Here is a 144,179-nt window from a genome sequence, read left to right as displayed (position 1 = left end):
TCTCTCTCCCTTTTAACTCCTGGCAGCCCCTGACTTTTTTTTTTTTTTTTTTTTTACTGTCTCCAAGGTTTTGCCCTTCCCAAAATGCCATATGGTTGTAATCATACAGTAGGTAGCCTTTACAAATTGGCTTCTTTCATTTAGTAACAAGCATTTAAAGTTCTCCGTATCGGCTCCCGGGGCGTCGCCCCGTGTGCGCTGGAGTCACCGAGGCCACCCTTGGCACCGGAAGTGACCCTGGCGGGTCTGCCTTCAAATTGTGGGCTACTTGAAACAGCATCTGGGGCTCGTGACGGTTGGACCAGGCAGTGCTGGGTCCGTGAGCACAGAGCAGGGTGGTTGGGGCAGGACAGGACAGGGCCCTCCTTCCTCGCTGTCCGGAGCCCCGCTCGGCCCTCCCCCTCCGCCCGGTAGTGGGCGGTTTCCCGAGAGCCCCTGCGCCACAGCTTGTAGTTGAGCATGAGTCTTCTTATGATTAGTGAGAATGTGAAGTTGGCCCGTGAATATGCATTGCTGGGAAATTACGACTCTGCAATGGTCTATTATCAGGGAGTTCTTGACCAAATGAACAAGTATCTGTACTCAGTCAAAGATACATACCTCCAGCAGAAGTGGCAACAGGTTTGGCAGGAAATAAACGTGGAAGCAAAACACGTTAAGGATATCATGAAAACACTAGAGAGCTTTAAACTAGACAGCACTCCATTAAAAGCTGCACAACACGAGCTTCCAGCATCTGAGGGAGAAGTCTGGTCCTTGCCCGTACCTGCCGAACGAAGACCATCACCAGGACCTAGAAAACGCCAGTCTTCTCAGTACAGCGACCCTAAACCACAGGGTAACCGTCCAAATACAGCTGTCAGAGTTCACCGTCCATCCACACACAGTCTTCACAATGACAGAGGGAAAGCTGTTCGTAGTCGGGAAAAGAAAGAACAGAATAAAGGAAGAGAGGAAAAGAACAAATCACCTGCTGCAGCTGCAGAACCAGAGGCAAATAAATTTGATAGTACCAGGTATGATAAGGACCTAGTAGAAGCTTTGGAAAGGGATATAATTTCTCAGAATCCCAATGTTCGATGGGATGATATTGCTGATTTAGTAGAAGCTAAAAAGTTGCCTAAGGAAGCTGTGGTGTTACCAGTGTGGATGCCAGAATTCTTTAAAGGCATTAGGAGACCATGGAAAGGAGTGTTAATGGTGGGCCCACCTGGCACAGGAAAGACCTTCCAAATACAGAGGAGAGTCTGAGAAGCTTGTTCGTCTTCTGTTTGAAATGGCTCGATTTTACTCTCCAGCTACTATATTTATTGATGAGATAGACTCCATCTGCAGCCGCAGAGGGACTTCTGAAGAGCACGAGGCAAGCAGAAGGGTGAAGGCCGAGCTGCTGGTTCAGATGGACGGTGTTGGAGGTGCTTCTGAAAATGATGACCCTTCCAAAATGGTTATGGTTCTGGCAGCTACTAATTTTCCCTGGGATATTGATGAGGCTTTAAGACGACGTCTTGAGAAAAGAATCTATATTCCATTACCATCAGCAAAAGGCAGGGAGGAGCTATTACAAATAAGTCTCCGTGAGCTGGAATTGGCTGACGATGTTGACCTTGCAAGTATAGCAGAAAACATGGAGGGTTATTCAGGTGCGGACATTACCAACGTGTGCAGGGATGCATCCTTGATGGCAATGAGAAGGCGTATTGAAGGTTTGACCCCGGAAGAAATCAGAAATCTTTCAAGAGAAGAAATGCACATGCCTACAACTATGGAAGATTTTGAAATGGCTTTAAAAAAGGTTTCAAAGTCAGTGTCTGCTGCAGACATTGAAAGATATGAGAAATGGATATTGGAGTTTGGATCATGCTAAATTCTCACATGTAAACTGTGAGCAACCTTGCATTAAGTGTTTGAATAATTAAATGTAGTATTTCATTGCACCAAGCGCTATATTTTTTAAAACTTTCGTTATGGTAAGAGTGAAAAAAAGTATGATTCTGAATAAAGGCAATTTTTTTCAAGTTACAAAGAAAAAAAAAGTTCTCCGTATCTTTTCATGGTTTGACAGCTCATTTTTTTAGCATCAGGTCATATTCCACTGTCTGGATGTATCTCCACAGTTTGTTTAACCATTCAACTACCGAAGAATACATCGGTTGCTTCTAAGTCTTGGTGATTATGAAGCTGTTAAAACCCCCATGTGCATGCTTTTGTGTAGACAGGATTTTTCTTTCTAGATGCTTCTGTTTTCACTCTTTGTGGATTTTCAGCATAAAGTAATATTTACTGATGAGAAAACTGTGTGACAGACATCAATCCCTTGTTCCACCCGAATCCACGAAAGGGACTGGGCTTGGGATTCCAGACCAACTAAGCCACCAAGACAGAAAGAAGCGCTGGGCCACTGTGGTGGGAGCCCGCGCCCAGGTTCAAGAGGCAAAAAGCCTGATTTTGACTCTGCCCTGGCTTTAGTGTGTCGTTGAATGAGGATGGCTGTCCCTCTGTGCTTCAATTTCCTCCCCTAAAAAGAGGGGCTGCAAAGTTGACAAAGGTGCACCATCAGAATTCCCTGGGATGGTGGCTGTTAAGCCTTTCAGCACAGCGCAGGGCCCAGAAAACAGTGCTGGACAAAAGGTCACAGGAACAGGTGTACAACCAAGGTGAAAGGAAAAACTGGGGTTTCCCGGTCGTAGAGTGGTCGGGACTTGCTCCCCCAGTGCAGGGGTGCAGATCTGATTCCTGGTCAGGAGCTAAGATCCCATGGCTCATGGCCACACATCAACACATTAAAAAAAACCACACACACAGAAGCAATATTGTAACAAATCAATAAAGACTTTAAAAATGGTCCACATTAAAAAGATTTTTTTTTTAAAGAAGAAACTGATTTGGCAAGCTCCTCATTCACTGCCCTGTCTTGAGAGATTCTTTTGAAACTCCTGCTCACATTGATCTCCTTTCATTAATACAGGAGAGCAGCTTGGACTCTTTCCTACCCACTCCCCCTTTCTCAATTTCAGTCATTAAATGTCGGTGCAGTTAATTTACAAGGGGAAATACAAGGATGATAAACCAGGTAACAGCTAAAAACACTGAGGATTCTAATGAAAACCATCATGTAAAGTAATTAGCCTCCAATTAATTAATTAATTAAAAAACAAAGAATGTATATATATATGTGTGTGTGTGTAACTGAATCACTTTGTACAGCTGAAATTAACATATAATTGTAAATCAACTATACTTCGATAAAATATTTTAAGCAATGTTGAAGATTCTTGACTGTCAGGATTTTGAAGCAGTTTGAAGTCAGTGCCAAGTGTTTTACTGATCTTCTCTCCTGGGGATTTTAGGCTGTGTTCTTTAAGCTCAGCATCAGGACGAGGCCTTCAACGATGGAGCACACTGCTTACCCCGGGTGTCGTTGCAGAGCTGATGACTCTTCAGAAGAGAGCACAACAGAAAAGGCCCAGACATCTGGGAGTTGATGCCTGTACTATCTGTAAACAAGTGCTAGGCAGGCATGCCCCAGGCTCTTTCTTACTGCCCACAGAGTTTATGACCTTCCTGGCCAGGGGTGGGGTGGGGAAGACGGCCATGAACCCTTGAGAGCTTTCCTGTTTTGCAAAGTCATTCTCACCAAACAGTCACTCAGGTATCACTGCTTCAGAGATGGGTCTAATGAAAATTATACCACACTGGAAACGTGGCTCTTCAGCTTCAAATGTCACAGGACAGCATCAGCCAATGAAGACAAGGGCCTAGTGCTTAAGAGACGGCTTGACCCAGATACTTGGGTTCCAACGCAGCAACTTTACCTTCCTTCTTGCTGGGTGACATTAGGCTGGTTACTTAACTGCTCTGAGCCTCACTATCCTCATCAGAAAAGTGGGGATCCTATGGTGGTGGAGGAAGAGGAAGAGGAGATGGGGTGAAAGAGGATCAGGCACTTCACCTACGAAAGCTCACCTGGCCCAGTGAGACACACGTAACAGAGAAATGTTTCCATAGAGCCTTCTGAGCCACTTAATTTTTCTTTAACTAATAACGCATTTGTTAACGTTGTTTCATTTGATGTTTGCTGATCCTTGGCGGGCACCACACGGAGGCAGTCACCTTCTAAAGGTCTAAATAAAACAGCCACCGTGTGGCAGGAAGGCCTCTGCTCTCCATGAGCGCCACCCTCATTCTGATGGAAGCACAGAGGCCCGCGGCCTCCAGGCAGCAGCTGGCACGGGAGGCAGCCCAGCCCAGCTGGGCCCCAGAAACAGGACCCAGATGGGATCAGCAGCCCAGGAAACCTAGCGTCCTGCAGACTGTGACTCTCCCGATGGGTGCTTCCAACACTCCAGCCTTATTCCACTCTATTAATGGCCTTGAATTTGGCAGTTTCCTTCTTATGAGCTGTGGCTCAGTGCATCCTGAGGGGGCCGGGGGTGTTGGGAGGACAGGGACATGTGCTCAGAAGTGTAACCAACAATGCTTGGTTCGAAACAGAGATGGGGGCTTCCTTGGTGGTCCAGGGGCTAAGACTCCACACTCCCAATGCAGGGGACCCAGGTTTGATCCCTGGTTAGAGAACTAGATCCCGCAAGCCACAACTAAAGGTTCACACACCTCAATTAAAGGAGTCTCTACACTGCAACGAAGATCAAAGGTCCCTTGTGCCACAACTAAGACTTGCCACAGTCAAATAAATAAATATTACCAAAAAAAGAAAAAAAAGAGGGATGACTCTGCAAGCCAGCATCCTGATGACCCTCTCAGATCCAGCTGGTAAATGGTCACATCCCATGGGCCGGATCTCAAGACAGCTCCTCAGAACTACATGGGCTCCCAGCAGGAGAGCTGGGCAGTGGCCTGTGGCGATGGCCCTGGGGAGCTGCAGGAAGCCCTGTGGAGCAGGTGAGTCGCAGCTGCCAAGCGGGCAGGCACGGGGCAGGAGGAGCTGACCCGGGAGGGCAGGGCCGCGCGGCCGAGAGGACAGCGCTGAGAGCCGACCACCCGCCACAGCCCGGCTATCGGTGGCGTCATCAGAGTGGCTGCAAGTGGGGCCCAGACAGCAGGTCCTCTTCATTTTTTAAAAAATATTTATGGATTTATTTATGTCTGGCCGTGCTGGGTCTTTGCTGCTGCCCTCGGGCTTTTTCCCTAGTTACAGCGAGGTGCGGCTGCTCTCTAGTCACACGCACAGGCTTCTCTTGTTTCAGAGCACGGCAGTCACACGAGCATCAGAAGTTGTGGCGCATGGGCTGAGTTGCCCGGCAGGTGGAATCTTCCCAGACCAGGGATCGAACCCGTGCCCCCTGCGTTGGCAGGCCGATTCTTAACCACTGGATCACCGGGGAAGTCCTGCATTTCTTCTTGAAAATGCCTTTGCCCCAAGTCTTACAACCACTCAGCCTGAAGCTCCAGGCAATCCCACCAACTGATGGGTGCTGGCAGGACACAGTAATAACCTACTTGCGAACCTGGTGCCGTCACATCCCTGACCGCACATATGAAAGTGAAAGTGTTAGATGCTCAGTTGTGTCTGACTCTTTGTGACCCCATGGATAGCCCGCCAGGCTCCTCTGTCCACAGGATTTCCCCGGCAAGAGAACTGGAGTGGGTAGCCATTTCCTTTTCTAGGAGATCTTCCCGACCAAGGAATCGAACCTAGGTGTCCTGCATTGCAGGTAGATTCCTTACAGTCTGAGCCACCAGGGGGCCCCAACCTCGCTTATAACCACCTTCAAAGGGGAAGGCAGCTTTTACCATCATCTGGAACCTGCCCTGTCCACCTGCCCAGACACCGGCCCCCTTCTGCACAACCTCAGCAAACCTGGCCCTGTCTTCAGTGGCACTTACCTAAAATGGGCCCAGTGCCCTTGCCTGCCAATCAAAGCACTATCTCCGAGGCTCGGGCCTGTCTGAAGTGTAGACTGGGTGGAGACGAGCAGCACGCAAGTTCTCGTAAAAACATTCTGCCTTTCACCACACCCACCAGACATGGGGCACTCTTCCAATTTTCAGATGGAGACATAAAGCCAGAAAATAGCAGGTTCCTGTCCAGAGCTGCTGGCACGACCGCCACTCAGCTGGGCCTAGAAGGTGCAGCAAAGAGAGTTCTGCATTCAGGGCCTCTCTCTCGAAGCTTCCCGCAGGGCCCGGTGGGGATTGGCCAGCGATGCAAATGTGCCTTGTGATTGGTGGCTTAAGTTTTGCAAAAGCTGGAAGCGGAGGGCTGGAGCCTGGAGGGCTGAGATTGGGAGGTGGTGGATGGGCAAAGGGAGCTTTGCAGGAGACAGAGAAGTGGTTGGTGAAGGGCCCAAAAGGGCGAGGAGGAGACATAAACCCAGCAGAGGGGCTGAGCCCGCAGGGCCCCATGACCACCTTCTAGAATGGAGATGGATTTAAGCTAGACAGAGATGGAGGGAGCAGGGGGCTTGGTCCGAAGAAGACAAACATGGGCCGGGAGGCACCGTACAGAAGCCATGAGCTCAGACCTCCTGGGCTTATACCAGAGCCCCCACTTGCGAGCTTGGTGTCTTAAGCAAAAGGCCTAACTTCTGAACAGCCATTTCTTCATTGTCAGAGGGGATAAATGCAGTGTCCGCCTAGGGGCTGGACCGAGGACTCAACAACTAGCTAATAAATGTATGATGCTCAGCATGGCGTCTGTCGCACAGCAAGCACCCAACAGATGTCAGCTGCTGTGAGTGTCATTAAACCCCAGAACAATGGCAGGCTTGTTGATATTGTTCAGTGCCTCAGTCGTGTCTGACTCCTGCGACCCCATGGACTGCAGCACGCCAGGCTTCCCTGTCTTTCACTATCTTCCAGAGTTTGCTCAAACTCATGTTCACTGAGTCGGTGATGCCATCCAGCCATCTCATCCTCTGTCACTCTCTTTTGCTCTTACCCTCATTCTCTCCCAGCATCAGGCTGGCAGGCTAATAAAACAATAGCGGCTGTACTGACCTAGTGGCATGTGCTATCATGGTTAACCCTCACAACTCCAGTGCAAGAGGGACATTGTTATTGCTCCCCATTTTACAGAGGGGGAAACTGAGGCTCAAAGACAGTTCACGTATATGTTGCTAGCATTTACTGAGTGATTACCTTGTGCTGTGTATTAGTTCATTTAATCCCCACAACAGCCATGAGAAGTCGGTACTATTACTATTCCCATCTGGGAAACAGGCACAGAGAGGTTAAGTAACTATTCAGAAATCACACAGTCAGTAAGATCTAGACAGTAGAGTAAACCCAAGTCCATCTAACTTCAAAAACCATGCTCTTTCAACTCAGCTCTGCCTCCCAGGTTTCAAGGCTAATTCATGTTGCAAAGGCCTCCATCACAGCCCAAAGCAAGAGGAATAAACATCTATTCTAAGGAATCCTGTGAAATCTAAAAGGATGAGTATGGGGTGCAAGGATAAGCAGCCCCCAGAGGATAGAGGGTCCCAGAGGCCAGTGGAGCCTTGTAACCAAACACAGCATGTGCCTGCAGCATCCCAAGCTGTCCTTTCTGCAGCCTTGTAGGTTGCCACATAGGCAGACAAAATTCAGACCCCACCCAGAGCCCCGTGGACCTTTGGGAGATGCTGCTGAGTGTTTATGGAGGATCCAGGCCCGCCGGCGGCCAGGCCAGTTCCTTCCAGAGGAACCATCTGTGATCTCCTGAGTGGATGACAAGCCAAAGACAGATGAGCTGTGGCTGGGCCGCCTTTGACCACATGCCACCCACATGCCACCCCACACATCCTCCCCAACTGGGGCAGCCCCTCAGCCCTGGGGACCACCAGAGGAGCAGACCCACAGGCAGAACATCGGAGTCTGAGCCCCTGGAGCTGAAGGCCATTCTCTGAGTCACCACCTTTAATGAGAAGGGAGGGAACGCAAAACCCAGGACAGGAGGGAGAGCATTTGCTGGCTCCTTCCTGACTCTACGAGGTCATCTAAGCAGGGAGCAGAGGGATGTTCCGTGTCCCACAGAACACCAGCAGCCCAGCTGCCAAGCATCCGTACTGATGAGGGCTTAGTTCTGCTGCGCCTCCACTTCACTTGGGCCTTTGACCTGCCATAGCCTCTCCAGTTACAAATGGATCGTCGAGGTCTAGTGATCAAGGGAGGATTAAAGCTCTCAATCTACGGCACTGAACCTCCATCCTGACCAAGTACCGGTTCCTGACTGCTGATCCTTAGAAAGCCTTCATCCTCTGCTCCGGTTGTAAACAGTCTCCTCTGTGATGTGCGCAGGCACTCTGGTCTGTGCAAACTCCCAAGCTCTAGTTTTCCTGGGTCCAGCTTCCCAAACTCCTGGAGATAAAGGGGCCCACAGCTGCCTGAGGCTGTGTCTGTTCTAGGACATGTCAGGGGAGCCCTGCTCCAAACCCCCCAAGATTTAAGGTTCTATTTCAGAGCCCATGACAGCTGGAATCAGCTTCAGCCTGTGCTTTCTAAAGACTCAGGACTGCTCTCAGATCGCATCCTGGTCTCCTGAACCATCTCCCTTTCAGAAAGAGACCTGATCTCTCAACGGAAGCTCTGGGGTTCTGCTCTGTACTCACCCCTCAACCTCGGCCCTGTGCCTCACCTGGCACAGGGCAGAGGCCCAGGGACTTTTTGCTGACTGATTGCGTGATATGTGGGGTTGACAGCCTCTTTTTAGTTTGAAAAGCCCCAGATGCAAGGGCAACTGACTTCAAGCCTCCTCAGGAACCCGGGGTGACCAGGCCCAGTGTTCGCAGCGCTTGTGAACCCCCAGGATGACTCTGAAATAACTGGTGAGACCTCAAGCTCAACCCTCACAGACAACATGGTTTAAAGAGCAGGCTGTTGACATGATAATCGATTCAAAGAGACTGTAACCAGCTATGCCTGAGAAAGAAGGACGCCAGGATGCAAAGTATGAACAAGTATTTTAATAACTCAAACTCCAAGTCACTGTGCTCCCAGTTCTGAAGAGATTCCTAAAAGAGGCAACTGTGGCCATTCCGGAAGCCAGCGCTCACCCTTCCGTTGTCTCAGCATCTCCCTCCTCTGGGTGCTGACTCGGAAGAAAGCATAAACACGCCTGGTACCATCCTGGCTCCCATGGGACCTTCCTCTTATCTATGCGTTACAGCAACAGCTTTAGCTGGACTAAGATGGTGACTCGGTTAAAGGAGAAGACAAATGCTGACTGTCCGAGCAGGGACGGTCCAAGCTGGCAAGAAAAAGCACACTGCGTACATAGGATACAGAAGGGAGAGCTTCTGCCTGCGGGTCTACAACGTTTTACATTGGCTTTTGCCTGCAAACTACCAAGAAGGGTTCTGCTGGCCAGTGTTTCTGCGGAACAAGCAACATGGCAGTCAAGTCTTGGGCATCCGGTGCCACCAGCCCCAGAGTCACTGAGCATCGTCCACCGGAGAGTCTCTGAGGGAAACATGGAGTCCAGCTCATGCCTCTGCCTACGGGTCAATTTCTTCGGGAATCACGGTGATCATAATGTCTTCGTTGCCCCGGCGGACAACCATGTTCAGGGTGCTTTCCTTCTTAATGACGTCGCTGACGTCGTTGGCGGAGACCACCGACTGTCCATTGATGCTGATGATGACATCATTTTCCTTGAGCCCCCCCCTGCAACACAAAGGGAAAAGCGATTGCACTGTTTCCATTTCTCCTGGTGTAGCTGCCAGGATAGGGGAGCAACTTTACATCTACAGAGGCACAGTTTAGGACCCAAGAGCCCAGAGCAAAGAGGATGGGATGGTAGCTAACTTATGTGAGAATGGCTTAAACCACCAATGGGTTGCATTAATCGCCTTTTGAGGCTTTTAGGCCACATCAGCGATCATGTACACTGCAGAATGCGTGCTAGCACTTGTATGATCTTATCACAGGCTGACCCCAACAGAAGTGAGGACAGGGCAGCGACCTGGTGGCCAGCTTGCTTGTCATGGGTATTACAACTCTGAGAGCAGTACCTCCAGGTACGGTTCCACTGTGAGGCACCCGCTTTGTTATTGCTGCTGTAACCTTAACTCTTGTGTGTGACAGCATCAAATAAGCTGTTATGCTCCTTAGTGGTCTAGAACAGGGGTCAGCAAAGTTTTTTGGTAAATGGTCAGAGAGGAAATATTTCAGTCTTTGCAGGCCAGGCGGTCCCCATCACAAGAACCCAACTCTGCCACGGGAGTTCAAAAGCCACCACAAACCATGTATAATCTGCTGGGCATGGCCGTGCCCCAGTAAGATTTCATTTACATAACACTGAAGCTTAAATTTCATATGATTTTTAAGTGTCCTAAAATACTGTTCTTAATTAAATTATTTTGACCATTTAAAAATGCAAAATCTTTCTGTAAAGCAATTATCCTTCAATAAAAAATAAATTAATTTAAAAAAAAAAAGGAAAATTGAATCTTAACCCCAAAGCAGGCAGCAGACCAGATCTGGCCCCTGGGAAACAGTCTGCTGGCCACTCCCTGGTCTAGCACATCTCCATGGATATCATGTCCACACAGTCTATGGGGTTGCAAAGAGTCTGACTCAACCAAGCGACTAACACTTTCACAGGTAATAAACCTGATTGCGGATTGAGCAACTTCTTTTCATGTTACTTTGACGTTCCCTGAGCTATTTTTCTAGAGGTGTGGATAAATATGGCCTGACTGGTAACGGGCATAATTAGAGAAGGCCTCAGGAAGAGATGCCTCTAGCCTCAGGAAGAGATGCCTTTAGCCTCAGGAAGAGATGCCTCTAGCAGCCTAGGCCAGGATCACTGCCTGAGGTCTCAGAGACACTGTTCTTCCAACCCTCTTTCCCCAGCCAGGTCTGTCCCAGAGACTCCTTGCAAGTCCGTCTGATTCCCTCCTGAAGAGGACTTCTAGCCAGGAAGCACCCTTCTGCCAACGAGCCCTGAGCTGAGCCAGGTCGGAGGCCCCGACCAGCAGGATGGACACAGATGTTGGACCATTCTGTCAAGGGTCCTCATGGTCACCTGAGGGGAGATGAAAAGGACAGTCCCCTGCCCCCTACCTCCAGGAAACACACGATTATCAGGAAAACGGAGGAGAGTTCTAACTCACGCTTCTGCGGGGGTATCAGGAATTACTTCGATGATATACGCTCCTGAAAGTACATCGGGGAAGTCTCGGTGGCGATCCTTCAACTCTTTGGCTTTGCTGCTTGGGAGAAAGAACACCTGGATTAACCGTTAAGAACAACGGGGCTCCACTTGGCTTCTCCTCCATCCTTGATTCTAATATAAAATTCCAATGTAAAAAAGTCAGTTTTTTTTTTAATATTAAAGTCCCATTTTTATTATTATTTTTAAATGTTTCTTCCTTTATTTATTTGGCTGAGCCAGATCTTCGTTGTGGCATGCAGGATATTTAGCTGCATCATGTGGGATCCAGTTCCCCAACCAGGGATCGAACTTACACTGGGACTGCAGAGTCTTAACCACTGGACCACCAGGGGAGTGCCCCTCCAGGGATTTTGATTCTGCTGCAAATTGCTTACTTCCTAGAGTCAAAGATTTACCGGATGACAGCAAAAGAAATGTTTTAGCATTATCATTTTTATTAATTAATTGAGAGTAGCTAACCACTTAAGAGCCTGGCGTGTTGCGGTTCATGGGGTCACAAAGAGTCAGATACACACAACAACAACCACTTAAGAAGTCAGGACAGTGTAATGGCTGGCCTGCTTTGGAACCCCAGCTCTGCCCCTTCCTGACTGTGTGATCTTGGGCAGTTGCTTAACCTCTCTGCACCTTGCTTTTCTCATCTGTTAAACAGGCACAGTGCCGTGGGGTTGTCGTGAGGACCACATGATCTTATCTCCCGTGTCCGGCATTGAGCAAGCACGTGAAAAATAGTGGGTACGGTCCCTGTGGCTAGTGACCACTGCCATCACCCATTCACCCCAGCTTTGACACATATTAAAAATTGCTCAGTGCTCACCACACACCAACAAGCCTACCCGGTTATCCTGATCCCAGAGAGGAGGAAATTGTGGCACTCAGGGCTCAAGTCATCCCAAGGTCACAAGCCAGGAAATAGTAGAGCTGGGATAGGAACCCAGGAAGTGGGATCCCCAGGCCCACATTCCCTCCCTTCCCTTCCCTACATCCCCCAGGCGTCCATCTCTCAGAGTTCCAAGACAAGGCCTGATGAACATTTCAGTCTTGGCAAGCCAGCTAAGAAAGGCACCACCATTTATCACACATGTCTAAACTAATAGTCGCGTGTTCACAATTAATTAATAGCCAGTTAATTACAGTAATTAAGATATTAGTATTTATATCAACAGGTTCTGCTCTTTGCTGACTTAACTTCCAAGAGTTTCAACCAGGCCCTTAGGTACCAAGACGCCTACAATCACACCAGCTTTTTTCATCAAGGTTCAAACACCAGTATGTCATGCATCTGGCAGCCACATACCGCAACTTTCACCAGCTCGGGGAAAACAAGCCCATCAGTCATGCCGGCCTGCCTGGCATTCCAGGAGCCCCAGCCCACGGGCGGCAGAGCTAAGGAAAGGCTGGGCGCTCTGGGGCGCTGTGGGAGGGGCTTAGGGCACTCCTGGAATGTGGGTTTCAACAGACCAGGTGGGGAGAGGCGTGGAGGTGGGGGGCGGGGGGCGATGACCGACCCCGGGCTCATCAGGCCTGCCTTCAAAGAGAAGTGTGGGCTTTCCCGGTGGCTCAGACAGTAAAGCGTCTGCCTGCAATGCGGGAGACCCGGAGTTCAGTTCACTTTCTTTTCTTTCTTTCAAAGAAAAGCAGAATCTTTCAGAAGGAAGGATCTGCTCAGAACCCCAGAAACAAACATGAAGGATAAAACAGCATGAAAGAAAGTGAAGTCGCTCAGCTGTGTCCAACTCTTTGTGACCCCCATGGACTGTAGCCTACCAGGCTCCTAAGTCCATGGAAATTTTGCAGCCAAGAGTACTGGAGTGGGTTGCCATTTCCTCCTCCAGGGGATCGTCCCAATCCAAGGACGGAACCCAGGTCTCCTGCATTGCAGGCAGACACATTGCAGGCAGTCTGAGCCACCAGTGAAACCCACATGAGGTCCAGGCTAATGACCCCTCCTGTCTTTCCTGATGGTACTTAAACCAGAAATGGAGCTGTCTCGAGGCAGAATGAGGTTTCTCTTTTTGGGGTGCCCTTGAGAGTCCTCTGAAGTTAGTCTGTTTTAAATTTAAGACACAGGGACACCCCTGGTGGTCCAGGGGCTAAGACTCAGAGCTCCCAATGCAGGGGGCCCGGGGTTCGATCCCTGCTCAGGGAACTAGATCCCACACGTGGTAACTAAGAGTTCACGTGTCACAACTAAAAGATCCCACGTGCCACAGCTGAGACCTGGCACAGCCACATAAATTAAATATTTGAATTTTAAACAAACAAATAAATATTTGAACTTAAAGAAATAAGTGAATTTAAGACACAGACAGAACGGACACCCCGTTACCAACCTGGGTGTGAGTGACATCATTCGGATGCCGATATACTTCTTCTTGGTGATGGCTTTGCCTGGTGGGACCATAGAAGGAAGCAGGTGGTCAGCCCAGTTGGCAGCTGTGCCAGGGACACCAGGAGCAGTGGGGTTCCATCCCCCCAGTTTGTCGTGTAAAGTCAGGGCCATACAGGGATGCTCTCAGCTTGTGGTTCAAATCCTGATTGGGACGCTACCTGCCTCCTCTCGCCCCCAACTAGAAGGTAAACAACACATCTGACAGGGACGCTGTTGAGCTTCAAACCCCCAGCCTGATGTTGGGCAGAAGAGTGACTAAACTTTCGTGGACTGAATAAGCTCCTTGAATCTCAGTTTCTCATCAGTAAAATGGGACTAAGTCCCACCTGATCAGGCAAAGGAATTAAATGACATGATGAATAATGCAGTGAAATTATGTACAGAAATCACCCAAGATCATGCCTGGTACATAACAGATTGAACCATACGAAACATGCATGATCATAGGTCAAAAAAAAACCAGTCAAACATGGATGCCCTAATGACATGCACTCCTTTCCCTTCTTGATAGGAAAGTGTGGCTGGCCTTCAGGGGTCATTTTCCATGCCTCCCAGTTTCCGAGGGGTAGCCAAGCCCCAGGCCTGACTCTCTGGTGGGCTGCCGGGGGCGCTTGCTTTACCTTTGGCTTGTCGATCATGGGATTCCGTTAGGAACTTTTTAATCTTATCAGATGGAATTGCAAAGGAGATTCCAGCTGTCACTTTGAGTGTGTTAATTCCAATCACTTCACCATCCTGAAAAGCAGAAGGCAAATAGCTTGCTGAACCCAGGAAGGTTCACCTGAAGACAGCCACCGAGAGAGAGTGGAGAATTTGCATGGAAGGCGTCCAGGAGCGTCTTCAGAGACATGATTGGGGTGGGGGCAGCCAGACGGATGGGGCTTCTGGGTCGCAGAGCGAGAGGTCTGCCTCGTGTGCAGTGTTAAGCTGAGCTGAGCAATGGAAGAACCAGCACCCACGGGACTGAGGACTGAGCGATCAACACAGTGAAAGCGCAGCATCAGAAAGTTTCAAAATGCACAAGTGCTCCTTGGGCGGGAATATGTGTCCAAAAGCCCCAGAGTCCTGCTCTATATAGCACAGGGAACTCTGCTCAGTGTTCTGTGGCGGCTGGGATGGGAGGGGACTTTGGGGGAGAACAGATACGTGCGTCTGTTTGGCTGAGTCCCTCTGCTGTCCACCTGAAACTATCATAGCATTGTTGATCAGCTATACTCCAAGATAAAATAAAAGTTAAAAAAACAAAACAAAAAACCTCAGAGACCTCTAGGTGGCTATCCACACCTTCCTGCTTCTCCCGTTTCCAGGAATCTTAAGATTCCTCAGCTGACATCAGGGAGGAACCATCTAGTGCTCAGGGCGGACAGACTTCATCACCAGCAAAACAAACCCTCATCTCCAGGCAGCCTCGGGGCTCTGGGAGAGGCGGAATCTCACAATCACATCTCATTTCCTCTGCTTGTTGCAAACCAGCTTTAAATCATGGAGGAAGCCAGTGTGTATACTTCCATTCAAGATAAATTCACAGTTTAGTGAACACCACACCATAGGAAACCATCCTGGAATAACAGGCTCGCCTCGTGCCATCCAACCATTATTTTGAACACTGTTCTTAAGGGTTGTCCAACTCGGGCTTAGAGGGGAAAACTGCCAGGAGAGGGTAAGTCACTACTTGCACACTTCCCTTAGCACTGAGAATTCAGACCCCCAACTCCAAGGGACCATCCAGGAGGCACTGCCATCCTGCGCTTTGCTAAACAAGGCAGCTTAGATTTCATCACCTGTAAATGAGGGCTGGGATAGGGGACTCTGAGCTGCATCCTGGCTCTGAGGATCTGATTTTCATGCTTAAATAAAATACAAACTTAGGTGACATCTGTGTGAGTGGGGTAACTCCTCATTTCAAGCCAGGTCTTAAGGGAGGCTCCTGGCCAAGACAAAGCCTGTGGATGAGCCAAGCCAGCTCCTTAGGCAGCTGGGGGGCAGGCCAGAACTGCTGACACTTTCAAAATAAAGACTGGCTCCTTTAACTGCTCCTGGATCAGACCTGAATTCCAATGCCTTTACTTGTAACGTGGAGACACAGGCATGTCCGCTGGCATAGCATTTCCAATCCAAACACCAGCATGCCTTACTCTTTCCAGAAAAGATAAGAAGAGACGTTTGCAAGGTACAGTACGGTCACAGATTTCAATTTGAAAGGATTAGATAATATGCTTTGGCAAGTTCATGTCTGAAAAGAAATCAAAAGGGGGAGAAAGAAAAAGACACGTAGATAGATTTTTTGAAAGCCTTACCAGGTTTACTAATGGACCTCCGGAGTTTCCATACTGAAAATAAGCAAAGATTAAAAGGTTATGAGTTTATATCATTACATGGTCCAATCTACCTCCCTGCCTGGCATGCCCCTGAGTGCAAATTCTTTCCTGAGATTTCTTCCTGTCTACCTAATATTTTGCTGGCAAAACAAAGGATCTTAACAGTTTTCAGAGAGTTTTAAATGTACCATAAATGGGGTATTTATATATTGATTTTTTTTTCTCCAAAGCCCAGAAGCCAACATCAAATTCCCAAAACACCTGACACATTTTCCCTCTCTCGACAATAAGTTGGCTACCCACTTGCTCAATGTGGCAGTCTTTCAAATCTGCGCCATCCCCCTCCACATCTATGTGACCCCTACTTTGCTGCTGGGCCTGAAAATCCACATGGTTTGCTCTATTTCCATTACTTCATGCAGATCACAAGAAGGTTTGGGAATTAAGCCTACTAGAAGCAGCGAGTGCACAAAACACGCTGTGTTTCTTATTTATTAGACAGATGGAGGGGAAAATGCTTTTTGAGAAACGTCAATCCTAAAGGGAAATAGCTGAAGTGGAAAAATGTGACTTAAAATTAAGATTCCACCAATGAGATTGTGTGGGACAATCCCTGACCTCACTGGACATCGAATGGGTTGGCCTGGTGCTCAGACTTTCTGCCCCAGAGACAGCAGAAACACCTCCGGGGGCTGCAGAGCCTGGCGAAGCTGAGCATCCCTCCTTCCACAAGGCTGCACAGGCAGCTCAAGCCAGGGGTGGCCGACCCTGGGGCAGGGCGGCGGGGGCATGGAGAACTCCTCCGGGCTGCAGACTTGGGCGAATCTCAAGTGCCCGTCACAGGAGTCCCTGGAGACTGCCAAAAGGCCGAGGACCAGCCCTTCTGCCTCGTCTGCTTTAGGGTTCAAAAGGACCCCCTTGGAAGCACCAGGAGGATCTTGACTCCACCCCGGTTCCTGAGCCCAGCCCAGCTTCCCAACTGCAGCCCGACCCTGTGGCAGGCGGGCTCACGTTGATGATGGCGTCTGTCTGGATGTAGTCCATGTCGGAGTTCCGGAGCCCCAGTTCCTTGCCACCGCGCTGGGTGGTGCTGACGATCCCAGTGGTGACCGTGTTTTGGAGGGAAAACGGACTCCCGATGGCGACCACGAACTCTCCCGGCCGCAGCTCTGAGGATCGGCCAAGCAGTAGCACGGGCAGCTTCCCCTGGAAACACAAGGTTGGCGTCGCTGCATCGGGTTAAGTGAGCAAAACGGGCAAACGCACGGATGTCACGGAACGCCAGGCACAGGGGCCGCTCGTATTCACCAGGCCTTGCCGGAAACCACGGTCAGGAGTGACCTCCCTTCCCAGCTGAGGACTAACGTCCCTCCCACCCAAGATAATCAGGGCAGGTCAAGTGCACACTGCCGCCGCACGCCAGGAAAGACGTGGGATGGATACTGGAGGCCAGCCAGCTCAGGGTCTCAGCACATCTTCAACCTGTCAGCCAGACTTGCTCCGAAACCTTGAGGCCAAGAGACAGAGGAGGACGAGTATAGGATTGGGGCAAGCCTGACCGCAGGCGTGGTAGAGAGCGAAGTCCCAGGCAAGGATCTAGAGGCCACAGCCCCCGGGGAGGGGAAGAGTGGATTGGCCCCCTCTTATTGTAGGCACGTCCCTTCTAGGTCTTGAAGAATCAGGAGCTCTGAGGGTTTGGAGCTCCCCTGACTCAGTCCAGGGCATCTTTGTGCTAATTCTGGTGACAGGCAGAGGTGGGGTTGGGGACAGCAAGGCATCCAGGGCCACTGGACACCAAGACCCAAGAGGCAGGCTCTCTCCTCTCCTGGTAAAGTCCTCCACCACCATCTCTGCTTCCTCCGCCCCAGGGGGGCTGATTAATCCAACGAAGCCTGCCTGGTCCCCAATGACCTGTGAAGGCCAGTAGTCAGGAGCCCCAAACTACTCTTCAAACCAAAACAGGACAAAACAAAGCCAGCTCGAGTCCCAAGGGCTGAGGAGCGCGGGGCTTCTGTCCCGGAGAGCTCTAAGCTCTCCTCCCTCCCTTCCTTCCCGGAGCCAGGCAAACCTCCGAGTCCCTCTCGCATTTGCTTCCTGAGTCAAAATGAGCAGCTGCTCCAAGCAACAGGGACCAGCCCAGAAAGGAAAGACCTGGCCCAGGCCTCACGCTAATTGCAACGTAAGAGTCCTTGTGTTTGTCCGCCTTGATAAAGAAGGAAAGAGGAGAGGAGGCTGGGAGGGCGCGGTGGGTGGAAACCAGCTGTGATTTCAGCATCGCCTCTGCCAGGAACAGAGCAGAGACCAGCTGATAAGATGGGGAGGTCACTGGGCCCATTTAACAGATGAAGAAACTGAGGTGCCAAGCAACTGGGTGACTTGAGATAGGCCAGGGGCTTAAAACTACAACACTGAACCCAGACTCTCATCCACTACAAAGGTACTGAGCCACAAAGACCCCATCTGACCCCAAATAAGGAAGATGCTGGTCAGGAACATGTTGGATCAGAAAACTCAACGGCTTCCCTTGCATGGTTCAGATGGTAAAGAATCTGCCTGCAGTGCAGGAGACCTCGGTTCGATCCCTGGGTTGGCAAGATCTCCTGGTGAAGGGAATGGCAAGTCACTCTCATATTCTTGGCCTGGAGAACTGCGTGGACAGAGGAGCCTAGAAGGCTGCAGTTCGTGGAGTCACAAAGAGACACGACTGGGTGAGTAACACACACAGACACAGACACACACACACACATGTGAAAAATGATGCCCCTCAGATCACAGACACTAAGAGGCCTAGAAGAGCGCCACGGTCCAGAGCTCAGACCAAGCGGCCTGATTAGATTCTGGCCGGACCTTACAACCATTCTGGTCCTCGGTGTTTTGACCTGGAAAATGGGAATAATGCGGTTCACTGATCTCATCGGTTTGATGTGAGAATTCAGCAACTTGGGAACTGAATAGCTCTGTGAATGGCACCTGTCAGTGAAACATCATGTAATTGGGGCATGTAAGTATCAGGTGTGTTACTGTGACTAACGACAGGGTCTGTGCAGACTCAGTGGGGGAGACCCCACCAACTAAACTCCCACAGAGTAGTCCACGCCTCCCAGCCCTCACCGCCCGCCCCCCGGGAGGAGGCTGCGGGCACAGGTCTGCCCTGACAGTGACACTGTGCCCTTGAGGCCCCCCGAGGAGGCAGTGCATGGACCTGCTCTGGAGTGGGGCAGGCCTGCAAGCCCCCACTCCCGAGCGCATCTATAAGTGAGCCAGTGAGCTCAGCAGGGCCTGTTTACCCTGGGCCTGTGCCAGCTGCCTCTGCCAGGGGGAATGACTTCATCCAACAGCCGCAGGGGGTGAGCGGACAGGAGTCAGAGCCGGTGATGAGCACTCGGCCACCCTGGGGGAGGTCTGCCGGGCAACACTGCCACTCCTTCGGGACCCAGGGACAGCCTTCAGGGCTGGGCTGGAGGGCTGGACACGGCGGCCATGGCCCCCGGGCTGGGTTCTCCAGTTGCTTTTCACCAATTTCAAGGCGAGAGGTCAAGTTCAAACACAGAAGGTGGGCCCAGACCACATCAGTGCAGCAGCAAGCCAGGAACCACATCAGAAACTTACATGGGAGGACTCACTGTGGAGTCTTAATTAACATCTGCTCATCTTCCAACCGTGTCCCTTTACCTCCACCCCTAGGAAAGGGGGCCAGACCCAGGGGGCCACATCACAGTGGGTTTCTAAGGAAGAGGAGCCCGAAGACAGCGCTCCCTGGAACCTCTCCAAGTTCTGGGTCTCCAAGTCTGAGCTCAGACCCAGGGCCGAGGAAAGCAGGTGATGCTGTGGGGAGCAGAAGCCGTATGGATGGAGGAGAGAGTCCCCAGGAGGAAGGAGAGAATTGAGGGCCCATGTACGGATCAGGTCAGCTGCGTTCCCTGCAGAGGACCAGGCCTGCAGCCAGGAACAGGACCCAGAGGACCCCAGGTACCAGCTGGGCTCCAGGGCAGTAAAGTCACTCACTGGAGTGACCGTACAGGCTGGGACCGGTGGACACCAGCGATACAAGCCCAGAGTCTCCCCAGGGACCACTCCTCACTTCAACACAAGGGGAAGAAATTCAGCTCACAAGCGGTCATTGAGCCAAACCCGCAGCAACGGCAGCACTGAATTGTCACCTTGTTTAATTTTTATTCACAGAAACATCTCCTAGATTCTAAGGGACAATCATAGGACAGAAATAAGCAAGTGGACATATCTCAAGGGGGATTCTTAGACTATGAAGCTTGGACTGATGTGGAAGGAATGATCTTTTACCCCCCAGGTGACAAAGCCCTTTTTCACAACCGCCTTGGCAGTTAGTGCATATTTCTCCCCATTTTACAGATGTGGAAACTGAGGCTCAGAGCCAAACTGACTCCTCACAGCTCACAAGCAGCCTGGCTAAGTGAGAGAACAGGCTTCCCACCTCTTAGAGCTTCACTCCTCGTCAGTGTTAATCTGAATTCTAATTGTAGGCCTAAATCTTTGCAAGGAAGTGACAGGGGCTGGCGATGTGGGCCAGGCCAGATTTACAGCCCGTCAGGAGGTCAAAATGCCTCTCGTGGGCCAGTTGGCCTCTGCTCTCCGCAGGTGCCGGCTGGCCCCGTGAGCTCCAGGCTCTCCAGCCTGTTTTAGGTACAACAGGGGCTCGTTCTCGGCCTCTCTCCTCATCTCGGGCCTGTCTGCTTGATGCAGCGATACCTCCGCCGGCCAAATTCCTACTTGGTAATTGAGCATTTTATTCCATAGCTGTCTAGACACACACTCCACAGAGGGACCTGGGGAAGATGCAATGCAGATACAGTGGGAAGCGCCAAGACATGCCTCAGCCTTGACCTAGGGATGGGAAAACCCCGGGCCCACCTCCCTCAACCCCCTCCCAATTCCTGGTTTAACCCTGCGCTGCAGTCCACAGGCTAGTTCCCACACTGCCCACATCAAAGCTGTCTCCCGGCTCCTGGCGGCAGACACTCTGAGCCTCCCTCTGCAACAACCCAGCCACAGGCCATCTTGGAGATGCCAGCCTGGCTTCTGACAGCCGCTGCCCACATCTCCTCACCTCGCTGGAGCCTCGCAGCACGCCTATGAAGAAAACCCGCCGACGTTCATCCTCTGCTTGGCAGGCGGGAGGAGCAGGGGGGAAGGAGGAAGAACAGAGCAGACATACAGCTCCTGTTCCTTGTCTTCAGGTTCTCCAGCCGTTGGGGGGGAAGGTGAAATGCAGCCGGGCACGCGGCAGAGCAGGGGTGGAGAGCTCATAGTGGCAAGAGCTCAACCCCGAGGCTCCGGACCAGAGCCGAGCAGGAGCCCTTGGACCTCACCAGGAGAGCCTCATGTTATCCCAACCCCTCCAGCAAGAGGGGCATCCCAAAGTGAGTCCATCATACTGCCTGTCCTCAAGGTCACGCTCTTGTTCATGAGGAGGAGGAGGCTGGGAGGCCAGTGGGAGAGGCAGGAAGTCTAAGTTGAAAGGCATGTGGCCCTCAGCCTGTAAGTGACTCACTTGTGCTAAATGCCAGCCCCACAGCAGAGTCAGCAAGAGGGGCTGGAAGGCAACACGGATCCCCCGGGTCATTGGCCATGCCACCCAGGTCGACGGAGAAACAGCCCGGACGGGGGTGTCAGAGTCTTGCATATGGACTCCAGACGCACCATGTCCATGTTAAGTCACTAACGATAAGCCGTAGGCAGGATACGAACGGTGTGATAGATTTACTGCTAAAGGCATGTTTTACTGCTAAAACATACACAGCATGATTAAAGAAGGCTCTAACCATTCATTTAGATGACAACAAACAAATGAACCACCACCAGCAGGCCTGGCAGTACCTCTCCCGTGAAATAATGCCTACACGAGAGAGAACCTTCTCAACAAGTATTCACCCGGCACAGGGATCACAAAAGATCAATGAAATCCACCCCTGCCCTCCAGTATCACTGTCTGACGGGTGGGTAGACACACAAATCGTCAGGACACACAGCAATAAAAAGAGCTAAAATCCATCCCCTCCCCAGGGGCAACTCAGCAGAGAACCTTCCGTAAGAGCTAAATATAGATCAACACTAAAAACGATTTGAGTGCATTAGTTAGGGTGCTTTTTTTTTTTCAGCTGCAAGTAAGAGAAAAACCAATGCAAATAAAATAAACATCCACCTGCTCAAGGACAGAGCAGTGGGAGGGCTGATCACTTCCAGGGCTCAAGGGCAAAGAAGCAGCTCCTTCCTTCCATCTCATCAACGGCAGCCTGTTCTCATGGCCACAAGAGGGCCACCATCATTCCAGACAGGACATGAAGATGTGACAACACCAACTGGAAGTAATAGGCTCTTCGCTCCCTTGTCTGTCTCTTCAGAAGGGCTGAGAGTCCAGAAGGGCCCAGCACATTCCATTCTTCCCTGGGGGTCGTCAGCCACCGTTTGGTCACAAGGATACCTTTAACCATCCTCTGGTGGGGGCTGGGGTGATCATGGCCCCCGAGGCTGCCTTAGCCCCTCAGGATGTGCCTGAGTAAGGTGCTGGGGAGGAGGGGGGGCAGTCAGAAGTGGACCAAAAAGAAACTCAGGGCTGTGCCAGCAAGATGGAGGAGGGCTTTGTGGTGGGTCACCATCAGCGTCCACTGAAGCTTAGGGAAAAATGGTTCCTTTTACAGTGGTGATCCTAATACATGTCTCGAAAGGGTTGTAAGTATGTATTCCTTCAGGCAGATTTTTGGGGAATGGAGGGAGGAAGAGGCGAAGGAAAGGAAAGCATTGTTTCAGAGGAAAGCAATGATCACAAATCGCCAGGGCAGTCAGCGGGAGATACGAGTGGCTTGTAGACAAACCTCCGCCTTGTCTGCATGCCCCACATGCCTCATGCTCTGTCCTGAGGGCATGAGAAATGAAGTATTTCCTGCCATATCAGTAAACAAGGATGCCACAGGCATCAGCAGTTGCAGCCCTCCAACTGAGCTAGTGAGCCCTAAGGGCGCTCAGGAAGGAGACTACCAGCCGTCAGACTGCAGCCACTCCCCACGGTGAGCCCCAAGGCCGCTCACGATGTGAAAACGCACAGGAAACACCCAGGATGGCAGAGATGAGGAAGAAAGGAATGACTTCAGTGGGCCCAGACTCCTACATCATCCCATACATAAAAAAGGCACTAAATTCCCTAACTTGGGATATCTGGTTTGCTTTTATTAACAACAATCTTTTGATGTGAAGAATTTGCTGTTTAGTTGCTAAGCTGTGCCAGACCCCTTGTGACCTCATGGGCTACCAGGCTCCTCTGTCCTCCACCGTCTCCCGGAAATTCATGTCCATTAAGTCAGCAATGTTATCTAACCATCTCATCCTCTGTCATCCCCTTCTCCTCCTGCCCTCAATCTTTCCCAGCATCAGGGTCTTTTCCAATGAGTCAGCTCTTCACATCAGGTGGCCAAAGTACTGGAGCTTCAGCTTCAGCATCAGTCCTTCCAATGATACTCAGGGTTGATTTCCTTTAGGGTTGACTGGTTTCATAAGTAAGACTACCTGCCTTCTGTTGGAAAACTTCCATATAATCTGGCTCTTCCCCTCCTCTCCTCCTCCGAGCAGTTCCCTCAGGGTCACTTGAGATGCTGTCTCCCTGGACTGAAGTCCTAAAAATTCCCACTCAATAAAATGTAAGTCTCAACTTCTAGGTTACGACTATCATTTAAGTCAACAGGCAGATGGGACAGGCATTGTACCCGGTCTACACACCAGGGGACCAATGGTCCCGTGGTTGATGGCAGTGATACTGAGATCACAGGTGTTCTCACCAGTTCCCTCTACCCACTGCCCAGATGCACCAGAAAAGAGCTGCTAGTGCCAGACCTTGTCACAGAGCGGGAGGCGGGAGCAGAGATGACACACATCAGGGCCGCGGGAGAGCTGAAAGGAAGTCAGAACAGAGGCGAGACAGGAAGCCAAGGCCACGCATCCTCAGGGTGAGGACCCAGGCCACATTGCTTCTCCCAGTGGGGGCCCAAGTTACACTCAGCCAAGCCCGGGCTGTGCGTGGAGGCAGTCTGTGGGGCACCACTTGCTTCATGAGCCCTCTGTGTGGCCTGGCCTCCCTCTGCAGGGTCATCACAACTCTGATTCCTGCAGGAAGAAAAGGCCTGTGGTGAGCAAGAGCCCTGCCAATGGCTGGCCACAGGCTTATTCCCCAGCATCCACAAAGGGTGGTGCAGAGTGAAGACACAGACAAAACACACACAAACAGACACACACACAAGGCCACCCTCGGCCCCTAGATAGACTGGGAGCACAGTTTCCCAAGGAGCAGTACATCTGTATTAACTCATTCTGACCTTGGGTCACTTGACAGATGTCTCTGGGTTTCAGTTTGATCACTTTTAAAATAAGGGAGCTGAGCCTGGTGATATCCAAGGTCACCTCAGCTCTGACAATTAGGGATCTTTCCAGAAGACCTGGTAGATTGCCAAAAAACCTATTAGCATCCAATGGTTAAATTGGTGAGATCAAAAGAAGCCTCAGAGCCCTTAATAAATCTCTTCTCATACAACTCCCCAAAGGGATCAGATGATTCCTGCAGACTCTCACAGCCCAAGAGGAAAGGGGATTCCTGGAATTCTCCATACACTGGCTCAGCCAGTAATCATGAAAGCAGACCTCAAAACAATGATCCATCAACATTTCAGCTTCTGGCCACCCTGGGTTTTGCCTAAAAGCCCTTGAGCACTCCTCTCATTGCAACCTCATTCCCCAAAGCTTGGAAGGAAGGGCCATAAAACAAATCAATAAAACTAAAAGAAAAATTGGCAACTTTTTTTTAACCTCATGACGCAAGCCAACGACTTCTTTCTCTTCCTTGCAGAGTATAAAGTGCTCCTGTTACAAAAATATTTTTGTTGCTGAATCTGCAGAAGCCACCATGTCCACCAGCTGCCCAGCACATGCATTTCCAAAGGGCTGAGGCTCACGGGCTGGTCCTATGTGTCCGATGAAGTTTGCTTCAAAGGCTGATGTTGCAGGAACTGGTTGAGGCTCAATTAAGTGATTCAATGTGGTCTTCTGGAAGCAGTTATGCTAACCTTTCATTTTCTTTAAAAAATATGCAATGGGAGGAAAAGGGCACGTACCCCAATCACAGTAAGGAGCAGTGTCACTGAACTTGCGTGCTTCCAAAGGAACAGCAAAGTAGACCGTAGAGTTCAGGGGGATGTCAGCAGCTAAGACTTGCCTGAGACATGGGGATCCATCAAGGAGAGAAGTAAGCCCACAAGGGGCTGAGGGACAGGGGATGAACCAGGGCTCTGCAACATAATTTGCAGGGCTCAGGACAAAATAAAAATGTAGACTCCCTTGTTCACAAAGTACATAAAAAGTGCCATTAAAGGCACTAAGATAGAAGGGTTTTTTTTTTTCTTCTACTACTCTCTCTCTCTCTCTCTCTCTCTCTCTTCATCTGTCCTGATGTTTTTAGTTGCTGTTTAGTGTCGTGCTCCCTGGGGAACGAAGTTGTTCATGGGGTGAGTACAGACCCAGAGCTTCAGACTCAGTACTCTGCTCACCAGCTATCGGACAGACCCATGCACTGTGCCCAAGCAGGGACTCGGAAGTTGAGCCAGGCCTCTCCTCATCCAAGGGCCCACTGCCCAACCCACAAAGGACAGAGTATCCCCAAGGGTGCTGCAACTTCCTTCGGTGCCAGGATGCACCAGGTACCTGGATGGGGTGGGCAGGGCTTGGCTCTGCCTTGCTGCCGGCAGAATGAGTTGTAGAGTCATCTACCCGCTGCCCAGGATGCTGCAGGGGATACGTACCCCATGTCCATACTCCCTGGCGGAAAGAGGGTGGCCGTGACTGCCGTGAAGGGGCCAGGGGTCCCAAGGGCCAGAGGAGCAGGGTAGCCAAGAACCCATCCTGGGGAAGTGGGAAGGCAACAGGGAAAGGAACAGTGTGGAGGCCAAGGCTCCAAGCACCCAGCATATACTCTGCCCATCAGACTTCACTTACAAAGCACAAATTCAAAGATAAAACCAAAAGGGAGAGGGCATCCCTGGCAGCTCAGTGGTAAAGAAACCGCTTGCCAGTGCAGGGGACACGGGTTCAACCCCTGATCTGGGAGGACCTCACAGGCCGCAGAGCAACTAAGCCCACGCGTCACAACTCTTGAGCCGGTGCTCTTGAGCCCAGGAGCCATGACTACTGGAGCCCTCAGGCCCTAGAGCCCATGCTCGGCAACAAGAGAAGCCACTGCAGTAAGAAGCCTAAGTCCTGCGATGGAGAGCAGCCCCCTCACCGCAACTAGGGAAAGGATCTCACAGCAACGAAGACCCGGCACAGCTATAAACAAATAAATAAAATCATTAGAAATTTTAAAAGAGACCTCAGAGCATTAACTGGAGAAGGAAATGGCCACCCACTCCAGTACTCTTGCCTGGAAATGGAAAAATCCCATGGACAGAGGACCCTGGTAGGCAACAGTCCATGGGATCACAAAGAGTCAGACACGATGGAGCAACTTCACTTTTCAGAGCATTAAACCCTCAAGCAGGGGTCTCTTCTGTGAATGCACAGGTCCTGTGCACATAAAGCAGTAGTACCAGGGGAAGAGGAGGTGGACCAAGGATGAGAAGCTTGGGATTCAGATCAGAGAGGGTGGAGGTTATCAGTGATGACAAGGTCAAGGGTACAACCAAGGGAGGGGGGCTGCAGGGAGCAGGTGAGCCGAGAGGCCAGGCCAGGAAGGATCTCCTGCATGGTGCTGAGATCACAGCATACACAGAACTCGGAAGGATGGTGTCATCAAGTTACCGCCATCCGTTTCCACAAATGGACATGTTCTTGTTGCTGTACCGGGAGGGGAGAAGAGGTGGGATGTGCGTGGTGGGGGGTGGGGGTGACTGGGGTGGGGGGCGTTCAGGTGGGACAGACAAGAGAAGTGATGGAGAAGGAGAGAAAGAGAGAAAAGAAACAGAGGATGGTTACGGAAAAACAAAAGCGAGAAAAAGCAAATGAATCAACCTAGTCCTCACTGTTTACCCACAGCACCATAATGTTTAGTCTCCCTTAAGCTATATCAAGAAACACTGGCATTTCAAAGATCCCCTTACTCTTGCTGTTTAAACTGCAAAATGTCAACATTTTTATACAGAAGCCCAAGGGCCAGTGACTGTATATATTCTCTAGCATCAAGAGGAGGAAAAATATTGTCTCATTGAGTGCAACTTGCCTTCCCCATCCACCAGCTCCTCTGCTTCTATCCGGTGACTTCAAGTTGGCTAATGCTGCTACAGTGGTGTTTGGCCAATAAATATTTATGAAAATCAAGGGATGTGAAAGTGAATATATGAATGAGTAAACAAATCAGATCTTAAAAGATCCATCAGGATCCTAAAATTGGGATTAGGCCAATACTGGGGGTTAGCCAAGGCCTGGCATTTCAGTTTGGGTAACTGACTCTGGATGCAGCCTGGTTTTCTATGAGGCTACAGGCTCGGGGCTCAGGTAATAGGAGACAACTTATACCCACCAGTTCCACAAAGGGAAGGGTGTGGCCTCACTCTGTTTGGTAGGTTCATTGCTCACCTTCTCGGTATCTGCTAAGCTGAATTGAAGGCAGAGTGGACCCCCAATACCCAGGACCATTTAGAGTGTGTGTGGCTCCAGAAGCAGGGAAGTTGCCCAGGACATATCATTTTCATATTATTTATTCTAAAAAATTCTTAAAGACATATGCATGCTAAGTCACTTCAGCGATTCTATGGACTGTAGCCCGCCAGGCTTATCTGTCCATGGGATTCTCCAGGCAAGGATACTGGAGTGTGTTGTCCTGCATTGGCAGGTGGGTTCTTTACCTCTAACACCACCTGGGAAGCCCAAAGATGTATAACTTTCTTTATATAAAAATGATTTGGGTTAGTCAATGACACAGGGCTTATTACAATAAATTAATTCTTACATATTCATAACATAAAATGGCAGCATAAAAAATATTCTAGCCACAGGGCCAGTGATTTCTATGAGTCGCCTGGCAGACAAAGCAAAGAGGGAAATACCATGAGTCACATGTTCTCATGATCAGATTGTGGTTCCTTATTCAACAAAAGTGACTCATTAATTAGCACAATTATTAGAATAACCAGTCCTCAACTCACCAGAATGTCTTACTTATGCCTTGCCATGGAAAATGGTTGGTTTTAGGAAAGCACTTTTGGGAATCTACTTCCATCCTGCCATGAATGAGGCAACCAGCTCATTATGAACCCTCTGGACTTCTAGATTCTCAAGAGACTGACTGCATAAGAAAGTGGAGCTTTCCAGAGTGCGACTAGGAACCCCAAGGCCAATAAGAGACATAGACAATATGCAGAGGAACCAGTTAACTTGTGTTCTGGAAGCCTCTAGTAAACTCACTGGGAAATAAGGTTGCACTTGGTCCAAGGTCCACGTCATCAGGCTGGGCAGAAAAGGAAAACAAAGCAACTCTAGGCCCCCCTACTCTTTCCCTTGGCTGGCTCTGTCTGTTCTTCACAACTCAGCATGGATGTTATCTGCTCAGACAAGCCTACAATAGCTTCAGAGGGCACCCCAGCCTCCAGTGCCTCCTACTGCTTTCTCTGTTTGTTCCTTCATTGAACCAATCACTATATTTATTCCAGTCTGCCTGTTTCTACACCAAACAGTAAGCTCCATGGCTTCTGTCCATTGCTTTTATATCTTCAACACGGTGTTTAGTCAAATAGATGTTTATGTTAGTGGCTCAGTCATGGCTGATTCTTTGTGACTCCATGGACTGTAGCCTGCCAGGGCCCTTTGTCCATAGGATTCTCCAGACAAGAATACTGAAGCAGATTGCCATTCCCTTCTCCAGGGGATCTTCCCAACCCAGGAATCGAACCCAGGTCTCCCGCATTGTAGGCAGATTCTTTACTGTCTGAGTCCCCAGGGAAGTCCCCAAAATAGATGCTTAATAAATATTTATAGACACCATGTATGAATAAAGAATAACAGAAACAATGAATGAACCAGACCATTAGGATTTAAAACTAGATAATAATTCAGAATTCACAAAATCTGAATTCACAAAATTCCTCTCTATCAATGTTACAGAGAAAGAGGTTAAAACTAAGGCCTCTCTCTGCTTAATCCATCAAGACCAAAGCATCTTCTTCAGCAAAGAAGCACAGTCCCCACAAGAGCAAATGAGATCAGCTTCTCTGCCCTTTCCCCTGTGTTACCTCGGGCTTCACCTCACTTGGATCTAAAGAGCATATTTCAGTCCAAGCACATTTGGCTCCCCTAGAGCAAGGTGTTAATCATCTCACACTGGGGTTGGCAAATTTTTTCTGTGAAAGGTCAAAAAGCAATAACTGTTGGCTTCATGGACCAGGTGGCCTCCATCCCAACTACTCAACTCTGCTGCTGACCAGTAAGAGAAGCTGTAGACTCTACCAAAGCAAACGGGCATGGCTGTGTCTCAATAAAACTTTATTTACAAAAGCAAATGGAGGGCCGGATTTGGACTGCAGGCCACAGCTGGCCAACCCTGGGTCCCAACACACTGCTACATACACACTAACAAAACTAGCAAATGGAACCAATGCATGCCTTCCCCCTCAGTGAAGGGGACATTCCCCATGGGACACCTACAGATTCAGTCCCAACAACCTGGGAACTGCTTTGCCAGAACCATAAATAATAGTCTTGGTTGAATTCCCTGAAGAGAAATCACCAAAGTGAAAAAAAAAAAAAGCATTGCCATATTAAGAGAAAAACATAGCCAAAGAATTTCCTTAACAATCAACTAAGTTCTTGAAATGGGGCCAGAAAACACACTAGGGCTCTGGTTTTTGATGGTTTGGGGAACTGAAATATTTTCACATTCCATGAGAAGCTGCAATCAGAACAACGAGAAGCCTCGTCCCCATGAGCCCCTGGGTGAAGGCCGACCCAGAGCAAAAATGCCGGCTTCCAATCCAGCATCTGGATGGACATCATCTAATGAAATATTGATCTGCATCCCCCTAAAAATGGTAAAAAATCAATACGGTAACAGGAGCCTCTTAACATCGAGAAGAGTCTGTCGCCTCTTTAGCCAATGCAATGCCAGCCTCTCAGTTCAGGGAGAAAAAAAGAGGAGAGACCACAGAACGCCCAGGATGGAGGGAGTGGAGAAAAGAATTCAAAATGGAAAAACACAGAAACAAAATACCAGGGTAGCTATGGTACTGGGAGCCGCATTCCAGCTCCTGGTTACTTTACGAGGATGAGTGACAGGCTCCAGAAGACGGGGAGCCGGTCCAGCCCCGGCCCTGTGTTATCTGATTCACTTTTGGACAAGCTCGGGCGGCTGAGTCAGCGCCTTCTGACAATCAGGTTGTCTGAGGAGAACTGGCTGGAGGCAGGGGTGGGGGCGGGAGGGGGCATGAGTCACGCCTGCACCCGCCGCTCCCCTCCCTTGCCACCGTCCCCGGGTCACCTGGCCCCTCCTCGCTCCGAGAAGCCGGGGCAGACCCGCCACCAGCGGGCCAGGCTCTAACAGACAGGCCTGGAGAAAGACAGGGCCACACAGCAAACAGCAGCTCCTGAGACTCGGGGGTGAAGGGTCTGGGACCCTCACTCTCCCAGAGCCATCCAACTTCTACATTTCACAGTCGGGGGGTGTCAGCTCTTCTGGCCCCAGCAGCCAACTCAGCAGCAAAAGGACCCTCTGGCCACAGAGCAGCCCCCCAAGCCCAGAGGTATCACCTTCAGCCACTTCAAACAGCGGTAGGTGGCATCTGGCCCAAAGATGGCAGCGGATGCTGCAGGCCCGGCCTGGAGGTGCAGGAAGAAACCCACTTCACAAGACAGGACAAGCCTGCTTCCAAACATCCCCTGGGGGTGCTGGCGTCAGAGAGAAGTGCCCACAGGAAACCTCACTGCTCCCAGGGCGCTGCAGGACCAAGGACCACAGAGCCCCCGGGGCCTGGCAAGGCCACACGCTGTCCCAGCTGCAGGAATCAGACGAGCACTGACCTCGTGGAGTCTGGGGTGGGGATGGAGGAGCTGGCCTGCAGCCCGCTTGCTGTGTGGTCACCTCCTCCCCTGAAAGTGGGGAGCAGCCACTGCAGGAGCCCTAGCGCCTTCCTGCCCCCACCGCCACCCCCCCCAGCCGCCACCCCCCCCCAACTCCACAAGCAGCCGGCCTTGCCTCCTCTGAGCGGAGGACTCTGAACGCATCCTCTGCGCACGGCTGTTGAGCCCCTACAACAGGACAAGTGACTAAGCCAGCTGTGGCCCTCGCACCCCAGCGGCAGAGAGAAACTGGAATCCGCAAGCAGACACGACAGTTGGGAGGGAAATATGAACAGTGACGCGAGATCCCCTCTGGGGTTATGCGTCCCCAGAGTGAGGTGGGGGAGACAGGGACATGGACCCTCCCTGGATGGGTGTCAGGGAAGGACTATGGGGCAGAATTTAACCTGAGGCCTGAAGGACCGGGGGCGTCCCCAGTGGCTCAGCGGTAAAGAATCGGCTGCAATGCAGGAGCTGCAGGAGCCACAGGTTCGATCCCTGGGTCTGGAAGATTCCTGGAGGAGGGCATGGCAACCCACTCCAGTATTCTTGCCTGGAGAATCCCCATGGACAGAGGAGCCTGGCGGGCTACAGTCTGTGGGGTCGGGAAGAGTTGTACATGACTGTAGCGACTTAGCACGCACACACGCTGTAGGACCGGAAGGTCACCCTTGGAGGAGCTGGAAGGGGGACACCCTGGGGAAGGCAAGACCAGGGGCCCTAGAGAACAGCCCTGCTTTGTGGGTGGCGGCGGGGGGTGTGGAGTAGTGGAGGGTTAGCAGAATGGGGGAGGTGTAGAGAGAAGAGTGCAGGAGGGGAGAGTGGGACCCCCAACAGGCTGGGTGCACCTTCAAGTCCCTGGTTAAGTCCTTAAGATTTCTCCGTAAGCACAGAGAGTGTGAAGGGCTTTATACAGGCAGACAGGACCCGATCTGAAAGTTGCAGTCCTGGGACTGGGGGTTGGGGTGGTGGGGGGGGGGGGGGAGATGCTTTTCTCCTTCCTGTTTCCTAATCAACACAGCTGGAAAAACAGCTGCAACAAAAATAACTTTCTTACCTTCTTCAGTATATCCCCAGTACTTATTTCTGTCCTGCACTCTGACCTAAAGAAACCAAATATATATTTTTTCTCTCTCTCTTTTTTCCTGAACTACTCAGCAAAAAAAAAAAAAAAAAAAAAAACGCTGCATGGACAAAACACGGCCTCTGGAGAAAAAATTTTTAAGTGTTCTGCACACACGGCCAGCGTCATGTTCAACACATTTTGGAATCCGTTTTTATCTGAGGCTGAACTAGTTTGCCCTCAAAGCTGCTTTCTATTAAACTGTTTGCATGCACACTGTCCTTCCTTCCTGCAGCTGGCACCACCCCTCCGGCCCCAGGCGAACGCTGGCCCCCGTCCGTGGCCCTGAGGAAAGGGCAGTGGAAAGACATGTCTGGGCAGGCGGGCTGCCTTTGGAGGGGACACCCTCCTTCTCCAGCTTGGCGGAGGCGGGCACCCTGCTCAGGGAGGTTCCCCCCAAAGGTTCTCCCCGGCTCAGACGCAGCAGGGGAAGTCAGTGCACATAAGTCGCTCAGCAGTGAGGAGCAAAAACGCTCTTTGGTCACAAGCCCAGAAATGTCTCTGGCAAGCTCAAGCTGAGGCGGGTTTACAGAAGATGTGAGGGGGGCCTTGAAGAATGAAAGGGAAAGTAGGCTGGCTGATCAGGCTCTGAAAAGGCAGGAGCTCAGACAGCCCGGGGGTCCCGGCGGCAGGGGCCACACTGGCTTCCCCGTGTCATTTTCCTGCGGTTGGCATTCAGCTACTGCTCCAAGCGAAGGATCTGCTTGGTCTGATGGATCCGGTGTCCCATGGCCCCAGGTGGGTTGGGGGAGGGGCACCGTGACTGGTGCCCCCACAAGACTGTCCAGGGGGCTCAGAAATAGATCCAGCAGGAGATGCTGGCCTCTGCGCCCAGAAGACGTGGGCAGTGACCACAGGTGTCCCTAGTAATTTCCATTCATTAAAAGTGGCAGGAATAGCACACTCAGGAAGGAGGGTCTCGGTGTTAGTGATGGAGAGCCCTTCACGTGAAATCCTGGCCCTGGGGGAGGAAATGGGCCCAGACTATAAGACACCAAGTTGACCACCGGACCCGTGTATGTGGGGGGCAGTCACCCCAGTTTCACTGGGTTATGAGCAAATGGCCCTGGGGAGACTCAGCCATGACCTCACATGGCAAGTGCCATTCAGAATGAGTTCGATCCTCAAGTCCAAGTTTTGTTGGATCTGTTCTGCCTCCTCTGAGATTCCCTGCTGTTCTTGCTCCCGAGGTGACACAGTGCAAGGTAAGCTCACTGCTCCTTCCCCCACCCCCAGCACTGCAGACACATTTATAAAATCCTGTGCTGGGGCACAGTAGTCTTCACTGAATCAAGGGGCTCCTCCCAAACTGAGCCTCATTACAAACCAGTCCCTGCCCCCCTCTCCTAAATAATCAATCCTCCAACTAAGGGAACAAAATGGAAAGAGCTGGAAGAGATGTTTTCACTCTCCCCACTTCCAACTACTATCAGCAAAAAAAAAAAAAGCAGTTTAGTCAGTGGAAACCAGTCTCTTGTGTGGGTGTCTGCAATTTAATATCCTTTCATTTCCGATTCCATTTTGCAAAGCCACATTAGTTCGACTTTAAATTTTCAAGCTCCTTTTTCTGGGGCTAGAAACTCATCTCAAATAGCTTGCTGCTGGCAGGAAGGCTAGCCTCCCGGGAACAGCAAGAGCCAGGTCAGAAACACCCTGCAAAGCTGGTTTATCAAGATAATCCACATCCTGCTGGGACCTGCCAGGGATGACAGGAGAACCCACTCTCCACGTTGGCTCAGAAGCTGAAAAGAATATCCCCCAGCCACAGCAGCTGCATGGGATGCGCCCACGCGTGCCAAACATGAAATTACTCAGCGGGAGCAGCTCACTCAGGGTCCAGACCAGCACCCTGCCTGCAAAGAGAGCCCGCACGGCTGGCTGCCTCCCCAGGGCTCGGTGGAGCTGAGTCCTGCGTGTGGCCACAGGATGTGCTATTCTGGCCAGCCTCCTTCCGGTGAGACTACCACATCCTGGACACCTTGCGAGCTGTATGATCCTACACCGGGGTGTGCCAGCCTCCCCGCGGGTTATTTAAAGCCAAGCCATCTCATCACACCAAAAGGTCAGGCTTTATCCCTCCGTCACGGTCACGGGCTTGGACATTTGGGGAGCCTGGCAGGCTTGCGTGTGTGTGCCCAGTCACTTCAGTCGTGGCCGACTCTTTGCAACCCTATGGCCCGCAGCCAGCCAGGCTCCTCGGTCCATGGGACTCTCCAGACGTGAATATCGGAGTGTGTTGCCATACCCTCCTCTAAGGGGATCTTCCCGACCCAGGGATCAGAACCGCGTCTTCTGCGGGAAGCCCCCTGGCCAGCTTAGGAGGCTATAATTTCACCACAGTATTAGCTATGTGGTCTCAGGCAGGTGACTTAAGCTCTCTGAATCCCTATTCCTTCCTATGTCAAACGGGAATGATAAAAGCCATTGACTGAATAGGTGAAAGTTATAAATGAAGGCAGAGCCTTGTCCAGTTTTGGAGCTTATCAAGTAGTTAGTATGACTATACTGTGACCCATAAACACATTTTGAAAGATGAGTGGTTACAGAAATCCCATGGTAACCTAACAGAAATAGTATGCAATCGAGACCTCTCTAAAGGTCAGTCACCTACGCTGGGCACAGGGCCTGTTTCTGCCCTGATCAACAGCACAAACGAAAACAGCCTGTGCTATCTCACTGCGGTCTGACCTCACAGCTCAGATCGGGTGAAAGGCCCAGAGAGCCAGAAAAGACCACTCTGCCTCTCCATTATGACCTTTTCCTGGTCCAGAAACAAGATTCCAGCCTATCCCAATTCCTCCTTCCAGATGAAGTCTGAAAAGTGACAAAGTGTGGAGAAACCAGAAAATCTCACCAGGCACCTGACACTTAGCAAACCAAACCTCTGTTATCAACATACCAACAAGTGGGAACTGTTGATGGTCTAATAAAAACTGGACTTGATTTCAGCCAAGATTTTGGGCTTCCTTGGTGGCACTAATGGTAAAAAACCTGCCTGCCAAATGCAACAGAAGTAAGAGACGTGGGTTCAATCCTTGGGTTGGCAAGATCCTCCGGAGGAGAACATGGCAACCCACTCCAGTATTCTTGCCTGGATAATCCCATGGACAGAGAAGTCTGGCAGGCTACGATCCATAGGGTGGCATAAAGTTGGACACAACTGAAGCAACTTAGCACGCACGCATGAAGATTTTGCTAAACAAATCAACAGAACAAAAATGACTACAAGAAGAATATTTCAACAGAAAGCAAGCCATTTCCCAAACTGAGCTCTTTACATCTCAGTTAAAAAAAAAAATCTACGCTCAGATAGTTGTAGTTCAGAGTTACACTCTTGCAGGAGGGTCCTATGCACATTAGCATAAGAAAAGCTTTGAGAAGTGCTATGAGGACAAAATCCATTAGCTTTGCTTTAATTCAAGGTTTCCAAAACTTTTTTGAGTGTGAAGTATTGTTTTAAAACACATCTAGTAACTCTGCAAAAGCCCAGTTTGGGAGACCTGGTTTGTTTTCAGAGCAGTTGTTTACACGTTAATAATGGTTAACTTCAAAACCCAGTAAATTCTTTCTACCATGGTGAGTGCAAACGAAGGAACACAAATCTGTAGCAACAGCTGCCTCAGGGGTAGGAATGGAACGGAAACTCACTTTTCACTGCTTACCTACTCATTTCTTTATAAGCCTACTGCTTTGATAAAAATTTTGAACATTATTATTAAAACCCTGATCTTATAGCCTGCTTATTCAAGAAGCTTCCATGAGATCCCACCCTTTACCCACCCGAGACTACACTCAGCATCTCCCAAATGCTCTCCTTTGATCCAGACCTTACTGGCTCGGTCCCACTTGAGAAACTCACAAAATCAGGGAGCTCTGGTGTCCTTGGACCTCTCCGGATTTAGCCAAGCATCAGCCAAGGCACCTGAGAACTTGGTCCTGCAGGTGGGAAACCCACCTACCTGGTGGTCGATTTTGATAAGGGCAATGTCCGCCTTCTCGTCTACGTCTTTGATCTTGGCCTCATAGGTGGCGCCGTTCTTCAGCTCGACTTTGACCCGGTGCTTGTTGGTCACCACATGGGCGTTTGTCACAATCAGTCCATCTTCGGACACGATGAATCCAGACCCGCTCGCCACTGGCACTTCCCTCTTAGAAAAAGGAAGCCTAGAACCAAAAAGAGTACCCGGTTAAAGCGGAAACATTTAAAATCGACCCTCTGACATATTGATGCATCGGTTCTATAACAGCAACAGACACCTATTACTAGCAATTGCTACTCTGCACAATGGCTATACTAAACTTTAAAAAAATAGAATGAAAATAAAATAAAATAAAAAAATAGAATGTCAGACTGACTTTTATTTGCATCCCCAAATTCCACTTAGAAAATATTCTTAGGGAATCTCTTCAGAACCAGAGGCTCTTAAAAACATGTAGAAGGGTCAAGAATGTAGATTTCAACAGGCAAACATGAAAATATCCCAAGGGAGAAGAGCTTATCTTCTTGTAGGACTGTATTCAGTGATACTCTAAAGTGTCTCAGAAATAGTTCTGATGTTTTGCTTATGGCAGCAGTTTTCGTGGGAGCTTCGGAGACTGGGGGAAAAAAGGAAGGTGCTCTTTACTTGCGAAACAGTTCGATGTGAACCACGGCAGGAGCTATCTTCTCCACGACGTCGGCAATAAAGTTGTATTTATGGCGCAGACTGTTGGGATCTTCCTGACCTAAGAACAGAAACAAAGACAAGACACTTAAAGATCCTGTGCTCTGTGCTGTGGGTTAGAAGAACCAAAAAACCTAAAGGAAGGTGAAGACAAAATCCCAGACCTGGGCTCAGAAACAAAGATCTTTCCAGCACTTGAGGAAATTCCCACTCAGATGCATGCGCGTGTGTGCTAAGTCACTTGAGTCGTGTTTCTGACTCTTGGCGATCCTATGGACTGTAGCCCACCAGGCTCTTCTGTCCACGGGATTCTCCGGGCAAGAATACTGGAGTGGGTTGCCATGCCCTCCTTCAGGGGATCTTGCCAACCCAGGGATCGAACCCACATCTCCTATGGCTCCTGCATTGCAGGTGGATTCATTACCACTGAACCCCATATAAGGGGAGCCCCATATAAGGGAAGCCCCATATAAGACACCAATACCCACCAAAGATGACCTCTTTGCTTGGCTTCCTTGGTCTCAACTGTTTCATCACGAAAATGTTGAACCAGAGGTATCAGCAGATACCTGGGCCTCCTTTAGTATTCCAAACAGTGGGTCGCCCAAGGGTCACCTTGACATCGCACCATCCACCAGTGTCCCTTCCCTGACTCCCCCAGAACCACACAGCAGCCCTTCTTAGCATGCCACCGCCGTTGAGGGGAGGGCTGAAGCTGTTTCTGATGAGATGATACCCATCAGATGTTAGAGATTTAAGAGGCTACTATGAAAAAGCACTAAGGCAAAGGCACAGATAGTGTCTTCCCCACTGTCTGTCCCCACAGCAGTTTTCCATCTTAATCATTCATTCCATTCCTTCCACACCAGGACATCCCAGGCCAAAATATGCCTTGATTCTACTGGGGGGGAAAAAAGGGAAAAATCCAATGACCAAAATTCTCTATGTAAACATATGCACTATAATTAGGGAATCCCCATACCGTGGGCATTTGCAAAGCCACTTTCAGACAAAGCTATCACAGATCCCACATAGGGTTTCAAGGAAGGCAAGAAGTTAGTTGCCACCAACCCGATGCATGCACCCATGGCACCTGACTCAGCAATGAGCTACTGGAGACTCAGGGTACCGAGCCCCCATTCTGTGGGTACCCGAGTGGCAGAGGCAGTCTGAGCCTCTTACTTTGACCCCAAACCTGTGCCACCTGGTCATACCCCAGAATACAAGTCTTTCTGCTTGGACAGCAGAGGGGTTCCAGGTCAGTCTGCAGCCAGGAATCCCATACCCTGCCTTCCCCTCCTCTCTGCCTCGGCCATGAGTCTAGCTTAGGGCAGCACCCAGCGCTCTGCCAGCCTCACTGCCACCCAGCCTGGGGGGGAAGGGACTCACAGGGAGTTTCCAGAAACCTACAGAGAAATTTGACAGAGAAATATAAAAAAATTTGTAATAGGGCTGGTTGTGTCTTTTCTTATTATTGTGTCTTTTCTTATTTTCTTATTACTACATCTTGGTAGTAATTCATTTTTAGCGCATTCTATGAATGTATTGATCCATGATGGGGAGGAAATAACAAGGAAAGGAGCCCTGATCCTTCACCACAGGTGGTCTGAGAGGCCCTGGTCTGCCTCCCTCACCATTCACACTGTGGGGTTCACAAGAAGCCTGAAGTTTAAAAGGAAACCACTGGCCTGCAAAACTGCCCCTCACGAACAAAGGGTCTGTGCACCCCACCCCCAACACACACATACAAGCCCACACCTACACTTACACATTCATGAATACGTGCTCACACACACATATGCACACATTCACTCTCATACTCATGAGCACACACACATACACACACTCACAGGTACACACATATATAAAGACATCCACACACACTCATGCACACACATATATACAAACTCCATCTGATTCTTACAGAAACACAGCTTCATACACACACACACACACTCTTACATTCACACACATACCCAGTTATATTCACATATACACACATACATGCACTCTTACACACACATACACACAGGATGCCTCCATGCCTGGGTACAGCCATTGCTCCAGGCTGTGAAACCTGTGACATTCTCAAATTCTCTATGGCTCTTGGAACTGCATATCCACAGGTGTCCCCAGTGGCTGTGTGACCCCACCAGGGACCTCAGTTCTCGGCTCTATACCCCTGGGCATAGAGACATCTTGGGGACCAGCCTGCCTCTCCCAACTTTCCTTCCTGGAAGTGAGAGACCATCAAAAAACAAAGGGCCCCTCTCGGTCCCAGCTCCTGGACTCTGCACTGCTTTATTTCAGGGCTGGAATCCACTCCCTTTATGCACAGCTTGATTTTTCTAAGGTACAGAAAAAGGTCTGCAACTACTAGGCAAGATTAACTAACTCAGCAAATTTACTGTAGCATCATTTTTGTTATCTTAGTTTTCAGGACCCTTTCATATGGTACTATCAGAAAACCTTCCCTCATGATCCGCTTCCTGTGGAAGAGGAAAGTTGGATATTGTTCCCATGTGCTTTAGAACTGTGGTGCTGGAGAAGACTCTTGACAGTCTCTTGGACTACAAGATCAAACCAGTCCATACTAAAGGAATATACACTGGAAGGGCTGATGGTGAAGCTCCAATACTTTGGCCACCTGATGTGAAAAGTTGACTTGTTGGAAAAGATCTGGATGCTGGGAAAGATAGCAGGCAGGAAGAGAAGGGGTTGACAGAGGATGAGATGGTTGGATGGCATCACCGACTCAATGGACATGAGTTTGAGCAAGCTCCAGAAGACAGTGAAGGACAGGGAAGCCTGGCTTGCTGCAGTCCATGGGGTTCACAAAGAGTCAGACACAACTGAGCAGGTGAACAACAACAACCTTTAGAGACACTAAGGCTCACAGACTAAAAGTGATTTCTATGTAGACACTAAACTTTCTCCATAGAGTATACGAATCACAGAAAAACCTGAGCAAGTATACAACATTTCCAACCTAACACTGGCCCCAAACGTATCTGCTGTCCTCCCAGGATTCCAGGTAGTTGTGGTGATTTAACTGGTGTGTCTCCCCGAGTTCTCCAATGGGAGAAATAAATAAGGGGATAGAAACATTCCTCCCCAACTCAGGACCTGGCGAACATCACCCAGAGACAGCTGTAAACAAGTGCCTCTGGGCTTCCTTGGACCTGCTCCTTGAGAAAGGCCAAGCGGAGGCTTAACTCCAACAAGACCAGCAACCCCAGGGAAGTGGAGGTTCTGAGAACCTCACAAGAAGGACAATTACTAGAGCCCCGCCACTAAAAATCATCCCCTCGCTTCCTCTTTCTACTTCCCACAAAGGCCTGGGAGAATCTGCCTACATCAGGGATGAAAATGAGCGTGGGTTTTTCCAGCTAAAATGAGAAGCAGTTGCTTTCTTACACACACTGGAGAAAGGGGCTCCAGGGTCTACCCACCTGGGACAGCAACATGGGAGAGCAGTGTCCAGAGCTAGCCTGGACACCAGAAGGCCCGGGTTCCAGCCACAGCCTACTGGGTGGTCTCCATTTCCCTGTCTGTAAAATGGGGCCAACTACTTCTAGAATGAGCTGTGAAGTCTATTCCTGCTCCAACATTCTGTGATCTAATAATCCTTGTCTCTCCCTCTCATTCCAACATGCTACAGCAAGAGAAAGAGACTGTGGAATCTGAGATTGGGCACAGGACTTGCCTAATTCTGCAGATGAATAAACAGAACAGAAGGGCAGTGGGAACACAGACCACGCTGAGAAGCCCAAGGGACAAGCCTTAATTGTGCAGCTTAGATGAAAAAGCAACGAGTGACCTCTGTTATCATTGGTGGATCCGTGTCAATGGGAGAAATAAACAGAGCAGAAAAACTGAACCGAAGCAGGATCAACCAGTAGTCCATATATGGGCAAAACATCAAACCAAAGAAGTGTTTGCCTTCTCCAAACACAATTTTCAAATGAGGAATAAAAGGGTCGCTAAGAGCAGCTTGACTCAGTGTCAGAGTCTGGTTCCATTTAAAAAGTTGTCTATCAAACTAGAGGAAGCTGCTGCTGCTGCCTCATGATCTTTAGAAACCCTGGTTGGCCCCATCTGCTGTGATTTCAACTGTGAGTCAACCATCTTCCTCCAAGAGGGGTCAGCTTGGGTGAAGAATTCCAGAGATGGACCTGGCTCTGCCATGACCCACTCTCCGAGTGATGGAGGCGGACGGAGAGCTGGGGCATCCAAGCCACTCAGCATGGGGAGGATGGGTCACAGCACCGGCTCTGGTCTCAGAAGGATCAGAGTGTGACACCTAGTCCAGGACTTCCTGGCTGTGTGACCTTAGGCGGAAGACGCCTCCAAGTCTTATCTGGTGGTTAGTCACTGAGTTGTACCTGACTCTGACTCTTGTGACCTCATGGACTGTAGCCCGCCAGACTCCTCTGTCCATGGGATTTTTCAGCCAAGAGTACTGGAGTGGGGTGCCATTTCCTTCTCCAGGTGATCTTTCTGACCTGAACCCCAATCTCCTGCATTGAAGGAGGATTCTTTACCAACTGAGCTACCAGCAAAGCCCATCTACTTTTGTGTGTGTGTGTGATTTTTTTAAAGATATTTTTGATGTAGACCATTTTTCAAAAGTCGTTATTGAATTTGTTACAATATTGCTTCTGTTTTATGTTTTGGGTTTTTGGTTTTTTTTTTTTTTTGGCCCCAAGGCATGTGAGATATTAGCTCCCCAATCAGGGACTGACTGGCACCCCTGCATTGGGAAGTGAAGTCTTAACCACTTGACCGCCAAGGAAGTCTCCTACTTCCACATGTTTTTGACACTGACTTTATGAGCTACTGTGTATGATAAAGTGCTTGGCCAAGTTTGGCATAGCTTAAAAATTAAAAACACCCAAAAGAACTGGTGGAGTTTCTCACTAGGCAGGTCCAGACAGGGTTGAGCACCAATCACCTCTGTAGCACAGCAGAAAAGGAAAGGGAGAGATGAACATGTCCAGAGAACCACCCTCCCACTCAGCAAATGTGTGCATGTCTTGGAGACTCCTAACAAGGCCATCACGGCCACCAGTGCAGAGGCAGTGATCAAAGCAGAGCTGTGTGGTAAGCCGGTTTTTCTGGCTTCGATGTGCACCTCCATTCCCCAGCTTACGAGAGCACCCCATAGCCACTGCAGATCTAGATGAGTGCTGGGTCAGCAGAGCAGCCGAGCCTGAACCGACGCCCAGCTGCACTCTCAGATTCCCTTGGAGCAACCAAGCTGCCCCAGAAGACAAATGTAACTCCCTCTGTGAAGTGAGGGACCTGTTTAATTAGGCCAGAACTGACACCGCAGAAGGTAATGAGGTTGGGAAACCTCAAGCAGAGTCGAGGCCTGGGCCTTCTAGCTGCTCCCTTATCACAGAAAGCTAGAATTGGCTGGCATTCAATAATGGCCAGCCATTTATAGAAAGCTGACAACTCAGAAGCACTAAAGTAAGGTATTATCTACATTCCTGATTAATGTAAAAAAGATAAAAGACAAAAAATGGCCAACATAGGGAGTCAAAGAGGGAGCATCACTACAGATCCTACAGACGTTAAAAGTATAAGGAAATATCATGAACAAAATCATGCACATAAATTCTACAGCTCAGATAAAATGGACAGATTTTTTTAAAGCCATAATCTATCAACACTCACTCAAGATATTGATAACCCAAACAATACTATATCTAGTAAAAAAAAAAATTGTATCTGTAGTTAAAAACCTTTCCACAAAGAAAATGTCAGGCCCATAGGACTTTATTGGTGCATTCTACCAAACATTTAAGAAAAAAACAATACTAACATTTCACAAACTTTCTCCAAAAACAGGAGAAGGAAACTACTGTCTAACTTATTTTATGAACTCAACATTACTCTAATACAAAAGCCAAAGATATTATAAGAAAATTATAGGCTAATATCCAGTATGAACATAAGACTAGTATTAGTTGCTCAGTCATGTCCTACTCTCTGTGACCCCATGGACTGTAGCCCACCAGGTTCCTCTGTCCATGGGATTCTCCAGGCAAGAATACTGGAGTGGGTTGCCACTCCCTTCTCCAGGGGATCTTCCCTATGTAGGGATCAAACCCAGGTCTCCTGCATTATGAGTATTCTTTACCATCTGAGCCACGAGGGAAGCCGAACATAGACTAAATGTGCTTAAATTTTTCAACAAATAGAATTTATCAATATAATAAAAAGGATACCATATCATGACTAAGTGAGGTTTATCCCAGGAAAGGATAAATACAATTGGTGTAACATCTGAAAATCAAGCAATGTAATTCACTATTCAGTTCAGTTCACTCAATCATGCCCGACTCTTTGCAACTCCATGTATTAACATATTAAAAAAGAAAACCTGAACAATCATCTCAATAGATACCAAAAAAAAAAAAAAGACTCTACAAAATTGAACATCCATTCATGATTAAAAAAATAAAGCCAACCTCATCAAACTAGAAATAAAAGAGACTTTCCTCAATTTGACAAAAGGGATCAAAACAAAAATCCCTAAAACTCACACCATACTTCATGGTGAAAAAATAAATGCTATGCAAGAGACACAAGTTCTATCTCTGTGTCTAGAAGATCCCCTGGAGAAGGAAATGGCAAAGTGCTCCAATGTTCTTGCCTGGAAAATTCCATGGACAAGGGAGCCTGGCGGGCTACCGTCCATGGAGTTGCAAAGAATGGGACACGAATGAGTGACTGAGCAAAGCACACCCAGCTAAAAATGAGAACAAGGCAGGGACATCTATTCTTACCACTTCTATTCAATATTTTATTAAAGCCTTAGAATAATTATTAGAAAAAGAAATTTAAAGGCATAGAGATTGGAAAGGAGAACATAGGGCTGTCTTTATTTGCACATGTCATTAAAGGTCTACAAAAAAAAGAACCTATAAATATGCTACCTAGAATAAGCGAGTTTATCACTATCACAGGGTTACAGGTCAATATGTACATTCTATTGTATTTCTAGGCTTTATCAGTAAACAACTGCAAACAACAGTAAACAACTTGAAACAAAATTTCAAAGTATAACACCACCAAAAATATTAAATACTTGGGTGCTGTGCTTAGCCACTCGGTCATGTCCAACTCTTTGAGACCCCATGGACGGTAGCCCACCAGGCTCCTCCATCCATGGAGTTTTCCAGGCGAGAATACTGGAGCAGGTTGCCATTTCCTTCTCTGGGGGATGACTCTGACCCAGAATCGAACTCGTGTCTCTTGCATCTCCTGCACTGGCAGGCAGGTTCTTTACCACTAGCACCACCTGGGAAGCCCATTAAATACTTAGGAAAATGTTTAATAAAATATGTGCAAGCCCTGTACACCGAAAGCTGCAAAGCACTGCTGAAATAAAGAAAACATAAATAAATGGACAGAGACATCATATTTGAGTCAGAAGACTCCCTCTTATTAAGCTATCAATTTTCCCAAAATTGATCTATGGGTTCAACATAGTCCCAATGAGAACTCCAGCAGGAAATTTTGTAGAAACTGACAAGTTATTTCTAAAATTTACATGCAAAGCAGAGAATGCAGGATATCAAAATAATTCTCAAAAAGAGAGGACTGAAAGGTACATTACGTGATTTTATTTCAAACAGAAAAATTTCTAATAACTAGGATTAGCAGAATGATAAGTCATGACATTTTACAAAGACGGAGCTTTCCACTTACCTAGTAAATATTTATCATTACTGATTTTAACACCACCAATGACCCACTAAGAGTAGCCATTTCCTATAGTTCTGAGTTTTAAAATAGATTCCCATCCAAAGATAATAAATGATTCATCTTTCCTCTTTATAAACCCCTAGTCATGCACAAAACTCCACAAATGTTGCTTCCTTGGCACCCTTATCTCTGGGGTTTTACAAGTTAATACTTCTTAACTATTTTCAACAACCTCCTAATAGGAGGAGAGGGAAACACACACATACTGTTGATAAGTTTTAATGATTATTATCAAAATTAGAATAACAGGGAGTTCACTGGTGGTCCAGTGGCTAAGACTCCATGATCTCAATGCTGAGGGCCCAAGTTTGATCCCTGGTCAGGGAACCAAATCCCACATACCTCAACAAAGAGTAACGATCCCCTGTGCCACATCTAAGACTTGGCACAGCCAAATAAATATTTTTGTAAAAAAAAAAATTATTAGAATAACAGACACTTCCATTATAAAGTGTTTAGTGAAAAAAGGTCAGGCAGTAAGTGAAGGATTTGACATACGTTATCACATTGAAGAAAAGTGGCTGCAGTGAAAATGAAAATCACAGTGAGGGGGCTATGAATCAAAGGACAAACTTTTACCTGCATTTCTCTCCAAAGATTTGGCACACAACTGCACATGTGCTTTAAATACATTAAAACATGTGCTTCTTTCATCTTTAAGGCAAAACAGTCAGGTAAAGATAAGGTGTGAAGCAGGAAGCAATCTTTCCAATCCTAATGCATTCATTCTCAAACTCAGCCCAAAGCCACCCCAGAGTACCATGGCAAATTCCCAGGATATTTCACGTTTCCTGGGACAACACTGTTGGACACCTTGAGAACGAGCTCTCAGCAGTTCACAATCTCAAAATCAGACTGCATTATTCTTTCAGCAATTCCGTATGTTTGTCAATCTGGATGTCGGGTGGTGGTGGTCGCTGTGATTAAAAGCCAGCACCATACAAAAACCAATGTTGAATTGGAAATGGGTGGCACTGTCCAATTTGAATCTAATATTTGAAAGGCTGTGTGGCTCCCAGTGAGTGCACATAGATCATATGCATTAATTTTATAAGTAACTGTGGATAGTGACTAATAAAACTAAAATGTCATTTTTCTTTCTTGTTTATTTGGCTGTGCCGGGTCTTAGTTGGGGTACTCAGGATCTTCACAATCTTCTTTGCAGCCTGCTGCATCTTTAGTTGCAGTATGTGGGACCTAGTTCCCCCGAGCAGGGATCAAACCCAAGCTCTCTACACTGAGAGGAGAGTCTTAGCCACTGGACCACCAGGGAAGTCCCTCTTCCTTTTCCTTTTTATGTCAAACGACTACTGTGTTACAAGGACAAAAAAACTTATTAAGTTGTTGGGACCTAACGAAACTGTCAGATCCTTCTTTTGGCCCAGTGTTCAGTCACTCAGTCGTGTCCGACTCTTTGCAACCCCATGGACTGCAGCACGCCAGGCTTCCCTGTCCTTCACCATCTCCTGAAGCTTGCTCAAGTGCATATCCCTTGAGTCGGGGATGACATCCAACCATCTCATTCTCTGTCGCCCCTTCTCCTCCCGCCTTCAATCTTTCCCAGCATCAGGGCCTTTTCCAATGAGGTGGCACTTCGCATCACGTGGCCAAAGTACTGGAGCTTCAGCTTCAGCATCAGTCCTTCTAATGAATATTCAGGGTTGATTTCCTTTAGGATTGACTGGTTTGATCTCCTTGCTGTCCAAGGGACTCTCAAGTCTCCTCCAACAACACAGTTCAAATGCATCAATTCTTCAGCACTCCCTTCTTTACCATCCAACTCTCACAGCCATACATGACTACTAGGAAAAACCATAGCTTTGACTAGGTAGACCTTTGTTGGCAAAGTAATGTCTCTGCTTTTTAATACACTGTCGTAGTTTTTCTTCCAAGAAGCAAGTGTCCTTTAATTTCGTGGCTGCAGTCACCATCTGCAGTGATTTTGGAGCAATTACTAAGACACCCAGTGTGCACAAACCACGAAACTATGGGAACCTCGGCCTGGTCTCCTGGGCTCTCTCCAGTGGATAATGCTGCAGCCCAGCACAGCTACAATAATCAAAGTAGAAGAGGATTTATAGGGAAGGTAGTCAAGGTTTTGGCCTAGAGCCTGCATTTGCCCCATGAGGGCCCTAGCAAAGCACTCAGTTGTTAAAAGCTTCTGGAAAATCTGCAGAAGTGAAATATTTAAACTACAGTTGGTTAAAACCTTGTTTCCTTCCCTCTGTCATCTCCTGTCCTGCTAGAGTGCTATGGACATTCAGGGATATGGCGACAGGGAAAGTACATCTAGGAGGATCATTTTTCTTTGGGTTTAATTAATAAATACATTTATGTGCTTTGAAGTCACTTCTGGGTCTGATTATCTACCCTAGGACAGAAATGGTTTGCAGAAGGACTTCCCTGGCAGTCCAGTGGTTAAGACTCTGTGCTTCCAATGCAGGGGGTTCAGGTTTGATCCCTGGTTAGGGAACTAGGGATCCCACACGCCGGGAGGCCAAAAAATAAAACAAAAATAAATAAAATTTTTAAAAAATAAATAAAAATTTTTTTAAATTTCAAAAAGAGAAGGTTTCCTTGGAGAGACAGGAAGGCCAAGCTGGACTCAAACTCCAGAATGTTCTTTAATGAGAGAAGCACAAAAAGCGCTAAACCCACCCCTGTCTCGAGGCCACAGGCCGGGCAATCACTTCCCAGCTCTCCACTCTGCACTCAGCCTCCCAGGTACATCTCCACACCTCCCAGAGTTTCCTCCTCACTTCCAAAACTTCTAAAAATCCCACTTGTACATTCTAATTCAGGCAGGTCGGTTTTCAATGTCTCCCTTCAATAATTATCACTTGGGGTACATGAACTTACTGCAGGGCTCCCATGGCCACCCCCATCTCATCCACAACTCCCTCCATCACGTGGCTATGAGTCCCCAACTCTATCTCCCAAGATTCCTTAATGCACACTCTTCACATGTGCACACCTCTCATCAAGCCTCCAAAAACACCACGCTCCACCCCACGTCCTGCATTCACACACACGTTTTCCTTCCTGGCCAGCATACAGATTCTTCTCCCCAACAGCAAGTCAAATCCTACCCAGCTTTCAATCTTGGCAATAAATAGCACCAACAATAATACTACTAAACATTTACGGAGTACCTACTATGCATGTGTCAAGCGCAAAGCTAGGCACTGAATACCCGTTATCTCTATTATTCCTGCAAGCCTGCAGGAGGCTGTTACCCCCAATCTACAGAGATGGGGAGACAGAGGATCACAGAAGTCAAGCATGATGCTCAAAGTTTCAGAGCTGGCGAGCGGCAGAGGCGGGAGGCTGACCCCATCTGTCTGGCTGCCTAGCTGGAGCTCTTTGCTCTGCCTCTGCGGTCTTTCACCCAGCCTCCAGCCCCCCGAGGCCCCTGCGGTTGTGGGAACCAGCTTCTCACTTCCAGGCCCGAGAACTCAGAGCCAGGATTTAGGATTAACAAGCCAACCTTCACTTCCAGCAAGAACAATCACGCTTTCCAAATTCTCCACAGGGTTGATAAGTAGGGCTAATTTGGAAAACAGAACGCAGTGTATTCGAGGGAAAAGAAATAAATCCCCCTTTATTCAACAGGAACAGCATGTTCTCAAAATTCAAATCAGTTGCAGGAGCAGATTGGTCAAATCACTGGCATTTTAATGCCCTGTCCCACATTGAGGACCAGCTAGATACTTTGCAGAGCCCAGGGCAAAAGGAAAATGCAGGGACCCTTTGTTTCAAAATTATTAAGAACTCCAGGATGGTTAGCAGAGCATTAAGTCAGGAGTGGGGGTCCTTCTGAATAGATTGCACACCCATGAAGCAGACCCTGCCTATATTCCAACCTCATCTGATTTAAAATCCAAAGTGCTTGTGAAGAACAGAGACGCATCAGTAGGTCCCTGATCTAGAGGTAGCAACCACACAGGGATCTTACTGTGAAGACTAAGAGGTGAATTCTGTCCACAACCAGTGGGCTTGGAAGAGAATCCTGAGCCTGGGCAATGTCTCAGTTTCAGCCCAGGGAGGTGATGAGCAGAGGGAATTGTGCCTGGGGACCTTTTCATGTAACTTGAGATAATGACTTTGGGTGGTTTTAAAGCTGCTTCATCTGTGGTCCTTCATCACCAGCAATAGAAAACTAAGACGGGCAGGAGTGATGGTCTCTAAGACATCCCAACCCTGTGAAAGCTCCAGACAACTAGGGAAATCTACCAAAACTTGAATTAAAGACTACAACAACACTGCTTTGCTATGATGCCACTGCTCAGGACCTGCTGAAGATGATGCCTTCATCTGGCTGCACCTAGGCAGACTCAGCCTGCCTAGGAGCCGAGGAAGCACCCTGTGTGCTGGAAGGCAGGTGTCTATCTCCTATGATCTAAGGTGCCTGGCCCAGTTCACTCTCCATGAGGCAAATTGTGCAACCTCAGGCAAGCCCCTCAAGCCGAAGTTTCCTCCACTGTAAAATATGGAGGCTCAACTGGGGGGCTTCTAAGGTCCCTCCTGGCTCCACAGAGAAAGGGAAGAATTCATTTGTGATTTTTCACCTAATTTCTTCAACTTTAAATGTCAGCAAATATTGTCATGATGCTTCGTGCATGCTCAGTCGTGTCCGATTCTTTGTGATCCTATCAACGTAGCCCGCCAGTCTCCTCTGTTCATGGGATTTTTCAGGCAAGAATACTGGAGTGGGTTGCCATTTCCTCCTCCAGGGGATCTTCCCGACCCAGGGACTGAACCCATGTCTCCTGCGTCTCCTGTATAGTCATGGACTTCCCTGATGGCTCAGTGGGTAAAGAATCTGGCTACAGTGCTAGGAGATACAGGAGACGTGGGTTCAGTCCCTGGGTAGGAAAGATCCTCTTGAGGAAGAAACAGCAACCTACACTAGTGTTCTTGCCTGAAAAATCCCACGGACAGAGGAGCCTGGTGGGCTACAGTCCACGGGATAACAAAGAGTCAGACACGACTGATCACAAGCACACACACACAAAGACAGTCATACTTTAAAAACTACTAATCATAGCACAGCCCGGTCCTGACAACTGACAGCGTGTAGGGGAAAGGAATACCAGATCACCTTACATGTCTCCTGAGAAACCTGTATGCGGGTCAAGAAGCAACAGTTAGAACTGGACCTGGAACAGCTGACTGGTTCAAATTGGGAAAGGAGTATGACAAGGCTATATATTGTCACCTTGCTTCTTTAACTTCTATTTAGAGTAAATCTTGTGAAATGCCAGGTTGGATGAATCACAAGCTGGAATCAAGATTGCCAGGAGAAATATCAACAACCTCAGATATGCATATGATACCACTTTAATGGCAGAAAGTGAAGAGGAACTAAAGAGCCTCTTGATGAGGGTGAAAGATGACAGTGAAAAAGTTGGCTTAAAACTCAACATTCAGAAAACTAAACTCATGGCATCCAGCCCCATCATTTCATGGCAAACAGAAGGGGGAAAAGTGGAATCGGTGACAGATTTTATTTTCTTTGTTTCCAAAATCACTGTAGATGGTGACTGCGGCCATGAAATTTAAAGACATTTGCTCCTTGGAAGGAAAGTTTCAACAAACCTAGACAGCGTATTAAAAAGCAGAGATATCACCTTGCCCACAAAGGTCCATATAGTCAAAGCTATGGTTTCTCTGGTAGTCAGATATAGATGTGAGAATTGGACCATAAAGAAGACTAATCGAGGAAGAAATGATGCTTTCAAATTGCAGTGCTAGAAGACTCTTGAGAGTCCCTTGGACTGAAAGGAAATCAAACCACTCAATCCTAAAGGAAATCAACCCTGACTATTCACTGGAGGGACTGATGCTGATGCTGAAGCTCCAATTCTTTAGCCACCTGAGGCAAAGAACCAACTCATCAGAAAAGACCCTGATGCTGGGAAAGACTGAAGGCAGGAGGAAAAGGGGACGACAGAGGATGAGATGGTTGGATGGCATCACCGACTTGACGGACATGAGTTTGAGCAGAGATAGTGAAGGATAGGGAAGCCTGGCGTGCTGCAGTCCCTGGGGTCCCAAAGTGAGACACGATTCAGTGAGTGAGCACCAGCAAAGGGGGAAGGACAAAATAGGAAGAAAGCAACTCAGACAAAGTGATGACTGGATTCGTCCAGGGTCTACTTGACAAGGGGCTGTGGCAGACCAGTCAGGGCAGCCACTGTCTTGCATGGCTGGCTCTCCTGCACTTGACGCAGTCCCCCGGGCACTTTGGGTCCAGCCTTCTCTTCCTTGAGAGTACCTGGGCATAAGTGATCAAAGTTCTTATTAAGGGAAGGGCACAGATGCATTGTACAGAGGTTGGAAATGAAAGCCAGTGGAAAACCTTTCTGTTTTCATTGGAAGGACCAGGAAGAGTAATTACCCCTGAGATGCCAGCTTGGACCCACCACTGCTCTCTGCCCAGAAGCCTTGGGAAATTTCTCTTGGCCACCAGCAGACACAGCCAGCCAGTCTCCCATAGGCTCAAAAACGGTAAATAAAGGAGCAAGCATAGCAGGCTTGTAGTGGGTGTCAGGGAAAGTTTAAATAGCCTTGGGAACGGCTCAGTTGAGTAAGGGGTCTGGGATGCACTCCTCACCTGTCATCAGCCACCCTCCCACAGTCAAAGCACCCCAAGAGGATGCTCCCCGTAGGAGGTCGAGTCTCTGCAGCCCCATCTTCCAAAGATCAGCCTAGATTCAGGCCTAGAATCCAGTGACCCCTCAGAAAGCATTGCCAGGGGGTGTACGCCCAAGGCTGTCTCCTTCTTCATCTGTACAGGGTCCCAGGGCCACATGTCAACATTTTTTTGTCCCTAGTAGGGTGAGATTAAAAGTAACTACAAAGAGGCTACTTGCTTGGTAAATAAATCCAAGCCCAAGTGTACAGATGACCCCTCATCTCCAGGAGGAAATTATCACTCACACACCATCCACATGGGCCCAGGGGCCCAGTCTCACCGGTCCGGCTCCACTCACTGCTCAGTACCTTTACCACGAGGCCAAGTGGAGCCTGGCAAGGCTGGGAGGGGGTGGGGGACAGGGATGTTGGGCATCGTACTGTCCTGAGCCAAAGGCCCCCAGCTCCTGATGGAGCCAGAACAGACCCAAGAGAGGGAGAGGGCTGCAGGCCACGGCCAGCCGCCGGCACTGTGGAGAGACAGAAGCTGGAAGACTGAGCTTTACCATGAACGGCAAGCCCCGCCACGCTGTCCCCGACATTGGGACTTTGGATGGTGGGCCTCCACACCTCTGGTGGAGCTCAGGCACCCAGGGCCCCAGCTGGACACCTGTGCCAGGTGAGTAGGCGCGTGGAGCCGGGCCGGGAGGCAGGCGGTTAAGTAACCTGACACCGCACAGCTGGGAGAGCGGCTGGTCCACATCCCGGGGAGGCACAAGGATGCTTTTCTCACTGAGCAAAGCTCTCTTTGTGAGGGTGCATGATGGATTGAGCATTACCTCGAGGGGCACAGGAGGAGAAGGGCTGGCCAGCTGAGGGGGAAGAAGGAGCAGCAGGCAGCAGTTAAAGGAGCCGGGGCACCAGAGGAGCTCAGGACACCTCCTCCTCTTCCACTGACCTTGGACTACCTTCCCCCTGAGGGTCAGCAGAGACATTGACTTAAACAGGTTCCTAATGGATAATGACCCAGGATGTGCAAAGGGGCTTGTTGTTTAGTTGCTGAGTTGTATCTGACTCTTTGTGACCCCATGGACTGTAGCCCACCAGACTCCTCCATCCATGGAATTTCCCAGGCAAGAAAACTGGAGTAGGTTGCCATTTCCTTCTCCAGGGGATCCTCCTGGACCAGGGATAGAACTCGTGTCTCCTGCGTTGGCAGGTAGATTGTTTACCGCTGAGCTACCTGGGAAGTCCACAAAGGGGATGGGGCCTCCATTTTGCCAGAGCACTCGCCTGGAGAAGAAAAAAGCATCACCCAGCGAAGATGGCAAAGGTGCCCTGCCAGCCAGACACATTTTCTCCATGTTTCCAGTTTGAACGACTGCATTCTGTCTGCCCCGCTCCATTAGATTCCAAGGACATGTGTCAGCCACGGCTCCAATGCAGAGTCTGGCCCCGCACTGGTCTGGAGCGTGGAGGCAGCAGAGACAGAAGCGAGACCTTGCACATTCCAGGAAATCAGACCCCCATTCTAATCAGTGCTGTGACTGCAAATTCCAGGGCAGAGGGGCCCGTGCGGCTAGGTTTCTCTGAGCCCTGCAGGGAGAACACACAGGAGGGACAGAGAAGCATCACTTGACTGAGGCCGAGGCGGCAGACTAAGGTCTGAGATCCACCCAGAAATCCTGTGCATCATCAGGGCCACTGTCTGCAAACGTTAGGAACCACGCAACAGAAAAGACAAAGCTTTGGAACTGAGGGTCCCAGGCCCAAAGGCCCTCAGCCCCATTCTTGTGAAAAGAAACTGAATATTCACAGGTAGCAACTGGTTTTTGTTTTTGTTTTTTTTTTAAGATTCACAATTCCAGTTTCTCTCTTTTGCAGAGAAATAAAAAGCAAAATGGAGGAGAGTTACGTGTGACCCATTTTTCCGCTCCTACTGAATAAAGGAGGAAGACGGGGCGGAGCCGGGGAGCCTGGCCTCGATTTCCAGCCCGCACTGGCACTTTCAAGGCCTGGCAGCTCCTGGCTTTCCGGCACAGTCTCCCAGACGGCTCAGAGTGGGAAAAGCTCGCCCAACGCCAGACCTCAGGCTGCAAACCCGTCCCCCACCTCCACGTGCCCTGAGAGTGCCTGTCTGCAGGGACTGGGCCGAGGCTGCCACCAAGGATGCTGGGAAAGACTCGGGCAGGTGAAGCGAAGGAGGAGAGAGACAACCCAAACAAGCCGAAGACAGCCTCTCCGGAGGAGGAGGAATGGCTTTCAGGGGGCACCCGGCCAGCTGGCCAGTCAGTCATAAGCAAGGCCCAGTTCTCTGCAGTTTCAACTTTACTGGTAAAAGGTAAAAGGCCTTTTCCAGAACAATGCGTCTATGTTTAAAGGTGCCTGTCATTGATAATTGCTTTTCAGTCTCACTGGCAAAAAAGAAAAAAGTCCTCGCTTGCATACCCACGCTGAATGCTTGGGTTTGCTGGGTATTGTTGCCTTTCATAGGTTTTTTTCTTTTTTCCCTGACCTGTTTGACGTATTAGGAAAAAAAAAAAAGAGTTTCCAATCCATTCCACCGCACAATTTCTTTTTTCAGAAGTCTCCTGAACACCCAGCATGATGTGTCTATTATTATCTTTGGGGAAACGGCTGACTGCTCAGCTCACAAAAACACTATTAACTTTCCTCCTGATAAGCATCTGGCTCCGGTCTTGACCTTCCCAGATTTCTCAGCCCGGTTCTCTTCCTGCTGCAGCTCCTCCTGCTTGTTGTGTCTGAAGTGGCCAAGGCAGTTCAGGCTTCTGCGAAGCCTCCAGCCTCAAGCAGCGGGCTGGGAGGTGACCGGTCTGTCAACGAAGGGCCGGGGACACACTCCTGGGCTGTCAGCAGCCACCCTCCTACAGGCCCTGGTAGAGAAGGGCAGGCCTGGGGCTTGGGGTTAGAAGATGGGAAGGTATGGGGGAAAGGATGTGATGGTGAACCAAGACCCTCCATCCGGGTAGGGACCATCCAGAGAGGTACCCCTCTGCCCATGTGCTGATAAGTACTAGCCTCGAGCTTCCCAGGCGACTCTGTAGTAAAGAATCCGCCTGCCAAGCAGGAAGTGCAAGTTCGATCCCTGGGTCAGGAAGATCCCCCGGAGGAGGGCATGGCAACCCACCCCAGTACTCTTTCCTGGGAAATCCTGCGGACAGAGGACCCTGGCAGGCAACAAAGGGGGTCGCAAAGAGGTGGACATGACTTAGCAACGAATCAGTGAACCGTCCTCCGGTTAAGAGCAGGGTAACTTGTAAAACTGAGACAAAACTCAGAAGAAATCTTTGGCTCAAGTGAGAAGTAAAAAGTGGGTCTTAAGACCTAAGACGAGCCACTTCCCTTCTCTGCGCCTCAGTTACCTCATCAGTAAGACGAGGGGGCTGACTAAGCCATTTCCAACATCCTTTCCAGCTCCCGAAAAAATTATATGATCTAATATATCTGAAAAGTGCATTTCCTGATCTTTCCCTTTCAGTACGTAATTCCCATCCTTATAGAATATTCTTATTTTCCATCTTGGCTTCCTGCAGCCTGTGTTTCAGCTTCTTCTGGGCCGCCTCAGCTGTCTAGACTTTCAAAGTGACGTTTGGGGCTGGGATTAGGGAAACCCTAAACAAGAAGAGGGGATAAAATAAAAGTCTGGCCTTCCTATATTCACACAACAGAATACTATTTGGTCATAAAACAAGGACACCCATAATGTGGATGAACCTTGAAAATATTACAGTGAAAGAAGGTAGTTACAAAGGATTCCATTTATATGGAATGTCCAGAACACGGAAATCCATAGAGACAGAAAGCAGATTCGTGGTTCCGAGGGCAGAATTCTGGGAAGTATGGAGAGACTGCTAATGAGTACTAGGTTGCTTTTCAGAGTGATGAAAGTATTCTAGAATTATACAGTGATGACAGTTGGCACTGCTAGGTAAATATATTGACCTGTCTGCTTTAGAGGGGTGAATTTTATGGTATGTGAATAATATCTCAGTAGAATTGCATAAAAAGGGGGGAAGTCAGTTTCTTTTTACTTCTTTAATGTGGCTACTGGAAAACTGTATTTTATATATGTGGCTCCCGTTGTATTTTGGTTTATGTGTAACCAAACATTCCAGTAAACATATTGTTCATTTTTCCAAACAAGCACAAACAGTCTGGCCTCCTCCTGCATCCTGAACTGAGTTGGCATCCGGGAGACTGAGAGCAGAGAGCCCTGGGCTGGGAGTCCAGGGACTCAGAGCCTCTGTCACATCCTGGCTTGTGACCTTGGGTTTTCACAGCCCCTCGCTGGTCCTGGCCCCTCACGGAAAACACAAATGTTGGACCACACAATCCCCATTAGGTCAGAAAACCCTGGTGGCTCAGACGTAAAGCATCTGCCGGCAATGCAGGAGACCCGGCTTCAATCCCTGGGTCAGGAAGATCCCCTGGAGAAGGAAATGTCAACCCACTCCAGTCCTCTTGCCTGGCAAATTCCATGGATGGAAGAGCCTGGTGGGCTACAGTCCATGGGGTTGCAAAGAGTCGGACACAACTGAGCGACTTCACTTTCTTTTCTTTCACTTTCAGCAGGTAAAATCAAATTTTAAAAGTTCTTATTCTACCCCAAATGTTATTTATCTCCTAAAAGCAGTCGACTTGGGAATAAAAGTCACATAAAGACAGACCAGGTAATTTACTGACGAAGCAGAGTGACTGGTTTAGTACCATTGATTCCATTTATCCTGATGGATTTCTTTGGGGACAGTTTCTTCCTGGTTGCCCCAGCTTTCAGTGATTTAGGAGATTGTTAATTCTATAGCCAACGGCAATGTATATGGGTATATCCCCTCGAAAATAATTTGGCAACGTACACATGGGCCATAAAAACTCTTACCCTTTCATCCAGTCATTGTGCTTTTTAGTATCTATCCCCAAAGAATAACCAGATACAAAAAGCCATAAACACAAAAATGTTTGGTTTGGGGAAAACATGGCCCAAATGAACACAAAAAGGACTTGCTAACCAGATGATGATAACGCTCAGGACAGAAATGATGAAGCTGCTGGAATAACAGTGGAATCCTAGATATTTTTTATTCTTTTCTTTTTGATGTGATTAAAGTATAACTTCCAAAAACTGGCATAGTGTAATATGCCATCAAAGCAGTTCCCATGATGTCTAAGCAGCATGGTGAAGAGAAATTAAAAAGAGCCTTTATGCTGAGAGAGGAAAATCTTAGTATATTCGTCCCCAAGAAAATCAAACCACAGCATAAAAGATATTGAAGCATCTCAGCCCTGACTTATCTGGCATGTCCACTATGATATTTATACTGACTTTTTTCTTTTTAGCAGGAGGACTGTAATTATGGTTCAAGGGCATTAATAGGTGCTTAGAACTCTTGAGAGGAGAAGTCAGTCATTATATGGATAGCCTTTTGATCATCTTCCAATCCAAGCAGATTATTTTTGACGGGGGTGGAGGAAGCTTTCTTTAGCATCATTTTGTAATGAGACTAAATGAAAGTGCCCACTGTCTCCCTGCCTCATGGAAATGGTGTGCATGGACCCCAGCCTCTCCCAAACAGCCCCCTGATTTAGCAGGAAGGGACAGCTGAGGAGGGAAGGGATCCAGTGTGGAACCCACACCGGCCCACCACCCTCCTGCCCCGGTGAGCTAAGCAGCTTGTGAGAGTCATGTTTCCTTTGGATGCCCCTCTCTAAAGTGAAGGGTTGGGCTATGGGACCTTCGAGAACCTTCCACACTCAGATTTCGAGCTCTGGGATTCTGACCACAAGCCAACTGGTGGTTCTAACCAGTCAACAGCGCCTCTGCAGGAAAGGAGGTGTGTTTGTCCACAGGATCCCAGAAAACATGAAAGTGGAGAGCTGATGAGGTTAGAGATGGGTCGCGGAAGGGGTGTGCACACAGTTGCATGTGTCAGAGGATGGAGGAGACAGCACTAGGAGACAGCAGTTCTGAGCTCCAGAAAAGACCCCAGAGACATTAACACCTATCTTTCAGGAACCAATAGACCAAGCAGGCAGGAAATCAGTAAGGATGCATTTGACCCAAACGGCATTATCAATCCACTAGACCTAAACGATGTTTACAAAACACTCCATCCAACAACACCAGAAAATTCTGCTGCTCACGTGGCCCGTTCATCAAGAGACACCAGAGAACACGTTCTGGACCAGAGAACACATCCTAACCAATTTAAAAGAACAGAAATCACGCAGAGTATGTTCTTAGACCACAGAGAAACTGAACCAGAAATCAATAACAGAAGGCGAGCCGGAAAATCCCCAAGGGTTTGGAGATTAAATAACATGCTTCTAAGTAACACGTAAGTCAAAGATGTCTCAAGAATAGTTGGGAAATGAGGCAGACTGGGGTTCAAATTCTGGCTCCTCTTCCCTCTCCTGAGGAGCCCTGGAGAGTTATCACTCACTTCTCGGAGCCTCATCTACTGCTCAGCTGGACAATGAGATTACACTCCTCTCTCCCTGGGTGGTGATGAGGGATGCACGAGGTGGGTCCATGACACCAAGAGCACAGTACCCAGCTCCCAGGAAGCACTCAGCTCCCAGGAAGCACCCAGCAGTGGGAGCTCTCCTGGTCATGGTTCCATCCACAGCACCTGGTTGTCCAGGAGAATACTGACCCTTCTCCCCTCTCCCCCCAGGCTAGCTCAGTCTCTGCCAGAGAGAAGCACTTGTGACTGCCGAGTGCCAAGCCTTCGCTCCTCTGTATCCAGTTGGCAGCCATAGGCCTGGGCAACCCCAGCTGGCAAAACCCTCTGTGTCCATCCATCCCCACCAAGTGGTGACGACCACTTGGAATACTGGCCACAAAGAGAGGGCTCTCCTAGTCACGGGGTGTGAGATGACTCAACTGTTGGATGATCGAGTAAAACCTCGCCTGAGACTGTGTGCAAGGGAACTCTACTGCAGATCTTGCCAAACTCGGAGGGAAAAAAAATTCATCAGGCAGACAGGCCTACCGTCTTCTTCTCGAGATCAGATTGCACAATTAACGAGAAAGATGTTTCCTGAGGTTTGAAAATATTGCACAAGGCTCTGACTCATTAAGACAGAGCTTATTCAAATTTGAAAACTATCGCAAATTCCAGCCACAACAATGTGCCCTCTGAAACCACTATGTGCCCAAGGAGATATAATTATCTCCTGACGAGGGACCAGCTGCTGTCACGTGATGCTGGGTAGGACTGCTTTTATGGCAAGTGCTGACATGACAGTTTATACCAGGGATCTAAAACAATAGGCCACCCATGGACTCTCAAACTTATTTATTTTTTCCTTGAGATATGACAAATTTTTCCTCAAAAGGAATTCCCGAAGCATGGAAAACAAACCAAGCATCAATCAAGAGGGTCTCAGGGTTTCTATGCACTGCTCTGTCCTGGGCATCACAAACCCTAGGAAGGGTGAACCAGATGACATTTGGAAAATTCCAGCTGTTCCAGACAGGCGTCTCTTCAGTCCAGAGAAGTCACAAGCTTCTTAGGTGATGCAGACAATGACTGGGGGATTCAAAGGGTGACAGGCAAGGTGGTGTCTGAGTCCTTCCGCCCAGAGAAGCTTTTCTAACATGTTTGTTTGCAAACTCCAAGTCAGCCTCCAGGACACAGGCCTGGCGTCACCCTCCTCCTCTGTGATGCCTCCTTTAACCCACCCACACCCCTTATCCCCAGGAAGACATCAAGACAGCACTACCTCCACTGAGCTGACTCCTTCTTGGCTATCGCTGTGATAATGATGACGATGATAATTATGACAACTAACACAGACCCAGTTCTAGTAATGCACTAGGTATGGTCCTAAGCACTGAGGGCATAAAATTAGCTGCTTCCATCTTTCAACAATCCCATGACATAGGTATGTACGCAACATTATTTTCATTATGATTTTACTGATGAAGAAAATGAAACTGAGAGAGTCTGTCACAGAAGAGACATCATCCCTTTAGAAAGTGGTGATCTGACTCAAGAGAGTTCCAGAAAAACATCTATGTCAGCTTCATTGACTACGCTAAAGTCTTTGACCGTGTGGATCACAACAAACTGTGGACAATTCTTCAAGAGATGGGAATACCAGACCACCTTACCTGCCTCCTGAGAAATCTGTATGCAGGTCAAGAAGCAAACAGTTAGAACCGGACATGGAATAACAGACTGGTTCCAAATTGGGAAAGGAGTACGTCAAGGCTGTATATTGTCACCCTGCTTATTTAACTTATGTGGAGAGTACATCATGTGAAATGGCAGGCTGGGTGAAGCACAAGCTGGAATCAAGATTGCCTGGAGAAATATCAATCACCTCAGACATGCAGATGACACCATCCATATGGCAGAAAGCAAAGAGGAACTGAAGAGCCTCTTGATGAAAGGTAAAGAGGAGAGTGAAAAAGCTGAACTGAAATTCAACATTCAAAAAATTAAGATCATGGCATCCAGTCCCATCACTTCATGGCAACAGATGGGGAAACAATGGAAACAGTGACAGACTTTATTTTCTTGGGCTCCAAAATCACTGCAGATGGTGACTGCAGCCATAAAATTAAAAGACTCTTGCTGCTTGAAAGAAAAGCTATGACAAATCTAGACAGCATATTAAAAAGCAAAGACATCACTTTGCTGACATAGGTCCATCTAGTCAAAGCTATGGTTTTTCCAGTAGTCATGTATGAATGTGAGAGTTGAACCATAAAGAAAGCTGAGCACTGAAGAATTGATGCTTTTAAACTGTAGTGCTGGAGAAGACTCTTGAGAGTCCCTTGGACTGCAAGGAGATCCAACCAGTCCACCCTAAAGGAGATCAGTCCTGAATATTCATCGGAAGGACTGATGCTGAAGCTGAAGTTCCAATTCTTTGGCCACCTTATGAGAAAAACTGACTCATTAGAAAAGTCCCTGAAGCTGGGAAAGGTTGACGGCAGGAGGAGAATGGGTTGACAGAGGATGAGATGGTTGAATGGCATCGTCGACTCAATGGACATGAATTTGAGCAAACTCTGGGAGCTGGTGATGGACAGGGAAGCCTGGCGTGCTGCAGTCTATGGGGTCACAAAGAGTTGGACACAACCGAGCAACTGAACTGATCAGGCTCCTTAAGCTGGGTGTGATACGACCTACTGCAAACTCCTTGACATCATGGACTATCCTGCCTTAACCTACCTCTGACTCCTTCTACCTGGACCTTTTAAGTACACAGTAGGTGTTCAATAAATGCTCTGAATGAACTTAGAACTCACGTCATTAATTCCAAAAGCTGAAATCTGAGCCCTTCCAGCAGCAACAGACATGCCTCTTCAATGGAAGCCTTTTGGAAAAGCATGTGGGATGGCTACACTTCTCAATTTCTCTGCTGACATCAATTTTCTTTCTTTTTAATAGCAGGGTAGATGGGGAAGGAAAGAGAAAGACTCAGGGGGGATCTTGCTCCAGAGGACACCTGCAGCCCAGCCTGGGAGCCCCCGGGAAGCAGGGAGGACCAGCAGGTTCAATGCAGCTCACCTCCTGCGTCTAGACGAGTCTCCACACTGGTCACTGGGGAACGGCCGCAGCCGGCACAAAGCTGCAGTCCAAGGCCACCAGGCCCTAGATGGGCTACAGGCATCAACGCCCACCTTGGCTTTAACTCTCCATAACTTAAGAAAAAGAAATAACTCTTGAAGAAGTCACTCCAGGCTTTAAAACAGGGATGTGTGTGTGTGTCCGACTCTTTGTGACCTCATGGTAGCCCGCCAGGCTCCTCTGTCCCCGGCATTCTCCAGGCAAGAATACTAGAGTGGGTTGCCATTTCCTCCTCCAAGGGATCGTCCCGACCCAGAGATCGAACCCATGTCCCTTGCATCTCCTGCATTAGCAGGCAGATTCCTTACCACTGTGCCACCCGGGAAGCCCCCCAAGCAGGGATGATGTTACCATAATTCTTCAGAGAGAGAATCATATGCCATTCCAGCCAGAAAACCCCTCAGGGATCACTGGTCCAATTCCCTCACTGATGAGGCTTCGCGAGGTCAGAGGCCGGTCACCTGGGCAGGTAACAGCCTAGGCAGGGGTCAGAGCCAGGCTTGGCCCACCAGTCCTTCCACCCGAGTTGGCCTTCCAAGGAACCCTCCCTCACCCACTGCCAAGCTTGATCTCTTCTTCAAACTAAGCCTGACCAGGGCTATTTATTCACTTAAAATAAAAGCTCATGGAAAGTCTGATTTCTCAATCCAAGGCATGAAACGATGTCCAGGATTGTACAACTGCTCGTGGACTCAGAGTCCAGCACCGCCGTCCTGAGGCTGTCGGACGTCTGACCACAGTTAGCTCATGGTCCTGCCGTAATCACTCACTAAATACAGTTATTTTAAGCGCTAATGCAACCTATTTACGGCTCCTCTGCATGGAACGAAGTTACTCAAACGCTTGGCTTCTAGACACTTGGCTTACCAATTTTATGAAACCTTAATATTTTAACTATTTGGTGGCTCAGACAGTAAAGAATCTGCCTGCAATGAGGGAGGCCTGGGTTCGACCCCGTGTTGGGAAGATCCCCTGGAGGAGGGCATGGCAACCCACTCCAGTATTCTTGCCTGGAGAATCCCCATGGACAGAGGAGCCTGGTGGGCTACAGGCCATGGGGTCACAAAGAGCTGGACATGACTGAGTGACCAAGCACAGCACAGCAAGACCAACAGAGAGCCAAAGAAGATGACCAACCAGCGTGAGCAAAGCCCTTATAAATTACTTCTAAGCCGGTGGTGGCTCTTCACCAGGAGTGCGTGGCCAGCCTCCCCCAGAAGCCCTTCCTTGTCAGGCCTTGGGTGGGACCGAGATGGGGAGTCCCTGAGCTTCGAGATCTCTGGGCTCGGGGCTGCTGTTTGAGGCAGGGGTGGGGTGCTTTCCTGGACTGTGCACGAGGAGGAGAAAAAAGATTAGGCTTCTGATACTTGGGGAGTCTTTTTGGGCCTCTTTCCTGGCTTCCTGTCCATTTTTCAGCAGAGACCGGTCAGAGATCCTGGCTAGTTTTTTGCAATGTCTGGGACTCCAAAGAAGCTTTTCTCTGCCCAAGAACAGTCTGGGGCCCAGGGCTTTGGTTTGGAAATATCTCTAGTACAGCTCCTTCTGTGCTTTTTTTTTTTTTTTCCTCCAGCAAGAGCTGCCTTAATGGCATCTGGGGGTAACCATGTCCTCCAACGGCTGTGCTGGTGGAGCGAGCGCCGTGACGTGTCCTGTGTTTCATCTCAAGGCCACGGCCATCTGGAGCTCTGTTTATTCCAGCTATTCGCTTCAGCTTAGCTGGGGTTGGCTTATAATCTCGGTTTCTCTGTCAATAGCACAGAGTGATTATGAATGGGCTGTGGACCAGATGCTCGGGTTCAAGTCCTGGGCAAGGCACAGCTCTGTGACTCTGCTCCCAGCTGTCACCCCGGGAGGATGACACCACACCCCTCATGGGGTTGCTGGGAAGATCAAATGGGCTGGCACAGGGCTGGCACAGAACAAGCACGAAATATATGTCAGCCCTTCTTATCAGATTATTATTACTTGCAATCTCTCTCTTTCTTTTTTTGTAATCCCCTGATCAGTGTAGAGTTTCTGCTTTAAACTAATCCAATCAGCTCCTGGTGGAAGACAGCAGCTCTCTAATCTCTGGTATAACTGTACACTTTCCCAGCCAAACCTTGACAGCAGCGTTGATTTCTGAAATAGATGATGCGCCCTCATGTCCAGAACCATGATTAGAGACCCTCTCCAAAGTCTTTGTGAAGCAGCTCATAGATGAAAGTGCTCTCTTTTCAGGGCTGGTGCACTGGGATGACCCTGAGGGATGGGATGGGGAGGGAGGTGGGTGGGGGATTCAGGATGGGGAACACATGTACATCCATGGCTGATTTATGTCAATGTATGGCAAAAACCACTACAATATTGCAAAGTAATTAGCCTCCGATTAAAATAAATAAATTTAAAAAATAAAAAATTTTTTAAAAGTGCTCTCTTTTGAATGGGGACATATCCCACCATCCAAAGATCCTCCGCGACTCCCACAGGCTGCTCAGCAGCCCCCCTCACCTCCCCTGCCCTCTCTCTCTCCACCCCAGTCAAACCCTCCTTCTGATCCCAGGACTGGCAGAGCCGCTCCTGCCCAGGGAGCTCCTTCCCCACATCCTCACGAGGCTCGCTCCAACTCCAGGCTGCAAGTCCAATGACGCCTCCTCCAAAAGACCTCCCACGGCCACTCCAGCTAAAGGAACGCTCCGGCCACGCCTCGGAGCCAGAGCCAGCGGCCAATGCACCGCACTGAACAATGACGTCAGGTGACCTGCTCATGGGCAAGGCTTCGACTGAATGAAGCCTTGGCTCCCAGGCTCCTGTCCTCAGAGGTACCTCTGGAAAGTCAGCGGCAGTAGGCTGGATGCAGGGATCGGTGGGGGGCGGGGGGGGGGGGAGCAGGGGGAGCAGAGAAGGGCAGCAAAAGCAAAACCTTTCATTGAGGAAAGAAAGACTGGGTGGCCGTGGATTTCCAGTACCTCTGGTTTCTTCTTCCATTCATTTGTTCATTCAACATCCTCCCCACACACACATCTGCCAGGTGCCTCCCAAGTGCCCAGTAGACACACACACACACACTCAGTGCCGGATGCACCGTGGAGCTCAGTAAATATTTGCAGAAAGGAAGGACAGGGGAGAGCCGCTCTGCTCCCTCTGTCTCTCTCTCCTCTCACCACGCTCGTCCTCCTGGGTCCGTCCCCTCTCTGGCTCCCCACGGAGCCTGCTGCGGGCCTGCTGGCCAGCGGCAGACGACCTGCTCCCCGCACACACACAGGGTGCCTCTCCATGACTCCGCCAACTCCAAAACTTGCTAAGTGACTCCACCTCGCTGGCCATCAGTCTGGGACTCCAACAGTGCCAGTTACTCAGGACCCTACGCCATGAGACCACAAACAGTAACAGCTGACTTGTTTTTGACAAAAAAAAAAAAAAAAAAAAAAACATGCAATGTGCTTTTTTAAAGTCCTCACCTCACACCCAAATTATGGCATGCATCATGCCTCCGCGCCCCGGTGTGGTCTGCTTTCCACCGCGAGCTTCATCCTACCCAGCTTTTTTGTTTTGTTTTGTTGTTGTGAGCTGCCTGGCTCAGGAACATCTGAGAACACAACCCAGCCCGTCCCCTCTGGCCCTGGGACTCTGCGCCACCAGCCTGGGTCACTCCGATGCCTCCCCAGCCACACCAATCTACTCATCAAACAAGGCTGGGCTCAGCCTGCCCCCTCTCCCCACTCCACTTGGGACACACTTCGGGGCCTCCCCAAACTTCCTTTCCCCTCCCCGACGTCTGTTCCCCAGCCCAGTAAAGCATTGGGTTGTTTCTGAATAAGGCTGTCTGGGTTCAAATTCCAGCTGAGTGACCTTGGACATGTAATTTACCCTTAGTTGGCCCACCTGTCAAATGGAAATGACTTCCCTCCTCTTGAGGCTGTGAAGGCCAAGTGTGGTCGCACGTGTAACATACCTGGCCCAGGGACTGGGGCGCCAAGTGGGCACCCAATACACATCCGTTGTGGTGCCCAAACCCAGACTGGGCAGGTTCACTTCCCTCTGGAATAGTCTCCTCCACCCTCTAACTAGGCTGTTTCCCGAGGGCGGAGGTTCTGCGTTTTACCTGTATGGCTCTGGAACCCTCCTCCCCAGGCTGGTTAGCCTATGCCAAGGGGGAGGTGGGGGGAGGCTCCGGGTTGGTCCTAGACCGTTTGCCTACCCAGAAAACCTAGCCTAGCTCCCCGGGGCTGGGCTCCCGTCTTCCCGTCTCCATGCACTGCCCGCGGTCAGGAGCCAGCCTTCAGGCTGAGGGCATGTGCCCTGCCAAGCAGGGCTGGCCCGTCCCCACACCACTGGATTGGCCGGAGCTGAACTCAGCATTGTTTTTCCACATGGTCTCTGGGACTGGAGAGAAGCATCCTTCGGGAAGGTCCCGCGAGAGAGTCAGAGGCTGGCTCCACCCTTCGCTCCCCTCACCCCCGCCTCCTCGGCCAGGACGGGTCTTACTGATACAGAAAAGATGCTTCAGGAGGGAGAAAGCTACACTTTTCCCTCACTCCTAACGCGCTCCCCTCACCCCTGCCTCTGCCTTTTCCCGGATCCACGGGCAGCTTATTCAAAAAGAGCCACTTTCATTTTTGTACGGCTGGCTCAAAACCCAGGAAGCGAGGCTGGCATCAGTGCCCGCTACGCCTCCTTAAACCGGTGCTAGACCGGGAAACCCTGGGGCGGGGAGAAACCGGGGAGCCTGAAGGGCATGGCCACCTCTTTCAAATAAAAAGTTAAAAGTTCTCAACCAGGAGATCGCTAATGTGAAACATGAACCCTGTTCATCTTAAGGGGGTGGGGGGGGTGGATGAAGAGAAGGAAGGGAAAGCCACAGAAACGAGACTTGGTGGTCCCAACGCCCGGGGCTCACTCAGCACTGGACACTCTTCCCAGCCCCGAACTTCTCAACCCTCTTTATGCCCACATTCCCGTCCTGTTTGTCCCCCAGGCCCTGGAGCGGTGTGGTTCCCCGCGGGGCAATCAGCAGGCGGCCATGGGCTGGAGGCCCCGGCACCGGGTTCCCCGGGGGGGTGGGGCGGTCTTCGGGATAGAGCAGGGCCATGGACCGCCACGCGCGGAACCGACCTTGCGCTGGGCGCAAAGCTCCGTTCCGAGGCAGCCCGCGGATCGCTACCACCCCGGGGGTCGGTGCCCGCCTCTCCCAGCCAGTGGGTGCCCCCGGAAGACCCAAACAAAGCTTCGCGGCCCCTCTCCCGGCCCGTCCGTTCCTCGGGGCCGGGATGTCACGACCTGGGAGCTCCCGGAGCCCCGGTACCTTGGCCGCAGGCGCCGCGCTGCAGGACGATGACCGGAGGCTGATGCAGCCGCTCGGAGCGACGGCTGGCGGCGCGCAGCTGGCACAGGTTGGCGTAGGTTTTGGCGTCGCTGCCGCACACCGGCTCGTTGCTGGCGCACACGCAGAGGCCAGATTGCGCTCGCCGCCGTACCGTGGCCGAGGCTGGCACTCCGAAGGGCACCACGCACTGCAGCCCCTCGCCGCAGGGACCCTCTTGCAGGCCGCACTCGGCCCCCTCGGGCGCGCCGCACACCTCGCAGCAGCCACAAGCGTCGCGGACGCGGCCGCCCTCGCAGGATCCCGGCGGCGGGGCGCAGCGCGCAGGGTCGCAGCGCTCCGGACACCCGGCGGCGCCCGGCGCCGAGCGTCCGGCCCGGGCCGGCTGCGCCGAGGCGGACGCCGGGAGCAGCAGCAGCAGCAGCAGCAGCGGCGGTGGGAGGAACGGGGCGCGCGGGGACTGCATGGCGACTCCGACGGCGGCGGCGGCGGCGGCGGGCTGGGCGAGGGCCGGAGAGCGGCGCCGGGCAGAGCGCGGGAGGGACTCGGTACGAGCGAGTGCGCGCGGCCGCGCGGCCCAGCCCATTGGCCTCGCGGCGGTGACGAGCCGCCTTGGGGACGGGCACTGCGCCCGGGAGGGGGGCCGACCGGATGGCGGGGGGTGGGGGGGCGGTGCGGGCGGGAGGGGGGCAGGCGGGCGAACCGGGGACCGCCCGCGGCGGGGCAGGGCGGGCGCTGCGGGGCTCGTGGGCGCGGGCGAGCGGGCGGGGCGGCGCGCGGGTGGGTCCGCCGGCTCGCGGGGCTGTGCTTCCCGGTCTCCGCTTCCCACGTATCCGCTTCTCGCGGCTTTCTCCGCTGCCACTTGGGACCTTAAAATCAAACAGAGGCTTCGCACAGGGGAACCCGCGCGGGGCCGGCGCGCGAGCGCCCGGGAAAGTTCCCGCAAACTGACGAGTTGGGGACCCGCCCGGCCGCGGGAGGGGCCGTGGCTCAGACCCCGGGCCAGGTCACGCGCTCCAGGGCAGGGAGGCGAACATCTCTCTGGAACTGAGCCCCGCGCTCAGCACGCGCGACCGTGACCGTGGACACCCCCCAGCGAAGAAGGCGGGGCCCGCGGGGCTGGCACAAAGTCAGCGCCCATACCCGCCGACAAGCGAAAAATGCAGAGAACAGAAATAGTTAGAATATAGTCATTAGAGTCATTTCAAAAGTTACGGGTGGGATGCGTGCTTGTGGCTGCCCAGAAGGGCTCGGGAAGGAGACGCGACAGGCTGCGGGGTGCGGCGGTTGGGGTGGGGGGCGGTGGTCGGTGAGGGGCTGTGTACTGTTTGAATCTTTCACCACGTGCCTGATTCCCTCCAAACGCTATTAAATAAAAGAGCTCGCCTTTGATCCCCCACTCGAGAGTCTTTGGTGCATATCATTTGGGACTGAAGTTAATCTAGGCGTGGCCAGGAGGAGCAGGGGCGACCCTGGAGGTGGTGCCCGTGCCTGGGCGGTGCCAGGCCCACAGATGGGCAAAGCTGGCACCGAAGGATCCGGGAGGAGGAGGGGTCCCGCAGCCCTGAGCCAGGGCAGAGGCGCCCAGGGGTGACTGGGTGGGCACTGGGCTGGCCTTAGAGGGAAGGTAGTGGTGGAGGCTTAGCGACTTTTTGCTGTTCTCCTATATTTCGTTGTTCCCTTGGGTACCGGGTACTTTTCCAACAAAAATTGTTTAAATGTAAAATCCAAATATGTACAACTTCCCCCCACCTCAAAGCACCTCCCAAATGTGAGACATGTTAGCGTCCAGGGTCCAGAGGGGTCCCTGGGCCCAAGAAACTGGCCAGCAGGAGGTCCACATCCTGGAGCATGACAAGATGTTTTGGCCTTGTCCTGAGTGTCTGGACCCCAGGGCAATATTTCCTAAAGTCAGGACCTCACCTTGTGTGAAGGGAGGCCTGCGCTCATAATTGACTCAGCCCTGGATTTGGGGGGCAAGGGGTGAAAGATACCTGATTAGAGGCCCCAAGTGCTCAACTGGATGAGATTACCCACAAAAGAGGAGTTGGCCTGGTGTCACAGAGGAATAATATGCAAATCCATCAGGAAATGAAAAGACTCTCCCCACTGTAGCCCAGCTAGCAGACGAGATAAACAGGCCCGCCGTGGTGAAGAGACTGGTGAAAACTTCTTTTCATCCAATACTTGTATTTTACAGATGAGAAAACTGGAGGCCAGAAAGGGTAAGTGACTCCCAGGTCACGCAAGTTGGGAGTGATGGAGCCACCACACTTTCTAAACAGGCCGTCCTGTCCGTTGGCCGCATCCTCCATCCTCCAGCCAAGTAGCCAGGCTGCAGAGTGAACCAGCTGATTCAAAGCAAAACATGACCACCACTTATCCAAGCTCCTTCCTGGTCAGAGAATAAGTCCCTGAGTGTCTCACTGAGTTCCCATCACCCTCTCCCGCCGATTCTTCACTCCATTCCCCCCACTGCATATATTTTGCTCCCCCAGTGCTGAATAACTTGCATTTTCTGGAACATACCTTCCTGTTTAAGGTATCTCTGCCTTAGCTCGAGCTCTCCTCTCTGTCTGAAGCATCGTTCCTCCCCTCCCAGGGTAAGTTAGCATGACCTAGTGAAGCAGGCGGGAGCCATGTCATCTGATGGGCTTGAATTCAGAATCCCAGTCTGGCCCTTAATTCTGTAACTTTCTGCAAGTTGGATCTCAGGGACGTTCACCAGGAAAATGGCAGTGACCTTGGGTCTCCCTGGAGGAACTAATCGAAGTGTGTTTTCAGCAATGGAACAACTCCTGTGATGGTTTGCAACCTAAAAGAAGTTTTTGTGCTGGTGATGATCAGAAGTGCAAGCCACAGAGGCCACAGAGCTGATCCACTAGGGAAGGAAGACAGCATCTCTTTGCTGTTGGAAACCACACTGGCGGTTTCATCACAAGGGGCCAACCAAAGGAAGAACAGAAGACCAAGTCAAGCCTGAGAAGCAGAATTGGAGAGAGACTCTGGTTCGATTCCTGGATTGGGAAGTTCCCCTGGAAAGGGATAGGCTACCCACTCTAGTATTTTGGGGCTTTCCTGGCTCAGACGGTAAAGAATCCACGTACAATGTGGGAGACCCCAGTTTGATTTCTGGGTTGGGAAGGTCCCCTGGAGGAAGGCATGGCAACCCACTCCAGTATTCTTGCCTGGAGAATCCCCATGGACAGAGGAGCCTGGTGGGCTGCAGTCCATAGTGTTGCAAAGAGTCAGACACGACTGAGCGACTAAACACAGCACAAAAGGCTTGAGAAGGACCAGGATTGCATCATGATCACCTCCCAGGTGTGAGTGCAGCTTACCTTCCTGCTCCGAGGATGAGATGGGTCACCGAGGAGACAGCTTGAGTCAGGGACCCCAAGAGGACCATGGATGCCGAGTTAGAAAAGTAAAGTCCCCCCAGAAGGATTATGGGGACCTGAACCGTCCACACAGGAGGGTGCTGCGTGTGTGTGTGTGCCTCGTGTGCACGACAGGGTACATGTGGTAGAGTACAGCCCAAGTCAGGTGAAGCCTGGCCCCGGGGGCCCAGGCTGACCTTCCCTTTGCCCCAACATCTCCATATCTAGAAAGAATGCTTTTGATCTGAAAGGGTTACTCCCTTCTTTCTTTCTCTCTCTCTTTTTTCCTTCCCCCTCTGATACCATTTATAAAGACAGTTTCTTAAAAAGATGCAATTTTTGGATACATCATGAAGTCATTTCTCACTCACCAGGTCTTGGCACAGATTCCCAGAGAGGATTTTTCCAGAGAAAAGGGGCCAGTTCTGGAGCCACACAGGCGAGTTCCTGGCCATCCCCTCTGCAGGCCAGATTTGCTGCATGGAAGCTTTAATTCCGGACCAAGTCAAGTCTATTCATGAAATAATGAACAATGAAACACCAAGGCTGCCAAAACCTGGGTTAGGAAGTACGGCTTTTGAACTGTAACAGAGCATCCATGTCTGCGCTTTCCAGAAGGAGAAAGATCTGCTGCCTGGGGGCCTCCCAGAGTGGTGGTGGTGGGCGGAGGGGATTCTACACCCTTTCCTCACCCCAAGGACCAGAAGCTAAGGAGCTGTGGCGATGCTTTGGACTCTTCCTAGAGTCTTACCACTCCCCTAGCCCCCACTTGCCCGGCCTCTCCATCTCAGTCACATGGAGTCCAGACTTCATGCCCCACGCTCTCCCCCAGGCTGTCCCCTCCCAGGCTGTCCTCTGGCCCCAGGGCAGCAGATATCTGGGCCTCTCCCTGGCACCCATTTTCATCCTCTCCATAGTAACAGAATCCTGGCTAGGACATGCACCCAGAAAAAAAGATGACCTCCACGCTGGTTTGGGCTCCCTCCCCTCAGTACCAGCCACACTCCCACCCCTTCCCCCAACTCCACCATCAGAATGCTGTGACCTCTGGTGACCCAGGCACCCTGAGCCTGCTTCTCTGAAGCCAGTCTCACATCCAGTAGGTTTGGTTTGGTTCAAGAGAAGCTTCTTGAGTGTCTGCCACATGCTGGCCACTCTGCTGACCACCAGAGATGTGATGGTGAATGACCAAGGCCCTGCCCACCAGGAGCAGGAGTCTAGAATTCCCTGCCGTGATGGAAGGTTTCCAACTGGTCCCCTCCAAGGTGGTCACCACCAACTGCACATGGTTGCTGAGCATTTGAAATGCTGCAAGTGGCAGCAAGGAACTAAATTTTATTTGTCTTTCGTTTTAAGTCATTCAAGTGCAAACAGCCACTTGAATGCAACCCATGAGGTGCATGAAACTAGTGCGGGAGAGAGAAGCATGAGAAGAAAATTGCTGGGGGGTTGAAGGAATTCTGTGAGGGGAAAATTGGGGCGTTAGAAAGATGCTAACTGAGCTCCATCGTGAAGGGGGGGAAGACCAGGAAACATATTGTGGGGGAAGGGTGTTGCAGAGGGAGGGAATATTATGAGTCCATCCAGATGGGGAATTTCTCTAGTGTGGCTACAAAGAGGAAAGGGGTCACTGTGGGCAGGAGAGGCAGCTGAAGTGGAGGGGCAGGTTGTGAAGGGCTCTGGCTGTCCTCCGAAGGAATTTGGGCTGTCACTGACACTGATGAGAAGTTCCACGAGGCTTTTAAGGAGATGTGTTTTAGCAAAATTACCCTGCTGCAGTATAGATGGTAGATTGAGTTTAAAAAGTGGATTTGGCAACACACATGTTAAAATACAGATACATTATTAGATTTTAGGTGAGGGAGTACTTCAAGTTATATTGAAGATGCAGTTATCATAGCCTGATAGGATGAGAAGAGATTCCATCAGCTTTGTAATAGTTCGTTCACTTCAGCAATGACCTCTTCAATGCAAACCCCGTCTTCAGAAATAGTGCAAATGGTGTGGATGTTTCAAGTAGTCTGGAGAACTTATGAAACGCTTTGGAAATATCGAAGTGAAGTGAAAGTCGTTCAGTCGTGTCCAGCTCTTTGTGACCCCATGCACTATACAGTCCATGGAATTCTCCAGGCCAGAATACTGGAGTCAGTAGCCTTTCCCTTCTCCAGGGGATCTTCCCAACCCAGGGATTGAACCCAGGTCTCAAGCATTGCAGGCAGATTCTTTACCAGCTGAGCCACAAGGGAAATATTAGGATTTCTAATATCAAATCTCAAAACATTCAGGGCTATTAATTCAAGAAGGATCCCCTAGAAAACAACCCCATATTCTGTTTTCCTTCAAGCCTTCAAGATCTGTAATTCAGAATTTCCATTAATTTAGGCTAACCCATCCTCTAAATCAACTACAGGAGATCAACAGCCCATATATGCCTAATTGGCTTTTTCCAATATATTTGCTTTAAAAAGTAAAAGTACATAGCACATGACCAATTTTTTCCACTCTTCGTTTCACATATTGGACAGACACAAGTTCAAATAGATCCACAGGCAGCCACCAACGGGTAATGAATGATGGCTTGTCGATTTGCTGTTATTCAGGAGCAGCATGAAAAGCTGACCAAGGTCACATGTAGAACATGCTGCCTTTTAGGCAAGATTGTTTGCCCTTTATCCCCCCCACCCCCCAGGGGGAAAAGGGGAACAAGCATTTTTTTTGAGCATCAGCACATTCCCAGTAGTTTAAATATCCAAATCTTACAACAACCCTGTAACATAGGTATTATTATCACAACCTTGTTTTTTAAACAAGGAAACTTGAGACTTGGAAAAATCCAGTAAATGATCGAGGTCATAAGTGTTAGAGGGCTTCTCTGGTGGTTCAGCTGGTAAAGAATCCGCCTGCAATGCAGGAGACCTGGGTTCAATCCCTGGGTTGGGAAGATCCCCTGGAGAAGGGAAAGGCTACCCACTCCAGTATTCTGGTCTGGAGAATTCCATGGACTGTATAGTGCATGGGATTGCAAAGAGTCAGTCATGACTGAGCGCCTTTCATGTCACTTAAGTGTTAGAAGTGAGAATTGTACCCAGATTATTCTGTCTCCTCCCCACTGTGTGTGATTAACTCTTCCTGGCCAGGCTGGAAAGAGCTTCATGGAGGAAGTGACGTTTGAACGAGGCACAGAATGCATGTCCTAAGGCATGGAACTATGATGAGGCTGTTGAAAGAGCCGCGAGGAAGGAGCCCATTTGTCTAGACAGGTAGGAAATAAGAATGGGAAGGGAGGTGGGGACCAGACTGTTAAAGTACATATGCTTGCTAAGAAGTTCGTATGAGTCAACACAAACCAGCACCTCGTCATAGAAAACAAACCAAAACGCAACCCCCCTGGTGGTGGGTTGATGACGTCATCTTTAGGTAGAGAAGGTAGCATCCTGTTGCCCCCTTGGGTTAGTCACAAAATGAACCCTGGAAAATATCATTCAGAAATCAGCTGGAAAAAACTGTTACTGGAAAAAAAAAAAAAATCCACCTTCTGAAAAGTGATTTTCTTGTTTTTTAAGAAAATATTTTTTTAACATTTAGGAGGCTTTTCAGGATGTATAGTATTTTTAAGGATATTTCGTATTTTTATTGATGTATTTATTTTGGACTTCAGGTGCTGAGGATTGAATAAATCATTCTTTTAATATTTTTCCATCCAAGGCCCCTGTCTTGTTTTATATATTTATTTTCATTTATTCACATTATCTATCTCTCCAGCTCCATTCCACCATCAGTCATTCTGATGTATATCTGTTTACTTGCACTTATTAGTGTAAATAGGTATTATTTTGGGTGCATGCATTTTTATTGGGTGCATTTATTATTTGGGTGCATGCATGAAGTATTATTGACATATAACATCATAGTAGTCTCAGGTGTATAGTATAATGATTTAGTATTTGTGTATATTATGAAATGATGGTCACAGTGAGTTGAGTTAACATCTGTCCTTCATGGACAGTTAAAAAATTTTTCCTGGGATGAGAGCTTTAAAGGTTTATTTTTGTAACAACTTCCAAATATGTAATACAATATTATCAACTTTAGACACCAGGCTGTACATTACATTCCCAGGACTTATTTATCTTATAGTTGGAAGTTTGTACATTTTGACCCCCTTCATCCACATATGAACCATATGTGACCCTCTTCACCCACATGGGACCAAGGTTACATGTAGAGCATGCTATCTTTTAGGCAAGATTGTTTGACTTTGACTGAAGGAAATAAAGACTTTTTTTTAAGGGAAGGGGCTTCAACCCTTGAGTTATCTCACCATCTAGTTATGTAGGCACTAGAGAAGAGTTAGTCACTCAATCGTGTTTGACTCTGTGACCCTGGACTGTTGCTTGTCAGGCTCCTCTGTCCATGGAATTCTCCAGGAAAAAATTCCCCACTCCAAGAGTGGGTTGCCATGCCCTCCTTCAGCGGATCTTCCCAACACAGGGATTCAACCCAAGTTTCCTGCATTGCAGGTAGATTCTTTACCATCTGAACCACAAGTACCCACAAATTAGCAAAGTTCTAGAAGCATTAAAAAGTATTCACTAGGTTTATTTATCAGTAGAATCTCTAAGGTGCTTGAAAGCCAAAGTTTAAATTAACTTGACCTAGAAGGCCCAGATTCTTTCTCTTCAAATCTGAATTGTTTTTTTCTTATATATAACTGCCGATTTTTTTTTTGTTTTTAATTCTTAAACTAATAGGAACCATGAGATATGTAAAGATGTGAGAATATGAAAGAACTATGCAACTTTCCCCATGTCTACTCTAATTAACCTGGACCAGAAATTGCAGACAGCTGAGATCTTGACTTCCATCAGTGTAACCCCAAGCCCTGCCACCAGCTTGAGTGGTTGCCCAGATGGCCTTATACAGGCTTTGGAATTCTACTCACCGAATCACATTCTCCCACCCAGGCCATCTTCCTGTTTCCTTTGTCTGGCACATAGTAGGCACACTGGTCATACCTAAATGGTCTAGTGGTTTTTCCCTACTTTCTTCAATTTAAGTCTGAATTTGGCAATAAAGAGTTCATGATCTGAGCACCTTAGTTCAAAAAACTAAGATCATGGCAGCTGATCCCATCACTTCATGGCAAATAAATGGGGAAACAGTGGAAACAGTGATAGACTTTATTCTTGGGGGCTCCAAAATCACTGCAGATGGTGACCGCAGACATGAAATTAAAAGACACTTGCTCCTTGGAAGAAAAGCTATGACCAACCTAGATAGCGTATTAAAAAGCAGAGACATTACTTTGCCAACAAAGGTCTGTATAGTCAAAACTATGGTTTTTCCAGTAGTCATGTATGGATGTGAGAGTTAGATTATAAAGAAAGCTGAGTGCTGAAGAATTGATGCTTTTGAACTGTGGTGTCGGAGAAGACTCTTGAGAGTCTCTCGGACAGCAAGGAGATCCAACCAGTACATCCTAAAGGAAGTCAGTCCTGAATACTCACTGTAAGAACTGATGCTGAAGCTGAAACTCTAGTACTTTAGCCACCTGATGTGAAGAACTGACTCACTGGAAAAGATCCTGATTCTGGGCAAGATTGAAGGCAGGAGGAGAAGGGGATGACAGAGGATAGATGGTTGGTTGCCATCACTGACTGGATGGACATGAGTTTAAGCAAGCACTGGGAGTTGGTGATGGACAGGGAAACCTGATGTGCTGCAATCCATGGGACTGCAAAGAGTCGGGCGCGACTGAGCAACTGAACTGAACTGAAGTGCACTGGAAATGTTTGTCATGATTCTTGATTCACCGGCTATAGAGAATGTGTACTTTGAATAACTAGAAACAGAAAAGTGTTGGTCTTTCCTGGACTTCCCTGTGGCCATAGCTACTAAGCCAGGGGGTCTCAAACATGAGCATGCTTTAGAAGTACCTGGATGGCTGGTGAAAACTCAGATGGCTGAGCTCCACCCCCCGACGTTTCTGATGTGATGGGGCTAACATCACATGTGAAGTTGGAAACAGCACAGCAGAGATGGCCAGCACTCACATTTATTTATCTCTAGCAGAGAGGCATCTTTTCCTAAGTCACATAAAGGTGCCCTGGGGGATGGGACATTCTGAAAACTCTGCCCTAAATCACTGGTGACCTCGGGGAGGGCATTGTCCTCCCTGGAATTAATGGTCCTCATTGATGACAGGAGGCGACAGAGATTCTGATATCAATAGAATCATCTGTAGAGCTTTTAAAAAATGCTGGTGCCTAGAAATTTGGCAAAACTTGGATACATTCAGTTACGGATAGTATGAAGTCAATGTTGATTTTCTGATTTTGTTTTTTTTTTTAATTGTATTTTTTTGTAAACACCAAAAACATTTTGCATTGGGGTAGAGATGACTAACAGTGTTGTGATAGTTTCAGGTGAATAGCAAAGAGACTTTGATCATTTTACTGTGGTAGAGTAAGAGAATCCTGATTTTTGTTTTAAGAAAATATACACTGGAATATTTAGAGATCAAGAGCCTTCATGTCTGCAAGTCTTAAATGTATCAGAGATGGAGAATGATCAAGCATGTGTGGTTTATTTGGGGAATCTAGGCTAAGGGTTCTTTACCAGTGGAGCTACCAGGGAAGCCCAAATTAATTAAAAAGCAGAGACATTACTTTGCCAAGAAAGGTCTGTATAGTCAAGGCTATGGTTTTTCCAGTAGTCATGTATGGATGTGAGAGTTAGACTATAAAGAAAGCTGAGTGCAGAAGAATTGATGCTTTTGAACTGTGGTGTTGGAGAAGACTCTTGAGAGTCCCTTGGACTGCAAGGAGATCCAACCAGTCCATCCTAAAGGAGATAAGTCCTGGGTGTTCATTGGAAGGACTAATGTTGAAGATGAAACTCTTAATACTTTGCCCACCTGATGAGAAGAGCTGACTCATTTGAAAAGACCCTGATGCTGGGAAAGATTGAGGGCAAGAGGAGAAGGGGATGACAGAGGATGAGATGGTTGGATGGCATCACCGACTCGATGGACATGAGTTTGGGTAAACTCCGGGAGCTGGTGATGGATAGGGAGGCCTGGGGTGTTGCGGTTCATGGGGTCGCAAAGAGTCGGACATGACTGAGCAACTGAACTGAACTGAACTGAAGCTAAGGGTAACTGAGAGTTTTGTACTGTTTTTACAGTCTTTCTCTAAACCTAAAACTATTTCAAAATTTATAAAATTTAAGGAAAAAAAGCACCAGTAAGCACATGAAAAGATTCTCAATATTGTTAGTCATCAACAAACCAATGCCACAATGAGATGCCACTTCACAGTCACTAGGGTGGCTAGAATTGAAAAGTCAGATGATAACAAAAGATGGCAAGGATGTGGGGAGATGGGAACCTTCATATATTACTGGTGGGAATGGAAAGTGGTGCAGTCACTTTGAAAAAGACTCCATCTGTTGATCAAATAATTAAACAGAGTTACCAGTAGAGACATCACTTTTCCAACAAAGGTCTGTATAGTCAAAACTATGGTTTTTCCAGTAGTCACAGATGTGCACATTGGACGATAAAGAAGGCTGAGCACTGCTGAAGAACTGATGCTTTTGAACTGTGGTGTTGGGGAAGACTTTTGAGATTCTCTTGGACTGCAAGGAGATCCAACCGGTACATCCTAAAGGAAATCAGTCCTGAATATTCATTGGAAGAACTGATGCTGAAGCTGAAGCTCCAGTACTTTGGCCACCTGATGTGAAGAACTGACTCACTGGAAAAGACCCTGATGCTGGGAAAGATTAAAGGCAAAAGGCAAAGGGGACGACAGAGGATGAGATGGTTAAATAGAATCACCAACTCAAAGAACATGAATCTGAGCAAACTCCAAGAGACAGAGGAGGGCAGAGGAGCCTGTCATGCTGCAGTCCACGTTACATGTTGTAACATGGATTATCCCTGGGAAAGATTCACAAGACCTCCCATGGGGTTACTGGATAAATTGCCGTAAGTGAAAGAAGTCAGTCAACTTTGTATTGTGTATTATATGCTTCCATTCACATGAAAGGCCTAGAACAGGGAAATTTACAGAGACAGAAGGTAGATTTGTAGTTGTGAGGAGGACAAGAGGATAGAGAGGTAATAACCAAAGTGTACAGGGTTTCATTTTGAAAATATTACGAAATTGACTATGGTGATGGTTGCACGTGTCTTTGAAGATACTAAAACCCACTGAATTGTACATTTTTCTAAGGAGAATGGGATGCTATTTGAATTATATATATATATAAAAAAAAAACCCTCTGGGATGTGGTTGAAAATCCCTGGTGTCTAGTTTTCAGGGTCTTCCAAGAACTCTAATGAGCAGCCCAGCTGACGACCGCAGGCCATTCCTATATATTGACGCTATGCAAACACATGTTTAAACCATCCAGTTATACTATAATCAGGGCAATATTCTTAGAGATCCAAAATTCGGTGGCACTGGGAATTCCATTTGTCTCAGCCGCAGCCCTTCTTTAGTCAGCCAAACTGTGTTCGATGGGTCGTCCCATGCCATTCTCCCGCCCCACTTCAGGACTGGAAGCTTCCTGGATCGGCCGCCTGGCCTGCCCATTGAGCCAGACAGCACCAGCCACATAGCAGACCCAGGGCTTACGCTGGCTGACTTGGAGATGCTCGCTCGCAGTTGAAGCAGGTATCGCCCTGATGTGGTACACTTTCATCTCGCTTTTCATTTACTTTCTTCCCTTCCGTGTGGTTCCGTCTTTGATGTGACCTCCAGCTGTCACTGCCGCGCTCCTGGATGCCAATGGCGGGGCACCAGCCACGTGTTATCCGTGATGACTCACGAACGAGGTACTTTTCCACTGGGCCCGCGGCCACAGCCCCTCCTCCACTCCATCCTTCTGTAGTCACCTCACCCTGCGGAGACTTCCGTCTCTCTCTCCTCCTGGACTCCACTTCTTAGGGACAGTTTCTGGGCGCTCAAGCCTAGCCATTGCTGGCACCCTGTTATTAAATTGATTCTCTATTCCTTTAAAAAAAAAAAAAAAGAATAACCACTTTTAGAAATCAGACCTGAAAGCTGAGTCTCCCGTCTTCCTTCCTGACCTGCAGCTTCATAGGAGGGGAGGGAGGAAAAAAAACAGAACTCTCAACTGGAGGAAGACGGAGCCTAACTCCTGCGATCATTCAAGGGGATTTCAGGAAATCCTCCCGCTAACAGCCCAATTTCCCTAGCTTGAGACTCAAAAGGAAACAGAAGAAAGACCCCAGGAGGTTACTTATACCCCGAACAAGAAATGCAGGATGTAAAACTGTGCGTACTGTTTGCCCCCAATTGTTTAAAAAAAAAAAAAAGATCATCAGACTCAAAGCTGGAAGGAGCAAAGCCTGAGTGTTAACAGTGGTCCATTCTGGGTGGAGGCGTGATGAGTGATGGAAGGTAGTTTCTGCTTCTTTTTATTTTCTGTACTAACCATTGATACAAGGGTAGAGAGGATTCAAACGAAGGAAGGAAATGTCGAGAAAACCAAAGCTCTATAGGGGGCAGCGGGCCCAGTCATGCTCTCCTGATAGCCTAGGGTCCTTCTCCTGGGGCCTCCCAGCTGTGGGCTGGGAGTCACTCCTTCCTGGGGTCACTCCTAGTTCCTTAGGCATTTCAGACACCTTGTTGCTCCTCTGAGCTCAGCATCTGCCCCAGCCATGACTGCTTTCTATTTACTGGACACGGAGTAAAAAGCGTCTCAAGTGCTTAGCACTGAATGAATACAAAAATCTGGCAGTGTTTCAAAACTATATTTTCTGACATTTTTAATATGAGGGTGCCTTTATAAGTTTTTTAATCTACAAGAACATCTCTACATCTTTTTTTCTCAAGATTTGTTTTGATGTGGATTAGTTTAAAGTCTTTATTAAATTTGTTACGATATTGCTCCTGTTTTGTGTTTTGGTTGTTTTGGCCACAAGGCATGTGGGATCTCAGCTTCCCAAGGAGGAATCAAACCTGCTCCCGATGCTCTGGAAGGAGAAGTCTGAACCACTGGACCACCAGGGAAGTCTTTATACATCTTTAAAAAATAAAAAAGCTTAACGTCTTTCAGATACCTGAAATATCAGATATTTCAGGTATCTGAAAGAAAGTCACAGTGTTGCTCAATTGTGTCCGACTCTTTGCAACCCCATGGACTGTAGTTGCCAGGCTCCTCTGTCCATAGGATTTCCCAGGCAAGAATACTGGAGTGGGTGGCCATTGCTCTGTCCAGGGAATCTTCCTGACTCAGGGATCGAACTCAGTCTCTTAAGTCTCCTGTGTTGCAGGCGGATTCTTTACCATCTAAGCCACCGAGGACCCTTTGGTATCTGGCCATGGCTTACCCCTCCAGTTCTATTTTGCCTGTTTCACTGTCCCCATTCCTAAGGGCCAGTGCTCTGTGTCCCAATGCAAGGAATTGCCCTCGCAAAATCTATAGAGGTGGTAAATCCCAGGATACCTTTGAAGATGGTGTTTGGATATCACAGCATAATTTGACAATAATCAGGACTGCTGCATATTGGCATACAAATGAAAGTGTAAATTAGTGGACCAGAAAGGAGCCCAAATCAGATTTATGTAGAAATCACCTGATTTCACAAAGGCATAACTGCAATTAAATATGTTATTTTCAATAAATGGTGCTGGATTAATTGGATGTTCATATGGGGGGTGGGGGAATGAACATTGGTCCCATACAGACATCAAACGTAATTAATCCAAAGTGGATCATAGACCTAAATTTGAAAAATAAAAATAAAGATGCAGGGATTGTATGGAGAGCCTAACCATTTACTATCTGGTCTTTTACAGAAAAAGTTGCCAACCTCTCATTTAGACAGTCAGTAAAAGAATAAGTCAAGGCCTAATTTGTAGCATTTGCCAATTTCCATGGTGTAAATACCCCTGCCACGCTGCCAACATGACATTACTGAACGTGGAACTGGGGTGAGAGTGGGCACAGCATCACGCAGTCCAGCGACCCCTCAAGTCCAGGAGTGGTAAATAACCCCTAGAGCATGGGCAAAAGCAAAGTGTGGTAAAACTAGAAAGTATGCGTTTGAGCTTTTATTACCTTTATTCCTAATGAAATTTAAATAATTTTAAGTTCATAAGTCTGATTTTTAACTATGGCTGCTTGACAACAGCCAGCTGGCACAATTCCCCCAAACTCAACAATTGACTCTCCGGAGCCAGCCCCAGCACCTCATTGACTGGGGTGACTCATGGCCTGGCAGACAGACGTCAGTCCTTTGGGCCGGGTCCACACCAAGTTCTGCAGAACTGGGGAAAAGGCCCTTGTCTGTCTGTACCCGCTCTGCCGCTTGGTCCTGAAGCAGAAGCATCTCTTATCATCCTATCTCCAAAGGCAGATGTTACTCACAGCCCTCTCTGTGTTCAGAGCCTGCACCCAGCCTTCCTCTCTCATGGTGCACAGGGCCTCTTCTCTGCAACCTCCTTCCCCCAAAATGCAAACAGCTACCAGGAAGATCCCTGGGGGTGGGAAAGACTCATCTGCCCAGAGTCACCAAACACAGGTAGTGTCTCTTCTCAGGCATAACAGGAACTAGCACCTCACAATACTATAAACTCAACGTAATTCCAATTTTTTAAAAAAAGGATATTTTTGAACTCCAAAATAAAGATCCAGAGGTTTAAAAATTGAATAGAAAAATATTTATGTGCTATTAAAATGTATTATTAACTGTAATTTTTCACATGATTCTGGCAGAGAAATACCCATATTCAGGTTACAGGAAGTTCAGAAATGGACTCCATGATGAGTGGTTATCATATCAGGGCTTCCCTGATAACTCAGTTGGTAAAGAATCCAGCTGCAAGTCAGGAGACCCTGGTTTGATACCTAGGTCGGGAAGATCTGCTGAAGAAGAGATAGGCTACCCACTACAGTATTCTTGGGCTTCCCTTGTGACTCAGCTGGTAAAGATCCGCCTGCAATGCTTGAGACCTGATTCAGTCCTTGGGTTGGAAAGATCCCCTAGAGAAGGGAGAGGCTACCCACTCCAGTATTCTGGCCCGGATGATTCCACGGACTGTATAGTCCATGGGGTCACAAAGAGTCGGACACGACTGAGCGACTTTCACTTTCATGAGTGATTAGTGCTAGAACCTGAATGTCTGTGTTCCCCCCAAATTCATGTCTCAAAACTTAAGCCTCAAGGAGATGTGCTAGGAGTTGAGGTCTTTGCCAAGTGATAAGTCATGAAGGCTTCTCTCACCCCTCTAAGAGATCCCCGGGAGTTCCCTCCACCACATGAGAGCCAGGAGACCTCCGCCTATAAACCAGGAAAATGATCCTTACTAGACACTGAGACAGCTTGCTCTTGGACTTCTCAGCCTCCAGAATGGTGAGAAATAAATTTCTGTTGTTTATAAGTCACCCAGTCTAAAGTATTCTGTTGTAGCCGCCCAAGCTAAGACACTGATAAAAGCCTTATTTCAAATCAGTGGGAAGAAATAGATTTTAAATACTAACCACAGAGAGAAAACTGGATGAACTCCTGCGCTGGCGTTAAGGACACTGGTCCCATCTTACTCAGTGTCCCTTGTAACACATCCACATGACATAAGCTTCTGCATATTCAATGTCAAGAAGTTTCTCTGGCTCAGAAAAGGTGACACGTTTCTTTCCATCAAACAACAAAAGACTTCTAGAACTCAGCATCCGGTTCTTCCATTGCCAGGAGGCTGAGCTAGATGATGTAAGCACCTTTTAAGATTCTTGGTAAAATTCTGTCTCTATAGAAGATATCAGGCTTCCCAGTTGGTGCTAGTGGTAAAGAACCCACTTGCTAGTGCAGGAGACATAAAAGACGCGGGTTCAATCCCTGAATTGGTAAGATCCCTGGAGAAGGAAATGGCAACCTGTTCCAGTATTCTTGTCTGGAGAATCCCATGGACAGAGGAGCCTGGTGGGCTACAGTCCATAGGGTTGCAAGGAGCCAGACACAACTGAAGCAACTTATCAAACAAAGAAAACTTTTTATTCCTATTTGAGTGTAATCTCTCAAAGCAGGCGGTTTCAGGCAGCCTTTCTCAGTGGGGTTCCTTAACTGAACCCCAAAACCCAGATGGTGATGTGGGTTGACTGTTTTCTCAGCTCTCCTAAGGAGATGCCTAGGAGAGAATTCATTACACACAATGGATGCTTTAAGGCAGTTATCTCAAACTACTGGCACTAGAATCACCTGGAGGTATTAAAACAAATTGCCAGTCCCCTCCCTATAGGCACTGAGGAGGAACAGATAAGTTGCATGTCAAGTTCTCTGATGATGATGATGGTGATGGTGATGATGATGATGATGTTCGACCACAGTTTTAAGAGCCATTGCTTTCAAGAATTAGAGTTTACTTTCACTGCAGGCTCAGAAGAGCCACTGGGTGGTTATGGGTGACCTGAAACTCAATGTAAAATTAAATGTGTTGAGTGTGAAAGGGACCCTTGACCTCCAACAGCTGGGCATAACTACTAAAATCACGCATACTTGAGTATTTTGACAGAGCTGACATTAATACCAGAATCTGTTTAAATTTTTCTTCCGGTCTTATGTACTTCTTTTTGGGGCCAATCTAATCAACAAAGAGCGAGATTGGGGCTGTTTCCATTTTCTAATCTCTTCCAAATTTTGAAGTCATTGGTTTTTGTTTTTTTTTTAAAGACTGCAGTGGTGAGAGAAAAAGCTATATAATGAGCCCAGAGTTTAAGAACAAAATCTTGAATTGAATTCCAGTTCCAATTAACTGAATTGAATGTTGGCATGGGAAGGGAGAGGCAATCAGGTATTTTGGGGTCGTCATGGCTTGTGTTGTGGGGAAGATGAGAAGGCAAGTTCAACATCTCAAGGAGAAAGTTGCATCTTAGTGGAAATTGAACAATGAGTGGAATTAAACATCTGTAAGTGGCGTTCAGGCAGAATGACAGCAAGAATGACAGGGAGGTGGGAAAATCAGGAACCAAAGAGTGATTCAGTGGACCTGGTGTGTAGGAGACACAGGGAGCAGTATTAAGGAGGTGGAAATGTGAGGGCCTGAAGCGAAGAAGTGTAAACACTCTCCATAAGGAAAGTGTTTCTCAAGTGGGAAACCCAGACTTGTTCTCCTGGGACCACTGGTTCCTTACAAGAAATTATACATGTCACACTTGAATTTTTATAAGACCCTGACATTTGATTTGGGCTTCCCTTGTGGCTCAGCTGGTAAAGAACCTGCCTGCAACGCGGGAACCCAGGGAGACCTGGGTTCAATCCCTGGGTTGGGAAGATCCCCTGAAGAGTGGGCTTACCCACTCCAGTAGTCTGGCCTGGAGAATTCCACGGACTATATAGTCCATGCGGTCACAAAGAGTTGGACACAACTGAGCAACTTTTTCACTTTCACTGACTTTTGATTTAGTGGCTTCCTCATACCTGAATCAGTTCAGTCCCTCAGATAAGTCCGACTCTTTGCAACCCCATGGACTGCAGTACACCAGGCTTCCCTGTCCATCACCAGATACTAGAGCTTACTCAAACTCATGTCCATTGAGTTGGTGATGCCATCCAACAATCTCATCCTCTATTGCCCCCTTCTCCTCCCCCCTTCAATCTTTCCCAGCATCAGGGTCTTTTCCAATGAGTCAGTTTTTCACATCAGGTGGCCAGAGTATTAAGAGTTTCAGCTTCAGCATCAGTCCTTCCAATCAATATTCAGGACTGACTTCCTGTAGGATTGACTGTATTGATCTCCTTGCAGTCCAAGGGACTCTCAAGAGTCTTTTCCAACACCAAAGTTCAAAAGCATTAATACTTCAGCACTCAGCTTTCTTGAGTCCAACTTTCACATCCATACATGACTACTGGAAAAACCATAGCTTTGACTAGAAGGACCTTTGTCGGTAAAGTAATGTCTCTGCTTTTTAATAAGATAAGTTGGTCATAGCTTTTCTTTCAAGGAGCAATAGTCTTAATTTCATGGCTGCAGTCACCATCTGCAGTGATTTTGGACCCCCTAAAATAAAGTCTCTCACTGTTTCCATTATTCCCCATCTATTTGCCATGAAGTGATGGGGTCAGGTGCCATGATCTTAGTTTTCTGAATGTTGAGTTTTAAGTCAAATTTTTCACTCTCCTCTTTTCATCAAGAGACTCTTTAGTTCCTCTTTGCTTTCTGCCATAAGGGTGGTGTCATCTGTGTAGCTGACGTTATCGGTATTTCTCCTGGTGATTTTGATTCCAGCTTGTGCTTCATCCAGCCCGGCATTTCACATGATGTACTCTCCATATAAGTTAAATAAGCAGGGTGACAATATACAGCCTTGACATAGTCCTTTCCCAATTTGGAACCAGTCTGTTGTTTCATGTCCAGTTCTAACTGTTGCTTCTTGACCTGCACACAGATTTCTCAGGAGGCAGGAAAGGTGGTGTGGTATTCCCATCTCTTGAAAAATTTTCCACAGTTTGTTGTGATCCACACAGTCAAAGGCTTTGGCATAGTCAATAATGCAGAAGCAGATGTTTTTTGGAACTCTCATACCTGAAAACCACCACTTTATTTTAGGGTCCTTGTTTGTGTCTGTAATTATCTTGGTGCAAGTTAAGAATCAGATACCACAACTTGCCATATAAATGAAATATTCATGTTAGTTCATTTATTCTGAATTGAAGACAAAGTGAGTTCTTGTCCTGCGTATTTTGCTCAACTCATGCAAATACACTTGAAAACTTGTCTAATTTCCTAGGAATATTGTTTATTAAAATGAATTCTAGAAAAGATAGGTTCTAAGTGCATCAGGTTTCATGGAGGAAATGAGGAGGTTGTCAGGATGCACCCCCACAAAAGGGTCTAGAATGTTCAATGGGGAAAGCTCACCAACTCTTTAATCATTCCAATTCTTTTCACGTTGTTCCAAAATAGTTCAGAAGAAAATCTACTAAGTTCTTTCCATGAAGCTAGTTTAACATCGCAAAACCTACAAAGACTAGACCCATACAGAAGAAAAGTACAAACCAGTATCACTTGTATTTAGGCAAAAATTCCTGATAAAATTATAGCAAACAGCAGCAGCTTATTTAAATATATCCTGACCAAATGGTATTTATTTCCAAAATGTAACGATGGATAATAGGAAGTGAATTAATGTGATTCATCAAATTAACTGATCTAAGGAGGGAAACAAGATTATTTCCATGTTAGTCACTCAAGTCGTGTCGGACTCTTTGCAACCCCATGGTCTGTTGCCTGCCAGGCTCCTCTATGAAATTCTCCAGGTAAGAATACTGGAGTGGGTTGCCATTCCCTTCTCCAGGGGATCTTCCTGACCCAGGAATTGAACCTGAGTCTCCTGCATTGCAGGCAGATTCTTTACCCTTTGAGCCATCATGGAAGCCCAACAGATACTGAAGATATTTGATAAAATTCAACTGCCCTTCTTCATTTAAAAAAACTCAATAAAATATGAATAGTTGAATCAAATATTCCTACCTCAGCCCAAAAGCCAGCACCATGCCACTCAGTGGGAACCTAGAGGGCTTTTCAAAACAGAAGGATGACAGAAATGACTGCAGGGACCTGTTATTTAACATTAACCTGTAATTCGTGAGCACAGGCTCAAGTGGGCTCTCAGTGCTGCCAAGATGTCCTCTATGTCCCTGGTCCCTTCCTTCTCCACAAGCAGGGACAATTCACATCTACTCTCTCCTCAAACCTCGCAATACTGCCTTCCCCATCTCACTCGTCGCTGAGGATCACTTCCTGATTCGCTGGGACTGAAGCCAGGGGACTTGCAGAGACTTCCTCCCACCCATGCCTCCACTTACTCTGCCCTCCTACCACAGACAAACATCGATGCTGCTGTATAAACAGCCAAGCCCCCTACTTGTGCACTAGATTTCATCTCATCTCCCCCCGGACTTGGTTCCAACCATCCTTCCCATCTCCTACATCATCTTTCTTCCTTTTGCTATTGGGTCATCTCATCAACCAAACGCCACTATTCCATCTTAAAACAGAAACAAAAAACTTGACTCTGCTTTTGCTGTCAGGAAGCATCCCACTTCTCTGCTCCTGTTATAGCAGAACTCCTCACAGCAGCTGTGTTTGGTTCCACTCCACCAAAACTGCTCCTATTGATTCCCAATGGCCTTCACATTGACAAACCCAATTTCTCAGCTGGCTTCTTACTAGACCTGTGAGCAACATTGACACATCTGACCCCTTCCCCTTGACTCATTTGCATCCCTTGGCTTCCAACTGACCAGTAATCACACCTTTTCATTTTCCACCACTGGTTCCTCTTCTGAGCTCTTAGCATTGGAATGCCCCATCCATTCTTTGGTCCTCTTTTCTTCTTTCTTCATCTCTCTAATCCAGTCTCAAAGCTTTAACCACCACCTAGTATGTTGAAGGCTCCCGTTTTCATCTCCAACGAAGATTTCCCTCCATTCCAAATTTGTATATCCAACTGCCTTTCTGATGTTTCTCCTTGGTATCTAATAGTCATCTCAAACCATCACACTCAATACTTCAGTCACAACCTCTGCCTCCAAACCTGTTCTACCTGTAATCTTTGCTACCTCAGATCGTGGACTCTGTGTTTCTCCAGTTGTTCAGGCCACAGGACTTGCCTTTACCTCTAATATATCACTTCCTTTCACTCACCATTTCTAATCCATTAGGAAATCTCCCACCTTTGCAACACAGACAGGCAAAAGGAGAGTGAGAAACAAGGGTAGTGCTAACATGAGCCAAGACGAGAAGAATGGTGTATATGAAAGTCACAAAGGAAAAATGTTGCTGGGACCAATGGTCTCTACTTGGAAATAACAATAAGGATCCACAGGGAACAGAATAAGTTCAAGTCGTGAAGTTACCAAAGACAGGCAAAAATGAGCCTCAGGTGGTTAAGCTCCTAAATCTTGGAATGTGTATGTGTGCCAAGTCATGTCCAACTCTGCGACCCCGTGGACTGTAGCCCGCCAGGCTCCTCTCTCCATGGGATTCTCCAGGCAAGAATACCGGAGTGGGTTGCCATTTCCTACTTCAGGGGATCTTCCTGACCCAGGGATCAAACCCACGTCTCTTGCATCTCCTGCATTGGTAGGTGGATTCTTTACCACTGCACCATGTGGGAAGCCCATGAAAAGTTCCCCCCTTCCCATCCACTCAGCCATTCTCCTTGCTCCCCCACCCGACCCTCACCAATGCTGAAGAAAACCAGTATCACAGGGAGAAAGTACCATAGTTTGGAAGGGAGAAAATGAAACTTCAAGAGAACAACTTAAATTTTATGCACCCACTTGGAGACTTCAAATTTCAAATCAATACGTCCAAATTTACTGTCTTGTCACATAGCTTTTACTTATCAAGAAATTTTTCTCTCCTGGGACCTTTCCAAATCCCCATCATCTTCTGAGGTTTCCTGTGCACTTCATATTGTACACTGAAGACATGAATTTGACCTGACTTTATCAGAAGTTCCAAAGTTTCTCCACATGGAAAAACACCTCATTCTTACCTTACACCCAGTGACTATAACCAGTTTCCACAACTCTTTCCAATTCAAGAATTCGACATCCTAGAGCTATTTTAAAATCCTTATTTTGGTAACCTTATTAATTTATATAATGGCAATGTCAGGGCTTAAAATCTTTCAGGGAAGTAATGATCAGGATATTTATCTACTATTGATTCTCAAATATTAAATGTGAATGCATGTATAAAGAAATCTATCATTTGAAATATTATGGTTCTGAAAAACACTGAAAATAAGTTGCAGGAAAGTTCAACTCCTTGGAGATAGCACAACATAAACAGAGCAGTTTTGAAGACTTCTACTGTGGCAGCAATACCATAATGGTTAGGAGTGCAGATCTTGGAATAAAAAAGTAAATTTTAAACCTAATGTGAATTTAAGCAAATGACTTTTATTTTCCTCCTGTAAAATGGGAGGTAAATGTGATTATAAAAGGGCAACAGTGAGAGATCCTTGTGGTGAGGGAATTGTTTTATGGGTAGAACTGAGTGAAGGGTATACAAGACCCCCGGATTATTACTTACAACATCATGGGAATCTATGATTATCTCCAAATAAAAGGTTTAAAGAAGTCACTCACAAATGTTGCATTAAATTTTATATTAATTTCTAAGTCATCCTAGGCAATTACATGTTTTAATTTTCTAAGTGAAATAAAGTGAGATTTCAAATTACTTCAAATTTAACAATGATACAACCAGAAGATGGCGCTATTACTTCATGAATATAACACATCACAGACCTAGTCACTGTCATAAAAATAAAACACTAGGACCATATGGATCAAAATTGTAAATACAACTATAAATTGCATTGAATACTGTAAATTCAGCATATTAATACATGCCTTAAATGAGGTTTGACAAAAATGTGATTTTCATAAGTCATTAAAAAAAATAAACAACACATACAAATAATCAATTCTAGACTAAGCGAGTTTACAGCCATGTCCTGTGTGAAATGTCAAACCCCTCATAACAAGGAAGACTGTTATGAAATATGGTACTAAGCTGTTACATTATTCCATTTTTATATGAACATTTCCTGCCTCACTGTTAGAACTTTTGATACAGACATAAGTATGACTTTAACTAGAAGTAAAAAGATGAGTGAGAAAGGGATCTCTTTTTTTTTTTTTTTTTTTTTGTAAAAATAATGAAGTTTAGAACTTTCTCATTTTTTAAATTAAGAACATTTAAAACACTTTTCAGAGAAAGAAATCAAGTTGCGCCAGTCAATATATCCTTATCCAGTTTCATTATTATTAGATGCTGGATACACAGCAAAGGTGTACTATTTGTTATTAGTAGCAGGTTTGCGAGAAGCAGCTTCTAACACTTAATGGGGTGTTTTTACGAGTCGTGTCCACAGCCCACGTGTGGATCAGCACATCCTCTGCACTCATTTTTAGTCATCTCACACCCATCTAACTAACAACCAAGCAATACAAGTGCAGTCCAGATGATTCAAATGATGCTTTGAACCCAACACAGTTAATATTGCCTTTGAGAACATGTTTTCTAATTAAGCAAAAATAAGCTCATTTCCCCCAAAACACTCATCTTTCCTTGCACAATTTCTTATCAAGTTATGCCTTTCCAAGGCTACCAACTAATTAGCCTGTTCTTAAACATGTAAATTCACATCAATTAATGAAACATATTTTGTATTTATTTTATTTCTTTGTTTACACAAGAACTGAATCATTCCTGAGAAATAAGTTAGAATTAATTCTGAGTTTATTTTGAAGCATTACAGTGTTTAACCAGTTTGATGTATAAAGATACCAGACATAAAAGTAAACATCAGGAAGCACACATATATTCCCATTCTGAGAGAAGACATGTTATATACACAGAAAAAAATGCAGCAAATATTAAGGTATTCAAAGTAATTCTTTGACAATTCGGATGTGGACATATTTACAAGAAAAGTATATGTTTTAAAATAATTAAATAATTTTCATAGTATTATAAAAGTATTGAGATAAATATTAGAAGACCCTGACAATCACAAGAACATTTTCCTATGCTATTGAATGCAAGGGTAGTTCTATAAAAAGTCCCAAAATAGAGCTAATATTTTGCCACTATGAAATATATCAAATTACCAATACCAAAATATTAAAATGAACATGCAGTGTGGAAGCTGTACCAAAGAAAACAGCATTAGGCTCCTGAATATTCAGCTCCTGAGTATCACCAACTGTCTGCACAAGATTTCTTAGGTGTGCTCATGAGAAAAGAGCTTTCTAAAAGAGCCGATGAAATGGATGCATCCGCAGAGAAAATAACAACTTAAAACCTTTTCATTCTATCATTTTCAAATGTAGCTGCAAAAAAGAAGAAAAATCTAAATATAAGTTTCAAAAATAATAGCTTATGAATAAAAATGTTGAGTGGTGCATTCTTTATGCATTTGGATTTTTAAACTGATGCTATGATAATTCTAGTGTAACAGATAGTAACCTCTGGACTCCACTCTGATTTAAGAAATCCACTCCCACTTTCTCGCTCTCAAACAAAAAGTCATCTGAGAAAATGAAAAGGAGAAACAGTGACATGTATGAATTCAAAACAAAACAGTACTGTAATATGGCAAAATATCATAAAAAATAGCAGCATATGAAATTCAAGACTATTTTCTTAAAGCAAATGTTTAAGACTGAACCGTAGAAACAGTACTTGGTCAAACTGGTCTATTATTCAACACCTGAAACTAACGACATTTTTGAGAGAAACTTGTATTTTTGACATCCTCATGATTAAATGTATACTCCAATTTGTGCTTAAAACATGTATTGCACAGATAGTAGAATAACAACATTCTGGTATCTCTAACACAAAATGGTATGCTACTTAACACATTAACTTATGCTACTAAAAATTAATTTTATCCCAATTGTTTAAAACCAATCACATAGGACTTTTGAGCACATTAATCTCAACACATTCCTAAACAAGATGAACACTTGGATACAGGTTACTAGTGACAAAAAGCAGAGGCTACAACCACATGACTAAGGGCAGTATCTTTACATATAAACGAGGTCTTCCACTGATTCAAATATAGAACTATTTACAAGATTTTGACAAGAAAATCAGACCTCCAAGAAATTTCATACCAAATAATTTTCACTGAATAAAAGCAATGACTGTGCTACACATCTTGACTAAGATTTTACAAACAAATGTCCAAGATATACCTGTCTGAATTCTAATTCTCCCCTTTTCTCCAACAGTACAACCCACAACCCTCACTAACAGTTCAATAATACCCTCTAATCAAAATGCACTGCTCACCTTGAGATCGAGAGCATCAAAAATGGTTATCGTTTCAAAACTGTCCACACTGTAGTATAAATTTTACAGCACCACAGACGTCATGAGTTTAGACATCTTTGTCTGACAATATTTCAATCAATAATATTAACCAGTAAGAATGTGTAGAGACTGAACATCTAATAGGAAGTCACAGTAGCATTTTTAAAACAACCAAAGTAATTAATAAGCATTTTTCATGTTTTAAATTGTGAAGCGGTTAAATTGTCAAATTCACTAGGAAAAAGTGTCTCTCTCTCACACACACACACACACACACGTTTTTATCATCCCAATGAGAACAAAGCTTCAGACAGTTGATACTAACAGGGCTTTTTTCTTTCTTTTAAAGAAATTACATTTAGTTTGGCCACTTGCTAGCTCCTTGGCTTACCAGCTTATAAAGAGGACAGCGACGAGGCAGGATACTCTACGCGTTAAAACCCACTTCCCCTTTATCATCTTTGGCGAAAAGCCTTGTGAAAAGGACACCGCGGGCTGATGAGGCGGGTCAGGCTCCACGAGCTTCCACCTCACACGTCACTGACTGGAAGGCTTGCGTCATCCAAGTCCACGGGGTCACAATCTTGTTCCTGAGGGCCATTTTTACTTCGAGGTTTTAGCAGAGCTTGTTCAGTCACTTTGGAAGCTGGTTCTCTTGGAGAGACAGTCTGGACCTTGAAGTTCCCTGGCTTGACCTTGGCAAGAGATTCGTAAAATCCTCGCTTCTCCATGGGAAAGCTTGAGACCAAAGAGTTGCTGCGAGAGGCTGCGGAATGTGGGGTGGCTGCTGCGGCACTGGCAGAGCGGAGAGTGTGTTTGGGCTCGGAAGGACTGTTGGAATGCTCCTGCAAAGAGGAGTGGTGGTCAGACACAGGCAATCAATAACGACAGGGTTAGTAACTCAGTGTGAGACTTTATTCTCTGAAAAACAAACAGAACAAGACACACACGGAGCAGAAGCATGAGCCATGCAGCGTACGTGTGCAAGTTCTTTCCCGAAGCAGTGCATTTTTAGGAGTGAGTTTAGAGCAATGACAGCCAACAACCATCTCCACTAAGAAACCAGTTCTGTCACCAAAGTCAAATCTGGCAGCTCTGACACTAAAGGCTCAGTCAGCCTAGACTGGAATGCAGTGTACCAACTGCAACTGAACTGTGTTTAACAGGGGGCCTACCAGCTTTACCATTTTTACTTAAGAGTTTATTCTCAATAAACAGTAGGAATTATCCCATATGTTTTAGAAAGATTAAACAATGAAAATGTAGAATATAAAAATAAAAGGCAATTATTTCTTTAATAAGCAGAATTAAACATTTTTCAAACCTATTATTTTGCCTGGTAGCCTCATAAACTTAGTTTTTGCTTCCCTGAATTTCACCTGCAACCAATAATATCATAGTCCTTTTGCTTCTTATTTAATTGCATTTATTTATTTTTGCACATGGCACACATTCACACGGCTTGACACTTTAAAGACAGCAAAGGATATATACTTAAGCATTTATTAAAACTGTCATAAAATAATTTCAGTTGTGAATATTCATTTCAATATGCTTCTGACTAAATCAAATCTGAAGTTAACCTTAAATATGACCATACTAAATGCACTGCCATATAGTTCCTAATTTATTGTGTTTATTTGTGACATTGGTGGCTTTGAAAACAAAGTGCTACAACAAACCACCAGAACACTACAGATTTCCATTAGTCGGCTAAATTTCACCTAAGAGCTAATATGCCATGCAAACTACAGTAATGTAGAGTTTATCCAATGCATGTGCACCTGTGAGTTTGTACATATTACCACAAAGGTGCATTTCAAGTAGTGTAGTATAAAAGAATTCCCAAATACATTAAATACAGAAATTGAAATTCTTGTGACAACTCAGGAAATTAAGCTTTAGAAAATAGACAGGGCTTTTTAAATTAGTAAAGTTCTATTTTTTTTCATTATTTTTTTAATAGACATATGCAACCTGATGACTGTAGTGAAATAGTTTGCGTTAGTGTTGACAAAGTCAGTTATGATAACTGCAGAAGGCAGTTTGGTTAACTCAACTTTCTAGAATCAGCTGTGAGTAGTGAGTAAGTCCGGCCCTCTAGTAAGAAGGCCTGTGTGCGTGAGAGCCCACATACGTGCTGCATTCCCCAGTTCTTGACGTATACCTCTGTATACAAGGGTTCGACAGCCTTCTGGCCTGCCGCATCTGGAACACAGTGCAAAGCTAAGATTAGAGTTAACCTATCCTGGGGAGGGGAGGAAAAGAGACAGTTCTGCTGACAGTTAGAGCCAGAGAGTCCACTTTGCCCCCACCACAAAGCACAAAACACAAACACCCTTCTCCAGCTTTTCCTCTTCCCAACAGATATTGTTTTTGCAGAGAGTCTCATACTTGACCGCTGAAAAGGTCACATAAAACACAGGTGGTTACAAAATTAACACCTCTAAAAATAATTTCTGAGCTATTCCAAAAAGGATATAAGAAGAATAACTTTAAAAGTGAGAAAAGATGGATTTTTTTTGTATTTACTGACCTAGATCATTTCTAACAAGAAAAGATTAAAAGACAGCATTACTGCAATACTAGCAGTGCAGGAAAATACTAGAAGTGCAGAATATCATCATCGATGATGAGTCTCGGTAATAAAGGCTATCATGCTCTGTATTAGGGTTAGACTACCTTCTGTAGACAAATATACTGCATTTTAAGATGCTTCAAAGTTTTTCATTCCTTAGTAGATTTGTATTTTCAGATCAGAGATCAGTGACCAAAGTATCCTAAAGCTAAATCTTATTCTTATGATGTACATGGTAAATTAAAAAGCAAAAACATATTCCTTACTGAGAATGTTTAGCTGGTTTAATTATACTACCATAAAGATAATTAACATAGTGAAAAGCAGCCTTTTAAATTAACCAAGTGAAAAATGAGAATGAAATGGAAAGAGAACATTATATTTAAGGTTCAAGCTGCTCAACTGTCTTATGGCACTATTGAGGCAAAAAACCTAAACTGAAATTACAGGAAGTTAAAAAGGAAACTTCACGAAATTGTATGATGCTACAACTAAAGGCGCCTTAAATGATTAGGTCAAATACCACACTAAGAATTGGTAAAATTATACCAAATCTGGACCTACTGACAAGTAAGAACTCCTAAAACAAAACAAGGAAACGTTCATTCTTTAGTTGCCCTGCTTGTGCATTTAAGACAATACAATGCACAGAAAAGTTATGTATACATAACACTATAGGAAGCATTAAATTAGAAATGCATTATTTTTTTTTGCAAGTCCAATCGGTATGAAAGTCAACATGCAGATAAATCTCAAAACAGAAAGAAATCAAAAGGATTAGGGGGAGAGGAAGAAAAATAACTTGACAGGATTGGGGATCCAAGGGAGTATCACCCCAAAGAAGAGGAAACATACAGAAGACGCTGATCTGCCGGGTCCCCGCTGTGCTACAATGGCACCCGAGACTGCTTTAATCCAACTGTGCATCTCTTCAGGGCTATCAGCCTAAGGGGAAGGAAGGATTCATTCAAGTTTTCCTCAAAATCAGCTCTTGTGTCTATAAATCCAATGTGTTCATCTTGGTAATTAACATAATGTCAACAACAAAATCAGCCCAAGGCAATGGTTTCTAAGAAATTTTAGAAATCACTTTTTTAAACCAGGTTTTGCTGGGTAAATAACACATAGAAGTAAGTTGGGCACTTAATGTTCTAAAATAAGACAAGTCAAAAAGTGTCAACTTGAACAGTTTTGGAGAGAAAACAAGAAGAGGAGAAAGTCAAAGACCTTCTCATTTTGCTCTCCAATTGTTACACTTGTCTAAATTTTCAAGATGGATATTTATGTAATTGTGCAGTAAAAAAAAACCACTGTGACATCATTTTATGTTATTTTTCTAAAAACAATTTCTAATTGTACCCTAAAATCCTAAAAGCGGTATTAGCAGTATATGTCAAAGCAGGCTCTTCCTTGATAGGACTGTGGCTTCCAATGTGCATTAAAAACCTTCCGATGACTTCAATTAAACAAGGCCCTCAGAGGGGTGGCGAGGTAGGGCCCCTTCTAGATTAAGTTTAAAAATTTTAAAGACACAAGTAATACTTTTGAACCAATGATAATAACAAAGAGTTTTTAAAAGGAAAAACTCAAAGCAGGCTGAGGTCGAGTATACTTTCATTCACTACAAACAGGAGCACCAGTCTAGAAATCAATATGGTAAAAGATAGGTTTAAAAAAGCTCATGCTCTAATAGTTATTCCTGATCTAGAAACTGATCAGAAGCGAGTAAGAAATCCAGACAAATTTATTCACAAAATGTTCACTAACATGTTATACCATAGTAAATGTACAAAAACTGTTAATGAATGATAGGTAACAGTACAGAAATAGTTTAATTGTAAAACACTCATATAAGAGAGCATAGTTCTAAAAGGCTTTCAGAGAATTCTTAATGACATGGGGAAAAGTAACCATAATATAGTAAATAAATAGGATATAACACTATATTTCATATGATCCCACTTGGTATAAAAACATATATCTTAATAAAAACAAACAAACAAAAGAACAGCTGCCTGAATGTAGAATTCCATGTTTTATAAAGCACCTTCCTCCTCATATTTCTGTATTTTTCTACATTTTCTGCAAAAAGCATATGTAATAACTTTTAAAAACAAAACTAAATGTTCTTATAAAAAAAACTTTTAAGTAAATTAATGTGTTAAATAAAAAGTGTATTTTAAACTTAAATATAGGATACCTATCCACCATTAGTGAAATAAGATCTACTATTTACTTTTATTATGGATATTTTTATGGATATTTGAGTCCCCCTTTTTAGAAAATTACCAAAAAGTGATATAATTGAAATTCCAAAATATGTGCAAAAATAATCCAAATTGGAAATACCCACTTAGCATCTAAACAGCACATTTCCCTTCTTCCAAATAAAACTTAATTCTATTCAATTAACTTATAGCGAAGAATATCGCTTTGCTGAACATATGACCTACCAATAATCTTAGATAGAGCATCTTTTTTATTAAGTTGGCAATTACACTTGTCATATTTTTGCTTTTATGAGCACCACATTTATTTATGCCTATTTCACCTCTAAAATTATTAATTCCTTGCTAGGAGGATCTATAATCTCAAAAGAAGTATCTTACCTGCACATAGAAAGTTCGAGACGATGTTACAATTTCAAAGAGGTTGTCTCTCATCATTATGTCACTGTTAACAAAACAAATTTTCCATTTGTACTCAAGTAGCAATTGTTTGACAGTTTTCTTTTCACTTATTTACCCAGTACCAAATACGTGTCAATAAATATTAAAGGTAAAATATTAATTTAATTGAGAAATACCAAAATTATCATTTTTCAATTTATTCTTGCATTGAATTCTACATATTTTATACAGTTATATGTATTTTTAGAAAGGTGCAAAAACAACTTTAAAATCCAAAGTTTTCAACTGTGAAGAAAGAGTCTGGTCAAAGAAACAGTGGCACAGTTAACATATTCTCTTATTAAAGCCCTATTTTGCAGCAACCTTGAAATACTAAAATTAATAATACATCAATCTGTCAAGTATGACAGAAGTTGTTTATATTAAATTCTGTCCTTTCCATTAATAAGCTTAAGAATTGTTCCTTAATTTGTAGTTTTCAAACAAAAAAATCTCAGTATTTAACCTGAAGGCTTTGAAAGTTTTAGCAAAACTCACTGGCAGTAATATAGAAAAATATCATCTGAAAGTGCATCAATTAAGCTGAGGAACTATATACTGTGTGCTAACAGCTGTGTTAGCCACTAAGTATGAGGTGGTGCTTACCTTTGCTTACATTCCTGGACTTTATGAACCTCCTTAAGTGGTATTACACGGAGAGGTTCCTTTTCCTATTGGAAAAAAAGCAAATAAAAACAGACATATGACATACATTTTTAAAATCCTTTCAATCATTAGTTGTCTTATTTGGAGATCTACTGTGAAAATCATGCTTCCTTCCTGAAGCACATCTAAGACATAAATCTACCTTCTTGAACCATCTAGCATTAGAAGGGCTCAAACATTATAACCTTATATACACTGTGGTTTGAAACAAGGAAACTGACATATAACCCATGTTCACATTACTGATGTCCTAAATGATAGTGCAAGCTGATTAAAAGCCAATAATCATCCATCTTTTCCTCGATGAACCGCTATGGACCCAGTGAGTACTTTCTCTTTTTTTTCCATATAGAAGGGACCAGAGTAGTGAATATGCAGCTTCTCTGAGTTAAATTTGTCTTTTTAACAAACACAGTTTATTAAACATGTACTAAGTGACAGGACACGTGCTAGGTTTTAAACGTGTCACCCTAACTTTCCACAACCCTAGAATACACGCACTGTTATTCCCCTGAGCAAGCAGGATTAGACATACTAATTACTTCAATTAAGGCTACAAAACCAGATACAAGGTTCGAATGTGACATAACTAGTTCCTAGCTGGCATGGTATTCACAGTAAACACTTCATGAAATACTGTATACTGTATTTCACCGAAAATGACATGCCATGAGTTTAAGACATACCATTATTTTATGCAGCACTAACAAAATAATTAAACCATAGTTTTAGAAAGTAGCGCATGTTAAGATCACCTCCAGGACGGCCTCTTCGTCCGCTTGGACTCTGGCTGCCCACACTGGCTACTCTAGCTCCTCCTGCTTCTGCCCCACTACCAGGGACACCTGCAGTGATTTGCCTCACCTACAAAATCTACTCTGAATTGTTTGGGATTGATGGGAGGAAAAGAGGATACGGAAGGATCCCTCAAATCTTCAGGTGCTTTATTATGCTATAAAATGCAGGTTTTCGAATTAGAGTAAATATGTCTATAATAGTTCTTGTCTTTTTATAACTACAGTGGGTGACATGTTGATTTCTCTGGTAAAACTGAACTCTTGAAGGCCAGAACAATGCTGATTGGCCTCTTTATTCCCAGTTCCCAGGGCCATAAAGGGCTCAAGAAGTATCTGGTGTGGGAATGACTCTTCCCACAAGGACTGGCATCAACTGAAAGCAATCGGTTAACCTGTCAACCAAGCAAAAGTGCAGCCTCTAAGACACCAAGGCTGGTACTTTTTGCACCAAGTAACTACTGCTTCCAGTTAAGCCTCTTAGATTTTGAAATCTAAGAAAGGGTCCCGTGCTAAATGGTTATTCCTGTTATGCTAAGCCATTTTTCAATTCATTCAAAATACTTGTTGATTATTTTCTAAGTACCAGGCACTGTGTTGATAAAAGGGTCCAAAAGAGAATCTTTGCTTTCAAGAAGCTGGTGCAATTAACTGGTAAAGACAAATATATACACAGTAACAAACCACAGTGGGAAGTGTTATGACTGCAGTGGGCATCGGGTACCACATATGTAAAGGAAAGGCATGCAGGTTTTCCAGAAGAACAGACTCCTGAGATGAATCTTAAAACACGCCCTTCCTGTTCTCCAGTGCTTTGTTGTCCCCGAGGAGTCACTAGCTCTGTGTAACTATTTGAATTAAAAGAATATTAAATGTGACTGGTTTTAACTTTAAAATTAAATATAGTCAGGCTCCTCAGTCACAGTGGCCGTATTTCCAGCTGTATTTTACAGCCACAGGTACCACTAGATCTGGCCAAGGCAGATGACAGAACATTTCTATTAGTGCAAAGTCCACCTGGACAGTGCCACTCTGTGCCTTCGTTAAGGTATGTGATTCCTCTGTCAAACGTCCATCAGAGAAGATGCAGAACTGCATTCAATTTATCCAACAGTCTACTGCAGAACACAGGTCACGTGACAAGAGTATTTTAAATAAGGATACTACTCAAACAAGTGAAAGAGGGAACTTCAATCTTTGATTCTACCTTCAGATGGGACAAAAACATCTTATGTGAAGAAACATAAAAGTCAATCTGAAATAGGAAGAGAAAATGTCAAGGGAGGGCAGGGAAGAGAAGGCAGAAATACAGAGGGTCAAATGTGGACTTTCTCGCATTTCCTCCACGGCTCCTTTAGAGGAAATGTGTAGACTGAGGGGTTCTGATGTTTTTAATTCTTTCAGAGTAGAATGCCTTTGAAGGTACACTCTTTTTACTTAAGATGTATTGAACAAAAATGCCATTAACCAAAAGCATCACAACAAAATACAGTGAACTGTACATATCTCCAAAATTTAATTATTTTAAAAATAGAAAAGAGGACAAGAAATTATATAATTACCACAGTGTAACACTTCTAAAACCTTTTTAAAGCAACATTTATGACAAAGCAACATACCAGTTCAGATTTGAAGTAGCCTATTGTGTTTTCATCCAATTGAAAATATCTTCTCTTCCAGTTTTTCATCTACCAGAGATGAACACAGACATAAGGCTTCTGTTTCTAAGATGTCAAATGTTAATAACCACTTAATTCTTCTGATATGAACCCACAATCAGAAATGTCAAGCACCGGAAAACCTCACTACCCTCCCTTAGAAGAGGAGATACAGGAAATTTCATCTCTTGCTACTCAGGCCTTGAACTTCTAATTCAACTTTGGTGCTTGACTTTTAGCTCTTATTATATGCTTTTATAATATGGTCTTACATTTTTGATGCTCTGAAAGTTAAAAAAAAAAAAAAAAACCAAAAACAAAGAAAGTACTTCCCTACCCCCTGCATTCCCCACAAAGTTAAGACTGTCAAGAGTTCAACAGCAAGCACAGGAAATGTTATTAAACTACATCAAACTTCTTCATCTACAAAATGCATGAATCCTCAACAGGTACTTTATAATACTAACTAGTAAAGTAACACGTTTAATAAAATGAACCTACTCTGTATAAATATTTTTTGTCAATGAAATATAGTTTTTGTGAAAGCGCTTCAGATTTTCTAAGGGTCAGTATTTTGGATTTAAAAGTACAACAGAAAGGAGTGTCTCCTTAAGAGCCCTAATTAACACACAGCCTGATGAGAATTCTGATTTGATCTACAGACATGCAAGAATGAAAAACCTTCATTTCCTGTAGCCTAGAGAGGGTCAAACCATTAGGAGTGAAAGAACTTGCCTTGGTTGGCCTGAGCTCACCAGAGTTGCCAGAAGTTATTCTATAAGCTCAAGCTGAACTGCCAGTACACATTTAAGTAAAAAAATCTTTTTAACTTTTTTTCTAAACTTTGAAGTTTATTTTCTCATGAAAATTTAGACTTAGTTCATATTTTAGAAGGGCACTTTGGAACTGTAGCAATACTGGTGAATGTACTTGCTCTTTCCACAGTTTCCTATCACCGATCTATTATCTCGGCCAACCAGTAACAGCTCTTACTAATGACCAGGTGCTATGCTTCGAGCTCTCTCATCTACATCTTTCAAAAAACCTTCTGGATGGTAGGCTTTATAATATGATTTTCTACATACACACACACACCCAAAAAACAAACAAACAGAAACTGAGAGCCTGAGAGGTTAAGTCAGAAACCAAAGGTCTCAGCATTTTCAACTCAGGTCAGCCCAACCCTGCACCGAGTAAGTGATCCACACCCCACCCTCCTTGCCCTCCTTTTCTGTTATCTTCCTACTAGAGTTCCCTTTCCCTGACCCACTCCCAAGGGGGTAAAAAAAATCAACAGAAACACTTCCTGGAATAAATTTAAATTGTTAGGAAAGCTCATTTAAAATTGCAGGTTAGTTGTAATGGGCATTAACTTACCCAGCCGCCTACAGACCAAGAAAATAATAGCACTGAGTTTTGAACACAGAATAACCCCTATGCCCTCTCCTGACTCCTGGTCAGCAAGCTGGTCTTTCACAAAACAAAGCAAACCATGTGTATGTTGAGAGTTTGCTAATGAATACTCCTTTTTCATTATTTCACATACTTTGTTAAACTACTCACCACTGCTCCTTGTTTTACACAATATCCAGCTTTGATAACTGCGCTATCTGAAGGTGGTTTAGGAGTGAAGTAAGGAAGATGGCTTTGTGACCGCTTCAAATTATTTCTGTCAATAGTTTCACCACATTCATTTACTTCTTCTTTCTAGAATGAAGCAAAATAGTCTTTTCTTGCTTGTTTCGCTTAAAAGCATATTGCAGTTCATGTTGTTATCCCAGCAATCTTAAAATCCATTAGTCAGGAAAACAGATCTTCAAGTGTTTTCTAATTAATTTGAGATACTTAATCATAACTTTTAACAACAATGATTAAAACCTGGATTTCTATCTCTCTTTTTCTGCAAAAGTCTTGCCACCAGCACTTTTTTTTTGGTAGGGGATGCTGGAGTTTAACTTTCTAATTTGAAATAATTACAAATATTCACAGGAAGTTGTAAAAACACAATTTACAGGAGGTCTTATGTGCCCTTCAACCAGTTTCTCCAAACAGGGAAAACTATTCTATGGCACATTATCAAAACAGACACTGAACATGTCACAGACCTTGTTCGTTTTTCCCCAGTTTCACAGGCATTCACCTGTCCCTGTGAGTGTATCCTTCTCTGCAGTGTTACTACCAGATCTGCGTCCCCGCCACCACCGCGGCACAGAAGCATCCAAGGCTCCCCCAGGCTGCCCCTTTAGAGCCTCCATCCCCAACTGCTTGGCCCCCATTAATTTGTTTTCCATCCTTATTGTTCTGACACTTAGAGAATTTACTACAAATGGAATCATACAGTAGGTGGGCTTTTGAGATTGGCATTTGCCACACTGTATTATTCGCCAGGGAATTCATTCAGGTTGGTCCTTGTACCAACTGTTCGACCCTTCTCACTGAGCGCAACATTCACGGTTTGGACGTCCCATTGGCTATATCACCCATTAAAGGGCACTTGGGTTACTACCACGTTTGGGTGATTAGGAATAAAGCTACTACACAGTCATGATAAATGATGTGAAACAATTTTTGGTGACTTGGAAAATGTTTCAGACCTAAGAAAAAAAAGCTGTTTACAAAGTATTTACATTTCTATGGGGCAAAAGGGTCTAAAAGAAAGGCTCAGAAGAGAACATATAAAGTGCTAAATGTTGTTTACCTATGTTTTCCAGATTTTTTACAATAAAAACATACTTTTGAAATAAGTATAAAAGTCTTATGTTTTAATTACTGCATTTATTCAATAAAGATGTACCATTTACTTTTGATAACAAAAAAATCAATATGCAGTAGATAAACCATCACACAATAGAAGAACTGATTTCTTACCTGAGTTGGGGTAATGATGGGCACACCACCAACAATGTCAGTTCTGTAAGAGACCTGCTTCTTTCCACATTCGCCCTGGCGACTTGGGTTATCAGGATGAGGCTGTGAGTCTAACGGCTTTGGGACCTAAAATAGTAAGTCGATGAATCATTGTGCAACAAGCATTACCTGAGATCCTCTTTTATCACAGAATTTCCAACCAATCATAAGTCTATATATAATTGGTATATATAAAAATTATTTTTTGTATATATATATAACCTTTTAAGTTTGCATACTGATTTTTCTTTTACAGTATTTATGACACAGCCATCATTTACTGTGTGCTTACTTGGGCAGGTACTATTTCATATATTTTCCCTTTTAATCCTCCTGTCAATCCTATGCACAGGAGGAGCATCACCACAGCAGTAAGAAAACAGGCTCAAGAGGCATCAGGGAATGTAAGTCTAGATCCTGGCTGGTCCACGTTCTAGCTAAGTTTGTATAACTCTCTTTCACATTTAACCACTATAACGACATCCCCATTTTATCAGAGCACTTGAGAATGTATTATAGCTCTGTGCTGTTACCTTTCCCGTTCCTCCATTCCTGCCCAACACTGTGCAAATCCTGAGGACAGGGGATCCTGTTTCTTTAGATGTTCCCCTAAAGGCTTTCTCCCAAGGCCTTAGGCCAACCCTCCACCCTCTCATCCATAATTAAACTATAATACCAGTTGTGGGCAGAAACAAAAGAATGAAGGAAATAAGAAGGACAGGGAAGAGAAATGAATTCTGGAGGGGAAAGTTTTCTGAATTCTTCTAAGAGATTGTATCTAAGAGGTTGCATGTTTTGGAGAGCTTTTTAAAGACAACATGACTACAGACAGAATTTTACTTGCCAAGATTCGCAAAAATACTTAAAGAGTTAAAGGGCTATAGAAAGTTCACTATGCCAGAAGCAATCTGCTAAGAAGTCCCAGTGTTAAGGGGGAACTAGTGAAGAGCATCATCTACTTCAGTTATTCTGACAGAAAATGTGGCCATGCTATCATAAGAACAGAAAAATGCATTAAGAGAATTTGAAACCAGAGAGAATTAGCTATCCAACATTTGTATTAGCTGCAATGTGCTGCTGAAAGGTGACCCATACAAAAAGTGGCTACTCCCTCTTTCAAGAAGTTGAGGGTTTAGTCATATGTGAGAATTTCCTAAGAAAATACCTTTAATATCTCCATAAAAATATATTAAAATTTACATTGGCTTTTTTTTTTCATTTTTCTTCTAGAAATGATAGTATATTAAAAACCTCTTGCCTATACTGTTAAACCCACTGCTTCTCATTTATCCTTATAACAGAATGCTAAGTACAGCATAATTCCAATGTTATAGCTCAACAATTGACTTAGAATTACATTTTTGAATTAAAATTATCTAAATTGTAAACATTTCTAAGAGCAAGAAAAATATAAGCAAAATACTCATGAATATAGCAATTCCCTTAAAAATTCTGAAAGAAAAGTTAGCTCTCAATGCAGTCATTAAAATAAACACATTTTCAGAATCAAAAAAACCAGTCAGGCAACTTGTAATGAGAATCAGAAAAGTGACCTCACTAGACAGATGGGAAATGTCAGACACCGAACATGCTTGGTTTCACTGCCGATTGCTTATCCCCTCTTCCCTGCTTCCCATCCATGATTGCTGTGATGGTTTTTCTGTGACAGATTTGCATGTATTTTTGGCAAGCATCTGCACATGATCCTAATGATAGGAAATTCTAATAGCAGAAAAAGAAAAGGTAAAAATGACTAGAGAAGAGATGAACAAAATGGCAAGCCTGAAGACTGAAACCTAAAACATTCATGAACAAACTCCAGGATGATAGGAGCTTTCTAAGGGCTCTACCTACAGGCTGAAAAACACAAGTATAAAGCCTTACACTTTGGATTACATATATACACCATCTTGGTAAGACAGAAGTCCTGTATTCAGGTTATTCTATCTACTCCCAGTTGCCAATTAAAATTTTTTAAAAAGTGTGGAAGTTTGGCCATAATTTCAAAACACTTATTTTTAGATTAAAATCAAATACTGATTTTTTAAATCAAAACCTACAGTGGGAAAAGACATTATTTTAAAAAATAGTAGGTTTCTATTTAGGAATACGCCATATGCATCAATAAAAATAGTTCAAAGTATACTTTGAAAAGTTGACTTTCCAAATTCTAGTCATCAATACCTCCTTCAAGGTTGGTTCCTCTCAGTTCAGTTCAGTTGCTCAGTCGTGTCCAACTCTTTGCAATCCCATGGACTGCAGCACACCAGGCTTCCCTGTCCATCACCAACTCCCAGAGTTTACTCACACTCATGTCCATTGAGTTGGTGATGCCATCCAACCATCTCATCCTCTGTCATCTCCTTCTCCTCCTGCCTTCAATCTTTCCCAGCATCAGGTTTGTTTTTTTCCAATGAGTCAGTTCTTTGCATCAGGTGGCCAAAGTATTGGAGTTTCAGCTTCAGCATCAGTCCTTCCTATGAATATTCAGGACTGATTTCCTTTACGATGGACCTTTAGGTCTAAGGGACTCTCAAGAGTCTTCTCCAACACCACAGCATCATTTCAAAAGCATCATTTCTTCGGCACTCAGCTTTCTTTATAGTCCAACTCTCACATCCATTCACAACTACTGGAAAAACCATAGCCCTGACTAGATGGACCTTTGTTGGTCAAGTAATGTCTCTGCTTTTCAATATGCTATCTAGGTTGGTCATAACTTTTCTTCCAAGGAGCAAGTGTCTTTTAATTTCATGGCTGCAGTCACCATCTGCAGTGATTCTGGAGCCCAAAAAAATAGTCTGCCACTGTTTCCACTCTTTCCCCGTCTATCTGCCATGAAGTGATGGGACCAGATGCCATGATCTTAGCTTTCTGAATGTTGAGTTTTAAGCCAACTTTTTCACTCGCCTCTTTCACTTTCATCAAGAGGCTATCTAGTTCTTCTTCACTTTCTGCCATAAGGGTGGTGTCATCTGCATATCTGAGGTTATTGATATTTCTCCCAGCAATCTTGATTCCAGCTTGTGCTTCATCCAGCCCAGCCTTTCTCATGATATACTCTGCATATAAGTTAAATAAGCAGTGTGACAACATACAACCTTGACGGACTCTTGTCCCAATCTGGAACCAGTCTGTTGTTCCATGTCCAGTTCTAACTGTTGCTTCCTAACCTGCATATAGATTTCTCAGGAGGCAGGTCAGGTGGTCTGGTATTCCCATCTCTTCAAGAATTTTCGAATTTGTTGTGATCCACGCAGTCAAAGGCCTTGGCATAGTCAATAAAGCAGAAGTAGATGTTTTTCTGGAACTCTCTTGCTTTTTGGTTTCTCTCCTATTGCTCTTTCTCTCTTTTTTGTAAGTAAGGGGGAAACTGTTTTAATGACAGCCACCAACACACAGTCACACAGAATTCATGAAAGTGAGGAAAGCCATGAACTATGGTGCTAGAGGATGGTCCATTAAGATGGCATGGTACTATAATTAGTAAGTAGATAGATAATCACCATTCCCTTACCCACTGTCCTCTAATCACCTCTATTCTGAAACCATATACCTCCAAAACCTAATTTTGAATTTCCAAAACTTTCAAGTGTATATATTACATTGTACTCAGCAGACTACTAAATTACACAGTTTACCAAATGTCACTTGGAGTGACTCCATAGAAAGGTAAACTGTACATATATTAAAATAGGAACTTGAAATTTACAAAGAAATCTACATGTAAATTACCAGCAACTTCCATAGGGAAGTACGCTAGATTAAAGATTCTGCACTTAAATGCATATGAAATTAACACTGGTAAGATTTTTTTTTAAAGAACAGTGAAAGAAAATGTTTCTTATTAAAGCATGGGAAATTCTTTCATTGCTATCTTATGAGTTAATGTGTACCTATATAAAACCAATTTTTACTAAGTGTACCCATTCTATAATCAATTTAACATAGTTATAACCACTTCGCCACTTCGTTGACAAGCATGGATTTCTGTATCTTAAATTTATATTTTCTAAATGTGAATTATAAAAACACATATACAACAGATTCATTTTTAAACTATAAAAGTTTCAACAACAGCTACAAGACCACAAAAGCTATTTAAGAGTCCACATACTTTGACACACTACCCAATTTCTAATCAGTTTCTTGTGCATTTAAGTAAGCTTAAAGTGTCAGTTGTATAAGACAGTTTCATACCATTAATAAATTAGATACAGCAGTTCAAAAGACCTCCCAAATGGTAAAAAGTCTGAGACCATTCAATTGACTACTTTTTTCTCTTAAAGCACTAAGAAACCAATGCTACTGCTCATTGCAAATTGTAAAAAAAAAAAAAAAAAAAAAAGAATTACTTCAGTGAAATTACTACATATTGTCTTTATTAAAAATTTCCCAAATAGGGATATTTGCAAAGAGTCAAAAACAATCAGTTAAAACCTTTTAAGAAAATGCACTTTTGAATCAGTTTTTTGAAAATTGCTTTCCTGAAACTGCACAAACCTAAAATAACTTCTGCTTCATGTACAGATCAGATGCAGTGCGTGGGTGTTTTCTGTCATGTGGTAACAAGCTGTTCTGGTGCAAGACCCAAAAAAATCGACCTAACTCTGAGAACAGCTTTAGTTACATTAACTCTTTATTGTGTTATGATATAAACATGGAATTATTCATCTAAATGGAAACAAACATATGCTGACTGTCAGGGCATATGTTTTTAAAGAGTAAGTCACATTGGGTCAGTAAATAACCTCATTTTAGTAAACACCCTTCAATTTAGACAACCTCACCCAGGACCTCCTTCCCCATTCTTCCCCTATGGGCCTGCTGTGTGTGCTTCTCCAACAGAGTGTAAGAGGGGAAAGGGAAGGAGAGGCTTCATCAGGGAACAGTTCCCGTCACTTGTTCAGCAGCAGCAGTACTAAACTCTCCCAGAAGTCTGTGTTCTGCTTTAGGGTCAGAGAAGAAGGATGGAGGCTCGTTCTTTCAGGAAGCAGTGAGGCACTGAGCTTCAGAGTTAGGCTCCAGAGTCAAGCAGATGGTGTGGCTCACAGCTCCACAATGTAACAGCTATTGAACCTATAAATGTCACTCAATCCTTCTAAGCCTCACTTTTTCAGGTACATCAGTGCAAGGCCTGGCACACTACAGAGAAACAACACATATTAATGTTCATCAGAAAATCAAGAAGAGAAGCCCGAGTTGGAAGCAGGAAACTGCAGCACAGAAAATGAGTGCCCAGGAACTGAAGGGAAAAAAGCAGTGCGACAAAAACTTTCAAGCCTGAGTCAAACCCCCAAGGACCGCGCAGGCAGGAGCCTCTGGCTACTGCAGTTCTTCAGATCAGTCCCCACCCCTGAAGTCCTCTCTAAGCCCTTCACTGCCTTGTCCTGCTCCTATCTTCAACTCCTATCTACCTAGGACCAGTCCCAGTCATGGCTTAAAAGGCAGACAGAATGCCATTTCTATTCCCTGGATAGGTGGCAAGAAGTCTTTTAATCTTCCCTGCGGGGGTGCAGGGGGAAAACATATCCAAAAGGTAGAACTCTACCTGCATTTTCCCTTAGAAACACTAGTATAAACAGCAGTTAAAATCTACAGTAATACAGACCTTTATTAGGTACACAATGGGTTAAAAAGGCATCAGTGGGTTGATTTTTAACGGCAAAAGTTACCATAGTGTTAAAACAAGAAAAAACATTCATATTATAACCTGTCTTTTAAACAAACTTTGAGGAACTCTGGGATAAACTGTTGGTAAGCTAAGGACACTCGGTAGGTATATCGTACAATCTGTAAAGATCACGTGAAGATAATAAAATTTTTTCACACAAAAAATACAAATACTTACTGTAATTTTAATAGCTTTGTTCAACACATTCACCCATTCTACTAGGTCCTGCTGATCATTGGCTTGTAGGAAATATTTCCTCATCCCTGCATTCATAACTGTTGAAAGAAAAAACAAACTACAACAGGTGAAACTGTGTACTTATTACCTAGACATATGTCTGCGGCAGCTGAAAAACCTTGCCAGCTTCAGTACTGTGACTCTTGAATTTGACAGAATGTTAGACTATATATGATATTGCTTTCATCACTCAATAACATAGAGTTATTATCAATAAGACTCTAATTTTTAATGGTCACGTTTCTCACTAAATGTAAAAATACCACAATATACTTAGCCAATCGTCTAATGATGGACATTTAGACCATTTCTGATTTTTGAAACTATGCAAAATATCCCAATGAAACATCACGTATGTATACTTTTCCACACTTTGGCTAGCATTTCTATAGGATAGATTTCTTACCATAGGCTTCAATAAGAAGAAAATTCACATTTAACATGTTTACAGGTATTAGTAAACTGTCTTCCCCAAAGGTTGAATCCAACCAACAGTGTATCCAAAGGCCTCGATTATCTAACATTCCTCACTAGCACCTCTCTTGTTTTCAGCCCCGAGATGCTGTGACATTATTTCCCAGACTTCCTTGCCAGCCTGGGCCATGTCTTGCTATAATGGGTGGTACTGGTGGGAGACAGAGGTGGGAGGAAAGTGGGGGAGGGGACTGCTCTTGCTGACACCCCTTCAGTAGCAGCAACACACAGCCAGTTGTGGCTCCAAGCTCTTCTGCTGCTCCCTACAGCAGCCTTGAAGTCCCCTCAGCAAGTCCTAGGTTCTAGTAATATCACCTCTTCCCTTTCCTCTCTCCCGCCCTGGTGATGGAAGCTGCTTCATACAGTTTTTAATCGCTGGGTTACTTCAGCATTCCCTTCCTGTGCCTTCAGCCTCTCAACATCTGGTCAACCAATTCCCTGTAACAAATCCCCTGGGTTTGAAACGCCAAGTGTGGTGTGTTTTCCTGACTCTCTGTCCACCTAATTGGTAAAAAATTATAGCTTGTCTAAATCTGGATCTCTGATTACTGAGACAAATTAGTTTTGTATGTTTACTGGTTGTCTACACTTGTTTGTAAGCTCTGTTTATTTTCTTTACCCATATTTCTCCTGAATCATTCATGTATTTTTTCTTGATTTATAAAAGCTTTTATTTATAAGAGCTTTTCTCCTTGGAAGAAAAGCTATGACCAACCTAAACAGCATATTAAAAAGCAGAGACATTACTTTGCTAACAAAGGTCCATCTAGTCAAAGCTATGTTTTTTCCAGTAGTCATGTAAGGATGTGAGAGTTGGACTATAAAGAAAGCTGAGCGCCGAAGAATTGATGCCTTTGAACTGTGGTGTTGAAGAAGACTCTTGAGAGTCCCTTCGACTCCAAGGAGATCCAACCAGTCCATACTAAAGGAAATCACTCCTGAATATTCACTGAAAGGATGATGTTGAAGCTGAAACTCCAATACCTTGGTCACCTGATGCGAAGGACTGACTCATTGGAAAAGCCCCTGATGCTAGGAAAGATTGAAGATGGGAGGAGAAGGTGATGACAAAGGATGAGATGGTTGGATGGCATCACCAACTCAATGGACATGAGTTTGAGTAAGCTCTGCGAGTTGGTAACGGACAGGGAAGTCTGGGGTGCTGCAGTCCATGGAGTCGCAAAGACTCAGACAAGACTGAGTGACTGAATTGAACTGAAGAACTTTTATATTAACCCTTTCAGTTCTAATTCAAGTACTTTTCCCTGTCTATCATTAGTCTTGTCACTTAGTTCACAGTATTTTAATGAATCAGAAATAGCCTATCAATCTTTTTCTTTAAAGACTCTAGCTTTCATGTGATATTTAGAAAGTCTCCCTGACTCAAGATTATAAAAATAAACCTTTATTTTTCTAGTACTTATGCATTCTATGTTTATAATCTTAACACATTTAGAACTTTTTATGCAGTTTAATTTACATATACCCATTTAGTGACTACTACTTCTATGAAGCAAAGCATTCCTGCATATAGTTGTCAACAAACTATTATAGTCAATGTTAAAATTAAAGCTTATTAATTATATATTACATGATTTATTTTAAAAAAATATTCTAAGAGCTAAAGCATCTGAACAGCTACGGTGCTGTAATTTTTTTTTTTAATATACTTTTTTTTAATGACTTCTATACATCTCCAAAAAAATTTTAAATAGCATACTAACACTCAGCTGAACGTGAGGCAGAGGAGGAAAGGCTTACTTCTCAAATACACTAAATTATGAAACTAAGACTGAGAACAAGATACTAAAGCAGAGCTTCCTTGAATTGACACACATCTTATCTTGTGAAGGGCTATAAAACAATTAGTCTGGACCTAAAGAAATTTAACACACTATAAATCTGTTCTTTTATATCTTACTAGTGATGAGAAATTAAAAATGCCATAAATATAAATTAAGATAAGTGAGTAACTCACTAGACTATTATATATGTCAATATATAGTTTTTGTTTTTAATCTCCAACACTCAGTAAAGCATCCTTTATAAGCTTTTCCAACTTAGGCTGAAGCTGCGCTCCCCTCATAATGGCTTTTTCCCGCTCAATGTTACTCTGGGCATTGCCTAGACATCTGAAGAGTATACAATTCTAAGCACTTGGTAATATACTATACCTGCTATAAAGGAAGTGCTTAATACATATTTTTTGAATAAGTAACATTTATAGAAAAGTATCTTTTAAGGGAAAGAAGAGAGGTAAATATACCTCTAAAAAGAATCTTAGCACAATTTACAGTCTAAATAAAAAATCATGTGCTTTAAGAATTATTTTCATGGCAGGAAGAGGCATAGTGATTTGACAGCAGGGAAAATCTGAGCCTAGAGCTAACCAAACCTAACTAGCTCATGCACTTACTAGCAATCCCATCTTATAAAATCTATTTAATCTCTGACTCTTTGTTTTCCTCATCTATGAAATAGAATGTAACCCATCCCTCCTTTGAGGGTGAAGGTGATGTGTGTAAAGAAGCTAGCACAGGGCTTGGGAGAGAACAGAAACTCCTTGTCACCATCTTCATCACCTTCATGATCATCAGTATCATCTGGAGATTTCCAAGTAAGGAAGCATTGTGAAAAATGCTAGAGCAACTTACGAAAAATTTTATTAACAGTGATGGGGAAAAGGTGGACAGGCAAAGGAAGGAAAAATACTTTTAATAAGAATAATGATAAACTGTATGAAACCTGTTACGTTTCCACGCTTTTAAAGCAAAGCTTTCATTGTGTACAATGAATGTAGAGCAGAGGCTTGCACACTTACTAGCTTTTCACTTAAGTACCTCCCTTATTTCATTTCAAATCTTAACCATCAGAGTGAATGTTATCAAATGGATAAAACCTGAAGCACAAACATTAGCTTGATTCAAAATAAAAATCATCTCACAACCAAGGATCAACTGCTATGGTTCAAATACGGTTATGGATAAAATAGTTATGAGACATTTTATCATATTTCTTTGCCAATTTTCTCCTGTTTTCTCTGTTCCCTCTTCTTTCTCGTCCTTTCTTTCTCTATTAGTCACACATCAGTTTTCTGAAGGGAGCCTCTAATTTAATTTTCTTATTTCTCTCCTACTACCTGCTTCATTTTTAGCTTTCTTTGACTTGTTCTTCTGAGTTTTTCACAGTCTCATGTTCTTTTTCCTATTTGACAGTTTTTTCCCCTCAAATGTCATATAATTCTGGGCTGGCCATTCATACTTAAAAACAAGATACCAAAAAACTCCTTGGAAGTTCTCTTGAATATTATGTAGGGATTCTGACTGGTGAGCATCACTGTACAGCAAGCCCCTCTGACAGAAATGCCAGCTGTCAATACCTATGGCTCTCTTCTCTGGAGTGTTCAGATTCTTGCCCCACTTCCGCCTGGCTGCCCGATGCTCTGGGCCTGGACATAGGAAAGAATTGCATTCGGTGTGCAGACTTTTATTTAATCCTCCTGTTTTCCGTTTCATGCCTCATACCCCCTCTTCTCTGGAACTACTTTCCCCAGGCACATAGCCTCACTGATTCTATTTCGGGAGATACTACACATGCCATTCCTTGCTGGGATGGGGGAAGGGTGGCTGCCTGCCTGAGCCAGCTGGAGGTAGGGACCAGAGGTTGTTTCTACAGAGACATGCAAACAGAGTCACTGATCTGGGTCCCTCCTCTCTGATGCTTACCCAGACAGGATCCAGCACCTAGTCTGTCCAGAGTTGGCGTGGGGGCAGGATATCGAAATGGCTAGCTTTTCAGGGGCCTCTTCTACTCTGCTAAGTTATTTCCTCCTCCTCCATCCACTTCCCATCTTTATACACTGTGAATTAACAGAAATCTGTTCGTTTCAGGGAATATGGTTTGAATGTTTCTTGTTCTCACTGTTAGGGGGAATGTGAGAGGAAAGCGGGGAGGAAAAGTCACTGGAAGGACTGATGCTGACACTGAAGCTCCAATACTTTGGCCACCGGATGCAAACAGCTGACTCACTGGAAAGGACCCTGATGCTGGGAAAGATTGAACACAGGAGGAGAAGGAAGCAGCAGAGAATGAGATGGTTAGACAGCACCACCAACTCAATGGATATGAATCTGAGCAAACTCTGGGAAACAGTGAAGGACAGGGGAGCCTGTCGTGCTGCAGTCCATGGGGTAGCAGAGAGTTGGACACGACTTAGCAACTGAACAAGAACAAAAAAAAGGGAGGAAAGTCTTTATGCTGCCATTTTTAATGGAAGTTGTGGGTCCATTTTAGAAGTCAGTGCCTCTTCCTGAAGGTAAACATTTTATGAATCCTTCCTCAAACAGGGGCCTCCCAGGTGGTGCAATGTTAAAAGAATCTGCCTGCCAATGCAGGAGACCCAGGAGATGGGGGAGGGTTAGGAAGATCCCCTAGAGAAGGAAATGGCAACCCACTCCAGTATTCTTGCCTGGACAATCCCATGGACAGAGGACTCTGGCGGGCTACAGTCTGTGGGGTTGCAAAGATTTGGAAACAACTGAGCAACTCTCCCTCTAATAGAAGACTAATAAACTACTGGCAGAGCAATAGATAACTAATCTTAATCTCTGATTTCAATTAAAATCCCTCATTCTAAATACCGCGATAACTGAATGTCAAATCTTTCCCTGTGTACTGCTAGCCCTTCAAATTGTATGTTTGAGATTTTACATTAACGACTTTCAAGAGTGTGTGCATGTGTCAGGGAATGTTTGACGGGAGGATTCCTATGTGCTGTCTCTCATGAGTCCTTTGTCCCTCTTCAAGCGGAACAGCACGCTGCTCCCAGGGACTGAGGTCATTGTGTGAGGCAAGCTTGGGTCTCCTTTAGCAAACATTCTCTTTAAGACAAAACTGCTTAGTCCCCTTCCCCTTTCTTGAGATATGGATTGTCTCCTGACCTTGTGACTAACATTACTCCTTGTTCCCTTGGGAACCGTTGCAGTATGTTTGGTTTGCTGAACTCTATCATTCCCGAAAGAAGTTTCTTGTACTGCAGCCTGTATATACTCATAGAAAATTCATTAAAGCACCTTTGCTTCATCAAGCTTAGGTCCCCGGGTCTTTTGTGTGTGTCTCTCTCTTTCTCTCTCTCTCTCTTTCTGGCTGACTCTCTGGAGCGTGGAGACCCGTCGTGCTCACTTTTCTGCCCAGCCTTCTAAGACCCCCTTGAGAGGGTGCCTGGTGCCTTCGTGAGCGATGCAAGTCCTGTGTCAAGGACTTTATTGGTCCTCTGCGTAAACCAAGGGATATCAGCCTCTTTCTCTCTTTCACTTTCTTATCGTCGACTCCGTACCACCAGGTTCCGGTCCATTGAAGGACCCCAACAGGCATGATATACTCTAAAATACAAAGTTCTCTGTCACATAACTTGCCCCCAGGAGCCTTTCATTCAACAAGGTTCTGAGGCATTTTCTGATTTAGCAACCAAAAATTATAAATATGTAAGAAATACATGATTTTTTATGGCTTCTTAGTGGTGATAAAAGCATTACAGAGGATCCTCATACTATATCCTGCTTGTATCACACTTTCTGAGTGGACATATACAATGCTATCCCTACCATACTGCCTACAGAAGAAACCTAGCCTTCCCAAGCAAAAAAAACATATTTAACAAATATCTTCTACTTTCATGTAAAATAGTCTCTTTTGAGGTCAGCTGGAAACTCCTACTAATTTTTGTCCCTTTCCTCACTAATGTCCACACACTGAGAGCATATAGATTCTCCCAGCTTTAACTATACCCACTATGATAACAGATTCTAACGTTCTCCATTCTTGATCTTCAAGCTCCATCCAGTCCCTAATTACTGTCACCAGAGTATTTCCACTTGGATGTTTCTCCACCACTGAAACTCCATACTAAATATCTCATCCTATACTAAATATTTCACCCTATACTAAATATTTCATCCTATCAAATCAGCTCTGCTAGATCCTCCATTTCTTTCCTTGAAGCAAACCTATTTGTCATCTCTGTCTTGCCTTCGGTTCCCACACGTCCAGTCACCAAGTCCTTGTGCTTTTCCTTCTAATGTTCTTCATCCCTCCTCTTTCCCCCAATGCCATTATCCTAATTCAGGCTCATGTTAGGAATAGTAGTTTAAAAACCACTTAACCTGTCTCCTTGCATCAAACTCTCCTATCAACACAAAAAAACTTCCTTCACCTTCTATCTTCTCTCTAGATGTTCTCTAATCTCTTACCTCTCATTTTCCAAAAAACAACAAGAAAAAATCACTTGCCAACATATTACACCCTAACTCCTGCCTTTTCACTTTTCAGTCTCTCACCACTCTCTCCAGCTTCATTCAGTGTTCAGATCCCCCATACACCATGTTCTCCTCCCCTGCACACCTCTGTCCAGGAGTCCTCCCACCTATTCTCCCCAGTGATAAAGGATGATCACGTGAGCCTCAAGCAGTGTGGCTCCCTTGACTCCCAAGATTCCCAAAAAAGGATCTGAAGCTCTTCTTCTGTGCCTCTATTTTATCTACCACCTGTGATAAATGCAATGATAATTCTCTGACCCTGTACCTGATTTTGGGCTCCAAAATCACTGCAAACAATGACTGCAGCCATGAAATGAAAAGATGCTTACTCCTTGGAAGAAAAGTTATGACCAACCTAGACAGCATATTAAAAAGCAGAGACATTACTTTGCCAACAAAGGTCCATCTAGTCAAAGTTATGGTTTTTCCAGTAGTCATGTATGGATGTGAGAGTTGGACTATAAAGAAAGCTGAGCGCCGAAGAACTGATGCTTTACAACTGTGGTGTTGGAGAAGATTCTTGAGACTCTCTTGGACTGCACGGAGATCCAACCAGTTCATCCTAGGACTGATGCTGAAGCTGAGACTCCAATACCTTGGCCACCTGACGAAGAACTGACTCACTGGAAAAGACCCTGATGCTGGGAAAGATTGAAGGTGGCAGGAGAAGGGGATGACAGAGGATAAGATGGTTGGATGGCATCACCGACTCAATGGACATGAGTCTGAGTAAACTCCAGGAGCTGGTGATAGACAGGGAGGCCTGGGATGCTGCAGTCCATGGGGTCACAAAGAGTCGGACACGACTGAGTGACTGAACTGAACTGGACTGAACCTGTCTGTGAGATTGCAGCCTGGGAGATTCTCAAGGGCAACAATTGCTTCTTATTACTCTCACAGCCCCAGTGCCAAGTAAAGTGCACATATACTAGACCTTTGTTAAATGTTTACTGAGCACTTAATCAAATGTACTTAATCAAATACCCTCAACTACCGTGCTCACAAGCTGTGCACTTCTCATTTCCCATAAGCTGCAAACTAAATCCTTTCCATTATTTAAGCACCGAACATTAAATAATAAAATTAATCTCACTGGATGTGATCACTGTAAATGCCTAGATAATGATTACACATGGGTAGAGTGGGAGGAGGTTGTGACTGGGATGGGACACAGGAAGAGGTTTCAGGGGTGGGGGAGCAGTTTTACTTCTTCACCAGACAATAGTTTCAAGGCAATCTGCCTTAGAATAATTCATTAACCCACAGGACAAAGTCATGGGCCTTCTGTGATTGTTTTCTCTTGCAATATGATATAATTATCTTAGTCTAACTTAAAATTACTAATGTATAAAATACGGCTACTCACCAAAACAGAACTCAGCCTTTGGCCTTAGTTTAGTTGCATCGCTAACCTAACAAGAGAGAGAAATGAATCACTCACTTCTTCATATGCTATTATAATTAACCTTAAACACTGTGTGAACTTCCACATGTATGATTTCCCAGTGCTCACACACATTTAGCACATAGATCTAAAGTTAAACTTTAAGGCAAATGAAAAAGAACTATAAATTAAATTTAGAACATGGGTCCCAAATGTAAGATGCACAAAAACAAGTGTTACTTCCATGCTCTCTTTGAACAAAATTGTTTTTTCTTCAAAGGAAGTATGAAGAAACTGAAAATAAACCAGTAAGTTTTATGTCACACATATAAACATTTTTGGTTTCATGCAATTTTCAAAATACCCTCAAGGAATACTCCAAAGAAATCGTGAATTCTTCCCAAATTTCATATTTCTAAATTAACTGCATGAGGAAATGGTGGTGGGTAAGGGCCAAATTGTATATTTAATAAAGTCCAAAAATCCAGAAGACACTAATCTGCAATGAGGAAACCAAAATGGCACTGGATCCTCATCTGTACACTGAAATACCCTAGGATAAGGGACCCCCCCCTTTACTATGTAGCACATGGTCCCATTTGGAAAGTGAACAACTAGCTGCACCTGGTTGCTACTAGCCCTTTAAATAAAGTAGCTCATATGGAAGCCCATTCATGGCTGTTTGCCATGCTGCTGCCCAGTGTCAGAACTCAGAATTGTAGCATCTATTCTGTACCTTCAGAAGGAATTCTAAGTTTAGGTTTCCTGACTGATCCCAACTACAAATTCAGAGCACTGAATCACAACGAAATTTGTTCCAGGGATAAATTCTGAGGGAAAAGTGGCAAGTCTAAAGTAGAGTACAAGCATACAATTCAAACTTCAGTATACTATGGGGCAGAGGTGAAACTTCACTACACAGAGAAGGTTATATTTCAAAAGGGAAGCAATGGAGGAGGGGAAAGCAGTGGCCAGTCTGCCTGTTTTATTGAATTAATATCTTAATCCTTAAAAAGACCTCCCATTTTTAAAAAGACCAGGCAATAAGCAATTGAAAAGATACAGGCACATGGGCAATTTCTACCTCAACTGCCTATTCCAATAAAGCAGGCCTTTCCACATCACTTCACTAAGAGTCAAAAATCCTTGGCAGCATGTTTACACTGCAGTATATGTATACTGCAGGCAATCCAGTAAACTGATGAAGGGGTGGGGTGTTGGGGGGCATCTACAGTTTATTCTACAGTGGAATCCTACACTTCCTAACAATAGTCTCTATAGAATTTAAGTTGCTATCTACCCTGAAGTATTACTAAATGTCTTAAATTTATAGGAAAACTTGAGGTGTATTTAAACAAAATTTGTCTTCTGAAAATTTACATAATAACGATTTTAAAGTAAAATGGTTCCCTTTAAATATGTAATTTTTGTTGTCCAAAGACTATTTTATTTTTTGGTCAGTGAGAATGAATAGCTCTATTATGATACTGATAACAAAGCTTTTTATTTATCAAAAATATCTTTTTCTTTTAAACAGAGGCATACTTGTAAACTGGTCCTCTGATGAAGACCTCTGCTAATAAATCCCAATATATGCATAACAGTATGTATATGCATATTATTTAATCATACTGTTTTGCTACTTTCATATCTCAAGTCATCACCAAGCTTATTACTTTCTGTAAAACAAACCTATTAATAGTTCCTCAGCATCTCTCTATCTCAGTTCCCTAAACACTAATAAAAGATAATAAGAGGGGGAAAACTACCTAATACAAATCTAAATTTTTGAAAAGAAAAATAGTATTGCAAAAATTTCTGAAAAGTCAACAAACATTGAAAAGAAATTAATAGAGACAAAGTCAAATGAGGGGAAAAAATCAACTTTCATCATGAAGATAGTTCATATTCTCCTCAAAGTAAGATGTAAAGAAAAAAAGGTAATGAGATTAAAAATTAGTTTCAATAAATACAGATTCAGAAAAATCTTCACCAGATTTCCCAAAGACAGAACCTAACAATTAAAAGATCAATCTCCCCTTCTGACATTCATATGCCTAATCATAAACGTTAATGCTAACCTCCCAATTTGCTACATTCTATAATTTATCTCTGTATTCTCTCTAAATTTGATAAAATAATTTTACCAAAGAACTTCCTAAACATAGTAATCAAGTACTGTTTTCAGTGTGATATGAACCACAACATCATCTTAAATGACAAAGAGAAGAGTCAGCTCCTTTCATTCATACTCTCATTCTAAGGGATCTTCATTCAAGCATGAATGTAAGACAATACAGAGAAATTACCTTTGAAATGTAGGTAAGTTTAATGGCGCCAACACGTGATGATCCAGAAGGTAGGTTCTATAAACAAATTATTAATATATAATTAATGATCTAACATTACAAAATTTCACATAAAATGTCCTATACACACTAAAAAAAAAGTTAAGAAATCAGATGTTTAGATGTCACACTTAACAAGTTAACTTTTCAGTTCAAGTATTTACTAAGGTTTGAAATCAAGTGGACAACATGGATAACAACACTGAATTCTTTCTGTTCCACCACAACGCATTCTGTTACAGCTAAAGGCGATTTTACTATCATTATAACTAAATTTTTTTCATGAGCTTAACAAACCATAAGCAAGATCAGATTTTGTTTCAGAAAGCAATGGGGAAAAAATATTTAAACATAAAACAAATACAAAGGTAAGAAATTTCAAAAGAGTAAATATATACTTTGTTTTATTAAAATTATTAAATCACATATATCTCTTTAAAAAGACTGGATTTTCCCCCATTTAAATTATGTTAGTATTTATTACACCATTACTAATCTACATTGATACCAATTTTCTAGAAAATTACTGACACTTTTAAAACCATATGCAGGGAATGTATATATTGGCACATTCATAAAAATAATTAATTATTCTTCCCTTCCCAAGTTTGGGTTATGGTATGTGTCTTAAAAGAAGGAGAATCATTCTGGCTGAGGCTATCAGAAAGATTCAGTGGAAGAATAAAAAGCATTGAAGCTGGACTTTATAAAGTTCGAAACACAAAGAGCAGGAGGGAGAATATTCCAGGCAGAGAAACAGATGAGCTTCACCAAGCGGAAGAGGATGTACTGTACTGAAACAGGAAAGAGACCGCGCTGGCCTGTAAAACGGGGCCACACAGGGCTGAAGTAGGAAACAGTGGTTTAGGAACTTAAACTAACAGCCTAATCATAGAGGACCCAAGTAAGAAACAAAGGAGCAAGGAATTTATACTGTGAAGACTTGGAGGGAATTCCCAGCCATGCAGTGCTCAGGTCTCAGTCCTCTCAGTGTGGTAGCTGGGTATCAATCCCTGGTTGGGGAACTAGTATCCTGCAAGCAGCCCCCCCAAAAAAACATATATATATATATAATTGAAACCATTAAAGAAGGCGTCTAAGCAGTTCTGTAACCAAAACTGTGCTTTAATTAACATGTCTTGGACTATAATAGACGGGGAAGATGGAGATGGGAAAACCAGATAGAAGAATCTGGAAAAAAGTAATAAACATAAAGACTGATAGATGATTTCAAAAGTAAAAGTAAAACAGTCCTGATTTTGAAAGTTTCCTCCACTGTAGTTTAAGGATCAATTTTAATTTCCTTTATAATAATGTACATTAAAGAAAAAAATCTATGGGCTTATTCTCATGAACGATTAGGAGGTACCTGTCTCAAACCTCTGTAAGCTTAGTGGAAACAGTTAATGATATGGAAGCCTAGACATTTAAAAGACAAGATTCTCAATCACAAATTGATTACTGTTTACATGGACAAGTCTTTTCAAAACTGTCACTTCTATGCAGAGTAAAACTGCGTAATGTTTTGCTTTAAACTCCAGACTATATACTGATACAAGCTTCTATATATATATCATAAACATGTACATAAAATTATAACTTTTAATGTGTATCTTTAAATGGTTGTCCTTATACAAAATGTTTTATGTTTAAAGGGTTTTTTTCTTTTCAATTTGGATAAGGAAACGAAATATTAAAATATCTTCAAGCTCTTCTAACCACTATCAAAGAGTTTTTTCCCCCAAATACTGCTATTCCACAATTCGAAATCATTATTTTTCTTTTAATCCTCCATAATTCTATCATTTGAACTAGCTGAATACAGCTCTAATCCCATGGGTGAGAAAAAGAAATGAGCAACTATATCCTGACTGTATGATATAAAAGGTCATAGATTAGTGACACGGTACAATGAAATATAAGTACCTGGCAGATAAAGGATATTCAAAATACCTAGTTTCTACGAAGTGGTGTGATTGCTGCCAATTCACAAAAGAAGTGGGTTTCAAATCTGTTATTTGACAATGAACAAGAAATAATAAACTAGTATGACATTTAAGATAAGAAGGGAAACAAACCATTTGTTATGAGTTCCTCTACTCATTTTGCGAAAATCCTCTTTCAGGTTTTTTCGAATTCACTTTCTAATAAAGCTACTTAATTAATTCTCCACCATGTCTCACACTATCAACAAAACACAGACAGCCCCAAATTGATTCCCTAGTAATACTCTAGAATGGATTTTTAAACCAATGGTTAATGTAAAGAAAGCAGTGATCAGAGGAAGAATGGCTCCCTAAGGTCAGGGTTTTAAAATCAGTAAAACAGTGTTAGGGCATGTAACATATGCAACCAGGTTGAATCATATGAAATCACCATTTTTTTTTTGGTAGATCAAAATGGTAGTAAAATGGTAATTTCATGTGGTTCAACACAATACTCTTAGCAAGACATTTTACTAAAGTTTTCATGACAAGACATGTCTTAATACATTTTAAAGTGACACAAAGCTGGTATTGAAAGCTAATACACTGGATGACAGAATGCAGATTGTAAAAGATTTTTATTAGTTGGAATGAAGAGATAAAATTATTAAGAATAAACTGAATAGAAAGATTTAAAATTCTGCACTCCAAAACAACTAATGGGCTAAGTAATTACACCACAGAAATTTGGCTTTAAAAAAAGAGTGCAAGTGAAAAAGATCTAGCTAAGCACACACTTTAACAAATACCCTCCTTGCTACAGCCAAAGTCAATTATTTTCCAAGTATGCCACAGGGTTCCTTACTTTGATTTCCTGCCCCACGCTATTGGGTGAGCACCGAATACCCATTTCTCCACATCTTGGCCAAAATCATACTCTTTCTTCCCAGTCAATTTCAAATGTTACTACCACTTCCGGGTAAGACATTCACTCCCTCTGCTAGCTACAATCACAACTTCCCTCTGAAATCCAAGTTTATGTAATACACATATTCTATTTTGTTCTTTTCCTTTAGTTCTGTTTAAGTGGGAAGTACTGACAAAAGGAGATATTCTAAGGAGAAGAACCTATTATATGAAGACAGAGAAACAATCAAGCAGGTGCAAATAACATTCAGGAGAAACTGTACAAGAGTCAACCAGATCTTACAAAGGAGAGAAATCAAGGGAAGCTCATAGATAGAACTAAGCACTGGTTTGTGTGGGGAGGAAAATCGGAAACTGGAATCTAGTAAACTGTGATCAGAGGGAGTCAAGAGGGGCTAAGTTACTCCTCACCTTGGAAACGTGGAGTGGGATTGTGCTACAGATAAAGAGATAGGCAATAAAAAGGAGGAACTGGATTCATGTTTTTTAAAAAAAGGAGAAAAGAAAATAAACATGAACTTTTGATTTCTGCTGACTTGCTCCTTCTCCCAATGACTCTGATCAAGTAAATAAAGGTATTAATCACATAGCTGCATAGACAGGTTACTATCACCCAAGAAAGTTGGTCATACTCAGAAATAAGGAAGTAAAACAGGGTATCAATAAGTTCAATAAGGACAAGGGTAGAGAAGACACAGTTCCTAGCAAAAAAAAAGCCTCATACAAGGTCAGCAATCAAATAATGTAAACTGAATTAAAATACAAATAATCCTCCAAAATTTGAAAGACTCCATGTGGATATAGGACTAAATGTATAGAGAATCAGAGGGTAAAAGTATATCCATAAATAGAAGACACAAATACCTAGATTTTGGCATGCAAAACACTAAAGCTGTCTCAACTATAATAAATACTTTTTAGTAATGTGTAGTTCAAACAACATAGTGAACATTAGGGATAAATAGGTCTCTTGCATTAAGGAGGAGACTGAATTAATACTAAGGATTAAGATTCCTTACAACTCAAAAAAATTAGTTTGAAGTTTATAATTTCTTTCAATTATCAGTAGAAGCTGTCAGTAATATCAGGTATGCTGCTGCTGCTGCTAAGTCGCTTCAGTCATGTCCAACTCTGTGCGACCCCACAGACGGCAGCCCACCAGGCTCCGCCATCTCTGGGATTCTCCAAGCAAGAACACTGGAGTGGGTCGCCATTTCCTTCTCCAATGTATGAAAGTGAAAAGTGAAACTGAAGTCGCTCGGTTGTGTCCGACTTTTCGCAACCCCATGGACTGCAGCCTACCAGGCTCCTCTGTCCATGGGATTTTTCAGGTAAGAGTACTGGAGTGGGTTGCCATTGCCTTCTCCGAATATCAGGTATAGTAAATGATAAATGTATAAACTTCAAACCCAAGATATATGACATTATATTTTCTAAAATAATGGCTGATGATCAACTGCCAGTTACAATGTGTGAGCTTACGTACATTACAAACCCCTAGAAGACTTGATTATCACCTTATTACCTTTCATATAAGAGCATTTTTTTAAAAACTTATCACTATCAAGCTCCAATTCATCATCTCTCCTTGTTCTGTCCCCATTAGAAGACAGGATGAGGGGATGTTTGCTTCCGGACTGGACTTGCTTTTCACAAAGTCCTGCTGGGATTACTCAGAACCCCGTGGCCTTCAAGGGTACTATGAACTGACTACTTTTTCAATTGTCAAGTATTTATCCTATTCCCTTTTTTCTCTGACTTTTTGAATGAAGTATAGTTGATTTACAATGCTGTGTTAACTTCTGCTGCATATATATATGTGTTCAGAAAATGAAATTATTTTCTGCATGAATTAAGAAAATGAAAGAAAATTAATTCATTTTTATATTCTTTTCCATTATGATTTATCTCAATGTTCCCCACAACTCAAATTCTATATGAAGAAATATAAATGTATTAGCAATATGCATTTTGCCCAATCTAAAATCAATACTGAAGAGAAAAGAATACCAGACCAGTTGTTAGGGGTTCTGTTTCCATCTCTGTGAAACAAAACAGAACCTCCTACCAATCCCTGCTCTCCTCAATTTTTCATTCCTCACCTGTACAGGTCATCCCCTAGACCAGATCAGCTTAAAAGTTTGCTAGGGACTCATCTCTTGCTTTGCACATACTTTCTTGCAATATACATCTCAATTTGAATTAAGAGTTTCACGGATAAAGAAAATTTAAAACCATTCAACAGATGATCTCCAGGCCAAGGCCTCTCACAGATCTTAAAAATGGGATTCTAATTTTTAATATATGACATCTGCCCCCAATAATCTGCAAGGTAACGAAAAAAATCAAATTCACAAATGGCTGTCACTCAAGCCATTAGTGTCAATGGCTGACACTAAAAGATGAAAGCACTACACAAGTGCAAGAGTGTCAAATTGGTTAAGCAGCTTATTTACCAAAAGATAGTAGTCTCTATCTTAGAGACAGTATCTTAAATCTAAATAATCCAAAAATTTTCTACCAGAGTTAGAGCTGTTTCTCCCAAGGAAGGAAAAACATAAACACATGCATAAATTTTTATCAAACAAACTGAGCTTCATCTTCTGAACTTTAACACAGTAGGAGTTGGAGGTACAGGGCAAGGAGAATAGTAGAAATAAGTAGTCAGTAGAAATAAATTTAAATATATGTTGTTTAGGAAGATAAATCCTAACACCAGCATAGTGTGTCAAATACTTTAATAATTAATAATTAAAATCCATATGCTTTCGAAGAGGGAACCTTTTGGATTTTACAAACCTGTGGATTATCCATGTACCATACAAAACTATCTTCTCTGGTATCCAGTATGAAGTACCTCCGAAGAAATTTCCCACTGTTTTCATTTTCTTCAATGTCTAGAAAACCACAAATGCGATTCTGACGATCCACATAAGGCATTGCTGAGCTTGAACATTACACTGTTAAAAAAAAAAAATTATCAGTAAGTACTTCTCAGTGGACTTCAAGCATAAAACATGCTATGGTTCAGTTTATTCAACAAAAAGCCTACTTTCCAACATTAGTTGGGAGCTGATTAATGTGAATACATAAAAGCAAGGGCAAAAATCACTTGCAATTAAGCTTACTTTGAATGGTTACTATACACAACTGTACACTGATGGGGACAAAGGACAGCTATTCATCTCAGCTGAATAATTTGCTTACTTTTTTCCCCATGAGTAGACACCATCATCCCCTCTTCATGTTAATAGATAAAAATTTAACACTGAGTAGGGGAAGTGACTTTCCAAAATTAGTGAACTAGTAGGTAATGAAATAAAACATGAACCAAGATTCTTGGACTCTAGAGCTTGTATCTTAACCTTTCCATCTAAAACCCCTAGAATTATTAAAACCAAAATGAATCAAAATAAAGTAAGCTAACATGATAAAAACAGACATAAGCAGGTATTTTATGCTTAGTCACTCAGTCGTGTCTGACTTTTTACAACACCATGGACTGCAGCCCACCAGGTCCTCTGTCATGGGGATTCGCCAGGTAAGGATACTGGAGTGGGTTGCCATGCCCTCTTCCAGGGGTTCTTCCCAACCCAGGGATCGAACCCAGGTCTGCAGCATTGCAGGTGGATTCTTTACTGTCTGAGTCACCAGAGAAGCAGGTGTTATGTGCCTCCTAACAGAAGACACTAACATTAGCAATGAAGTGCATATAACCAAAAAACGTTTCATCTCAATCTGATCAAGCCTCTAGATTTCCCTACGGTCAACATGTAACTCATAGGAAATAAGGAACACAGGAACATATCAAACTGCACCACAGTTATTCAATCAGCAAAAGTGGGAAACATTAGGACCAAAAGTCCATTTTCTTCAGCAAATAAATTATTACAGGAAAAAGAGAGAGAGTAAAGAGAAGTTACAGATGAAAAGAAACTTCAGAGGCATATCATATTTTTATTCTGAAGGACTGAAATTTTTGTTGTGTTGATTAAAGTTAAAAACCATGACTTGGGTAAAAAGCAGTGTTTCCATCCATTTTTCTCTAAGAAACTATAGATATATGATTCCCTCCTGATGTGATGCAAATCTCTAGATTGTTCTTACTCTGGGCCTTCTAGAGCAAGTGTCAACATCTTGTGACAGATTGAATTATGTAGCTAGTTTTTCATTAAACTCGTGGCGAAAATTCAGTTAGAATATGCCCTGATACACTGCTTATCTAAATCACTCATCTGTATGCAGCTAGAGAAATGGTGAAACACACCAAAATGTTTTAAACAAAACTACCCATTAAGTTTGTATACATGTGTTATCATAAATCTGACACTTGGAGATAATTTTTTAATGAACTAACCCAAAGTTTTTAAAAACTTCTAAAATGTAAGCAAAACTTGAAAAATCAATACACTATACTAACACATATTAACAGGTATAAACGATCAACCTGTGTGGTATACTGCCATGAAGACAGACACAGGCCAAAGGGATAGAATGAAGAGTCCAGAGACAAACCCATACATCTGTGGCTGATATTCAACAAGGGTGCCAATATCATTCAATGGGAAAGAACAGCCTCTTTAACAAACCGTGCTGGGACAACTGGCTACTCACATGAAACTTATATTTTTTACTCTCTCAGTCGTGTTTGACTCTTTGTAACTCCTCCTCTGTCTCCAGACAAGAATACTGGAGTGCGTTGCCATGCCCTCCTCCAGGAGATCTTCCCAACCCAAGGACTGAAGCCAAGTGTTGGAGAAGACTCTTGAGAGCCCCTTAGACTGCAAGGAGATCCAACCAGTCTATCCTAAAGGAGATCAGTCCTGGGTGTTCATTGGAAGGACTGATGTTGAAGCTGAAATGCCAATATTTTGGCCACCTGATGCAAAGAGCTGACTCATTTGAAAAGACCATGATGCTGGGAAAGACTGAGGACAGGGCGAGAAGGGGACAACAGAGGATGAGATGGCTGGATGGCATCACTGACTTGATGGACATGGGTTTGGGTAGATTCTAGGAGTTGGTGATGGACAGGGGAGGCCTGGCGTGCTGTGGTTCATGGGGTTGCAAAGAGTCAGACACTGACTGAGCGACTGAACTGAAACTGAACTGAATTAGTGTCCAATTAAAATAAATTAATTAATTTTTTAAAAAAGAAAGAAAAAAGAATCTGCCTGCAATGCAGGAGACGTCAGTTTGATTCCTGGGTTGGGAAGATCCACTGGAAAAGCTACCCACTCCAGTATTCTTGGGCTTCTCTTGTGGTTCAGCTGGTAAAGAATCTGCCTGCAATAAGGGAGACCTGGGTTTGATCCCTGGTTTGGGAAGATCCTCTGGAGAGGGGAAAGGCTACCCACTCCAGCATTCTGACCTGGAGAATTCCATGGGCTGTATAGTCCATAAGGTCACAAAGAATTGGACACGACTGAGTGACTTTCACTTTCATGTCTTACACCATATACAAAAAATAACTCAAAATGAATTAATCAAAATATAACAGCTAAAATTATAAAACTTTAGGAAAACAGAAGAAAATATTCATGACCTTGGATTTGGCAATGAATTCTTACATGACACTGAAAGCACATACAACAAAAGAAAAAAATAAGACAAACTGGACTTCCTAAAAAAATTAAAAATTTTTAATTTTAATTAAAAAATTAAAAAAATTTTTTGCATCGAAGGACATCAGGAAAATAAAACAAAAACATGTAGAATGGGAGGAAATATTTGAAGTCACAGTCTAATATCCAGAATATACAAAAAAACCCTCTTATTTTAAGCTCAACAACAAAAATACAAATCCAGTTTAAAAATGGACAAAGGATTAAAAAGACATTTCTCTCAAAGAAGAGAAGCAAATGGCCAACCAGCACACAAAAAGATGCTTGATATTATTTGTTACTAGGGAAATGTAAATCAAAAACACAATGAGCTACCACTTCACACCCACTAGGATGGATATAATTAAGAGAGGAAAATAATAAGTATCGGCAGGGAAGTAGAGAAACTGTAACCCTCCTACACTGCTGGTGGGAATGTAAATGGCACAACAGCTGCATAAACAGTTTGGTGGTTCTTCAAAAGTTAAACACAGAACTACCACATGACTCAGCATCTCCACTCCCAGGTATATATCCAAAAGAATTAAATCAGGTACTCAAACACTTATACATGAATGTTCACAGCAACAGTAACCACAAGAGCCAAAAGTGTAAACAACCCATGTCCATCAACATGCATAATACATACAATGGAATATTATCCAGACACAGAAAGGAATGAGCTATCAATACTTTCAATCAAATTCCAAGATATTTTATAAAAACTGATGAGGTGATTCTATTCTATAAGTTGAAATGCAAAGACCTAGAAAAGCTAAACAGACTTACACTACCTGATTTCAAGACTAACCATAGAGCTACAGCAATAAAGTCAGTGTAGGATTGGTGAAAAGATAACAATAAATACAGGGAACAGAACAGCATCCAGAAACAAACTCATATATATACTGTCAACAGATTTTCAACAGATGTCAATGCAACTCCAAACACCTTCAACAAATGATACTGGAACAATTAGTGAGCCATGTGGAAAAAAATTAACTTGAAATGGTTTGGAAACCTAACATACAAGTAAAATTCTAATACATATATACACACATATATAAAATATATACTGATATATATTTTATGAATACATGGGATTCCCAGGTGGCTCAGTGGTAAAGAACCCACCTGTCAATGCAGGAGACTCAGGAGATGTGGGCGGGATCCCTGAGTTGGGCAGATTACCTGGAGGAGGCAATGGCAACCTGCTTCAGCATGCTTGCTGGGAAAATCCCAAGGACAAGAGAGGGCCACAGTCTGTGGGGCTGCACAGACTCGGACACGACTGAGCACACACCCACATACATGAATATATACATATATGAATGAAAGTCTTCATGACCTTAGGGTTAGACAAAGATTTCTTAGGTAAGACATGAAGAGCCTAACCCATAGAAATGGTTAATAAAATGGACTTAATCAAAATTTAAAACTGCTCTTTGAAAGACACCAGTAAGAAGTCAAATGATGAGGTGCAGAACACGAGAAAATATTCAGTACACATGTATCTATCACATAACACATATCCAAAAATAGGCAAGGAACTATTACAATAAGACAAACAAAAAAATTGGAAAATAGGCAAAAAAACTCTGGACAGACAAGTCAACAAAGAAGATATACATAGTTTTTAAAAAATAATAAAAAGAAAAAAGACATACAAATAAAAATAAGCATATAAAGATGCTCATCATCATTAATCAAGAAGATGTTACAAATAAAACCTGAGATACCACTACACACCTACTAAAACAGCTAAAACAAAAACGAAGAAAACCCTGGCAATACCTAATGCTGGCAAGGATGTGAAGCAAATGAACACTCTCTCATATTGCTAATGGGAATGCAAAATGGCAAAGCAACTTGGGAAGACACTTTGGCAGTTTCTTAGAAAGTTATACCTACCCTTAACAATACGACCCAGCAATCCCACTCCTACGTATTTATCCAAGTGAACTGCAATCTTACATTTACACAAAGTGAAGTGAAAGTGAAAGTTGCTCAGTCATGTCTGACTCTTTGAGACCCCCATGGACTATACAGTCCATGGGATTCTCCAGGCCAGAATACTGGAGTGGGTAGCCTTTTCCTTCTCCAGGGGATCTTCCCAACCCAGGGATAGAACCCAGGTCTCCTGCATTGCAGACAGATTCTTTACCAGCTGAGCCACAAAGGAAGCCCATCTATAGGCAAATGTTTAAAACAACATTATTCGTAATTGGCAAAAAGCAGAATCAAACCAAATGTTCTTTAACTGGTAAATGAAGAAACTGTTATATCCAATACAATGGAATACTATCTAGCAAGATAAAGGAACAAACAAAGTAGACATATATACAACGTGTGTAAATGCCAGATGCATTTTGCTAAGTGAGAGAAGTCAGACCAAAAGGCTACAGGGAGGAGAACAGATCAGTGAGAGTGGCTAACTTCAAAGGATAATTTATGGAGTGACAAAACTGTTCTGATCATGACTGTGATAGGATAAACAACTATGCATTTACCAAAAATAGGCTCACGTATCACACAAAGTGAGCTGTACTGCATACAAATTAAAGGAAAAAATAAAAACCTACAAGGCAGACATCAGTTGCGAGGGCTTGTGATAGGCCTGACTACAAAAGAACACTAGAGAAAAAATTTTTTGGCAACATAGCTGTTGCATATCTAGACTGTGGTAGAGCTAGAACAATTACATGCATCCATCAAAACTTATAGAACTGTACACTAAAAGGGGTAAAATTCACTGTATGTAAAATTATACCTCAATAATGGCAATATGTTTTTAAAACATATATACTCACCCAGAATGACTAAAATTAAAACAGACTGACAACACCAAATATTGTCAAAGGTGTGGGGCATCCAGAATTTATGTATTGCTGATGGGAATGCAAAATGGTACAATCACTGTGGGAAAAGTTCTGGCAATAAAACCAAATATACACCTAACCTATGACACAGCCACTCTAAGTATTTACTCAAGAAAAATGAAAATATATTCATGCAAAGAGTAATTTATAAATATTCATAGCGCTTTATTCATAACAGCTCCAAACCAGAAACAACACAAATGTCCATCAAAAGGTGAATAGATTTTTAGAACAGAGTATATTTATAATATGAAATAGCACTCTATAATATAAAGGAACTCGTAATGCATGCAACAATATGGTCAAAATTCATCAATTTTTTTTTTATCAATTGTTAACTTTAAAAGTTTAGTGTATGTAATTTAACTCCAGAATTTTTTAAAAATCCAGAACAAAAAATTCACTGATAAATGTGACTACAAATAATTTTTTTTAAAATATTTTCTGTGTCACATCCTGATAGTAACTCAAAACCAGTAGAAAATACTTGCACCTTACATGACAAAAGGCTAATATCCCTAAAATTTAGCTTGCAAAAAATGTCAAGGGAAATATATCAAAACTTCAATAGAAAAACCAGTTAAGACATGAACAGATATTCTACAAGAAAAAAAATAAAAATGACCCTTAAATATATGAAGAGATGCTCAACTTCACTTATAATAACAAAATCCCAAGATAACATAGAGAGATATAGCAGACATTGCTACTGACATCACAAAAAAAGGCAACAGACTTCATGTGCCTCCTTGTGGAATTTACACCATCTATCACTTATGGGGGGAAAAAAGTGTAAAAATACCCGATACAAGATCTAACTACCAATTTATAGGAAACAGAGAAGACAGAGAAAAGAACATGTTCAACTATATCAGAGTTTCAAACAAAAAATTTAAACTCTTGAAGTTTCTCAGGACAAACAACATGGTTTCTTCAGAAATAAATTCCAAAGGGGTTGGGGAAAGAAACCTGAGTAAAAACCTAAAAATTAAAAGACCTGAAAAGACATAATCACAACATGTAGACCTTACTTAAATCGTTAACAACAATACTGGTTTATCTAAGGAAACTGGATATTTGAATACCATCTCAAGATACTAAGGAAATAATTAATTTTTTTTCCAGTGCAATGACATTGTGGTTATATTACTAAGAAAATGGATCCTTATCATCTAGAGATATTTATTCACACAAAGTGTTACCTGAATAATCTGGAAGGAGGGATGGATGAAGGAGGGATGGCTCAGGTTGATAGCTGTTGGGGCTAAATGCTGGGTACTGTAGTTATACCATTCTGTCTACTTCTGTGGATATTCACTGCTCTTCATTACAAAAAGAAAAGTTCCCCCCAAAATCTATACTGCACAGAGATACCATTTCTGATCTATGAGACTGGCAAAAATTCAAAAGTTTGACAATATGCTATATTAGTAAGGCTGTGAGAAAGTAGGAATTATTTTAAATTGCTGGTGGGAATGCAGAATGGTACAGCCCTACTGAGGTGAATTTGGCATCATTTAACAAAATCAAATGTGCATTTCCCTTATGACTGACAATCCTACTTGCTATTTTAATTCTGAAACTCTTTTATTTAAATGATAGTACTTCATGTACTTCAACAATAGGCCAATGCAAACATATTGATGATATGATTATATTTAAATAAAATAAGAAACTGTTATTTGTTATTAAGAATCGGGATTTTCACAGTAAGAGAAAAAATATACAAATGCAACACAAAACAAAAAATTCTACACAATGCATCTGAATTAGTATGATGGAAAGCTATGACAAACCTCAGTTCAGTTCAGTCCCTCAGTGGTGTCCGACTCTTTTCGACCCGATGGACTGCAGCATGCTAGGCCTCCCTGTCCATTACCAACTCCCAGAGTTTCCTCACACTCATGTCCATTGATTGAGTCGGTGATGCCATCCAACCATCTCATCCTCTGTCATCCCCTTCTCCTCCTGCCTCAATCTTTCCCAGCATCAGGGTCTTTTCAAATGAGTCAGTTCTTCACATCAGGTAGCCAAAGTATTGGAGTTTCAGCATCAGTCCTTTCAATGAATATTCAGGACTGATCTCCTTTAGGATGGACAGGTTGGATCTCCTTGCAGTCCAAGGGACTCTCAAGAGTCTTCTCCAACACCACAGTTCAAAAGCATCAATTCTTCAGTGCTCAGCTTTCTTTATAGTCCAACTCTCACATCCATATATGACTACTGGAAAAATCATAGCTTTGACCAAACAGATCTTTGTTGGCAAAGTAATGTCTCTGCTTTTTAATATGCTGTCTAGGTTGGTTGTAACTTTTCTTCCAAGGAGCAAGTGCCTTTTAATTTCATGGCTGTAGTCACCATCTGCAGTGATTTTGGAACCCAAAAAAATAAAGTCTGCCACTCTTTTCACTCTTTCCCCATCTACTTGCCATGAAGTGATGGGACCAGATGTCATGATCTTAGTTTTCTGAATGTTGAGCTTTAAGCCAACTTTTTCACTCTCCCCTTTCACTTTCATCAAGAGGCTCTTTAGTTCTTCACTTTCTGCCATAAGGGTGGTGTCATCTACATATATGAGGTGATTGATATTTTTCCCGGCAATCTTGATTCCAGCCAGGCATTTCACATGATGTACTCTGCATATAAGTTAAATAAGCAGGGTGACAATATACAGCCTTGATGTACTCCTTTCCCTATTTGGAAACAGTCTATTGTTCCATGTCCAGTTCTAATTGTTGCTTCCTGACCTGCATACAGATTTTTCAAGAGGCAGGTCAGATGGCCTGGTATTCCCATCTCTTTCAGAATTTTTCAGTTTGTTGTGATCTACAGCAAAGGCTTTGGCACAGTCAATAAAGCAGAAAAAGATGTTTTTCTGGAACTCTCTTGCTTTTTCAATGATCCAGCGGATGTTGGCAATTTGATCTCTGGTTCTTCTGCCTTTTCTAAATCCAGCTTGAACACCTGGGAGTTCACAGTTCACATACTATTGAAACATGGCTTGGAGAATTTTGAGCATTACTTTACTAGTGTGTGAGATGAGTGCAATTGTGTGGTAGTTTGAGCATTCTTTGGGATTGGAATGAAAACTGACCTTTTCCAGTCCTGTGGCCACTGCTGAGTTTTCCAAATTTGCTGGCATATTGAGTGCAGCACTTTCATAGCATCATCTTTTAGGATTTGAAATAGCTCAACTGGAATTCCATCACCTCCACTACCTTTGTTCTTAGTGATGCTTCCTAAGGCCCACTTGACTTCACATTCCAGGATGTCTGGCTCTAGGTGAGTGATCACACCATTGTGATTATCTGGGTCATGAAGATCTTTTTTGTATAGCTCTTCTATGTAGTCTTGCCACCTCTTCTTAGTATCTTCTGCTTCTGTTAGGTCCATGCCATTTCTGTCCTTTACTGTGTCCATCTTTGCATGAAATGTTCCCTTGGTATCACTAATTTTCTTGAAAAGATCTCTAGTCTTTCCCATTCTGTTGTTTTCCTCCATTTCCTTGCACTGGTCACTGAGGAAGGCTTTCTTACCTCTCCTTGCTAGTCTTTGGAGCTCTGCGTTCACCTTGGTACATCTTTCCTTTTCTCCTTTGCTTTTGCTTCTCTTCCTTTCACAGCTACTTCTAAGGCCTCCTCAGACAACCATTTTGCCTTTTTGCATTTCTTTTTCTTGGGGCCAGTCTTGATACCTGTCTCCTGTACAATGTCACGAACCTCCGTCCATAGTTCTTCAGGCACTCTGTCTATCAGATCTAGTCTCTTGAATCTATTTGTCACTTCCACTGTATAATTTTAAGGGATTTGATTTAGGTCATACCTGAAGGGTCTAGTGGTTTTCCTTACTTTCTTCAATTTAAGTCTGAATTTGGCAATAAGGAGTTCATGATCTGAGCCACAGTCAGCTCTCAGTCTTGCTTTTGCTGACTATATAGAGCTTCTCCATCTTTGGCTGCAAAGAATACAATCAATATGATTTCAGTATTGACCATCTGGTGATGTCCATGTGTAGAGTTTTCTTTGGTGGTGTTGGAAGAGGGTGTTTGCTATGACCAGTGCATTCTCTTGGCAAAACTCTATTAGCCTTTGCCCTGCTTCCTTCAAGAGAAGACAATGGCACCCCACTCCAATACTCTTGCCTGGAAAATCCCATGGACGGAGGAGACTGCTGGGCCGCAGTCCATGGGGTCGCTAAGAGTCGGACACGACTGAGTTGACTTCACTTTCATTTTTCACGTTCATGCATTGGAGAAGGAAATGGCAACCCACTCCAGTGTTCTTGCCTGGAGAATCCCAGGGATGGGGGAGCCTGGTGGGCTGCCGTCTATGGGGTCACAGAGTCAGACACAACTGAAGCAACTTAGCAGCAGCAGCAGCTGCTTCATTCTGTACTTCAAAGCCAAATTCGCCTGTTACTCCAGGTGTTTCTTAACCTCCTACTTTTGCATTCTAGTCCCCTATAATGAAAAGGACACCTTTTGGGGGGTGTTAGTTCTAGAAGGTCTTGTAGGTCTTCACAGAACTGTTCAAATTCAGCTTCTTCAGCATTACTGGTTGGGGCATAGACTTGGATTACTGTGATACTGAATGGTTTGCCTTGGAAATAAACAGAGATCATTCTGTCCTTTTTGAGATTGCATCCAAGTACTACATTTTGGACTCTTTTGTTGACTACGATGGCTACTCCATTTCTTCTAAGGGATTCTTGCCCACAGTAGTAGATACAATGGTCATCCAAGTTAAATTCACCCATTTCAGTTCATTTTAGTTTGCTGTTTCCTAAAATGATTCCTGCCCATCAGAACAAGATCCAGTTTCCCCTTCAGTCAGTCTATCCCATCAGGAAGTTTCCATAAGCTTCTTATCCTTCTCCATCAGAGGGCAGACAAACTGAAAATCACAATCAGAAAACTAGCCAATCTGATCACATGGACCACAGCTTGTCTAACTCAATGATTAACTATGAGCCAAGCCATGTAGGGCCACCAAAGATGGACAGGTCATGGTGGAGAGTTCTGATAAAACGTGGTCCACTGGAGAAGGGAATGGCAAACCACTTCAGTATTCTTGCCTTGAGAACCCATGAACAGTATGAAAAGGCAAAAAGATAAGACAGTGAAAGATGAACTCCCCAGGTCGGTAGGTGCCCATTATGCTACTGGAGATCAGTGGAGAAACAACCCCAGAAAGAATGAAGAGACAGAGCCAAAGCAAAAACAACACCCAGTTATGAATGTGACTGGTGATAGAAGCAAAGTCCAATGCTGTAAAGCGCAATAGTGCATAGGAACCTGGAATGTTAGGTCCATGAATCAAGGCAAATTGGTAGTGGTCAAAAAGGAGACGGCAAGAGTGAACATCGACATTTTAGGAATCAGCAAACTAAAATGGACTGGCATGACAAACCTAAACAGCATATTAAAAAGCAGAGACATCACTTTGCTGAGAAAGATCTGTATAGTCAAAGCTATGATTTTTCCAGTAGCCATGTATGGATGTGAGAGTTGGGCCATAAAAAAGGCTGAGCACTGAAGAATCAATGCTTTAAAACTGTGGTGCTAGAGAAGACTCCTGACGGTCCCTTGGACTGCAAGGAGATCAAACCAGTCCATCCTAAGGGAAATCAACCCTGAATATTCACCCGAAAGACCAAAGCTGAATCTGAAGCTTCAAAACTTTGGCCGCCTGATGCAAACAGCTGACTCATTGTAAAAGACGCCGATGCTGGGGAGGATTGAAGACAAAAGGAGAAGGGGGTGGCAGAGGATGAGATGGTTGGATAGCATTACTGACTCCATGGACATGAATTTGAGCAAACCTCGGGAGATAGTGGAGGCATCTCACACTTAACAAACTGGGCGCAGATATACTCCCTCAGCAATCTGCTCCCCTCTGTCCTTCCCATCTCAGTAAATAGTCACTTGCTTCTTCCAGCTGTTCAGGCAAAATCTGGGTCACACTGGATCAAGACTTCTTTTGTTCCATGTCCAATCCATAAGCAAATCCTATTTGCTCCATCTTCTAAATACATCCAGAATCCCACCACTTCTCACCAGACATATTGCTGCCATTCTGGCCCAAGCTACCATCACCTCTCAGTTGGATTATTCCAAGGGCTTTCCTGCCTGCTTCACTCCATTCTCCATAAAGCTGTCAGTGATCTCATTAAAACACATAGTCAAGTATTTATTCAATATTTGCAAGTAAACATTCATTTGATTTAATCCTTATAACAACAATTTTACAGATGAGAAAACCAAAGAACCGAAGATTTTTTGTTTAACTTTTTTATTTTGTATTGGGGTATAGCTGATTAACAATGATATGACAGCCTCAGGTGATCAGCAAAGGATCTCAGCCATACATATATACATGTATTCATTCTCCCCCAAACTCCCCTCTCATGCAGGCTGCCACGTAACATTGAGCAGAGATCCATGAGTCTCTTAGTTCCATGACCAGAGATTGAACCCAGGCCCACTACAGTGGAAGTGTGGAGTCCTAACCACTGGACCTCCAGGGAATTCCTTTCTCTAAGATCTCTTCCAAAGCACAGGTTTTAAGAATAACTTGTCCAAGGTCGTGCGATTAGGAAGTAGCAGAGCCAGGATCCAAACCAGAGGAATCCGGCTCTAAAGCCCATGCTCTTCAATACTGCATAATGTCACTCTGCTCAAAAAAACTCTGCAACTTTAGCTGCTTATTAGAATTACCTGATGCCTAGACTAGAGCATCCAGACCAACTAAATCAGAAACTCTGGAGATGGGATCTAAGCATCAGTACATTTTAAAGCTCCCCCAATAATTCCCATGTTCAGCCAGGGTTAAGAATCATTGTTTTAATTCAATCCCATCGCATTCTAAGTAAAAACCAAAGCTCTTACAAAGATACACAGGCTTCCCCTACCCGACTCAACCTGTCCCAAGCCCCCGTGATTGGCTACACATCTGGCCACTGGATGCCTACTACACTAGACAAGCTCCCCACTCACAGCCTTTTAACTCAATTATCACTTTCTCAGTGAAGCCTTCTTGACATCCTATCGAAAACTGAAAATGCTCCAAATTGTCGTGCCACTTCCCATCTCCCTTCCCTGCTTCATTCTTCTTCTTAGTATTTATTGCTAACAAACAGTATCATTTACTTATTTATCTATTTCTTGTCTGTTTCCCAACACTGGAAAGTAAACTTCATGACAGCAACATTTTCTTTTTCTATTTACTATTGTTTCTCCAGTGCTTAAAACAGTGGCTAGAATATGGAAGGGACTCAGTAACAATTTGCTGAATGAAATATTAAGGAACCTATAATTATTGCATCAAATATGAACATTTAAGTTTCCAGACAGAAAGCTGCTTTTTCCTCATCTGATGAGAAATTGTTTAGGAGACTTAACTGATTTGCTCAGATGATAGAACAGAAAAAATTGTATTATTAAAACCACCACAAAATCTATCCTTCAGATTTACTTGTGTTCTTAGGAGTGGTTAGCGTATACAAACACTCATTAATTGACGCACACAGTTGAAAACACTTATCAGTCAGGAACCATGAAGTGAGTCAAAAATAAAACAAAAATCAGAAAGAGAGAAAGAAAAGAAAATAAAATTCTGAACAGTGCGACTTCATGAGGCCCACAGGACTTCAGTACTGTTTGTTGATTAGAAGTTGAGTGGGAGTAGTCTTGTCCCAAAACTGTTGACAAACACAAAGCCAAAGATATATAGTCATCAAGGATCAAACATCCATGAAGTCTGGCACCAACACCACCACCCCCCCTCCCACACACACAACTCAGGGCTGTGGTACCCTAACCAATGCCTTATCATCATTCCACTCTATACAATCAACTGACAGAAGACAGGGAGAAAAAAGAAAAGTATTCCAAGTGTTCAGGAAGAACACAGAGAAAGGAAGATGCTGCTGCTGCTGGTGCTGCTAAGTCACTTCAGTCGTGTCTGACTCTGTGAGATCCCATAGACGGCAGCCCACCAGGCTCCCCCGTCCCTGGGATTCTCCAGGCAACAACACTGGAGTGGGTTGCCATTTCCTTCTCCAGTGCATGAAAGTGAAAAGTGAAAGTGAAGTCACTCAGTTGTGTCCGACTCTTAGCGACCCCATGGACTGCAGCCTGCCAGGCTCCTCTGTCCATGGGATTTTCCAAGCAAAAGGGTACTGGAAGGCAGATGATATCTACCCACAAACTGTGGAAGGGGGCCCCAAGAGAATCATTCACCAAGATCAGAAGCGCCCACAAGGAGCAGAGAGCGTTACTCATTCTCCAGTTCGATGTTGGCTTATGAGGGAGACTGAGTGAGTGTCCCGGGGCCTGTGTGAGCAGGGGGACAAGGAGAATTGTTGAGAAACGGCAGGCAGCACACAGAAAGGGTGCAGACTTAAGCAGCCTGCGTGCTGCCATCTGGCATCAAGAGGAAGTAAGCTTCCAGTGAGTTAGGTGAAAATTACAGCAGGTAGCTGGACTTGAGTTGTCTTTCTGTTATCAAAAACTCTGGATGGCAGAGTGAAACCCACCTCATCCCCAAACACTCATACGAATCAGCGGGCAGACTGAGAGGACAGAAACAAGGAGGATGGAGTGTAGGTTGGTAAAGGTCTACCCGCAGCAAATTTCACATCCAGGGACTGTGCAGTGGGGCGTTTCCCTGCAAGATCTCACCAAAATTTCCCCTTTGGAAGCCTACCAGTCAACATTAGTGGCCTGCCATCGTTAGTTATGAGAGAACTTTATTAAGATGGTGAGAGATAGTTGCCTTTTCCCATTTTTCTTCTAACCAGTCCCTGTCCAAATAGACCGACAAAGAGGAAAAGAGCTATCCAGGGAGCATGCAACAATCCCTCCCCACTGCAAGTGCTTTGGGGATGAAGTGGCCAGATATTGGGGTAAAGGAAAAGAGGGGCTTTCACAGACTGAAGGTCTAAACTGAAATAGATTAAACTGGAGCTTTTAAAAGCTGTAAATGATAGAAAAGCTACCACTTGCCTATGGAGTCATGAGGTAGCAAGAGGGAAGATCCAACAAAGCATGGTTCAAAGCAGTCGATGCTGAAACATAACCGTCTTAAGTCTGGTTCTCACCAAGCTCAGACTGCTCAATGACCTGAGGACATATGGGACAGCATCACTGCCCGGACTAATGAGAGGAACACCTGATGTGGAAATTCCCATGGGGGATTTACTGTACCTGGTAAGACGCTACATCAGAAGTCCTCTGAGAGTGCTTCCGATTCTGTCTGTGACTGTCCTTTCTTCAAAAGAGGTTAAACTTCTTGAATCCAGAATCCAGATTTTAATGGGTAAACTATTAAAGGCCCACTAGAGTAAAACCACAACTTTTTGAACAATAAAACTCTCAGATTGATAAGTCTGATAAGAGTTTCATGAAGGAAAAAATATTTAAGACTTCAATATCTTTAAAACTCTCACGACTTAAGTAGACTTAAGTGTTAAAAAAAAAATCCTTAATGACTTTGATTTTCTTTTATATTCAACAGAAATTTCAGTTCAAAGAATGTTTACAATATAAAACCCTCAAAATACCATCTTCCTGAATCAAAGCAACTCAGCTAATCAAAGACTTACCAAAATAAACAACAAACACATGTTTGCTTAAATATCTTCTAGGAATTACAAACTCACATGTTCTTTATCATACAGCAGCTACTAGGAAAAGAAATCACTCAGAGTTCAAATGGTTTGATGTCACTCATTAAGCACAACAAAGTCCTACGGCTATAGCAAATACCAACAATTTTTATCTTTATATTTGAAAAATCCTACACTTTTATGTTTCTAAAAATAATTAAGCATTACAGACAAGTGTCTAAAGCCACAGGAAGTTTCTACCCTAAGAAGTCTTTCCTGATACCAGTAAATAAATTTCCAAATGCTATGGACTTACAAATGCTCAAAAGAAGTAAAGCTAAATTTTAATATTTATCTCCAAAGCCATTTTATTGTATTATTGTAGATCTAAATGCAAGGCAATCATTTTGAAATTTTAAATCAAATTTTAATATTATCAAAAGTAAAATACTCAAGCATGTAAAAAAGCAGTATGTGTATATTACCTCAGTTCACAACTTTGGCAGTTACCGCCACAGAACTTGAAATTTTCTAATAAAGGCAGAATGTAACTACTGTCACATCTGACTAATTACTACATTTTGTTCAGAAAACTATCTCCCTCATTCTTAAATGACAATTATTTAAACAAGAATAATTATTTAACATCAAGCAGTGCGTCAATGTGAAAGCCCAAGTTAAATTACACTAATAAATTACTTCACAGATTTTATTCTGGATTACAAATTGTCATCAGCAGAAGTAACTGTGGGTTTGGCAGTAGGGTTGTAAAAACTTTCAGGCTTAAATAAAGGTCTTATTTTTTTTAAGCTGCATTAAATGTTTTTTGAGAAAATGCCTTATAAAAAGATAAAATGTTTCCACCTTTCTCAAGTACTTTTTAAGGAGTCTTCAATATCACATCCTATATATTAACAACCAACCTGTGAGTATTGCCCACAGTGACTTTTTAAAGAAAATAACTCAATGCTATTCTTAATGTCCTTAAACAATTCTAAAAAGGTCCTTCCGGCTTATGAACTCAAGGCAGCTTCCTAACAATTGTTTACTTATCCTGTTTCACTGTCTCTCCTAGTCCATGACAAACTCAAATTTACACACCAGTTCTTTCCTATTTTGCTATGTTGCTAAAACTTAGGAAAGGGGGGATACAAACCTGCTACTTCCCGCCTTTATCCAAAGCAACAATAAAAATACTAATTAACAAGATAAAGTGAGGTAGAAAGCAGTTTTACACAAATCACATCTTCTCAATGTCACAAAAGTTATCCTCTGCTCACCACAAAGTCATGGCCATATCCTTTGATATGGATATACTCTTCAAGAGAACCCTGTCAATGGATACACTGTAGGGTTTACAGCTCTACAAAACTATTAACTCAAATTCTGCTAAGCTTAAATATTCTTGTTTAAATTTGCAAATATTCTAACATGTCATTTCCCCTGGGGAGATATGGCCAAATTAAGGATATTTTAAACAAACTCTTCAGGGAAATATTTTTTGCCACAAACATGTTAATATGAAAATTTGAGTATGAAAAAAATAGGTTTTTTAGTCAGAAAGAATCTTACTATTTTTTTTTTAAATAACAATTCTTCAGTCTTTTGCGAAGAAAAACAGTTTTACAAAATTAATTTTCCAAGTTTTTGTCTGAATCATATAAAGGGTACCCAAATTTTACTGAGAAGTATTTCAACGGCATTAAACTAACCCAGAAAGTTTGGAAGCCGAGTGCTTGGGGGAAATAAAGCCGACTGATCAGTAGTTCTAGGATAAAACACAAAGGTATAAACCGCATAGTGCGCTATTGGTTCCAGTCATTAAGCACACAGGAAATAAGATTTTTCTAGTTGAAAAACTAATTCACAAATGGCAATGGCTTCGTTAAAGCAAAGAAAATCGTAACAAAACTGACAACGATCAATCGTAAAATAAGAAAACAAGTATTATAGGACTGGAAGGTGAAATAGGAGGAGGAAAAATGGCACAAATTGCCTGCCTATATCTTCTATAACTTCCTCTTAGATCTGCCTCCAAACAACAACGATCTAGTTCCATTGCTGAGGTGCCCAGCGGGGTCAGATGCTCTGCCGTGGGGCACAACACAACTAGAATTCTACCAAACGCCACTTTCATTATGACAACACTCTCCCCTCTGATGGTCTATCCAGGACGGTCAATAGAAAGCATCCGAAAGAAACCACAAACCATTCAAGCAGGTCCCAAAGCGGTGAGACTGGCAGCTGCTGGCCTCTTAAGCTTTCAAGACCTGGGTTCGCCTCCTCCGTCCTACCTGCGTGACCCTGGACGAGTCACTTCCAACTTTTTCCACCCTATGGTCATTGAACCACGAAAGTGAGAGGGTAAAAAAGCGCGAATACTGCAGGGTGCCGGCGGGGGTACACTGGGCGGAGTCGACTTCTGACTCGGCGAGTCCTAAAGCGAAAGCGCAGGAAAAAGAAAACCGTGCCCCAGGCGGCTGAGCACCCCCTCCGGGGGGTGGGGGGTGGGCATAACCCTGAAAGTCACCCCCGCTCGACAAGCGTCGCCCGCCGGGAATCCCCACCACCAACCCCGACAGCTGGCCGGCCGGGCCAACCGGGAGGCGAGGGCGCGACGGTACTTTTGAACCGAGTCACCGCAGAGCTCCCCTGCGACGGCCGCCCGGGGCGCTCCCCACACCCTCCTCGGCCGGACGCCGCCGAGGGCCGAGGTCAGGAAAACAATGAGGGCGCGGGAGCCGCGCGGGAAGAGGGACCCCCGCTGCCCCTGACCTCACGCGCGCAGGTGAGCCCGGGCCCCCCGCGGCCTCGCCCAGGCGCAGCCGTGCCGGCTGGCCGGCCAACGCCGCCTGAGGAGGCGCCTCGGGGAGCCGGGGACGCCGCGCCGCCGCCCGCCGCCGCCCGCCGCCGCCGCCGCCCCGCACTCACCGGCGCCCGCCGGCCCCTCGAGCCTCCCAGCTCGCTTCAGTCGGCGCCGCGCTCCGGGAGCCCGGCCCCGCTCACCCCTGCCCCGGCGCCGCTCCTCACACTCCTCACGCCGAACTTCAACGGCGGCCCTCGGCCCCCGGAGCACCCGTGCCGCCACGGTCCGGGGAGTGGGGCGGCGGGGGTGGTCCCACAGGCACCCACAGCTGCCGGGAGCGGCGCCCACGACGGCCCGCCCGCGCACTGCGCACGCGTGCCCGCGCCGCCTCAGCCCCCCAGACGGCGGCCGAGATTCCGGAGCGGGCACTCCCAGCCGGCGGGGGAAGGACTACAAGTCCCAGCAGGCACCGCGCGGACCCCGGAGGCGCGGCGGGCCGGGCTCCGGGCGTCTCCTGGGTTCCAAGGGGAGGGCCGCGCGCGGAGCTCTGGGCCCTCGCGCTGCGTTGCATCCTGGGATCCGTAGTTTTGGAGGAACGCGAGGCTTGGCTTGCGAGTGGAGCTCAGGGTTCTCTTATGTCACCGCCGAGAACTTCCAGGCGCAAGAATCTTTAAAAATAGGCTTCATTCGCGACAGACAATTTGTTTGCAAGCAATCCCATAAATCAGTCCGGGAAGTGTAAAATTCACAGGCTGCTGGGTCACCTGAGGGAAAAAATGCTTTACCAGCTCTTCATGCCAATTCTTTTTTCTCCTAACAATTTCTCTCTTCCTAGAACTAGCTCCGCCTCCTACTTAGTAGGACAGGAGGCTTAGGGAAACTTAAGAATGATTAGTCAAAATTCAGTTAGTCGATATTCAATTAGTCGACAGGCTGGAACATAGATGTCTTATCATAAATATTTATTCGTAAACCTACCATGCCATGCCAAGTCCCTTCAGGCACTAGGCACAGGCTTGAGGGTCGTCCTGCCTTCAGGGAGCCTTCGGTTAGTGCTTAAACCGGCAGGATAAACACAGCTGTTTAGGAAATGGAGAAGCCAAGCAAATTAAAGAGATATTGGGGGTGAGTTTCTCAGCAGTTAGGCCTGTGCTTTAGAGCCCACGTGCTACTGAAGCCCTCAGGCCTTACAGCCTTGCTCCACCACGAGAGAAGTCAGTGAAATGAGAAGCCTGCACAGCGCAACTGGAGAGCCGTCCCGACTTGCCTCAGCTAGAGAAAAGCCCGTCCACAAGAAAGACCCAGCACGGCCAAAAATAAACACATAAAATTATATATTTAAAAAGAGAGCGATGGGGGAGACGGAGGGGCTCTTTGGAGAGGATGTCAGGGAAAGGTCTCTGAGGAAGTGAATTTTGAGCTGAAACGGGGGTGGGGGGGGAGAATCATTCAGACACGCAAAGAGCTGGCCAAGGATTACAGGCCACGG

General features: G+C 44.6%; 2 protein-coding genes, 1 long non-coding RNA gene and 1 pseudogene across 10 annotated transcripts; 2 read left to right on the top strand and 2 right to left on the bottom strand.

The window, feature by feature from the left end:
* Positions 1–198: 198 nt before the first annotated feature.
* Positions 199–1,937, top strand: LOC110140047 (katanin p60 ATPase-containing subunit A1 pseudogene; annotated as a pseudogene).
* A 6,954-nt stretch (positions 1,938–8,891) lies between these two features.
* Positions 8,892–66,621, bottom strand: HTRA1 (HtrA serine peptidase 1). Its single transcript, XM_070470342.1, has 9 exons — positions 65,972–66,621; positions 36,632–36,731; positions 35,966–36,170; positions 16,841–17,035; positions 15,809–15,841; positions 14,132–14,246; positions 13,453–13,510; positions 11,058–11,153; positions 8,892–9,606 (listed from the first exon to the last, which is right to left on the bottom strand). The coding sequence occupies exons 1-9, from the start codon at positions 66,573–66,575 to the stop codon at positions 9,438–9,440; spliced, it is 1,575 nt and encodes a 524-aa protein (XP_070326443.1). The 5' UTR covers positions 66,576–66,621; the 3' UTR covers positions 8,892–9,437.
* Positions 54,931–60,811, top strand: LOC110140055 (uncharacterized). The gene is made up of 2 exons (XR_002314652.2): positions 54,931–55,034; positions 60,508–60,811. It is a non-coding gene; the product is annotated as an uncharacterized lncRNA (long non-coding RNA).
* Positions 66,622–88,289: 21,668 nt separating the features above from the next.
* Positions 88,290–143,206, bottom strand: PLEKHA1 (pleckstrin homology domain containing A1). 8 transcript variants are annotated; one of them, XM_070470338.1, is made up of 13 exons: positions 142,816–143,179; positions 124,596–124,756; positions 118,906–118,962; positions 116,579–116,624; positions 108,365–108,462; positions 102,475–102,600; positions 101,170–101,313; positions 99,568–99,636; positions 97,095–97,159; positions 96,429–96,492; positions 94,675–94,764; positions 93,379–93,449; positions 91,782–92,086 (listed from the first exon to the last, which is right to left on the bottom strand). In XM_070470338.1, the coding sequence occupies exons 2-13, from the start codon at positions 124,734–124,736 to the stop codon at positions 91,876–91,878; spliced, it is 1,182 nt and encodes a 393-aa protein (XP_070326439.1). In that variant the 5' UTR covers positions 124,737–124,756; positions 142,816–143,179; the 3' UTR covers positions 91,782–91,875. The 8 variants fall into 8 exon arrangements, with proteins under 8 accessions (XP_070326436.1, XP_070326437.1, XP_070326442.1 ...); XM_070470335.1 differs by lacking the exon at positions 93,379–93,449 and having other exon boundaries at positions 88,290–92,086; positions 142,816–143,164; XM_070470336.1 differs by lacking the exon at positions 93,379–93,449 and having other exon boundaries at positions 88,290–92,086; positions 142,891–143,164.
* Between the last annotated feature and the right edge of the window lie 973 nt (positions 143,207–144,179).

The sequence above is a fragment of the Odocoileus virginianus genome, chromosome 7 (assembly GCF_023699985.2).
Source record: "Odocoileus virginianus isolate 20LAN1187 ecotype Illinois chromosome 7, Ovbor_1.2, whole genome shotgun sequence".
In the NCBI taxonomy this organism is placed as follows: domain Eukaryota; kingdom Metazoa; phylum Chordata; class Mammalia; order Artiodactyla; family Cervidae; genus Odocoileus; species Odocoileus virginianus.
Note: the sequence above shows the minus strand (reverse complement) of the source record. Positions and strands in the feature narration are given on the sequence as shown.

What these genes read in the sequence shown, in the direction of transcription:
- HTRA1 (XM_070470342.1), bottom strand. Translation starts at nt 66,575, where the DNA reads ATGGGCTGGGCCGCGCGGCCGCGCGCACTCGCTCGTACCGAGTCCCTC. An exon ending in GCGCGGCGCCTGCGGCCAAG is followed by an intron (nt 36,732 to 65,971) that starts GTACCGGGGCTC and finishes TTCTGTTCTTAG; the next exon opens with GTCAGGAAGATCCCAACAGT. An exon ending in GAGGTCCATTAGTAAACCTG is followed by an intron (nt 14,247 to 15,808) that starts GTAAGGCTTTCA and finishes TCTGCTTTTCAG; the next exon opens with GATGGTGAAGTGATTGGAAT.
- PLEKHA1 (XM_070470335.1), bottom strand. Translation starts at nt 124,736, where the DNA reads ATGCCTTATGTGGATCGTCAGAATCGCATTTGTGGTTTTCTAGACATT. An exon ending in GGTACATGGATAATCCACAG is followed by an intron (nt 118,963 to 124,595) that starts GTTTGTAAAATC and finishes ATTTGTTTATAG; the next exon opens with AACCTACCTTCTGGATCATC. An exon ending in CCATCATTACCCCAACTCAG is followed by an intron (nt 101,314 to 102,474) that starts GTAAGAAATCAG and finishes GCTTCATTCTAG; the next exon opens with AAAGAAGAAGTAAATGAATG.